This window comes from Sapajus apella, unplaced genomic scaffold (assembly GCF_009761245.1).
Source record: "Sapajus apella isolate SASKATOON/1434 unplaced genomic scaffold, GSC_monkey_1.0 scaffold62, whole genome shotgun sequence".
In the NCBI taxonomy this organism is placed as follows: Eukaryota; Metazoa; Chordata; class Mammalia; order Primates; family Cebidae; genus Sapajus; species Sapajus apella.
The window spans coordinates 6,945,774-7,061,332 of NW_022437002.1; the positions used below are offsets into that span (position 1 = coordinate 6,945,774).

The 115,559-nt window shown below is 41.4% G+C and overlaps 3 protein-coding genes, 1 long non-coding RNA gene and 1 pseudogene across 14 annotated transcripts; 1 reads left to right on the forward strand and 4 right to left on the reverse strand.

Moving 5' to 3' along the window:
* Positions 1–23,231: 23,231 nt before the first annotated feature.
* Positions 23,232–26,059, reverse strand: LOC116529250 (putative cuticle collagen 80). The gene has a single exon (XM_032246863.1). The coding sequence runs from the start codon at positions 24,822–24,824 to the stop codon at positions 24,195–24,197; it is 630 nt and encodes a 209-aa protein (XP_032102754.1). The 5' UTR covers positions 24,825–26,059; the 3' UTR covers positions 23,232–24,194.
* A 3,050-nt stretch (positions 26,060–29,109) lies between these two features.
* On the reverse strand, positions 29,110–33,436 carry TMEM35B (transmembrane protein 35B). The gene is made up of 3 exons (XM_032246875.1): positions 32,440–33,436; positions 30,941–31,121; positions 29,110–29,696 (listed from the first exon to the last, which is right to left on the reverse strand). Exons 1-3 carry the CDS (start codon positions 32,545–32,547, stop codon positions 29,521–29,523), a joined length of 465 nt encoding a protein of 154 aa, XP_032102766.1. The 5' UTR covers positions 32,548–33,436; the 3' UTR covers positions 29,110–29,520.
* An 831-nt stretch (positions 33,437–34,267) lies between these two features.
* ZMYM6 (zinc finger MYM-type containing 6) lies at positions 34,268–75,821 on the reverse strand. Of its 10 annotated transcripts, none has more exons than XM_032246871.1 (17): positions 75,673–75,794; positions 75,122–75,192; positions 74,408–74,574; positions 66,455–66,539; positions 65,041–65,290; positions 60,629–60,803; positions 60,337–60,528; positions 58,382–58,532; positions 57,853–57,968; positions 56,797–57,084; positions 56,175–56,325; positions 54,444–54,616; positions 52,692–52,839; positions 50,899–51,033; positions 49,742–49,779; positions 39,478–39,631; positions 34,268–36,220 (listed from the first exon to the last, which is right to left on the reverse strand). In XM_032246871.1, the coding sequence occupies exons 3-17, from the start codon at positions 74,498–74,500 to the stop codon at positions 34,389–34,391; spliced, it is 3,981 nt and encodes a 1,326-aa protein (XP_032102762.1). In that variant the 5' UTR covers positions 74,501–74,574; positions 75,122–75,192; positions 75,673–75,794; the 3' UTR covers positions 34,268–34,388. The 10 variants fall into 10 exon arrangements, with proteins under 10 accessions (XP_032102762.1, XP_032102758.1, XP_032102764.1 ...); XM_032246867.1 differs by having other exon boundaries at positions 75,118–75,192; XM_032246873.1 differs by lacking the exon at positions 75,673–75,794 and adding an exon at positions 75,489–75,523.
* A 50-nt stretch (positions 75,822–75,871) lies between these two features.
* Positions 75,872–80,704, forward strand: LOC116529254. Of its 2 annotated transcripts, XR_004259437.1 has the most exons (3): positions 75,872–75,993; positions 79,354–79,561; positions 80,492–80,704. It is a non-coding gene; the product is annotated as an uncharacterized LOC116529254 (long non-coding RNA). The 2 variants fall into 2 exon arrangements; XR_004259436.1 differs by lacking the exon at positions 80,492–80,704 and having other exon boundaries at positions 79,354–79,610.
* LOC116529253 lies at positions 77,333–77,816 on the reverse strand (annotated as a pseudogene).
* Positions 80,705–115,559: the final 34,855 nt, after the last annotated feature.

Genomic DNA, 115,559 nt, shown 5'->3' on the forward strand with positions numbered 1-115,559 from the left:
AAAAAAAAAAAAAAAAAAAAAAAAAAAAACAATATAACAATTATTTAGATAACATTTACATTGTATTAGATATTGTAAGTAATCTGGAGATGATTTAAAGTATACGGGAGGACGTGCATAGGTTATATGCAAATACTATGCCATGTAATATCAGGGACTTGAGCATTTGCAGATTTTGGCATCCAAGGGGGTCCTGGAACCAGTCTCCCATGGATACCAAGGAACCACTGTATATATAAAATTTCAAAATGTAACTATTACTCCATTCAACTAGATTGTGCAGAAACCAGAGTCATGTTGAACAACTAACTTTAATATATATAGTGTGAACTACCAGAAGAAAATATGGAAGTCAGAAATAATTAGCACATCACTAGTTTAATGCTTGCTGTAAGAAGTACAAGATTTTTAAAAATTGGGATGTAATTGATAGGCAACAAGGTGTACAAATCTTGAGTGTACAGATCCATTGTTACATATGTAATTGCCATCAGATAAAAATAAAGAAATTTTCAATACCCCAAAATGTCTCCCTTATGCACTGTACCAGCTAATATCCCTCAAGAAATATTATCACTATTCCGAACTCCATCATCATAGAATAGTTTTACTTATACTTTACATAAAAAGAAGCCCAAAGAGGGTAATTTTTCGTGTCTTCTTCTTTTTTTCTTTTATCTTTTTTTTTTTTTTTTGAGACAGAGTTTTGCTTTTGTTTCCCAAGCTGGAGTGCAATGGCATGATCTCAGTTCACCACAACCTCCACCTCCCCAGTTCAAGTGATTCTCCTACCTCAGCCTCACGAGTAGCTGGGATTACAGGCATGCGCCACCATGCCCAGCTAATTTTTTTGTATTTTTAGTAGAGACAGGGTTTCTCCATGTTTGTCAAGCTGGTCTTGAACTCCCAACCTCAGGTGATCTGCCTGCTTTGGCCTCCCAAAGTGCTGGAATTGCAGGCATGAGCTACACGCCCAACCTCTTGTGTCTTTTTTTTGCTCAACTTTATGTCTGTGAGGTTCACCCACGTTATTGAATGCAGTTAATTCTTTGTCATTGCTGTGTAGTATTCCAGATATAACTATACCATAATGTATTCATTCTACTATTGATTAACATTTGGTTCACTTCAAATTCAGGGCTATTATTATTAATGCTCCTATGAATATGCTATATACATATCTTTTAGTGGACATATGTATTCATTTCTCTTGGGTATGTAGTCAGCCCTGGAGCTGAGTTGCCCAGTCATACATTATATATTTGCTTAGCTTTAGTAGATGCTGCCAAGTAGTTTTCTAAAATGTTTATGGAAATTTACACTCCCATAGCAATATATGAGACTCCTAGTTTCTCTATATCTTTGTCAACTCTTAGAATTGTCACTCTATTCACTTTAGCCATTCTAAAATTAGATGAATATGAGGTGGTATCTCATGGTAGTTTTAATTTGCCTGTTCTTGATAGATAATGACACCCAACACTTATAGAAAAATGTTTATTAGCCATTTGGATATCTTCTTTTGTGAAATGCCTGTCCAAGTTTTTTAACTTTTTGAAACTTGAGTTGTCAGTCTCTTTAAGAAATTGCTCTGAAAAGGCTCATGATATAGTCCAGCTATGAATTCTTTTTCCAAAATATGTATTGTAAAAATTCTCTCACAATTTGTGGTTTGCCTGTATACTCTCTTAATTTTGTGATTTATTGAGAAGTTTTTTTTTTATTTTAATGAAGTCAATTACGAGTCTTTCTTTTAGTTATTCTTATGTCCTGTTTAAGAAATCTTTGCCAACCTGAAGGTTGTAAAGATATTCTCCCATGGTTTGTTTTGAAAGCTTTATTCTTTTACACATGCATCTATGCTCCATCCCCAATTAATTTATATGGGTGATGTAAGGTAGGGATATGGTTCATTTTTTTTTTCTCTATCATTTATTTAAAAGAGATCTTCGGCTGGGCATGATGGCTCACGCCTGTAATCCCAACACTTTGGGAGGCCAAGGCGGGTAGATCGCGAGGTCAGGAGTTCTAGACCAGCCTGACCAACATGGTGAAACCTCATCTCTACTAAAAATACAAAAATTAGCTGGGTGTGGTGGCACAGGCCTGTACTCCCAGCTACTCAGGAGGCTGAGGCAGAAGAATTGCCTGAACCTGGGAGGCGGAGGTTGCAGTGAGCCAAGATTGTGCCACTGTACTCCAGCCTGGGCAACAGAGTGAGACTTTGTCTCAAAAAAAAAAAAAAAAGAGAGATCTTCTCCCACTAAATTGCAGTAGCATTTTAGTTCTAAATCAGAGGACAGTACATGTGGGGGTCTGCTTCTTCCTCTCTATTCTGTTCCATGGGCTATTTGTCTATTCTTTAATCAATTATACACTCTTAAAGCAATACGTGTCTTGACTTTCGCTTTGGGCAATGATGGAGTAATAGGGCCCATGCTGACTTATTCTTCTACTGAAATAACTAGGAAATATGACAAAATATAAGAAAGAATTTTTTCATACATCAGACAAATAGTACAGAACTGTGAACCTGAGAAAAGGAAAATAAGCATAGTAAGCCCTATGAGTCCTAAACTTTCTGCTTGAGGGTACATTCTGGACCATGGTGCAGGATAACAGATCCCAGCAGAGTATAGAAGTCTTGTTTAGTTGAGAACAGAAATTGGCACTCATGGAGCCTATGGTAGTTGCAAGTAGCAGGGAAAAGTTATAAACAAGAAGAATTCTACACAAAAGGAGCTTCAGAAATCTGTTTAGGGGTCTAAGCCATGCATGAAAGGGTGAACACCACAAAGCTAGACAAAGAACATGTAGAGAGTAGTAAGGAGGAAATTTATCCAAGCTCACACAAGATTAGGAGACATTCAAGCTCTGCCCAGCCGGTGAAGAGTCCTCATTGAACATCCTTGGCATTTAGTAAAGACCAGAGGGTCTTATATTAGTAGTAGGGCAAAGTTATCTGGAGAGTTGGCAGAGCACGGTGGTTCAAGCCGGTAATCCCAGCACTTTGGGAGGCCAAGATGGGCAGATCACTTGAGGCCAGGAGTTTGAGACCAGCCTGGCCAACACGACGAAACCCTGTCTCTACTAAAAATACAAAGCTTAGCCGGGTGTGGTGGTGCATGCTTGTAGTCCCAGCTACTCAGAAGGCTGAGGCAAGAGAATCACTTGAACCCGGGAGTCGGAGGTTGCCAAGATGGGTACCACTGCGCTCCAGACTGTCTGGGTGACAGAAGGAGACTGCTTCAAAACAAACAGACAAACAACAAATCTGTAGAGCAGAGACTATTTCAGACCAGCTCTCAAAAAACTTAAAAGCAAGGCTCCATCCTCAATATCAAGAGGATCAATATGATCTTAAAGTAACTTAGCTGCCTCGCAGGACAAAGCCCAAAGCTCTTTGGAGAAAGACACTAAAATTCTGTAACATACATTTCACATTGCCCAACATCCAACCCAAACATAACAGATACACCAAGAAACAGCAAAATGTTATCCATAAACAAACAAACAAAAAAATAGCAAATAAAAACAAACATCAGAAATGAGAAAGGTTATGGAATTAGAAAACAAAATAGCTATCATCGATATGTTTAATACATTCAGGAATTTGAAGAAAAACATGAATATGATGAAAAAATAAATGGAAGATTTAAAAATAACTAGGCCAGGTGCAGTGGCTCACACCTGTAATCCCAGCACTTTGGGAGGCCAAGGCAGGTGGATCACCTGATCACCTGAGGTCAGGAGTTTAAGACCAGTCTGGCAAACATGGTGAAACCCCGTCTTTACTAAAAATACAAAAATTAGCTGAGTGTGGTTGTGGCACCTGTAATCTCAACTACTTGGGGGGCTGAGGCAGGAGAATTGCTTGAACCTGGGAGGCAGAGGTTACAGTAAACCAGAATCATGACACTGCACTCCAGCCTGGGCAACCAAGTGAGACTCGTTTCAAAATAAATAAATAAATACATAAATAAAAATAAAATAACTAAATGGAACGTCCATGAAAAATACAACATGAAAAAAAAATCACTGGATGGAATTATTAGCAAATTAGAAACTGGAGACAAAAAATCAGTGACACAATAAAAAATATTCAAAATGAAGAATAGAGGGGAAAAAAGAGTGGGAAAAATAAACAGAGACTCAATAAAACAATTTCAAGTGGTTGAACATATTTGTAATTGGAGTCACAGAAAAGCAGGAGGAGGAAGGCAGAATATTGTTTTAAGAAAGAATCCAAAACTTGTCTAAATTTGGTGAAACCTCTAAAGTCGTTGATCCACAAAGTCCAAAGAACCCAGAACAGCATAAACACCAAAAAAAAAAAAAAAAGCATGTAAGAGCACATTATACTTAAATTCCTAAAAAGTGGTGATCAAGGGAAAATATTAACAGCAATCAGGGCAAAACACCAAATATGAATAAGAAAAACACAAATAAGAATGGAAGCAAATTTCTTATCAGAAACAAAGCAAGTTCCAGAAGACAAGGAATAACATCTTGAAAGTACTGAAAGGAAAAGAAAAACAAAAAAACTCCATCAACTTAAAATTTTGTATTCAGAGAAGATACTCTTATAAAATGAAGACAAATGAGCGAATCTTATGGTATGTAAATTACACTTCAATAATGCTGTTTTGAAAATCAAGAGAAGCTAAAGTTTTTTTCAGACCAAAATAAACTGAGATAATTCATAGTCACCAGGCTTGCACTTGCAGAGATATTAAAGGAAATTCTTAAGGTAGAAGAAAAATGATCCCAGATGAAAACATGGATCTACACAAAAGAATGAAAAGTGCTGGAAACAGTGACTATGAAAACATTTTTATTATTTTTTAAGGTCTGTAAACCATAATTGACAGAGGGGACATGGGGAGTTATTGTTCAGCGGATGGAGAGTTTCAGTCACGCAGAATAGGGAGGTTCTGGGGATTTGTTGCAGAACAAAGTGCATGTAGCTGACAATATTGTAGTTTTCACTTGGAAATTGTTGGGAAGGTAAATTGTATGCTATGCGGTTTTTTTCTGCCACAATTTTAAAAAATTGATATTTAAAGGAAAATGATAATTTGTCATTGGAGTTTATAGTAGATGTAGAAATAAATTGCATGGCAACACGAGCACAAAGGATGGGAGGGAGGGCACAGAAGTATACTCTTGTGAGGTTCTCACATAATATGTGAAATGTGAAATAGCATAATATTGATTGGAAGTTAGTAGAAATAAGTTGAAATATATATATTGTAAATCCTAGAACAACCACTAAATAAACAAAGAATATAGCTAAGTAGTCAGTAGTGGAGATTAAGAATTTTAAAATACTCACTTCAAAAGAAAATGGGAAAAGAGGGTAAAGTAAACAGAGATGGGAGAAATAGGAATAAAAAAGCAAGACGGTAAATTTAAAACCAACCATGTCAATAATTACATGAACTGTAAATAGTCAAAACACTCCAGTAAAGCAGCAGAGGTTGTCCATTTTATTTTTATTTTATTTGTTTATTTGTTTTTGGAGACAGGGTCTTGCTCTGTCACCCAGGCTGGAATGCAGTGGGTGTGATTTTGGTTCACTGCAACCTCCGTCTCCTGGGTTCAAGCGATTTTCATGTCTCAGCCTCCTGAGTAGCTGCAACTACAGGCAGGGACCACCATGCCCTGCTATATTTATTTATTTATTTATTGTATTTTTAGTAGAGATGGGGTTTTGCCATATTGCCCAGGGTGGTCTCAACCTGCTGAACTCAGGTAATCTGCCCATCTCGGCCTCCCAAAGTGCTAGGATTACAGGCGAGAGCCATACTTATTTATTTATTAGAGTTTGGTCATCCAAGATGGAGTGCATGGCATAATCATGGCTCACTGCAGCCTCAACCCACTTCAGCCTCCCAGCCTCCCAGCCTCCCAAGTAGCTGGGACTATAGGCACATGCTATAACACCTAGCTAGTTTTTGTATTTTTGTAAAGATGAATTTTGTCATGTTGCTCAGGCTGGTCTTGAACTCCTGGCCTCAAGTGATCCTCCCACCTCAGCCTTCTGGGATTACAGGCATGAGCCACCGAGCCCAGCCAATTGTCCATGCCCGGTGCAGTGGCTCATGCCTGTAATTCCAACACTTTGGGAGGCCAAGGTGAGCGGATCACTTAAAGCTAGGAGCTTGAGACCAGCCTGGTCAACGAGGCAAAATCCCATCTCTACTAAAAATACAAAAGTTAGCCATACATGGTGTGGCACCTGTAGTCTCAGCTACTTGGGAGGCTGAGGAACAAGAATCACTTGAACCCTGGAGGTGAATGTTGCAGTGAACTGAGATCACACCACTGCACTGCAGAAAGCAAGACCCTGTCTCAAAAAAAAAAAAAAAAAAAAAAAAAAAAAGGAAAGGCTAAGCTAAAAGTAAAAGGATTGAAAAGATACAGCATGCACCAAAATACAGTGACGTGACTATATTTTTATCTGCCAAAGAAGACTTCAAAACAAGGACTATTACCAGAGATAAAGAGCTACATTTCATAAGAGTAAGGAGTCAATTAAACAAAAGGGCATAATAACTCTAAATGTACATTCGTCTAATGAAAGAGCTTTAAGCAGCATAAAGCAAAAACTAAGAGAAGAGAAAAACAACAGACACATCTGCAATCAAAGTTAGAAATTTCCATACTCCTCTCTCAGTAATTGATAGAACAAGGAGACAAAAATCAGTTAATATGTAGAAGACTTGAAAATTATCAACCAACCTGACCTAATTGACAGTAATAGAACACTCTACTGACACAGAAGAATAAACATTTTTCTCAAGTGCACAGAGAACGTACACCAAAATAGACCATACACTGAGCCACAAAATAAATCTCAATAAATTCAAAAGGATTTCAATTATACAGAATGTATTCTCTGGCCATAATAAAATTAAATTAAAAGTAAAAAACAGCTGTATGTGGAAATAACCCATGTCTAGGAAATTAAACAACATAGTTCTAAATAATTCATGGTCAAAGAAAATATCACAAGAGAAATTAGAAAATATTTAAAACTGAATAAAAATGAAGGTACAACGTATCAAAATGTATAAGGGTGTGGCTAAAGTAGTGCTTAGCAAAGAATGTATATATTTTTTTTTCCCCTGAGAGGGAGTCTAGCTCTGTTGCCGAGGCTGGAATGCAGGGGCTTAATGAAACTTAAAGTTGTTCTTTTCTTTTTTTTTTTTTTTTTCTTTTTTTGAGACAAAGTTTTGCTCTTTTGTCCAGGCTGGAGTGCAATGGTGCAATCTCGGTTCACTGCAACCTCCTCCCCTACAGTTCGAGTGATTCTCCTGCTTCAGCCTCCTGAGTAGCTGGGATTATAGGCGCCTGCCACCATGTGAGGCCAATTTTTGTATTTTTAGTAGAGACAGGATTTCGCCATTTTGGCCAGGCTTGTCTCGAACTCCTGACCTCAGTTGATCTGCCGGCCTCAGCTTCCCAAAATGCCAGGATTACAGCCACTGTGCCTGGTCAAAGCTGTTCTTTAAAAGGTCAATAATATTTTTAAACCTTTAATTAATCAAGTAAAAAGAAGACAAAATTTATTGATGTCAAATATGAAAGGGTAAACGTCATGATCCTACAGGGATTAAAATCATAAGATAATTTTATGGCAACTTTACCTAATAAATTCAACAATTTGGACATAACTGACAAATTCCATGGAAGAAACAAATAGTTAATACTGACTGGAGAAAAAATAGAAAACTTCCATAGCTCTATATTCTTGAAGAAATTGGGCCAGACACAGTGGCTCACACCTGTAATCCCAGGGCTTTGGGAGGCTGAGGTGGGAGGAGCACTTGAGTTTAAGACCAGCCCAGGCAACACAGGGAGACCTCATTGCTATAAAGGAATAAAAAAAATTAGCCAGTTGGCACACGCCTGTGGTCCCAGCTACTCAGGAGGGTGAGGTGGGAGCATCACTTGAGGCTGGGAGGGCGAGGCTGCAGTGAGCCATGATTGCAACACTGCACTCCAGCTTGAGCAACAAAGTGAGATCCCATTTTAAAAAAAAAAAAAAAAATGATTTTCTAATTAAATACCTTAGCACAGAGAAAATTCTCAACCCAGATGAATTCTGGTGACTTCTATCATTGTTCCATCTAGCTGAACCCATAGCTAGAGTTTCCCCAAAAGCGATGGCAGGGGAATTCCTGCAAGGGCCTGCTCCAGACCTTCCGGACATGGGGCTGGTTTGGATTCCAAAGACAGAAGCACTAAACACCAGAGTGATCAGTCCAAAACATGTATTAGGGCAACTTACAGCCTGATGCAGCAATCATTCCATTCAACGGTGAGAGAAAGAGGTTCTGCCAAACAATATCTGCAAGGAGGGGATCAGGTTATGGAGTTGACATGAGGGTTTAAGGACTTTGGCTCAGAGTGAGAGCTACTTTTTTCTACATGTTTAGCAATGTGTATTTCAGGCAACAAGCTAACCAAGTTTATCAGTGTCTGGGAATATTCAAGGCCCAGGTTTGGGTTGAAGCCTGCATGATAAAACATGCAGCTGGCAAGGGCACAGAGCAGTCAAGTCACTCTGTGTTTCTCCGTCTGAACAAGAGAAAAAATGGGGAGAACTGGGGCACCCTAGAGACATCAAACACCTTCTACAGAAAATGTTTTCAGAAAATAGATAAGAACACTTCCCAACTTGTTTATAAGATCAGCATTACTGTGTTACCAAGGTCATACAAAGACATCTCAGAAAGCTATTGGTCAACATACCTGATGAATATTAACACAAAGTCTACAACAAATATTCGCAAATTGAATCAAGCATTAAATTTAAAAATATGTTTCTTTCTTGAGGTCCAAATAAGAAATAAATTAAATGTATATATATATGTCTTTATATCTGGAAGTGTAAGTATTCCAAATTAGTTTTTCTATCAAGACTGCCTTGGCTAGTCTGGGTCCTTTTTATTTCTACAGAAATTTTAGAATCAGCTTGTCGATTTTCACAACAATAACCATGTTTGGATCATTACTGAGATTGTGTTAAATCTATGGATCAATTTGAGGAACACTGTCATTTCAAAAACATTGAGACTTGCAATTAATAAGAGTGGTATATCCTTTCATTTACATAAATATTCTTTTTTTTTTTTTTTTTTTTTTTGAGATGGAGTTTCGCTCTTGTTACCCAGGCTGGAGTGCAATGGCGCGATCTCGGCTCACCGCAACCTCCGTCTCCTGGGTTCAGGCAATTCTCCTGCCTCAACCTCCTTAGTAGCTGGGATTACAGGCACATGCCACCATGCCCAGCTAATTTTTTGTATTTTTTTTAGTAGAGACGGGGTTTCACCATGTTGACCAGGATGGTCTCGATCTCTTGACCTCGTGATCCACCCGCCTCGGCCTCCCAAAGTGCTGGGATTACAGGCTTGAGCCACCGCGCCCGGCCCTACATAAATATTCTTTAAGAATATCTAAATATTTTGTAGCTTGCAGTTTGTAAGTCAAGAACAACTTTCATTGGCTTTGTTCATAGGATTTGTGTGTGTGTTTGTGTGTATGAGTACATACACTATAGTGACTGATACTATTTTATTTTATTTCCTATTGTTTGCTTCAATATGGACATACCATTGTTTTTGCACATTGATCTTGTATCCAGTGACCATGGTAAATTCATTTTTAAATTCTAATAGTTGATACTTTGGATTTGTACACAATTATCTACAAGTATTGATAGTTTTATTTCTTCATTTCCAATCTTTCTAATATTTATTTCTTTTTCTTTCTTTGTTGCACCAAGCAACCAAACTAAACCCTCATAGGCACACAATAGTCACACAGCTGAAATCCAAAGACAGTGGGAAATTTTAAAATTACACAGAAGAAAAGACACATTTCAGTCAAAGGAACAATGAGATTGACAAATATTTTTCCAAAGAAAATAGGCAAACCTAAAGACAATATAATGACATCTTTAAAGTGTTGAGGGGGGCAAAACTGGCAACCTAGAAAAGATTCTTCAAAAATAAAGGTAAAGAGGTCAGGTGAGACGGTTCATCTCTGTAATCCCAACATTCTGGGAGGCTGAGGCAGGAGGATCACTTGAGGCCAGGAGTTCAAGATCAACCTGGGAAATATAGCAAGACCCCATCTCTATAAAAATTTAAAAATTAGAGAGGGGGATAACACATACCTGTAGTCCCAGCTGCTCAGGAGGCTGAGGCAGGGGGATTGTTCCTGCCCAGGATTTTGGGTGGGATTGGACAATGATCACACCACTGCACTTCAGCCTGGCTAACAGGGTGAGACTCTGTCTCTAAATACGTAAATAAATAAAGGTGAAATAAAAAAAATTTCAGAGCTGATAATAGTCTTCATTAATAGATCGGTAATACAATAAAAACTAAGGTAGACCATATTAAGTCAAGAATGCATATTGTAATCTCTAGGGTAAACATTGAAGAAATTATAAAAGAATGTATAACAAAAGAGTTAATAGAAGTAAAAAAAATTAAGAATATCTGATTAATTCAAAAGAAGTCAAAAATATATATATAAAAGAACAAAAAAGGTGAGAAGAGAAAACAAATAGCAAGATGGTAGATTTAAACCAAAGCAAATTAGTAATTACACTAAATGTAAATGAACTGAACAATCAAATTAAGAGATAATGTTGGTCTCATTAGATAAAAAACAAAAACCAACTATTTGCTTTTTATGAGATTCACTTTACATAAAATGAGGAAGAAAGGTTGAAAATAAAACATAGAAAGGATGTTTTACACTATATTATAAACAGTATATTGCTTCCAGCAAGGGCTTTCATATCGCTTTTTCCTAACATGGCAGAAAAGCAGAATGGGAAATGAATGCATGTGAAGAGACCAAACACGAGGGACAGCCTCACTCTGTAACCAGCCACTCTCGACCGGGCGCAGTGGCTCACGCCTGTAATCCCAGCACTTTGGGAAGCTGAGGTGGGCAGATTACTTGAGGTCAGGAGTTTGAGACCAGACTGGTCAACATGGTGAAACCCTGTCTCTACTAAAAGTACAAAACTTAGCCGGGCATGGTGGCTCATGCCTATAATCCCAGCTACTCCAGAGCCAGAGGTTGCAGTGAGCTGAGATCGTACCACTGTAGTCCAGCCTGGGCAGCAGAGTGAGACTCCATCTCAAAAACAAAAACAAAAACAAGGCCAGGCGCGGTGGCTACACCTGTAATCCCAGCACTTTGGGAGGCCGAGGAGGGTGGATCACGAGGTCAAGAGATCAAGACCATCCTGGTCAACATGGTGAAACCCCGTCTCTACTAAAAATACAAAAAATTAGCTGGGCATGGTGGCACGTGCCTGTAATCCCAGCTACTCAGGAGGCCGAGGCAGGAGAATTGCCTGAACCCAGGAGGCGGAGGTTGCAGTGAGCCGAGATCGGGCCATTGCACTCCAGCCTGGGTAACAAGAGCGAAACTCCGTCTCAAAAAAAAAAAAAAAAAAACAAGCCACTCTCATCATAACGGATCCAGTCCTGAGACAGCTGCTAATGCGGAGTCTCCATGACCCAAACACCTCTTAAAGGTCCCACCAGCTCTCAACTCTGTTACACTGGGAACTAGGTCTTCAATACATACATTTTGGAAGACAAAGCATATTAAACCATAGCAATGTCTTTCATCAGTTTTGAAAAGTTCTTGGCTTTCATTTCTTTAAATATGCCCTCTACCCCCTCTCTCCTCTCTTCTGGCACTACATTTACAAGCATATTGGCATTTTGATTGATCCCACATCTTTTATGATCTTTTTTTTAATTATACTTGGCCTGGCATGGTGTCTCACACCTGTAATCCCAGCACTTTAGGAGGCCGAAGCAGGCAGATCACTTGAGGCCAGGAGTTGGAGAACAGCCTGAACAGCATGACCAAACTTGTCTATCCAAAAAATTAGCCAATATTGAATACTAGGCTTAATACCTGGATGATGAAATAATCTGTACAACAAACCCCTATGACATGAGTTTACCTATATAACAACCTTCACATGTACCCCCAAACCTAAAGTAAAAGTTTAAAAAAATTAGCTGGGCATGGTAGCTCACACCTATAGTCTCAGCTGCAAAAAGAGGCTGAAGTGGGAGGATCACCTGAGCCAGGAGATCAGAGCTGCAGTGAGCTGTGATTGCACCACTGCACTCCAGCTTGGAGGCCAGAGTGAGACCGTCTCAGTAAATAAATAAATATAAAATATATAAACAAATAAATAAATTTATTCTTAATTCTCTTTACATTCTGTTTGGACATTTTCCAATGATCTGTCTTCAAGTTGGCTAATTTTATTATCCCATCAAATTCTCTCTGAAATCCATTCAAGGAATTCCTAATTTCAGATACTGTATTTTTCAGTTCTAGATGTCCATTTGGTCCCTTTTTTTTTTTTTTTTTTTTTAAGGAAAAAGGAGAAACTCAGTCTTATTTTTTGTTTTCTTGGCAAATGATGATACCTGGGGAGTTCAGACAAAGATGAGCTGTAGGCTCGGTTTGGAAGCCCAACTCTGACCAGTCATTGCCACAGTCCTTGCCAAGAAGTAGTATTAGAAGAGGACCTTTCTGGCAAACAACATTCTCTGTTCCATTTGCAATGGAAATCTGTAAGCATTTCCTTTAGCAGGGAATATAAACTGCTGTTCCCATTTGCGTAAGTTTGTCCCACCTTGTGATAACAGCAGGCTTTTCAGAATGGCCATTCCCCTGAATTAGCCAGAGGAATCTATTTTTTCAGCACAGCCTCTTGTTTTAGTTAAAATTCACAATGCAGAAAATAAATTATAGCACAGAATCTCAAACGTCTCCACTTCTGACATTTGTGCTGCTAATTAGCTTCTGCTCATTGTTACAGTCTATCTTCTCTGTTTTGCTTTGGAAAAAAATACATAAATGTAAATACATTTTCACATATTCGGATTTCCACTTCAATATTCAGAAGTTGATGTATAGTTTCAGGCTGTGTCCTGAGCATGTGACCAGTGTTTCGATGCCACATTTCATATTCAATTATATTGTATTTTATTTCTACAGAACCATAGAAGCAAATCTGGTTTGTAGCTCTCCTTGAAGAGGTCCTTCACAGCCCTTGTAAGTTGTATTCCTAGGTATTTTATTTCTTTTTGTGGCAATTGTGAACGGAAGTTCACTCATGATTTGGCTCTTTATTATTTGTGTATAGGAATGCTTGTGATTTTTGCACATTGATTTTGTATTGAGACTTTGCTGAAGTTGCTTATCAACTTAAGGAGATTATGGGCTGAGACAATGGGGTTTTCTAAACATACAATCATGTTGTCTGCAAACAGAGACAATTTGACTTCCTCTCTTCCTATTTGAATACACTTTATGTCTTTCTCTTGCCTGATTGCCTTGGCCAGAACTTCCAATACTATGTTAAATAGGAGTGGTGAGAGACAGCATCCTTATCTTGTGCGGGTTTTCAAAGGGAATGCTTTCAGCTTTTACCCAGTCAGTATGACTGGGTTTGTCATAAATAACTCTTATTATTTTGAGCTACGTTCCATTGATACCTAGTTTACTGAGAGTTTTTATCATGAGGGGTGTTGAATTTTATCGAAGGCCTTGTCTGCATCTATTGAGATAATCATGTGTTGTTTTGTCATTGGTTCTGTTTATGCGATGGATTACATTTATCGATTTGCATATGTTGAACCAGCTTTGCATCCCACAGGTGAAGTTGACTTGATCATGGTGGATAAGCTTTTTGATGTGCTGCTGGATTCAGTTTGCCAGTATTTTATTGAGGATTTTCACATCAATGTTCATCAGGAATATTTTTTATTGTTGTCTCTCTGCCAGGTTTTGGTATCAGGATGATTCTGGCCTCATAAAATGAGTTAGAGAGGAGTCCCTCTTTCCCTATTATTTGGAATAGTTTCAGAAGGAATGGTACCAGCTTCTCTTTGTACCTCTGGTAGAATTCAGCTGTGAATCCATCTGGCCCTGGGCTTTTTTTGGTTGGTAGGCTATTAATTACTGCCTCAATTTCAAAACTTGTTATTGGTCCATTCAAGGATTTGACTTCTTCCTGGTTAAAAACAAAATCTTACTTGGGAGGCTGAGGTGGGAGGATTGCTTGAGCCCAAGAGGTCAAGACGGCAGTAAGCCGTGATCACACCACCGCATTCCAGCCTGGGCAACAGAGCAAGACACACACACACAAAAATTCCAGCATGAAACTGGAGGTGAAAAAATATCTTCAAAATAATGAGCATTTTATCTCCAAATATCAGTTGCATCCCATTTGTAAGAATTATCACCAGTACCAATTGACCTGATATATCCAAGCACTATATGAAATGCCTTATGGATGCTGCCTCCTCCTTTACACCTGGGAAAAACTGGGCATGTGGAAGGGCAACATTTTGCTAAGAGTCTCTAGCTGGAGCACCATGGAGCTGAGATTTTATCCCAGGTCTCTCTAACTCCAGATCCCATGCTTTTTCCCATCTGTATTCCAGACTGTCATCACACCTTAATTTCCAAGCAGAATTTGACAATCCAAGCAAAATTATTTTAATTAATTAGAGTATTAGACTTTGCATTTTCTTTCAAATCAAAATGACATATAGACATTTTTACAAAGATAGTTTTCTCCTATGGTTCCCCCTTGTCCCTGAAAACTGCTGCTGTTCTTAGAGCGTTCAAGGGTAATCTATCCCACCTCTAATTTCCTCTTATGCCCCTGGATAAAAGCTCTGGCAGCTTACAGGATGTCAGGAGGTCCTGGACCACTCATCCTCCTGAGTGGCTGAGGCCAATAAAACATTTGATAGCAGACTTTTCTTACTTTGTTTCCATCAGTGTTGAAATGCCAGTGATTCCTTCTTCCCAGATATCTCTGGTGAAATTTTACCATGTAACATGAATTACTAATGTTTATTGATAGATTTGCTTCCAGCAAGAGGTTGATTAACTTCTTGTACTTTATAGGGTTTGGACTGAGAGAAACTATACAATATCAAATTCTGCTTATTAGCTGTTATTCTATTATAAAAGAATCCCACATCTTGCCAATGTTACCCTACCTATTTATCTATAGTCCTCAAATCAATAATTTTATTCCTTTTTATGAATTCTAATTGTTAAAATAGATCCATTTTTTCACTCATTTGTTAATATTTTCTTCTATTTTAAAATCACTTTAATTATCATATCATTATATTATAATTATTTAATTATAGTTTGGGTTTTTTTGTTTTTTTTTTTTGAGGTAGTCTCTCTCTGTTGCCCAGGCTGAAGTGCAGTTGTGTGACCGCAGCTCAAGTGATCCTCCCACCTCAGCCTCCTGAGTGGCTGGGGCCGTAGGTGTGTACTACCACCACACTCAACTAATTTTTTTAACGTTTTTCATAGAGACAGGGATCTCACCATATTGCCCAGGCTGGTCTTGAACCTCTGGGCTCAAGTGATCCTCCCACCTTGGCTTCCCAAAGTGCTGGAATTATAGGTGTGAGCCACTACACCCAGCCTACAATTACTTAATTACAGTTACTCTAATTACAGTCGTTGTCTTATTTCTTCAACATCTGGATCATTTATGGGTCTGTTTCTGTTGTTTCTCTATTCTCTTGTCAGCCATATTTTCCTGCCTATTTGGATATCTAGTGACTTTTTATTTAAAAACAGCTGCAGAGACCTGTATCTGAAAGATCTGAAGAGGTTCTGCATGGTATCTTCCACCAAGTTCCACCTTTCCTCTTCTAGGCAGATAGAATGAGGAACTGAGGAACTGACTAATCACCTCAATCCAATCAGGAGTAACTGAGGCAGAGCTGGGTTGCAGTTTTAATATGATGGAGGCTGTGGCTTGGTGCGGTGGCTCATGCTTGTAATCCCAGCTCTTTGGGAGGCTGAGGTGGGCGGATCTCTTGAGGCCAGGAGTTTGAGACCAGCCTGGCCAGCATGGTGAAGCCCTCTCTCTATAAAAAATACAAAAATTAGCCAGGCGTGGTGGTGCATGCCTGCAGTCTCAACTCAGGATGCTGAGGCAGGAGAATCGCTTGAATTGCTTGAACCTGGGAGGTGGAGGTTGCAGTGAGTTGAGATCACACCACTGCAACAGAATGAGATTCTGTCAAAAAAAAAGATAATAGATAGATAGATAGATGATATACAGATGATGCAGTCCACCTGCAATGCATTCCTGTTTCCATGTGGGGGCTTCTTAGGCTTTTGATTGAAAGTCTTGTAGCTCTCTGTCTCCTCAGCCCTGTTAGACCTACAGGAGATTCCATTCTGCCCTTTGAAGGTTCTGAGCTCAGCAATTTAGCCTTTCTCCCAAGCTCCTCTTTACCCTTGCAGCTATAAACTGGCTACTTATTTATTTATTTTTGAGACAGAGTCTTGCTCTGTCGCCCAGGCTGGAGTGCAGTGACATGATCTTGGCTCACTGCAGCCTCTGCCCCCAGGTTCCAGCAATTCTCCTGCCTCAGTCTCCTGGGTAGCTGGGATTATGGGCACACACCACCACACCTGGCTAAGTTTTGTATTTTTAATAGAGGCGGAGTTTTGCCATGTTGGCCAGGCTGGTCTCAAACTCCTGACCTCAGGTGATCCACCCACCTTGGCCTCCCAAAGTGCTGAGATTACAGGCATGAACCACCATGCCTGGCCTAAACTGGCTAATTTTTTGAGGGGGATACTGGTCATGTTTTTGTATCAGACCTCATTCCTCTGGTTGGACTTCGTGTTCTAACCATCTCAAGGTAGGGGGGATTTCACTCTGGCTTTTAGAAGCTCTCAACCTAGCTTCCCAGCCTTCCACACTCAGTCTCAGGACCTGGAAAATGTCCTACGGTTACAACCAGCTGTGTTGTTGAGATGGAGTTTTGCTCTTGTCTCCCAGGCTGGAGTACAATGGCACGATCTCGGCTCACTGCAACCTCCGCCTCCCAGGTTCAAGCAATTCTCCTGCCTCAGCCTCCCAAGTAGCTGGGAAACAGGCATTGCCCTCAGATCTGGCTAATTTTTGTATTTTTAGCAGAGATGGGTTTCACCATGTTGACCAAGCTGGTCTTGAACTCCTGACCTCAAGTGATCCTTCCACCTTGACCTCCCAAAGTGCTGGGATTACAGGCGTGAGCCACCATGCCCAGCAATCTGTGGTTTTTGAGACCCCAACTTTTCACAACAGCCCCTCTTAACTACTTGCAATTGTAGAAGCCCCCTGTATGAATTAAGCCCAATATTCAGTTCATATGCAGAACAAGCAAATGTTTCCAGGAAGAAAACATCCCATGACCATCAGCTCAACTCAGAAGGTATACTCCCTGTCTAAATTTCAATTCTAGTCATTGTTGCTTCCACGGCTCTCCAGTATCTTAAATATATGCTTTTTGTAATTTATTTGGCTTTATTTGGTTATTGCAACCAGAGTGCAGTGTTAGGGTGCTACCTCCTATACAAATCAGATTCTCAAAGTACAAGCTTGATTTGAATGAGGATCTGAAAACAAACCAACCAACCCAGGTTTCAATTGTCAGCAATGATTTAAAGGATTGCTGATGATAAGCCTACAGTCATGATAGTGATATGACTAACAAAGAAAGGTATACAAGGCAAAATTTTGGCCAAAATTCTAGAAGTATTGTTTGGCCGTGAAGACATGGTTTCAACTGTGCTGATACTGATGACATTTTTGGGTGTAATTCAGATTATACACAATATTTTCTGGATATACCCAAAGGCAGCACATATGGATGAAACACATCAAATTTGACCTCGGAACTACGCTCAGACACAGTATGGCAATCCCCCTAAATGCTGTTGAATAAATTAAATTGAATTTATTTAAGATATGAGGTGTACTGAAAAAGTTAAATGAAACAGCTACCATTCTCAAATAACAAATTATGGTCTTCGGTGGAAAAACATTAATTTTAGAGATGTATTATTGTTAGTTGATTTGCACTATTGCTTGCTATTTAAAATGTTAGTAAATGCTTTTATAAACAATTGACTAATGCTGTAGTTTGTATGTTTGCCTCCTAAGTCTCCGGCTGAAATTTGATCCCCAACGTTGGAGGTGGGGCCTAATGGAAGGTGTCTGGATCACTGGGAGGAATCCCTCAAGAATGGCATGGCTCTGTCCTTGCAATTCTGAGTGAGTTCTCCCTCTGTTAGCTCCGGCAAGAGCCGCTTGTTAACAATGACCCTGGCACCTCCCTTCTTCTCTCTCTTGCTTCCCCACTCACCATGGGATATCTGCACAGCCAGCTCCTCTTCACCTGCAGCCATGAGTGAAAGCAGCCTGAGGCTTTCACCAGATGCCCTATCTTGAACCTTCTAGGCAGCAGAATCGTAACCCAAATAAACCTCTTTCTTTATAAATCACTCAGTCTCAGATATTCCTTTATAGCAACACAGACAAGTAAGTTTAACTACTCTACTTTTAAAATTAAAATATATATATATTTCTGTAGGTATTAGAACATGGTTTTTCTAGTTTGGAAAAAAACTGCATATGAAATATACAACCAAAGTGCAATTTCAATTTCAATGAAATATAAGGCAATTAAAACAACGAAAGGAAAATGTTTGCATGACAATAAGTTCACAGTCAAATAATCTCAGAACTAATTGCTATAGAGACTGGTTTTTGACTGTTACAGATTGAGGCATAAACTGATTGAAGAGAGATTTAAACAAATTTAACAACAAACTGTCATTATACAATAGCAAATTTCTGTTCTTTAAATTAATAGACCATCATTGAAGATTTTGAAAAAGAAATAAGAAATACTGTATGAATATAAATATGGCTTGAAGAAATTGTGAAAAAAAACCCTCACATTATGGATGATAGTAATTTATATTATGAAATTCAAATATTTTCTATTTTCTGTGATAATCATGTATCACACATGACCCAAACACAATGCTCAAACACAATATGTAAAATTAAATGCAGTCATCTTTGATAACTTGCTTACTTTCGTCCTGAAAACCACAGCTTCCCACATATTTTTCTATTTTGTCATTACAAAGGTAGATTTGTCAATGCAGAAGGATGAAATGCATTTTATTCAGCAATGTTTTAGCTTGATTTATAACTTTTAAGTATACAGACATAGAGTATGTGGGCCACCGTTCATCCTCTTGCCACGGATGCTAGGGGCCAACGTGAGCCCAGCATCCCAACCACAAGTACATTTCAGAACTAGGCTGGTGAGCACTGAGAATGAGGGATGAGGAAGCCTGATTTAATGACAACAGTTCCCTGTTAGGGCTAGGCAACTGGCACATGCCACACCAAAGGCAAGAAAGGGCAGGCCTAGGAGAGGCCTAGGAATGGTTGTTCAAGAAAGAATGGAGGCTGCTGTCCCTGAAGCTCGAATATAGTTCAAGGAGTTGGTTTCAAGGTCAGCAAAGGATAGCTGCAGCCCAAGGGAGATCTGCAGGACCCAGAGAGGGTAAACACTATCCCCCTCCTAGGGCCAGAGGAGCGGGAGACAGATGTCAAGGCAAAGAATCAGTGGCAGAGAACGCCTTGAGGCCCAAAGTCAGAGATCAAGCTTGAGTCTGACAGGCCTCCCTACAGAGGCCTGGGGAGCAGGTGGCACGGGGGCTGGAAGTGAGGGCCCCAGCAGGAGCAGGCAAGTTCATAGAGGATGCATGGCTGATGGAAGGGCCCAGGTGGGTGTGTGCACAGCCAAGGACGTGGGCCAGTCCTGGCCAAGGTCAAGAACTGGGTTGGACTGAGTTCAGAGACCTGGGCTGTGACTGACCTGAGGAAAAGGGTACAGTCCAGCAGAGAAAGGGAATTTTGTTCTTTGTGTGCCAGGAGCAGCTTCCCTGGACCACGTCTACACTTCATAGCCATAAGGTGTGGGCTGGGTGGGTAGGAGCAGGGATAGGGTATTTCCGGCCCTGCAAGACTGTGAGGGGGTCTGGGGCAGACTAATTAGTAGCTACTGAGAATAGCTGCAGAGGAGTTTTCCCTGAATCCTTGGAGAAAGTGGGTGTCCAGCATTTAACTAATCAAGCTCCTTTCTTTTTTTTTTCCTAGAGGAAGGAAGCTCTCTTCTTCAACCAAACTGACCAACCTGGACTCCATTCTCCTCCTTTCTAGACTGAGGAAGGATCGTAGGTCAAATTCTTGAAGGTTTGAAATGAGTATAAAGACTGAGAGTCCAAAAGGACTGCTAGCAAAAGGCAGTCTATTGTCTCATCCCTTAGGTTCTTCACCTTTGGGTCCTCACCCAACGTTTCTCCTGCCCTGAGTCGATGCAGAGGGAGGAGGGGATCCCCACACACTGTCACTCTAGACAGAGGCTTCTTTCCATCGTCTCTGACCTCTGAGAAGCAATCAACTCTCAGGCTCTTTTTCCCCAGGTCAGACACAAAAGACTAAGTTAGACATTTCCCAAAGGAAACCGACTACTTTACTAGGGGAAAAGTCACATCAAAAGCATGATAGTACAAGACTGCAGGGATGGATGTGGCCAAAGGGAATTATTTTTTATTTAGGCAGAATCAAATTCTGCCTCAGGAGATTCAGCTGGCTCTAGTGTGGATGGATGCCAGGTTATTTCTCAAAGACCCAACCTTGCATGGCCCCTGGGGCTGAGCAACTCATTCCACCACAGCAAATGAATTCATGATGTGGGGCCAGGCTGCCTCCTAGCCTTGGGCTGAGATGCTGGTCAGCGCTGCATGGCATGAGACAGCCCAATTCCCAAGGAAGGGGAGGGAATTAATTATTAAGGACCTACCAGTTTGCATTTGGGTTTTCATTTAATCACGTCAACAAGCAAGACAGCGAAGATTTGACTAGTATGAGATCTTAGTTTGACCCAGTCAGGTTTCAAATAGCTATGGAGGAGACTGAGAAGTAAACAAATTAACCATGCTCACAGTTAGAATGCTGATATATTCAGATACATCTAGAGGAACTAGGGCACCAATAGAAGTCCAGACCCAGGAAGGGGCCGGTGATAATGCGCAGTGCTGGTGAGGGACCATTTTTTCTTTTTTTTTTTTTTTTTTTTTTTAGTAGAGATGGGGTTTCACCATGTTGGCCAGGATAGTCTTGATCTCCTGACCTCATGATCCATCCGCCTCATCCTCCCAAAGTGCTGGGATTACAGGCATGAACCACTACGCCCAGCCCATGACATGCTTTTGATCAGTGTATAATTGGTGTAGCGTTTTTTGTTTTTGTTTTTTTGAGATGGCCTCTTGCTCTGTCAGCCAGGCTAGAGAACAGTGGTGCAATCTTGGCTCACTGCAACCTCTGCCCCGCAGGTTCAAGCTACCCCAGCCTCCTGAGTAGCTGGGATTACAGGTGCCTGCCACTATGCCTAGCTAATTTTTTTTGTATTTTTAGTAGAGACGGGATTTCACCACCTTGGCCAGGTTGGTCTCGAATTCCTGACCTCATGATCCACCCGCCTCAGCCTCCCAAAGTGCTGGGATTATAGGTGTGCGCCACCGTGCCTGGTACAACATTCTTGAAGGCAATTTGCTCTCATTAAACATTTGCACACACATACTCTATGACAGCAGTTTCATTGCCAGGAATTTATTCTATAGATTTACAAGTATACAAACGTTTGTGAACAACAACATTCATTGAAGCATTGTTTATAACGTAAAATAATGGAAACAAATGCTCATCGGTAGGCGACAAATTGAGTAAAATAAATATTCTGTATCTACTGAAAAAATGAGATAGGACCAGGCGTGGTGGCTTATGCCTGTAATCCCAGCACTTTGGGAGGCAGAGGCAGGCGGATCACCTGAGGTCAGGAGTTCAAGACCAGCCTGACCAACATGGAGAAACCCCGTCTCTACTAAAAATACAAAATTAGCCGGGCGTGGTGGCACATGCCTGTAATCCCAGCTACTCGGGAGGCTGAGGCAGGAGAATTGCTTGAACCTGGGAGGCAGAGGTTGCAGTGAGCCGAGATCACGCCATTGCACTCCAGCCTGGGCAACAAGAGCAAAACTCTGTCTCAAAAAAAAGAAAAAGAAAAAAGAAAAAGAAAAAGAAAAAATGAGATTGATCTCTATGTGCTAATAGGGAACAATGTATAAGATAAAATGAGAAAAGTAAATTGCAGAAGAACCTTGCAATACTGTCCCATTTGTAGGTTTTTAAAGAAAACTGATGACATATGGGCTTGCAGTGGAATAGAAAACATCTGGAAAGAACACACATGAGAAGCCGTGAATAGCGGATATCACTAGGGGACTTTTACTTTCTTTTTATTTATTTGTTTTTTGAGACAGGGTCTCCTCCATCTCTAAGGCTGGAGTGCAGTGGCGCCATCATGGCTCACTGCAGCCTCGACCTCCTAGGCTCAAGCAAGCCTTCCACTTCAGTCTCCCGAGTAGCTAGGACCATGCCCCACTAATTTTTGTATTTTCTGTAGAGTCATGGTTTTGCCATGTTGCCCAGGCTAGTACTTCCTATCTTACATTTTTCTCTACTGCTTTGAATTTACTTTTATGAACCTATATTACTTTTTAAATGGAAAAGAAAAAAGTTAATGAAAAAATAAGGGACCAGTAAGAGGTAATTCACCAAGAAAAAAAGGAATTTACCAAATGTATCCTTTGAAGCCAAACTCAGCCATAGGACCTAAAGGCAGGTAAGACATGGTGGCTGACTGATGGATCCTTCCTGACCGGCTGACATGGCCAAATGAACTGAGTGTTTGCTCTTCACTCATTAAGCTTGATTTCCTTGAGACCCAGGCAGTCTTGCTGTGGGGCCCAATAATGTGGATGAGAAGAGTGGTCCCCTTTCCCATTAGAAGCAGACTGTGGAGTTGTCAAAGCACAGAAGGGGAAGCACTTGTAGCTGGAGCTCCTGGCAGACTGGCACTCATGAAAGAGTCGGGAGGCAGCAGGATTGGATCTCCATTAGGCTGGATCTCCAGCTTAGTTACCACCAAGTCTTGGTACGGTGGAGGTGACGGCAGAACTATAGGCATCCAGCAACAGCAGAAGGAGACAGTCATCAGGACTGGGCTAGGAATGCATAATAGGGAGCGGGTAAGACAAGCTTGGAGAATCTCAGAAACACTTGAGGAAAAGCTATCAGAGACTGGAATGTCTGAGTGAGTACTTAAGCAATTTAAATTAATGATATTCAGGTTTCACTCACTCATCTGATACACTGAGCTCTTATTATATGCAAGGCACAGTACCAACCACAGGAGATACAGCAGTGAGCCAGGTAAACACAGAATTTATTGAATTGGATGGAAATAAAATTGCCAATATTCAACTTTTGGGGACTTATAAAAATGATAATTTCTTATGGATCAACATGAATACATTCTGGCAAGAGAGAAAGAAAACAACAACACATAACCCAATTAATTGCTTGATTACAATTATGAAAAGAGCTACAAAAGAGCAATCCGATCTGATTCAGCCCCATGCGTGCTGGTGTGTGTGTGTGTGTATGTGTGTGTTGCCAGCCAAGAAAGCCTTCCCTATAAGGAGTTATTTTAGAGGAAGCGAGGGTGAAGAAGAACTACCCTAGTGAAAGAGAGGAACAGAGATCATTCCTGGCCAAGTCTGGTGCAAAGGCCGTGAAGGGTAGGAGACTGGCATGTTCCTGGGCCTGAGAAGGTGACTGCCTGCAGGGAAGCAGGGGTGGTGGGATAAGGTCTAGAGAGAAGGGAGAGCCAAATCAGACAGGGCCTTGTAGGCCATGATGACTTTGGGTTTTATCTCAAGAGGTTTAAAAAAAACACAATGGTATATTATTTGTATCCAAAAGCTGGCAACTTCCTGGGAACATTCGGGTTACAAAGAATGTTCTATGCCCTCCAGATGAGCCTGGAGGTTCACAGCTACAGGGGTAGTATGTGGTAGTATGCATCAGCATCAGAATCTAGGTCTTTCCAAAGAGGTTTCTCCACCCTGGATGCCACTGGAAGGGTGGCAGGGGGATGAAACAGGCAGGGAGGCCGAAGAAAAGTCTCTAGGAGGAGGCCAAGGAGGCCCCATGCACCCTGGGCACTCCCCTCCCAGGGCAGCAGCTCAGTGCCCAGCAGTCCTGGCAGAAGTGGTGCACAAAAAAGCAGCAGATGAACGGGTCCAGGCAGCTGTTGAGACTCAGCAGCACCAGGCTGAGGGTGGGCAGGACGTCGAGGGTGGCGACGGTGTGAAACCTGTCTCCGTCACTGCCCCGCCCAGCCACCCAGGGCGCCAGCAGCAGGTGGTAGGGCGCCAGACAGAGGGCGAAGACCAGCGGGAGCTCCAGGACCATGGTCTTGGCCATGCTCCAGCGGGGACCGGCAGGAGCAGGGCCCAGGCCCGAGGGCGCCTAGAGCGTTGGCACCAGGCTCACGTAGGCCGCAAGCACCCGCAAGAAGACGGCTCTGACGAAGGCCACCGCCAGGTAGGTGGACACGTGGTAGGCCATCCCAGCCATGCGGCAGGCAGCCTCCGGGAGGGGCACGTGGGCCAGGCCCAGGTAGTAGGTGAGCCACGGCAGCAGAGTGAGTGTGAAGAGCACGTTGGCCAGGGCCAGGCTGAGCAGGTAGAGACGCAGGGCCTGGCCCAGGCGCCGCTGCTGACAAACACTGCCGGGGCAGCCATGTGGGTTGCAGCCCCAGGCCCGGCGCCAAGGCATAGGCCGCCAGCACCATGAAGAAGCGAACAGGATCATCCCAGGAGCTGCAGTCGCCAACACCCAGGTCCCCGGCACTGCTGTTCATCTCTGACCTTGAAATAGCAGAAGAAAGACTACTGCGGAGGCTAGCCACAAGGGCAGCACCCATTCTGTCTTCTCCCACCCCAGTCCCCATTTCTTCTTCATCACTTGCTGGGAGGGGACACTAGAGGCAGAGTCCATGTGAGAGGGAATGAGGACCGAACCTGGCCAGCAGCTAGCTGCTGAGAGGAGGGGATGGACTCCAGAGTTTTTGGTGACAAGCTGTGGGAAGTGAGAAAGAGGCAGGAGTCCTAGATAGCTTGGAAATTTCCAGCCTTGGTGACTGAGAGGGTACAGGTCCCCCTCACAGATGGATTATGGTTTGTACACTTTGGGGCACAGCCCTGTGCAATAAGCCCACATAGGGCTAAGCCTACAGGGAGTTCTGGAGAAACAGGCTGGAATATAAAAGAGTCCCTTCCAGAAAAAGTCCCAACCCCCCGTCCCTGTGCCACCCAGACGAGAAGCATGGATGGAGGAATGGGCTTGGGATGCAGTGACCCACAGGACGGGCCTGTGCACAGGGACCTCGGACTTGCGTTGGTCCTCTCCTAGAGAGCTGCGCCAGCGCTTGCCTGCAGCACCCTTGGGTGGGCTGAAAAAGTTCTGCCACTCTCAAGCCTTCCCAGCCTGTTTCCTCCCTGTCACTTTTTGACCACAAAGAAGTCCTGGGTCAGACTCAAAACTTTGGACAGAAAAGCAAAAACTGCACAGGCCCAGCAATCTAGCAGATTCTAGGTACACACATCTATTTGCCATGTGACCTTGGGCAAATTACTCAGCTTCACTGAGCCTGTCTTTGCTGCAGTAAAATGGAGATTAAAATACCTACCTCACAGGATTGTTGGGAGGATTATGAGAAAACATAAGTAAAACTGAGCCCTGTGGCTGTCACTGGGGAGATACTTCATTACTGTTAGCTCCCTTCCCTTCTAGGTGGCACACAGATAAATGTGTACACGCACACAGGCACACACAGTGTCAGAGACACAAACACCCCAGGCACACAAAACAACACAGAAACATCTGGGCATATTCCTACCCTCTCCCCAAGGGAGGTAAGTGCACAAATCAATGTCCTGGTACTATTTGTGACACACTTACACACCCTTAGGAGGTCCTAAAACTCAGTTCTTCCAAAATTTGGATTTTTGCCTTTGAGCATTTCAGGCTCCAATCCCTTCTGAGACCCTGGGTAAGTGTATTTCCTTTCGCCATTTCCTCTGTTCTGTTCTTCATGGCTGTAGCCCCACTCTGACCCATCCCCTGCCATCCTACCAGACTGTTCCTTTTTTTATTTTTATTTTTTTTTAAGACAGTCTGTTGCCTAGGCTGGAGTGCAGTGGCATGATCTCAGCTCACCACAACCTCCGCCTCCAGGGTTCAAGCAATTCTCCTGCCTCAGCCTCCCGAGTAGCTGGGACTACAGGCATGCGCCAACACGTCTGGCTAATTTTTGTGTTTTTAGTGGAAACAGGGTTTCACTATGTTGGCCAGGCTGGTCTGGAACTCCTGACCTCGTGATCCACCTGCCTCAGCCTCCCAGTGTGCCATGATTATAGGATTACAGAGTCACTGTGCCTGGCCCAGACTGTTCCTTTCTTACCTCTTGCTATAATGGCTGCTGGAGCTCTCTCTGGGGTCCTGACTTTAAGGATCTGAGACAGGGCAGAATTCCCTCCCACCCACACATCCCAGACCCTCTCATCAGCCAGCTAATCCCAAAAAACAACATGAAGAATAGGCCCAACAGCTGGAAGGGCTGGAGCCCACCTGTGGCAGCTATGAGCTAGGTTTGTGGGGATGCAGCCAGGGCCCCAAGGGAAGGGAGTGTCATCAGAGGACAGGAGGGCCTTCAGCACAGGGAGGGAGATAAAAACGTATTAGGAAGGGCAGGAAACTGAACGTCATCATGCTGAGCTGACCTAGATTTAGGCTGTAGTTTGGGGGGGCACATTTCCTGAGGTCTGGCTTCTCCTTGCACTACTAAGAAGGCACTGCCTGAGCTCAAGATCATCCTGCTGCTGTCAATCCCAACTGCTTGTACACATCAGCTGGCCAGCCTACTCCTCTAGCACCCTGACTTTCCTGCAGCTGCTGGGCAGTCCTACAGCTAAGCTTGGGGGGCCCCGTGGCTGCTTATCAGCCTACAGGCTCAGACTTGGTAAACAGGCACCCTCAATCTAATGCTAGCTGCAAGAGGTTTTACTCAAAGTCCATCCTGGCAGGAGACAGGCTGGTGGTGGCACCCTGGAAGGGTAGAGAAAGTATAAGGCCAGGATCCTAGGGGCTTCAAAACTTCCAGGCAAGACCAGGCATGGTGGCTAATGCCTGTAATCCCAGCACTTTGGAAGGCAGATGCAGGGGGATCACCTGAGCTCAGGAATTCGAGACCAGCCTGGCCAACATGGCAAAACCCCATCTCAAAAAAAAAAAGAAAAAAAGAAAAAAAAAAAAAATCCAAGCAGAGGGAAAATGCTGAAAAGCAGGGCAGATTTCATCACACCACAGGTCATCCCCTCTACCCTCAGGTTGAACAGAGCAGGGGTGCCATGCCTGTCCATTTTCAGCTTTGGCAGCTGCTGCAGTGGAAAGTTTGGGTTCTGGAATCAATTAGGCCTTAGGTCTAGTTCCAGGTCTGATACACAGGCACTTAAGCTTTCCAAATCCATTTTCTCACCTGTAAAATAAATCGATGTTTAATAATATCAATGAGCAATATTGCAAATAAGCTAGTAAGTGACAGAAACCATTGTCTATGCCCTCTTCTTCCTTGCTGACCAGTGTGGGTAAATTGTTTTTTTTGAGATGTAATTTTCCTTTTGTTGCCCAGGCTGGAGTGTAATGGCGTGATCTCGTCTCACCACAACCTCCACCTCCCGGGTTCAAGTGATTCTCCCGCCTCAGCCTCCCAAGTAGATGGAATTACAGGCATGTGCCACCACACCCAGTGAATTTTGTATTTTTAGTAGAGATGGGTTTCTCCGTGTTGATCAGGCTGGTCTCCCGACCTCAGGTGATCCGCCCACCTCGGCCTACCAAAGTGCTGGTATTACAGGTGTGAGCCACCGCGCCTGGCCAGTAAATCTTAGTCTAAGTCCATCATGGGAATTCCATTCTCCTGCCAGTGATTAGTCTAGGAATGGAAATGGGACATAATTCTGGCCAATGAGATCTGTGGGAAAATCTAGGGTCTTCTAAGGCACCCTTCCTCTCTTTTCACCTTTCAGTATTATAGCAAATGCTGTCTGGAGCTGCTGCAGCTATTTCACACAGCCAATACACTGAAAGCAGCAGAGCAGAAAGTTTAAAGAATGTTGATTCTTGATGCCATCATTAGGCAGTCAAATTAAACAACATTGAAACTGAAGCGGGTATCTCTGGACCTCTTACATGAGAGAAAAGTTTTCCTTATTGCTTTGACACTACCATTTATTTATGTGTAATCTATCCTTACTATAGGCAGACTGCACCACTGTGCTTTCAGACACAAGAAAAAAAAAATCCAACTGTGAGTGTCACCTTGCCTGAGGTTCACACTAGTCAGAATGGGAATTAGCATTTTGTAGTGAACATGAAATGGAGTAACAGGGACTTCTTTCACTCCTGTGGCCTCCCAAAAGCCATTGTTCACACCCTCAAAGCAATTTGTAGGCTGATAGCTAGAATATTTGCATAAATAAGTGAGCTGTTTCTCACTATGTTCCCTTATGGGAGGTATATCACTTCCCAAAAGCCCACAGCCCTGCCAAGCTAAGACAACGATGGCAGCATAATGGCGGGTCCCCTAACATACTGTCCACTTTTTCCCCAAGAACTGTCACACATATGCACCCTTCCTACCCCCAAGGACCTCTGGGATTCCTCCCAGGCTTTGGGCCCTGCTGTACCATTCGCATTTCATGGAGTTGGCTGTCCCCCACTTCCATGTAGGTGTCAAGGAGCACTGGACTGGGTGCCACAGGTCACCACCAGAGCTTGATTTCAGGTTCTATAGAATGACTCAATGCCTGCCTGTTAGTTCTGCAAATCTAATGTGTCAGAGAAAAAAAGGAGTGGGAGGGAATCTCTAATGTGGCTCAAAGGGCACAGGCAGAAGCAAATACTTATGCTCTGCCATACAGAACTTGTACATCTTAAATATGTATTAAAACCCTTAAAAATATGCAAGTAGGTTCAAAAAACCTACATTTTTTTAACCAGCACCTTCACTTCTAGGGGAAGAAAATAAGTATGCAAAGGCGATTTACTGTGAGGCTTATTATAGCAAAAAATTGAGAATAACCCAAATGTTCCTCATGGCGGGGGGTTGAGTAAATACAGTACTCCTTACAATGGAGTACTATGCAGCCATTAACAATGAGGCAAAAGAGACATGAAATGGTCTTATAGTATATTAGGTTTTAAAAGGAGGGAATAAAGTAGGATATATGGTTTCATTTTCATTTAAAAAATATATATATCTGTTTAAAGGCACAGAAAAAAGTTCAGAGGTATAGTTACACCAAGGCATTAAAAGTGGTTATTTGGGGCATCAGAATTTTGGCTGATTTAAATTTCTTTTTTGCTTATTTTGTATTTTCATATAACATGAGGAATGTTAGTATATATAACATGTACTCCTCACAAAAGAGTAGTAAAGCTAAAAAGAGAAAGCAGGGCCAGGTAGACAAGATGTCTCTTTCAGCACTGGCTGACCCTGGATATTACACTGGCAACAAGATGATAGACTCTGTGTTCTACCATGTTCCTGCTGTGACAGCTGCATGGCATAAAGAGGCAGAGATGCTCTACTTCCAGGATTCCTCAAATGTACTTAGAGTCTTCTTCCTAGTGGGTCTGACCACCTTCTTAGTTTGGGCTAAGAGCTGGCCGACATCCAGCAGCAGCAGGAACAGCAGGCAGATGATGGCTGGGATGCAGGTGCTTAGTGACTCTTTTAGAGCTGCCAAGGTGAAGATGGCCCCTGGAATGGAAAGTGAGGTCCCTGAGGCTTCCTGGAAGAACCCAGGAGATCCAGGAGCTCAGGGCTCTCCCGTTTAGGCTGACCCACTTCAGCCCAAGCCCTCCTATTAAACACCCCTACCACTCCCAACGCACATTCCCAAAACTAGCTGCACTCACCTCTGACCTCCCGGAGAATGCAGGACCAGGAAATTTAAGCCTCTTGAACAACAGTAGCAGTGTCAACAGTTGCCCCTCTCAGAGGACAAGAAAGAAACAGAAACGACCCAGCCAAATTCTCCCTGATCCTTTTTTTTTTTTTTTTTTTTTTTTTTTGAGACAGAGTCTTGCTCTGTCGCCCAGGCTGGAGGGCAATGGTGCTATCTCGACTCACTGAAACCTCTGCCTCCTGAGTTCAAGTGATTCTCCTAGCTCACCTTCCTGAGTAGCTGGAATTACAACACCACACCCGGCTAATTTTTATATTTTTAGTAGAGACAGGGTTTCATCATGTTGGTCAGGCTGGTCTTGAACTCCTGACCTCAGGGGATCCACCCACCTTGGCCTCCCAAAGTGCTGGGATTACCAACATGAGCCACCGAGCCCAGCTCCTTCTCCTTTCTTAATCCTACATCTACCAGGATTAAGATGGAGGGAAGGATTAGCCCAGGGGCTGTTGGTTGGAGCTATGGGAAAGGTCTGAAAATGAGAGAAGCGCAGAGATGGAAGCAAGCCTGGTAGCGGTGGCAGATGCCGGGGCATACAGAAAAGCCTGAAGATATCTGACCTTTGAAACAGCAGCTGTCTTTGTACATCAGCAGTTCCTGTGGGCAGAGCTTCTAGGAGGGGGACTCTCTAGGGAAATTCTCTGCCTTCCTGTTCAAGGTTTCCCAGCTTCCCTGCTCTCTACACCAATCTGCCAGACACACATCAAATGGCAGCTGCTGCCCCATCCCCTCATCCCAGGAGTGGGCATGTGGAGGAAGGGGCAGAGGTGCTAAGCTTGCAATACATCTTCGAAAGGGAATACTATGCAGCCATTAGAATTGAGGAGGTAGAAGGTACACTTAACATGTGATAGTGTTTTAGCACATTAAGTTTAAAAAATACCTGTGCTAGTCTGAAGACCAAGGAAACTGTGGTAGAGCAGAAGTGCTCTTGATTCCAGAGGAAAAAAAGGGTGACAACAGTACGGGGGAACACCCAGGTCTTTCCATCATCCTCCCCCAGAAGACCCCATTTTCTCAGGCCAGTTGGCCCCCTTACCCATCATGAGCAGAATCAAGAACAAGTTACTGATCTCTTGCAGCATCGGTGGGCCTGTGACCAGCAGCAGCCCAGCCAGCAGTTCCAGGAAGCCCACAGCTGTTTGGTAGCTCAGGGGATCTGGCTGGTAGCCAAACACCTTCAGCGGGAACACCTCAGCAAACTGCACGAACAGGGCTTTCTAGGGGTGGCAAGGAAGGCCTGTCAGCCATGCTCATCAGGGATGTGCTGCCCAGATGCTCCACAGCATATCTATGCCTGTACCCTTAACTCCCCCGACAAAAGAACTACTACTACTCTAGGTCAGGCCCAGGCCTGAGGTCAGCCTGGAGAGGAGAGGGCTGCCCTGTAGCTCTGAGCTTTGGAATCAAGAAACAGGATCCATGCTCCAAGTGGTACAGAGACTGATTTTCTCACTAGACCTGTCAAGAGGTTACAACCCAGCCCCAAATCCCAGGAGGAGGGAGCTGGGCTTGGCTGGTTTTCCTTTGTGCCTGGCCTGGTTTCTCTTAAGGTTGATGTGCAGGGAATACTTGGAGGTGGGACAGAGGTGGAAGGGCTCATTAAACAGATTCCACCTTGAATCAGTCTCCTTTGTTGGGTCCTGGATCCCACCGAGGCAGACACAAGGGCAAGGTTAGGTGGGCTCAAAGTGATTCTTCTTGTCAAGGCAGGTCCTCCCCTGAGCCAAATGACAACTTCATCCTGACTTTCGGAGTTACTTTTTTCTGTTCCCACTCCTCAGCTCTACCTCCCTTCCTCTGCTCTACCTCCCTTCCTCAGCTCTGCAGAGAAGCAGCTCCAAGCCGTCTGTCTCTGAGGATGTATCCAGGCCTTGGAGAGGGAGGTCAGCAGGGGTCTCCAAGTCTGGCTCTTTTGAGGGACTGGGGAGATTGGTGAGCAGGACATGAAAGCTTTCCCATGAATCTGGAACTAGACAGAAGGCTGAAAGATGACCTCGGGGCTTCCCTCTCAGTCTTCATGAAAACGACTCTTGGGTTCCGAGTTAGGAGTGTCTAGTTTGCGTCCCGCTTCCTGACTAGATGTACAACCTTTAGCAGATATACTTGCCCTTCAGGGCGGGCTTCCTTCCCTGCAAAGCCAGGATTACTACACCCCAGCCACACGAACTTCCTAAGAACTGAGGCAAACGGTGAAAAGGGAGAAGAGAGCAGGGAGGGAGCTCAGTCGTTTTTCCACTGCATCTTCCACCCCCAGGGTCCCGGGGAACCTCCTAAGGCTCGACTTTTCCCTGGGGCCATCAATGCTCAGCAGGAAGGGGAGGTTCTGTCCCCTTCCGTCTAGGGAAGGTCCAGAGAACTCGAGGAACTCCCCAGGCAGGACCCGCGCCTCAGTCGAAAGCCAGGCGCTTTCCCCCAGCTCCTCCAGCTTAGCCTCGGAAGCCTGAAGACGGCCCGCCGGGCCGGGGGCGGGGAGCGGCGGGGCGGACCACACGCCGCCGCGGGCCCGATCCCCGGCCGCCCGCCCGCGCCGCTCACCATCCGCTCCGAAACTGGAGCTGAGATCTGCTCCGAGAGCTTGGCCGCCCCCACGAGCGCGAAGAAGCCTCCCAGCAGCACGCGCAGCACCGAGAGCAGGAGCGCCATGGCTGCGCTCGCCCCGCGGGACACCGAGCTCGCCCGTCCGAGGGTTGGCCCCGCCGAAAACCCGCCCCTGCCGCCGGCTCATTTCCTCCCTCCCCGGGGCAGCCGGAAGACTCGCGCCAGAGCTCCCGTACCCCGCCCTCCAGGGGGTCGCGAGGCTCCAGCACTAGGGCAGGGCGCCCCCATCTCACAGGTGGGGATACTCGAGGACCACTGGCTCGTAACTGACTAAACCGGCGCCTTTGGATTCAGGGAGTGATTTTCAGCCAATACGGAGTGCGGGCAGACACGGGTGGGTGTCTGGGTGCGGCTCAGCTACCATCAAAAGACTCCAGGGCTTCGTACCTGCCTGTGCCACGCTAGCTGTGGGATCTGGGCTGTCATCCAACCCCAACCGTCCTCAGTATCTGCCTCTGTATATGCGGATAACTCAGTTCTCCAGAGTTTGTATAACAGGCCTAGGACAGTGCCTACACATGTTAAGAGCTCAGAAAGTTATTTGTAAATTAATTTATAAAGTTATAAGCAATAAATCAATAACCAGTAGTTAAATAAGTTTCTTTTCTGTCTTTGCCTGAGATATCTTTTCCCTCTAATTTCTCTCAGCTGAGATTGAAATGTGAAAGGTGTCTGAAAATTCCGATACTTGCAGCGATGGATAGAGAGGCTTTCACTGAACAAAGCCCTACAAAGCCACTCCTGGCCCATCTGCTCTTACCTGGAAATCTCTAGAGCTGGGATGGGCAAACCATGGGCCAAATTTGGCTAGCTATCTGATTTTTTCCCATGCATCTCCCCTTCCCCCAAGCTAATAAGGTTTGTTTACACTTTTTATGATAAAAACATTTTTTAAAGAAGCTTGTGTGACATCAAAATTATATGAAATTCATATTTCAGTGTTCACAAATAAGTTTTATTTAAACACAGCCACACTCATCTGCATATCGTCTATGGCTGCTTTTGCACTGCATCTGCAGAATTGAGTAGTTGTGACAGTACGGACTGCAAAGCTGAAAATATTTACTATCTCGCTCTTTATATTTAAAAAGTTTGCTAAGCCCTGGTATAGTGGGCCAGAGAGGCCCCAAGCAGGGGTCTCAACCCTCCCTGCTGCTTCCATTTCTTGTTACCCAAGCTGCTTAGATCTATCTTTTCTGGCCTGGCATGGTGGCTCACACTTGTAATCCCAGTACTTTGGAAGTCCGAGGCAGGTGGATCACCTGAAGTCAGGAGTTTGACCTCACCAACATGGTGAAACTCCGTCTCTACTAAAAAAAATACAATAGCTGTGTGGTGGCGCACACCTGTAACCCCAGTTACCTGGGAGGCTGAGGCAAGAGAATCTCTTGAACCAGAGATACCGCTTGTACCAGGCAGAGGTTGTGGTGAGCTGAGATCTCACCATTGCACTCCAGCCTGGGCAACAAGAGCAAAACTCCGTCTCAAAAAAAAAAAAAGATCTATGTTTTCCATCTACTCACAGCCTTGCTGGGCTAAGTAGCTGGCTGGCTGAAAGACTGAAATGTTCCACTTGCTTCTCAAGGCCAAGCTGTTTCTAACATGCAAGTTGTGCTGTTACATTATAAAATGGGCCTCTCATTACCTGCAGTCTTTGTCACTAATCCAAATTTATTAATGAAATAACCACATTTTCTATCCTAGATTATAATGATACATAATTATTTATAAAATCATAATTATTAAATTCCTCAACAAAAAAAAGGAAAAATTATTAAAACATTTAATCACCAAAAACACAAATCCACATTAGGAAATTATCTTTTAGGATACTTATACAAAACTTAACACAAAATTATTGACACTGATAAGCAATGTGCATGTTGCTACTCTTTCTCTTTCACTAATTTTTCTATCCTTGGAATTAAAGATGTGACTGCAAGTCTTAGGGCAGGGCCAGAAACTGACAGATTTCTTTGTTTTGACTCAGTCAAAGCTGAAAAGGCAGCATCACATAAATAAACAGTTGAAAAGGGTAATAAAAATCTCATTGCCTTTTCATGGAGTTCTGGGTATCTTGCCTTTGCATTTATCCAAAATTGAGTTACAGACACTGATTTAAATACTGATTGCAATCCTAAATCTGAAGATAGCTGTGTTAGCTTTTCTTCTTCGAAGTCGGTGAGATTATTATTTTGGTGATTCATAAAAGGGTTAATTATCCACAAATTTCCTGAACGTAAGTCTTGTTCTGGTGGAAAACAGTCACTGAAGACTTGAGAAAGTCCTTCCAGGTGCTCAAAAATAATCCTTGTGATCTCTGTCATATTTAAGTCTGATGAATTTGAGAATTCAGAAAATGAAGGGAACATGTCATAATCATTCTCTTGTGTGCACTTCAACCACATTTTTAACTTTCTCTTAAATACGTCAATTTTATTACACAAATTGAAGAAAGTAGTCAAAGTTCCTTGGAGACTTAAATTTAATTCATTTATAAGTGAAAATATATCTGATAAGTAGGCCAGCTTTGCAACCCATTCCTCATCATGAAAATACTTGGCCAAATCTGAATGCTTTTGACTTAAGAATATTTCAATCTCATGTCGTAATTCAAATAATCTTTTTAACATTCTCCCTCTTGATATCCAGCGTACTTCAGCATGAAGCGGTAAACTCACGTGCTCAGACCCCATCTCTTCACACAAAATTGTTAACATACGTGAATTTAATGCATTGCTCTTTACAAAACTTAAAATTTGTGCTGACTGCAAAAGAATTTTATGTAAACATGGAGACAACTTTTCTGCGGCTAAATGTTCACGGTGAATAAAACAATGTGTAAATGCCGCTGTATTCATGGCAACTTCTTGAATTTTTGCTTTTAAACCAGAATACCTGCCAGTCATGCTTGCAGCCCCATCGGTGCAGAGACCAACACAATGTTTCCAATTCAGAGATTTACTATCAATATATTTATTTATTAGTTCAAATATTTCACAACCAGTTATTTGATTAGGCATTTCAATGCAAAATAATAATTCTTCTTTTACATCATGACAATCATAATCAATGAAACGAATATAGCACAAAAGAAGTGTGATATTTGAGATATCTGATGACTCATCTATCTGAAGGGCAAACCACTTTGACTCTCTGACCTTCTGAATCAGCTGGTCTTCAATATCTGCAGATAGTTCATCAATCCTGTGTTGAATTGTAATATTAGAAAGTGGAATTGTTTTCATTTTGTCTCCAGCACTTGAACCCAAAACTTCTGAACACATTTCTACTAAATACGGTTTAATTAATTCTTCAGCAATGGAGAATGGCTTCTTGCTTGCAGCAGTTTGGAAAGCAATTAAGTAAGAAGCTTTCACAAGTGACTTTTCAACTAGTAAATACTTTTTTAAAGAACTATTTCGACACTCCATTTCTAGAGATTTTTGTTCAAAAAAATCTACTGGTTTGTTTTCTAATTCTGAATGTTTTGTCTTCAAATGATGAGAAAGATTTGCTGGCTTCATGTTTTCACTGGGTAAGATCTCTCCACAAATGACACACTGTGGCCTTGGTGAACTTTCTTTTGATCCAGGACAGATAATAAAACCAACTTTTAAATATTCTGTATCATATGTCTGGAAAAAACCTAATCTTTTTTTCTTTGAAGGTGGAGAATCAAGTTCTGCATCATTTTTTTCATTAGGCATAGGTAAATCTGAATGAAATATTTGAATCACTGTTATTTTCAAGAACAAATAAGCAATGTTCTTTATCTCCTCACACGTTTAAAATTCATATTTTGTTACTATTTCTATTTATCAAAAGAATGTGTTGATACACGTTTAAGTACAAACCATAATACTTCCAATGATGCCACTGAAAACTGAATTTCTCCTTTGCCCAAAGCTTGATCACTGGGTGTAATAAAACTATAGGATGTGGTACGTAGTCCCAAGCACCCAATAGGTTATTGAAACTAGGAGTGAAGACCACAGTACACATCAAATTAAGAATAAACCTTTTGGCTGAGCAGGGTGGCTCACATCTATAATCCCAGCACTTTGGGACACCAAGGTGGGTAGATCACTTGAGCCCAGGAGTTAGAGACCAGCCTGGGCAACATGGCGAAACTCCATTTCTACAAAAGAAAAACAAAAATTGGCCAGGTGCAGCGGCACACAACTGTAGTCCCAGCTACTTGGGTAGCTAAGGCAGGAGAATCGCCTGAGGCCCTGGAGGTCGGGACCACAGATAGCCATGATCATGCCACTGCACTCAAGACTGTCTCAAAAATAAATAAATAAATAAATAAAATTTGTAATTGGTTAGTGATACTAGTGCCAAAATTTTTTTTAAAGAAAATGAAAAAAGAGGCCAGGCACGGTGGCTGATACCTGTAATCCCAACTCTTTGGGAGGCCAAGGCGGGTAGATAACCTGAGATCAGGAGTTCAAGACCAGCCTGGACAACATAGTGAAACCCCATCTCTACTAAAAATACAAAATTAGCCAGGCATGGTGGTACATGCCTGTGATATCCCAGCTACTTCAGAGGCTGAGGCGGGAGAATCGCTTGAACCTGGGAGGCAGAGGTTGCAATGAGCCGAGATCATGTCATTGCACTCCGGCCCGGGAGACAATAGTGAAACTCTGTCTCGAGAAAAAAAAAAAAAAGAAAAGAAGAGAAAGAAAACTAATGTTTTACTTTCAAACAATACAGGAAAAAAAAAAAAAAAGAAAATACTGCAAAAAATTAACATTTCATTAATCTGGATGAAGAGTACCCTAGTGTTGACTGTACTGTATATTCAACCTTTCTGAATTTTGGTACTTAGCATCAGTGAGGTTGTAGAGAAATGAATCCTCCTGAACACTGCTGAACACTGCTCCAACACTGTTGGAGCATACACTGATGTAACTTTTCAGGAGGGCAATTTAGGCAACAGGTACCAAAAGCCTTAAGAATCAGTGATAGCCTTTGAATCAGTAATTCGACTGATTACGATTTATCCTAAGGACATAATTAGACAAGTGGACAAAGATCCATTAACACAGCTTAACTCAACATTGCTTATAATATAAATATCTAAATTTCTAATCTTAGGGAGTTGGTTACATTATATACACTGAAATGTATGCTAAGAATCTCACACCCAGGTAACGTATCTACAGATGTACCCCCTGAATAGAATAAGATAAAATAAATACAAAAAAATTAAAATTGGAAAAAAAATAATCTCAATGTATATTTAAATTTATATTGACGTGGAATAATGTTTCCACTGCAACATCAAATGAAAAAGTAGTTTCAATTGTTAGAAAACAATTCAAGATTTATTCTTTTTTTTTTTTTTGAGACAAAGTTTCACTCTTGTGGAAGTGCAATGGTGCGATCTTGGCGATCTTGGCTCACCGAAACCTCTGCCTCCCAGGTTCAAGCGATTCTCCTGCCTCAGCCTTCCAAGTAGCTGGGATTAAAGGTGCATGTCACCATGCCTGGCTAATTTTGTATTTTCAGTAGAGATGGAGTTTCGCCATGTTAGTCAGGCTGGTCTCAAACCTCTGACCTCAGGTGATCCACCCGCCTTGGCCTCCTAAAGTGCTGGGATTACAGGTGTGAGCCACCACACCTGGCCAACAATTCAATATTCAATCTACAACTTTTTTTTTTTTTTTTTTTTGAGACGGAGTTTCACTCATGCTACCCAGGCTGGAGTGCAATGGCACGATCTCGGCTCACCGCAACCTCCGCCTCCTGGGTTCAGGCAATTCTTCTGCCTCAGCCTCCTGGGTAGCTGGGATTACAGGCACGCGCCACCATGCCCAGCTAATGTTTTGTATTTTTAGTAGAGACGGGGTTTCACCATGTTGACCAGGATGGTCTCGATCTCTTGACCTTGTGATCCACCCGCCTCGGCCTCCCAAAGTGCTGGGATTACAGGCTTGAGCCACCGCGCCCGGCCTCAATCTACAACTTAAAACATAAGTTCGTGCACATGCCCACATAGCCTTTAGTACTCTCCATGTGTGAATGTGTATATAATGTAAATTCAGGTACAAATAATATATTGTTTTAATAGGAATATAAAATAAATTTCCTGAGGAAGGAAAACGGGATTCTCCTTGATTTCTACCAAAAGAAAAGTACCCTACATAAAAACTTACTACTTGTTGACAAACTAACCTTTTAAATATAGCATACTCTATGAAATAAAATTATTATTAAAAACAAAAATCAGGCCAAGCGCAGTGGCTCACACCTATAATCCTAGTATTTTGGGAGGCCAAGGCCAGCCTTTGAACACCTGAGGTCAGGAGTTCAAAACCAGTCTAGCCAACATGATGAAACCCCATCTCTACAAAAAACACAAAAATTAGTTGAGTGTGGTGGCAGATGCCTGTAATCCCAGCTGCTTGGGAGGCTGAGACAGGAGAATCGCCTGACTCTAGGAGGCAGAGGTTACAGGGAGCCAAGATCACACCATTGCACTCCAGCCTGGGCAACAAGAGTGAAACTCCATCTCAAAAAAAAGAATCAAAAAATGCTTTAGGTACCATAGACTATTTAAGTAACTGAAAATCTAAGGGTAGTGGGATTAAAAGTAGTTAACACAGACTGGGGCAATACTTTACAACTTTTTTCAAATATAAGCTCAATTTTCATGGTCACCAACACCTCGGATAAATTAGTTGTACTGTTAGCAACTGACAACTGAATTGGCAGTGTTTAAAAAAAAAGGGTTAAATCAGTAATGTTTTTAACTAAAACTGTATGTTAGTAATTATAATAGCTTGTTATAACACCTGGTTATCAGTAATAATAATTATAAAAGCAAGTATTCAAAGTATATGATCCAAGAAAAGGAATGTTTTCACATTTAAGAACCTGTCAATTATCTTCTTTTTCTTTCTTAAAAAACAAAAACAAGCCAGAAAACAAACTTTGTACATGGGAATTCACAAGGATACATACCTGTCTGACATTCCTTGTGCTGTGTATGTGGTTTGCAAGAAGTGGCCTTGGTCTGTGTGACGGGCTTGCATAATACGCCTTTGTTCTTTAAAAGCCTGGAAGGCTGGGAAGATTGGGAAGATAGAAGTTTCATAGCATCTGCCTGTGTACTTTCCTAGTTAAAACCAAATTCAGAAAACAAAGAAAGATTTTTTTTTTAGTACCTTATCACTGACTATAATTTCTATCAATTGAAAGTTGATATACATCAAGAGAAATATAATTCCTCTGAAAGAGTGGTTGCAATAAAAAAGTCACCTTGGAAAACACACACAGATTCCTACTTCTCCTATCAGTATTAGTTTAATTTACTGATTTTTAAAAACATTTAAAAATATATCTATAAACTATAAAATATATATAGTTTAAAAATAAGTATGATCAATGAAAACAATTGTTAATCTTGCTGATTAGGACAATTGGCTACTCAGAAAAATTAGATCCAACCTCAGACCATACACAAAAATATATTCCATATCAATTAAAGATCGAAGAAAAAAAAAAAAACCCAAAACTAAAGTCACTAGAAAACTTTCAAATAACCAGATCACAAAGTATTCTTAAGTAAAACACAAAAGAGTAAAACAAAGTAGGAAAGATTGATATATTTGACAACCTCAAAATTTAAAACTGCACAGATGATCCCGGATAATCTCCCTATTTTAAGGTTAACTGATTAGTAACCTAATCATTTGCTACCCTAATTCCCCTTCGCCGTGTAATGTAACATATTCACAGATTCTGCAGACAAGGATATGGACATCTTTGGGAGGCTACTATTCTGCCTATCATAATAAAGCTTTTAAAAATAGATTTTTTTAATCTAAAAAAAATTTCTGTAAACAAAGGTATTTATCAAACCAAGTTATGGGACAAACAACAGAGTAGAGGAATATACTTAAAACATGTGGTCACTCAATAGATATTTACTGAATGTTTACTACAAGTCAGGCATTGTTCTAAGCCTTGGGGATACAGCAGAAAACAAGACAAAGTTCTGCTCTTATGAGCCTTACATTCTAGAGGAAGACACAAAACATAAACAAGTAAAAAAAAATGAAGAAAATAAAGCAGCGTATGGGAATGGAGAGTGATGGCATGGAGGAGGGTAATTTTGAAGTAAACATCTGAGCAGAGACCTTTTGAATTATTCAAAAGAGTAAGCCATGCAACGGCCTAAGGTCAGAAGAGTCCAGGCAGGGAGACTATAGGTGCGAAAACCCTGAGTGCGAGAAAGCTTGGCATGCTTTACGAACATCAACAAGAATGAGGCTGAAAGACAGTAAGCATGGGGAGAATGATACATTTGGAGAGGTACGCAGATTGTACAGGATCTGGAAGGTCTCAGTTAAAAACTAAATTAGGATTATATTTTAAATGTGATGGGCAGCCATTGGAGGTTATACTTAAATTTACTTTAAACAAAAGTAATACATGAACTCAGTACAAAATTCAAAAGGTATGAAGTATTGGGTTAGTGCAAAAGTAATTGTGGTTTCTGCAATTAAAGTAATATATACATGAATGACTGCCATCTACCCAGACTCAACCTAGAACACAACCGCAGTTCCCAGTTTCTTATACAGTTGTTCCCGCTTATCTGCCAGGGATATGTTCCAAGACCCCCAGTGGTTGCCTGAAACCAAGGATCACACCGAACCATATATATATGTGTGTGTATATATATATATATATATATATATATATATATATATATAAACTGTGTGTGTGTACATATATATGTGTATATATACCGAACCCTATATACATACATATATAGATATGGCAATCACTATTACCCATTTATTAGTTGTCTTCCAGGGGATATTCTATACATATGTATGAGAGAGAGAGAGAGAGAGAGAGAGAGAGAGAATGTGTGTGTGTGTAACACGAATGGCACCATGTTACACAACTGTGTCTTTCTTTCACTTACGATATTTGAGACTGCTCTATGTCTGTACATACTAAGCTGCCACATTCTTTTTAATAACTGTGTAATATTCCATTGTTATAGATATATACCTTGCTCAGTTTTAACTACAGCCTCAACAAGGCCACTGTGCATGCCTGTGCAGCAATTCCATTTGCCAGGCCATACAAATAGGTATGAAATTCAAAAGGGTACATTTCAGACCCTGCCCATGTAGAGCTATTTTTTTTCTAATTCACACAATAATTCAGAGTGAAATACACCATGGCCTGACCACTGGTGAAATAATTAGGCTGTTTTCAAGCTTCTGCTACTACAAGCAGTGTTGCTGTGATTAAAATCCTTGAACATGCTTCATTTCATAAATGTATAAAATGAATCTGAAAAATAAATTCCTAAAAATGGAGTTCCTGGGTTAAATGGTATTTAAAATTTTAACAGGTTCTACTAAATTGCCCTCTGTGGCAGTTTTATCAATTTACACTATTCTAACTATTGGCAGTAAGAATACCTTAGCAGTGTTATCCGCCGTTTTTCTTTGCCAATCTGGTTAAACTAGTTCTAACCAGCATTTCTCTAATTTTGAAGTTGAATGTTTTTGCATACGTTACTTTTGCCCATTTTCCTACTGGTATTTAAATTCATTCATAGAAGCTCCTTGGGGATTTTTTGTTTTGTTTCTTGAGACAGAGTCTTGCTCTCTGACCCAGAGTGGAGTGCAGTGGCGTGATCTCAGGTCACTGCAACTTACCTCCCGGGATCAAGCAATTACTTGTGCCTTAGTCACCTAAGTAGCTGGGATTACAGGGATGTGCCACCACAGCCGGCTAATTTTTAAATTTTTAGTAGAGATAAGGTTTCACCATGTGGGCCAGGCTGGTCTTAAATTCCTGGCCTCAAGTGATCTGCCCACATTGGCCTCCCAAAATGTTGAGATTACCAGCGTGAGCCACCTCGCCTGGCCCATAGAAGCTCTTTACATATTAAAACAACTAGATTTTTGTAACAGGAATTGTATGTAACCTTTCCATTTTGTCACTTGTCTTTTGATTTTGAAATATGGTTGAATTGCCCTATTGATTCTTTTATGGCTTCTGGGTTTTGTGACATATTTAGAAAGACATACACTGTTAAAATTTTTTTCCTATGTTTTTCTGAGTATATACTTATAATTTCTTAAGTCTTTTCTCCATCTGAACTTTATTTTGGTCTAAACTGTGAGGTACAAATCTATATTTTCTTCCATGTGTCTGCTCACTTGTAACAGCATTATTTATTAAATAATCCATATTTTTCCTACTGATGTGAAATGATACCTTTATCATCAGAAAAGTACCATATATTAAATATATGTTTGGGCCAGGCGCAGTGGCTCATGCCTGTAATCCCAACTTTGGAAGGCCAAGGAGGGTGGATCACGAGGTCAGGAGTTCAAGACCAGCCTGGCCAAGGTGGTGAAACCCCATCTCTACTAAAAATACAAAAATTAGCCAGGCATGGTGGTGCGCGCCTATAATCCCAGCTACTCAGGAAGCTGAGGCAGAGAACTGCTTTAACCCGAGAGGCAGAGGTTTCAGTGAGCCAAGATCACGCCATTGCACTCTAGCATGTGCAACAGAGATGCCACCTAAAAAAAAAAAAAAAAAAAAAAAAATATATATATATATATATATATATATATATAATGTTTGGGCCTATTTCTGAATTTCTTGTCTATTGGGTTGTCTGTCTATTCATGCACCAGTACCAACTGTTTTAACTATGTGGCTTTACAATATCTATAGTTTTCCTATAATTTCAATATGTGGAAACTCGCTCTTCACCTTCTTTATTCTTTTCAGAATTTCATTGAAGGTTTTTGAGCCGAGGAATGACATGATCTGATTTGGGTTTTTAAAAGATCATTCTGGCAACAGTGTAGAGAAAAAACTGCAAAGGACAAAAATGGAAGCGGGATGACAGGTAGGTCATTGCAATAATCCAAAAGAATGATGATGCTCAGACTAAGAAGGTGGTAATGGGGGTGGTAAGAAGTAGGGATCACTGGAGAGAAGTCTGGGGGGGGATAAAAGGGTTCTGTTTTCGACATATTATTTGAGATGGCTGTTAATCATCTAAGTGTAAATGTCAAGTCGGCAGCTGGATACATGAATCTGGAGCTCAAAGGTCAGGGTAAGAGAAATAAATCTAAATAAATCTAGAAGGAATCAACCACCATCTAGAGGGTGTTTAAAACCACAGGACTGGGCCAAGCAAAATGGTTCACACCCTGTAATCCTAGCACTTTGGGAATCTGAGGTGGGAGGATGGCTTGAGACCAGAAGTCTGAGATGAGCCTGGGCAACATAGCAAGATCTCATCTCTACTAATAATGTACAAAGAGCCAAGCATGGTGGCATGCCACTGTAGTCCCAACTATCAGGAGGGTGAGGTGGGAGGATCTCTCAATCCTGAAGGGTAGAGGTTGCAGTGAGCTGAGATCACACCACTGCACTCGAGACCCTGTCTCAATCAATCAATCGATAAAACCACAGGACGGTATGAGTTCACTAGAAATAATGTAGACTGAGAAAAGGGCCAAGTATGATATCCTGGAATCTGAGTGAAGAAGGTATTTCAAGAAAGGAGGAAAGAGTGACTGTGTTAAATACAGTAAATTGACCAGATTTGGCAAAATAAAGACCGATAGCAACATGGACAAGACCAGTTTCAATGCAGTGATGCAGACAGAAGCCTGACTAGGATGACCTAAGGAGAGATAACAGATAAGGAGGCAGACGCGGCAAGAACAAGCTACCTTTAGAGAAGTTTTTCCATAAAGAGCAGAGAAAAGGGGTAGTTGCTGGAGGGCCATGGTGTTAAAAAAGGATTATTCTCAGATAAGATGTAGGACTGCATATTTTTGTGTTGATGAAAATGATGAGTAGAAAGGGGGAAAATCCAGAATACACAGAGGACACCTAGAAATCAATAAGAAAAAGATAATTCAACACAAACATGGGGAAAAATTAAAAACAGGAAATTCAAAGAAAAGAAAATTCAAATGACCAAAAACAGAAATGTAAGCAAATCTACTGGTAATTAGTGGCACACAAAATAAGACAACAATAAGATGCCACCAAACAGATTGGCCAAAAAATTTTAAATATGATAACATTAAATGATGGTAAGGCTATAATATATGGGTACAATCATAAGTGTTTTCTTAGGAATAAAAATTGGAACAGCCCTAAAAATGAAAATGCTCTTTGACCCAACAATTCTACTCTCCCATTTCTACACATCTGCACACACAGAAGGAGACATATACAAGGATATTTTCACTGTAGCAGTCATTTTTATTTACTCATTTATTTTGAGACAAGGTCTCACGCTGTCACCCAGGCTGGAGTGCAGTGGTGTGATCTCAGCTCACTGCAGCGTCAACCTACCTCCTAGGCTCAAGCAACCCTCCCACCTCAGCCTCTTGAGTAGCTGGAACTACAGGCTTGTGCCACTATACCCAACTAATTTTTTGGTATTTTTTAATAGAGATGAGGTTTCATCATGTTGCTGAGGCTGGTCTCAAACTTCGGGGCTCAAGTGATCCTTGGCCTCCCAAATCACTGGGATTACCGGTGTGAGCCACCACACCGAGCCCCAAAGACTTTTTTTTTTCTTTTTCTTTTTTGAGACAGAGTCTCACTCTGTCACCCAGGCCAAAGTGCAGTGGTGCAATCAAGGCTCACTACAGCCTTGAACTCCCAGATTCAGGTGATTCTCCCATCTTAGCTTCCCAATAGCTGGGACTAGAGGCACTTGCCACCACACATAGCTAATTTTTTGTATTTTCAGTAGACATGGGGTTTTGCCATGTTGTCCAGGCTAGTCTCAAATGCCTGAGCTCAAGATCTGCCCATCTTGGCCTCCCAAAGTTCTGGGATTACAGATATGAGCCACCGTGACCAGCCACAGAGATTTTTAATAGTGAAAACCTGGAAACAATCTAACGTTCATCCATAGGACAACGAATAAATAAAAAGTGGTACCTATAGGCAAAACATTACTATAATCAACAGGAATGTACCAAACCTACTCAGTATCAACATGGATAGATTTTTTTTAAAACAATATTAAATATTTTCCATGGATCTATACCTATGAAAGATTACAAGATGGTCTAAAAGAACACACATTAAACTCATAATAGTAGTTGCTTCCAGGGATGTAAAGGGAGACTAACTGGTAGTAGTGATTAATTTTTTAAAAAAGAAGAAAAAGGTAGGGGAAGAAACTGAGCAAATAAACCAAATCTAACAATGGTTAATTCTGGATGGTGGGAATATCATAGAGTGGTGGTTGGCAAACTACGGCCTGTGTACCATGTTCAGCCCACCATCTGTTTCTGTAAATAAAATTTTATTGGAGCCCAGGTGCGGTGGGCCACACCTGTTATCCCAGCACTTTGGGAGGCTAAGGTAGGTAGATCATGGGGTCAGGAATTCAAGACCAGCTTGGCCAAGATGGTGAAACCCCGTCTCTGCTAAAAATACAAAAATTAACTGGGCATTGTGGTGGGCATCTGTAATCCCCGCTACTGGGGAGGCTGAGGCAGAGAACTGCTTGTACCTGGGAGGCAGAGGTTGCAGTGAGCCAAGATCACACCACTGCACTCCAGCCTGGGCGACAGAGTGAGACTCTGTCTCAAAAAAAAAAAAATTTACTGGAACACAGCCACGCTCACTCTTTAATGTATTATCTATGGCGGCTTCTGCACTACAATAACAGAGGAAACAGAGTCTACAGTTACAACCATAAAGCCTGCAAAGTCTAAAATATTTACTATCTAGACTTTTATAGAAAAAGTTTGCTGAGTTTTACAGATTTTCTTCTTTGTACTTTTCTGTATTTTTCACCTTTCCCAAAAATTTAAAACCATTTAAGTAACTTGAGGGAGATTCACAACAAAGTCCTCAGAGAAACCAAGAAAAGATTCTAAAACTGTCAGGTTTTTTTTTTTCATGTCGTAAGAGTGTTACATTATTTATTATTATTCTTTTTATAGACTAAAGTAAAAATATTAATCAGAACTATTCTGTAACACAGTTTAACTGGTGAATTATAGAAATATTCCACATAGGGAAAACACATATAGGGCAGCTACATGAAATAGGAGGTGTATTTTCCTAAAAGACTAAATAATTCAAAACTAATATAATTCAAGACTAATTATCTCATACATGCAGAGGAAAGACGCATTCTCAAAGTATATAAATCTATAACTAATATAGAATGTTTTTATGAATACATGTTAATACTTATTATGTAAGAATATATTAATACCTTGATTATACAATTGTGTGGTTATTAATAATGTACAACACAGTGATTTATTATGTAATTTAAAAATATAATTTAATGCACAATACATAATATACAAGTAAATACCAAGTTAACTTAATGACAGTTCATTATCTCATGTGGTATACTGCTTGAAAATAATTAAGGAGAAATTATGATCACCTTCCAATAACACAAAAAATGAGAGAGTTAAGAGACACTAAATTAGGACAAGTTATCTCTCCAGATTACAATGAAGGCTGGTCTGATTCTGTGGAAGACTTTTGCTAAAGAATGAATCTAATTTAGTTTGTTTTTTTCTTTCATTTTTTTTTTTTCACTGAGGATTTCTTAATATGCAGACACATTTTTCATCTTTAGCCTTGCCACCACAAACAGCAATCCACATTTAGATCACCTTCAAAAATAGTGCTGCTGAAATATAGTCAAAAGCCTATGGTAGTCACTTTACTGTTAGTTGTGCCCAAGGCCCAGACTGATTGCTAGGACCCTCTTCCAGAGCTGCCTTTGTTTTTCTAATTCTAGCAAGACTTCCTTTATTAATCCATGGGGGACAACCCAAGCAAATATTCAATATCCCCTTCATGAGCTCTGTGCAAATCTACCTTCTGTTCTACTTTCACAGATTCTTTATTAGCAGGTGTTATGTTGTCTTCCAAGTTAAAGCCTCTTTAAATTATGGTAAAGCTGAAATGATAGCCTTGGAGTTAGCAGATACAGCTTGCCAGCTCATTTTTATATTCCTAAAATCTCGGTGGGCTTTAAAATCAGAGAGCCAGCCATGATTTGTAGTAAATCTTTTGTCTCACTGTCACCTCTTTTCAAATCAAAATCAAAATACTCACACCTTAGCACAAATGATAGATTGCCCTCAGGGGTACATAATGGCAGCACTGATCTTGCAACTTGTATTGCGAGGATTTTGTTTCCATTTATTCCATTCTCATTGCCTGCTTATAATTTTTGTGAACTAAGTGGCATACCTGCTTTAATACTGCTTTTGATTTTTTGAGCACTACTGCAAATATTCTGCAGGACACACTCTCCTAAATTAACAGCATGAGATAACACAGCAGTGGTTTGAGCATCTTCATAGATTTTTTTTTTTTTTTTTTTTTTTTTGAGACAGAGTCTCTCTCACTCTGTTGCCCAAGCTGGAGTGCAGTGGCTCGATCTCAGCTCACTGCAAACTCCACCCCCCGGGTTCAAGTGATTCTCCGCTTAGCCTCCTGAGTAGCTGGGATTACAGGTGCCTGCTACTGGGCTCAGCTAATTTTTTTTTTGCTTTTTTAATAGAGACAGGATTTCCCCAACTTGGCCAGGTTGGTCTTGAATGCTAACCTCATGATCTACCTGCCTCGGCCTCCCAAAGTGCTGGGATTACAGGCACAAGCCACCGTGCCTGGCCTCCTTATACCACATCTAACTTTTGTTCTAAAGTTATTAAATTTGGGGGACATTTTTAAGCACTAGCACCACCACTTAATATAACACTTAAATGACACTGTTCTACAATATGAAAAAGTTTTAATTATATCAAGAGCAAATGTTAAGACAGCAGCACAGGCTGGGTGCCATCAGCTCACGCCTGGAATCACAACAGCTTGGGAGGCTGAGGCAGGAGGATCACTTGAGACCAGGAGTTTGAGACTAGCCTGGGCAATATCACAAGACCAAGACCCTGTCTCAATAAAAGAAAAAAACAAAATAAGCTGGGCATGGTGGTAGACACCTGTGGTCCTAGCTCCTCAGGAGGTTGAGGTAAGCGATCACATGAGCCCAGGAGCTGCAGTGAGCTATGATCATGCCACTGCACTCCAGCCTGGGCAACAGAGCAAGAACTTGTCTCAAAAGAAAAAAATAAAACACATAACATAACAGTCACCAAAAACATTAACCCAAGACCTGATAGAGTACCATGTGACACTGATGAAGGATGATGGAAATTTTGTTTTCCTGCTAAAGTGATGCTGATACAGGACAATGCCATAATTTGCAATCAGGCTGCCAGACTCGAAATTATGCATTTCTTGAACATTTCTTTTAATTTTGAGAAGTCTCACAATATTTCAAATTTGAGACATAAACTGGAAGTCTAAATATATTTTTACTTTGCACTATTTTCAGACTCACATAATTCAAAGTTGCATAAAACAGGACTATACTGAACTTTCGAAACTTCTAAAAGGAAAATACTTGAATACAGTATAAGAGAAAAATAATGTAGTCTTGTTATTTCCAACCAGGTGGAATTAACAAGAATTTAAATAAATTTGGCCGGGCGCGGTGGCTCAAGCCTGTAATCCCAGCACTTTGGGAGGCCGGGGCGGGTGGATCACGAGGTCAAGAGATCGAGACCATCCTGGTCAACATGGTGAAACCCCGTCTCTACTAAAAATACAAAACATTTGCTGGGCATGGTGGCGCGTGCCTGTAATCCCAGCTACTCAGGAAGCTGAGGCAGGAGAATTGCCTGAACCCAGGAGGCGGAGGTTGCGGTGAGCCGAGATCGCACCATTGCACTCCAGCCTGGGTAACAAGAGCGAAACTCCGTCCCAACTAAAAAAAAAAAAAAAAAAAAAGAATTTAAATAAATTAAAGAACCTGAGTACAAATAATAAATCAGGAACGCATTCTTACTAATGATCTAAGATTAAACTGTAAGATTCAAAACAAAAGCGCACAATATATTACTACACTTTTTTAAAGACTAAGCTTGCCGCTATGAATAGCAATCCACATTTACATCATCTTCAAAAATAGTAATTGCTGCTGAAATATGATCAAAAGCTTATGCTAGTCACTATACTGTTACTTGTGCTCAAGATCCAGATTGATGACTAGGACCGTCTTCCAGCAAACAGAAAAGTATTCAGATATTAGAATGCTACATCCAAAGTGAAAATAAGCCCAAGTGGCATTATCAAGAAAAGTATTAACAATCAAACTCACATCTTTAATGATCTTTGCTGCCTCTTTGGTAACTGCACCTGTTGTAAATTAAAATAAACATTATTATTCTTAGAATATACAGAAGTAAACACGGAAACCAAGAAGTTACTTTCTTCCAATTAAGCTGAGCTAGAGACTAAACCAGAATTTCTCAGAAAAATGGTACAAGGAAACTCTGCATCAGTATCACCCAGGGTGCTTAGTAAAGGTAAGGATTCCTGGGCCCCAACCCAATCCAACTGTATTAGAATTTCTGGCAGTAAAGGAGTAGGATATTTAAATCATCTGGGCTCTTAAAAAAATACCACTTCCAGGGGAGTGTTTCTGAGCCTACTCTGGCTCAAGAGGCTGCCTGATTAAAAGAAAAAAAATTAGACAGGCGTGGTGGCCTATAATACCAGCACTTTAGGAGGCCAAGGTAGGAGGATCACTTGAGGCCAAGAGTTCTAGACCAGCCTGGCCAACATGGTGAAACCCCATCTCTACCAAAAATATAAAATCAGCTGAGTGTCGTGGCAGGCACCTGTAAACCCAGCTACTCAAGCGGCTGAGGCAGGAGAACCGCCTGAACCCGGGAGGCAGAGGTTGCAGTGAGCCGAGATTGCGCCACTGCATTCCAGCCTGGGTGACAGAGTGAGACTCCGTCTCAAAAAAGAAAAAAAAAAAATTAACAATTGAAAAAAAAAAAAACCACTTCCTTTCCCACCCACACCACCTTGCTTGCTACCTACTTCCCTGTTGAGGGGTGGGGGAGGGATGCTCCCCTACATCAGGTAAGGAGAGATATTACTAATAAGTACTATTGGCCAGGCGCAGTGGCCCACACCTATAGTCCCAGCACTTTGGGAGGCTGAAGCAGATGGATCACCTGAGGTCAAGAGTTTGAGACCAGACTGGCCAACATGGTGAAACCCCATCTCTACTAAAAATACCAAAATTAGCTGGGCGTGGTACCAGGCACCTGTAATCCAGGTACTTGGGAGGCTGAGGCAAGAGAATCGCTTGAACCCAGGAGGCAGTGGTTGCAGTGAGCTGAGATCTCGCCATTGCACTCCAGCCTGGGCAACAGCAGCAAAACTCCATCTCAAGAAAAAGAACTTAGGCTAGACAACACTCACTTCTATGGCTTAGCCAAATGCCATTACATCAAGTCACACCTTTTAAAACACTGTTTCCTGTAGATGAGGCAGCAGGTATTTGTGCCAATGACACCACACTGGTTATAACTGGTGTTGTATTTGTCCTCGTGGAAGGGAGCTCCATCACAGTAGTTTTCGCCTTAGAAATATTTACTGATTAAAACAAAAAGTTAAGACCTGGAATAAGCAAAAGGGTCTCTCTCTCACACACACTCAACTTACATACACACACAAAACCCTGTTTAACAACTAGGTGTTCAAGAAGCAATGCAAATATCTGATTCTGTATAATGTTAGGTTGGGTAATTCTGTTCAGATTAGTGTTCATTAGGATTTAAACAGAGTCGCATTCTATAAAATTATAAACCTCGAATGACATTTATCAGGTGAAAATACAGGTGTTGGATACAGTGGCACCAGCCTGTAATCCCAGCTACTTGGGAGGCTGAGGCAGGAGGATCACTTGAGCCAGGAGTTCAAGACCAACCTGGGCAACATAGCAAAACTTAGTCTCAAAACAAAAAAACAGGTATTAGCTTCAGGATTCGCTGGGCTGTTTTATTAGTGACTATTAGAACTTCTAGACCTACGTTTGCATCAAATAAAAACTTAACCTGAAAGCTTTTATAAGTAAATTAATGAGGGAGCTGTCCAACCCCGTAACAGTGGTTTTCTCAACACATAAAATGAATATTCTACCAGCAACCTGACTGGCTCGGGGGAATGGAGGACTAACACAAAAGATTAGCACAAGGCATTTATAATTAAGGTAAACATTAATAAGACTGCAAAGGTAGGCAATGGCCAGCCTGCAAGGAGCCAAAGCTCTGTCAAGTAGGTAGCACCACAGGCTTTAATCAGAGAACATAATGCCAACTGTTTTTTTTTCTCTGAGAGAGACAATATCAGTCGGTCACCCAGGCTGTAGTGCCATGGTATGATCTCAGCACACTGCAACCTCTGTCTCTCGGGTTCTAGTAATTCTCATGCCTCAGCCTGCTGAGTAGCTGAGATTACAGGCATGTACCACCACATCTGACTAATTTTTTGTATTTTTAGTAGAGATGGGGTTTCACTATGTTTACCAGGCTGGTCTCGAACTCCTGGCCTCAAGTAATTTGCACGTCTCAGCCTCCCAAAGTGCTGGGATTACAGGTGTGAGTTACCACGCCTGGCTACCAAATGTTTTCAATCTAATACTAAGAAAGAAATATTTAGGAGAGCTACTTTATGAATACACCACGGATCTATCTACTCACCTGGATAATCTGACCACATTAGTCGTCCTACTTGCAAAATTATTTTATTCTTAGCCAAGATAAACTTTGCTACCCATGAAGAACTGGTCTATTTTATATTTTCTGAGATAATTAATGTGTTGTTCTTTTCTCCTTGCCCATAAGCAAACTCTGAATCAAATTTTACACCAGTCACAGCAACTATATTAACTATGATCTCCCTTTGCCCTGATTTTCTATTTTTATTTCTACTTTATTAGCTAAATAGTATATATCCCTAGTTTAAGTTATGTACAGACACATTCAATCAAACTCAATCAAATCTAATTTTCCTATAAAAATTAGTGCATATACATTATTTGTCTTTTGGTGTGCTTCACTATCAGAGCAAAAAGCACTAGAATTAATTTTCCCTCAAGGAGAAATCTTAAAGACTTCTTAAAGAAAATTTTAAGGAAATTCAGGCTATTTGAAGCCAGTGAAATTTTGTTTTTATTATATTATTTACAACTGTGTGTGCTGATAGTATCCTACAACTGACATAAAGATCCCATCAGCTAAGTTTAATTTTACCTTTATTTTGTGGAAGAGTGTCATTCATAATTTGCTGATGACAAAACTCCAAAACACAAAATAGGTTACAGAAATGTTTGATGTTGCCTCGCCACTTTATGGACTCACTTAGTTTACCCTGTCGTTTGCAACCATCACACTTGGCCATCTGAGAAACAAACGTTAGACAAGAAAGGCTTAAAACTATAAAATAACGAAAATATAACGATCATGAAAAAAGGCACTATAAAAACAGGATACATGAGTCAGTTGAGACTACAAAATGTAAAGTTCTTACCTTAAAATACTGATTTTTAAAATATATATTTAATTATTTGTTTCATATGGATGCCCTAAATCAAGATAACATAAAAACTGTGGCCTGTAATCCCAACCCTTTGGGAGGCTGAGGCAGGCAAATCACTAGGTCAGGAGTTTGAGACCAGCCTAACCAGCATGGTGAAACCTGTCTCTATTAAAAATACAAAAATTAGCCAGGGGTGGTGGTGCATGCCTGCAATCCCAGCTAATCAGGAGGCTGAGGCAGGAGAATCACTTGAATCTGGGAGGCAGAGGTTGCAGTGAGCTGAGATCGTGCCACTGCACTCCAGCCTGGGCAACAGAGCAAGACTCAGTCTCAAAAAAAAAAAAAAAAAAAAAAATTGCTCTTCTGTTTTCAAAATTACCAATAAAGGAATCTAAAGACAGGTTCATAACCAGGCATGGTGGTGCACGCCTCTAGGCCCAGTTACCCAGAGGCTGAGGCAGGAGAATCGCTTGAACCCAGGAGGCGGAAGCTACAGGGAGCCAAGATCTCACCCCAACCTAGGCGACAGAGCAAGATTCTGTCTGGAGAGGGTGGTGTGGGGAGGGGTGGGAAGAAAAGATACACAATGAAGAAAAAAGTTAAAAAAATATATAGGTTCAACTTAAAAAAAATTAAGCAGCAGTTTACAGCAGTTGACATAATATGGGCTTTGGAGTCAAAGATTTCTATTCATTCAGCAAATATTTAATTAGACATCCTTTGTCTTAAACACTGTGACTGGTCCTAATTATACAATCATGAAAAATATATTACCCTCCCCTGACAATAAAATTCTATTTTGGGGGTGAAGTAGACAAGCACACGGTGATTTCACCAGAGTTACAGATGCTGTCTTCCTGTCACCTACCAGCTTCCCGAAGAGCATATTACTTGACATCCCTGGACCTCTCTCCTTTTCCTTATTTATAAAATGGCAATAATATACTTACCTCTTGGGACTATGGAAAGGATTAAATAAAATAACACTTGTGGAGCAGAAGACATGTATTAGTGGTTCAACTAACTATAGCTACCAGTTAGACTTTCAAAAAGTTAATCTTTTTTAAAAGGAGGTCGTAATGATTGCCAGTTATTGTCCTTCAGCCTATGAAGTGAGACGAGGTCTGACTTCAAATTCCTCAGAGTAGCTGAATGAGAGAGCCACTTCAGGCAACATTATGTGAAATTCTAACCTGAAAGAAGTCGAATAAGGACAATGTGCCTTATAAGAAGACAAAAATAAAAGGAACTTATCCAATCAACAGCAAAGTCTACAGAAATCCTATACTCCTTTTATCCCAAAGACTTCATGTTTATATTCAATTGAATGTTTCTATTATAGCCCATAAATTATTTTATCCAGCTCTAAACACCAAATTCTTCTTCACAGTATCTGAACGTATTTTAAATAGAAAACAATTGGCACTAATTTCAGGAAGCCAAAAAAAGTGTATCATCACATTTACCTGATAAAACAGAACTGTAAATTTAGACATACAATCTTCACAACAAAACTCTTCTAACTTGCCCTCCAATCGATTTTCTACCAAATTCGGGGATGTCTGTGAACAATAGCTGCACATCTTACAGTAGTTTCCCCATCGCTCCCCAAAGTCACGGGCAGAGAGGAATTTGCAAACTGAGGATCAGAGGGATGAAAGGAAGAAAGATCAAATTTACATTAACTTGGAGGAGGTAAAATAAATTTCTGTGGTCTTAGATATAAAACTTTAAGTTACTTTCTAAATACTTATGTAATTATTTGCCTGTAGATTATAGGACAGTCTCTATATTCACAAACCAAACTTATATCACCTTTTCAATATACTCTAAATATTAGGCCATTTATATTTAGAAACATTCAGAGGTATAAAAGTTTTTTTTTTGTTTGTTTTTAGATGGAGTTTCGCTCTTGTTGCCCAGTCTGGAATGCAATGGCATGATCTCGGCTCACCGCAACCTCCGCCCTCCAGGTTCAAGTGATTCTCTTGCCTCAGCCTCCCGAATAGCTGGGATTACAGGCATGTGCCACCATGCCTGGCTAGTTTATTTTTAGTAGAGCAGGGATTTCTCCATGTTGGTCAGGCTAGTCTCGAACTCCTGACCTCAGGTGATCCTCCCGCCTCAGCCTCCCAAAGTGCTGGGATTACAGGTGTGAGCCACCATGCCTGGCCGGTATAAAGGTTTTTTAAGCCGAGAAGCAGCGACTGTTTTAAGTTCCTCTTTACAAATGAGTGCCAGAACAAAAAGATCTCTGATGTCATAGCTAAACTTATGAAGAGATTTATTAACACCACTGATCTAATCATGTTTACAGTTTTTTATCACACTTTAAAAGACGAACTTTCAGCCAGGTGCAGTCGCTCATGCCTGTAATCCGAGCATTTTGGGAGGCTGAGGTGGGGGGATCACCTGAGCTCAGGAGTTCAAGACCAGCCTGGACAACATGGCAAAACCCCATCTCTACAAAAAATACAAAAATTAGCCAGGCATGGTGGCACGCTCCTGTAGCTTCAGCTACTTGGGAGGGTGATGTGGGAGGATCACTTAAACGGGGAGGTGGAGGCTGCAGTGAGCCAAGATCATGCCACCATGCTCCAGCCTGAGCAATAGGGCAAGACCCTGTCTCAAAAAATAAATAAGCAAATAATAATGAATAATAAGATTAACTTTAAAGTGAATTAACTATAAACACAACTCAAAAAAACTTTTTTTTTTTTTTTTTGAGACAGAATTTCGCTCTTGTCACTCAGGCTGGAATGAAATGGTGTGATCTCAGCTCACTGCACTGCAACCTCTGCCTCCCAGGTTCAAGCAATTCTCCTGCCTCAGCCTCCCAAACAGCTGGGATTACAGGCATGTGCCACCCTGCCCAGCTAATTTTGTATAGAAATGGGGTTTTTTAGTAGGGACAGGATTTCACTATGTTGGTCAGGTTGGTCTTGAACTCCCGACCTCAAGTGATCCATCCACCTCAGCTTCCCAAAGTGCTGGGATTACAGGCATGAGCCACCGTGCCCAGCCTCCAAAATACTTCTCATTATATCTCATAAGACAAAAAGAATGTGAAAACTAATCGTGGCTTAATTGCCTAAGTCATCATGAATTATAACGACCACATGCTCTGTGGATAAAACAACTTTGTCTTTACCTTCACTACAGAATGGCTTATCAACCCCTGAGAACTTTGTCTTTACCTTCACTACAGAATGGCTTATCAACCCCTGAGAATCGCACAGTCTCCTTTATAATTTTCTGCAGTTTACAGTAGTCACACATTGCTACAACTTTATTTTTCTTCTTGTATTCATCAGAGCAATTCTTGCCACAAAACAGAAACATTTTACCCTGCAGAGAAACAACAGTCATTAAGAGTTAACTGAACAGTTGCTTTAAGAAGTCCTTTTCATGTCAAAGCAAATTGAGTGATCAAAATCAAAAAAAATTTTTTTTTTTTTTTGAGAAGGAGTTTCGCTCTTGTTACCCAGGCTGGAGTGCAATGGCACCATCTCGGCTCATCGCAACCTCCGCCTCCTGGGTTCAAGCAATTCTCCTGCCTCAGCCTCCCGAGTAGCTGGGACTACAGGCGTGCACCACCATGCCCAGCTAATTTTTGTATTTTTAGTAGAGACGAGGTTTCACTATGTTGACCAGGATGGTCTCGATCTCTTGACCTCGTTATCCACCCGCCTCAGCCTCCCAAAGTGCTGGGATTATAGGCGTGAGCCACTGCTCCTGGCCGAGTGATCCAAATTAAAAAGACAAAAGTGTTTCTATTGGATAAGTTTATATTCAATCCTTTTCATGATCTCTGTTTACCTTGTAGAAAAGAAGTTCTGGTTTTGTGGCAAACAGATGGTTACACTGCTGACACTTGAGTTTAACAACTCTATGGGTTAAAGCAACTTGCTGGGATTGTTCAGCGAGAGGCCTGAGAGGCTGGAGGCCAGCTGTAGCAGAGAAACTGATGGCACTAAGGGAAACCGCAGAAGTGTTACGTCCTCCTGTTGACACTGCTGACCTGGAGGAGGGTGGGCTTACAACCATTTGGCCCTGAGACAGGGGCACTGCTGAAGAGTTTGTTCCTTTTGGCTTGTTAAATACATTCTGAATTAAAACAAATAAGGTAAAGATTTTATCAACTGAGAAATAAGATAACTTGGTACTTTTCATTTCCTCATTTTAATAAATTAAGTCCCCCACCAACATTTTTTTTTAATTTTCTATCTCACAGAAAGAGTTTAAATGGCATACTTCCTCTAATAAATTAAAGCAGGCCTCTCCTTCCTCCCACCCCCCCTCATCCACCTGCACTCCCATCATCAACTAGCTTCTGATGGCTATAAAGACACAATAGCCACCAGCAGTCTCTTTCTCCCTGCTGCCAAGGATACTGGGTCAAACATGTTCCTACCCCGGGGATTACTAAACTCTACTCTTGTGTGTGTATTGCAGAGAGGGCGGAGAAAATGGGACGAGTGGATGCTTACAATTCCATGCCAGGAGTCACTAGGTATCTGACCCAGGATGACAGGAAGGGGTATGTGAATCCCAACAGGCTACTGTTCTTCACCATACCACCTACCCAAACCATAATCCTAGCTTCCATCTTTTTTGAAGAGAGACCCAAGGGAGAAAGTGGGAGGGAACGATCGTTTAGGCAAGGATTCCAAATAAAGAAAAAATTGCTGACACCCAATATCTAGGTTCAGATATTTTGTAGAAATGACCTGCTTGGGACCCTGGTTGAAACAAATTTTTTTCTTTTCAATTCAAATTTAAACTTTCATAAGAATGGGCCTTTAGCAGTTAACACTGTGCCACAGATCAATGCCTAAGAGAACCACATGCATGATGTGCTACCTTAGATCATACCTGGAAAGCGACCACACAACTGGAGCTGCAGAAGCTGTATATAGCTCCATTTGACATGGCTAGGTGATACTGAGGGATTGCTGAGGTTTTACAACTATGACACGAAACCTGGACACCTTGGTGACAAAAAATAAAAACCAACTATTAAGTTATACAAATGAATAAACAATCCAAAAATGTACTGGGAGAATGAAAAATTAAATAACATCAAAAAAAAATCAAGAAACTTTACAAAAATCTGAAATCTAACTACAACTAAACTCAATTAAGTCCCACTTACAGAAAAACTAACTTGGAAATTCTAAGTATTTTTTCTTTCTTTTCACATATAAAACTATAAAATACTATATAAATTGCAACCAAGAAAATCAGTGAAAAATTATTTTCACATAAAAGTTATTTAAAAGTCAATCTCGGGTCTTTATTTAAATAAATAGATAAATTTAGCTTGTAACAAAATCAAAGAAAAGCAGTTACATTTTTCTTCAATAGTTATTAAATCTATAAATTTATCAAATTTAAACATTACCTGAAGAAGTAACAGTCTTAACTCTGTAAGCAGATAAGCAATTAATAGAGCAGAAAAGCTCTGTTTTTCCTGAATCATTCGTAGTCTCAATCATTTCAGCTGAGGGCCTCAATGACTTTCCCAGGGCATATGGAGGAGTTTGGGCTGAATTCTATTAAAATAAAATAACATTGGAAACCTAGTACAAGCATACATATTTACATATTATTCAAAAAAGTAAAAAGAAAAGCTTCCTACAATCACGGCCCTTAGTTGAAATATTTGAGTATGACGATGAAACCACACTATTGGGAAGTGGGAAAATAAGTTCTTCCACGCAATAAAAAAATAGAAATGGAAGAAAATTAGTAACTACTCAGATAGGTATCTTAGTAAACAAAACACACTAATTCAAACACAAGTAATGAATTAGGTAGTCATTACATACTTTTATATCACCAATAACCAGAGAAGGCCAGCTAATTCATGAACCAAAGGGCCATTCTCCTTATAGTCATGTACGTCAATCTAGGAGAGTCTATCACCTTTAAGGTTTCTTAATTTGTGAGACTCTTCAGCAGGAGATAGAAATGATACTTAATGTATATGAATAGAGATCCTATAGAACTACCTATTTTTCAAGCTGAGTTTCATAATAAAAATCTGCCTATAAGTTTATTCATGTTTTAAGAAATAACAAAAATAGCTACCATTTACATAACCAATATTATAACTTACTGAATGCTTACCATGAACCAGGCCCCAGGCTAAGCAATTTATACATAGTGTATCACAGAATCCTTTCAATGACAAAGTGAGGTGCTTTCAAAAATTACATTAACAAAAGGTTTAAATTAACTTTAATTAACAGATGATCAGAAGAAGTAGGAAATTAAACTCATCTCATCAGGCTCCAAAGTTCAGGCTCCTAACCACTACACTATGCTGTCAGTGACACACTAAATCTCTCATTATGAAAAAAAAATAGTAGAAAAATATAAATTGTGAGGTTTCACTACATAATCTTCTAGTAAAAAGATAGAGTATAATACCAGTAACAAAATTAGAAATGTTACTGATTTTGGGATCATATGTAAAATAACATGGATTCTTTTCCTGTGAAAGTAGTAACCAGACTGCCAAAAATGGCAATTCTTAAAAAAAGAGATTCTTTTCAGTGATGAATGTCCATATGTCCATTTCCAACTGCTCAGAGGAAGTAACAAATCAAACTTGCTAACTGAAAAAAATGTTTATCATTTACATGATACATCTTTATATCTTTAAGAACAACTTCTTTAAAACCACAAATCATTCGGTAATAATTAAATTGACAAAAGGTGATATATTTAGTAACCAGCTCAATCCATTATTCATTACAATAAATAAAATTACTTAAAGTATTCTCATGAGGCAGTGTTGACTAAATAATTCCAATTCATTCCCAAACACATTTTAAAATGAAAAAGACAAGTTTTGTTTAAATTCACTGATTTTATCATCTTAACTCTTGCTTAAGGTTTATTTATAATATGGTTTTCTTGCTATCAATACATCACAAAATATTTCATGCTCACAGAAAATCATGGAACTACATTTATGAGGCCGGGAGTTATAGCTCACGTCTGTAATCCCAGCACTTCAGGAGGCTGAGGCGGGTGGATAGCTTGAGCTCAGGAGTTCAAGACTGGCCTGGGCAACATGGCAAAACCCCATCTCAATTAAAAAAAAAAGAAATCACATTTGTGAATTCTTAGCTATGAAGGGAGCCTTTAAAAAAGGGAACTATTTTACCTATATCAACTTACCACCATAATCATCCCTCATACCATCAGAGTCTATCGCATTTTCTGGAAGGGAAATCACGCATCAGGATGGACTAATGGGAGGAGCTCACTCTCATTTTGTAGTTCATTTCTGTGCAGTCAAATCAGAAGGAGTAAGCCTAACTACATGCAACAGATAGATATTCATACCTGCTTGTATGCCGTGACACTTGTTGAACTAAAAACCTTCTGGGACTGGCAAGGACCAGAGCTACTATAGCAATAGCTCCCACAGTTCTCACAACAGTTCATGGTGAGATTGTTGGCAGAGTGAAATTTTGAAAAACAGGCATCACTACAAAGACCATGTACTACATTTTGATATTTAACTTCAAACCGAATCTAGGAAATAAACACACACATAAATACAGAAAATAAGCAGAGCCAGTTTAAAAAAAAAACTCTTTGAGCAGAATCCCAATAAAAGTAAAATGTAACTTACATCAGCATTCTTCTGACACATACTGCACTTAGTTGAAGTGCTATTGGTATATATGGTAACAACAGGTTTCTTCTTTAGCTCATAAGAAGACAAGCATGATTGGCTGCAGAAATCTTTGCTGAGAGAGGAATTCTCAAAGCGGGTTGTGATCACATCCTTAGGATTTAAAATGTCTCTAAAAATAAATAACAAAGGTAAAATGAAATGTGTTCTTCACAACTGTAAATTCCTCCTCTTTGTGAGTTGAAACAACATTTACTAAAGGCAGCTATTGTATGGTAGAAAAAGGATAAGGCATCTGCAGACCTGGATTTGATGATGAGTTCTGTTATTTATTAGGTGAGTGACAATGAATGATGTAATTACTATCTCAATTTCCTTATGTATAAAATGGGGTTTATGATACCTAATTCATAAATTTGTCAAGAGCAAATTATATTTAAAATACTGCCAGCCAGATGCTGAAGACAAAATAGGAAGGCTTTCAGCACCAACCAAGTTTCATCTGCTATAGCCAATGGGACCAGTCAGTGGCCATCCCACAACTCCAGACCACAAGACACTGGTTCTCTTACTAGCCAGAGGGTGCCCAGAGTAGAACAGAAATGAGACAAAAAATGAATTTTTTTTTTTGAGACAGAATCTCGCTCTGTTGCCCAGGCTGGAGTGCAGTGGCATGATCTTGGCTCACTGCAACCTCCACCTCCCAGGTTCAAGTGATTCTCCTGCCTCAGCCTCCAACCCAAGTAGCTGGGACTACTCCCACCCAAGTAGCTGGCTAATTTTTGTATTTTTAGTAGAGACAGGGTTTCGCCATATTGGCCAGGCTAGTCTCAAACCCCTGACCTCGTGATCCGCCTGCTTTGGCCTCCTAAAGTGTTGGGATTACAGGTATGAGCCACCATGTCCAGCTGAGATAATAAATTTTTAAAAATTATAAGCGCAAGATTTTGAGAAACAGATGAGCCACCAGAATACAAAAAATAAGCATGATATATAATATTTAGCTATAACTGAAAAGATCAAAGAAACACATGACAAAAGGGCTGTTAAGGCTTTGGATCAGAGGACAGACGGAGACAAGAATCAGACAGGAAGAACAAAAATAGTTGGTTCTGTGAGATTCCTAGAGCCAATTTGTAACAGCTACTTATTGCAATAAGCACAAATAGCAATACCCGGGTAAAACAGAGGCTAAGTATTGCCATTCTTCTGATAAGCATAACAACTAATTATAAACACTAGTGCAGGCCACAAAGTAAATAATAATGGCAATAATATAAACTACAATAAGTGTGTTAAGTAATTACTATGTGCCAGGCATTATTCTCTTTACTCAAATTACCCAATTTAAATACCACAAAAATGATAGAGTGCAGTGGCTTACCCCCATAATCCTAGCACTTTGGGAGGCCAAGGCAGAAGGATGGCTTGAGCCCAGGGAGTTCAAGGCTCCAGTGAGCGGTGATCACACCACTGCACTCCAGCCTGGGCAACAGAGCAAGACCCTATCACTACAAAAAAATTTTTTTAATTAGCCAGGCATGCTGACTCATGCCTGTGGTCTCAGCTACTCAGGATGCTGAGTTGGGGGGACTGCTTGAGCCGGAGATGTAGAGATTGCAGTGAGCTGGGATTGTGCCACTGCATTCCAGCCTAGGTGACAGAGTGAGACCCTGTCTCAAAAAAAAAAAAAAAAAAAAAAAAAAATCCCCAAACCACTATGAGGTTAAGTATTATTGCAACTGCCTCTTTAGAGATGAGGAAACTGAATCAGAGGTTAAACAACTTGTCAAAGTCATATTGCTAGTAGGCAGTAAAGCTGAAATACAAATCCAGACAGTCTGATTCTAGTCTAAGGAATTAATTATTCCACTATGCTGCCTCCCATCCTGGACCTTTATTATACAGGTGTATTAGATGCTAAACCATGAGAAAATAACAACAATAAAAATTATTATGTAAAACTGAACTGTAAAAATATGACAGCAAATCTTGGAAACCAAAAGAATATGCTTATATACAGATGAAGTATTAATTTTGAAAGTGATTTTTCTACCGAAAACACAGCAATAAAGAGTTTCACTTAATAAGGTGAATCTGCCAGTGGCATAAGTAAAAGAAAAAATTGTAAGTAAAAATGCATAAATCAAAGAGAATAACTTTATAATGAAAATTTGTGCACATACATTAGAAATGTACTTTAAACCTTACACATGCAAATGAGTGTTATACCATAACATTTATCTTAGAAAAACCACACCTCTCCCAACAATAACATAGCTCAAAACATTTTTCTAATTTTTTTAAGTTTTATGAACCCTTAGAACTATTTTTTAACTTTTAATTTTATAAATCTCATGTTTTAATAGTATGACTCAATTTAGCTACTAAATTGACCCGATTAAGGTATCAAGCAGTCTTTGGCAATTCATAAAAATCAAATGCATGCTGAAAAGATAAGAATCTGTCTCCTAACCTAGTCTAAAGGGATGTTTCATAAGCTCTAAAGGTAATGCCAAATAAAGAGGGCGAAAAAAATTTTGAGTAAGAGCAGCACTATGCTAAAAAGTCACTGGGCCGGGCGCGGTGGCTCAAGCCTGTAATCCCAGCACTTTGGGAGGCCGAGGCGGATGGATCACGAGGTCAAGAGATCGAGACCATCCTGGTCAACACGGTGAAACCCCGTCTCTACTAAAACTACCAAAAATTCGCTGGGCATGGTGGCGCGTGCCTGTAATCCCAGCTACTCAGGAGGCTGAGGCAGGAGAATTGCCTGAGCCCAGGAGGCGGAGGTTGCGGTGAGCCGAAATCGCGCCATTGCACTCCAGCCTGGGTAACAAGAGCGAAACTCCGTCTCCAAAAAAAAAAAAAAAAAAAAAAGTCACTGACGAGGGTGACTACTTTTAAGAAAACAAGAGGCATTTGGATATATAAGTCATGTTCTTTAAAATTATTTAATTTTATTTTGATATTTGGTATGTTGAAACAATCTAAAAATAGAAAACGAAGTCTACTCTTTCAGATTAGTTTCATGAACATGACATAAAAGTGTTAATTAGAAGGGCATTTTGCAACAAAACTGATTTACGGTATATAACTATTTAAAATTCCTCTCTCCTGGCCAGGCATGATGGCTCATGTCAATAGTCCCAGCACTTTGGAAGGCTGAGGCAGGCTAATTGCTGGAGCCCAAGAGTTCGAGATCACCCTGGGCAACATAGCAAAACCATCTCTACAAAAAAATACAAAAATTAGCTGGGCATGGTGGTGTGTGCCTGTGGTCCCAGCTACTGGAAAGGCTGAGGTGGGAAGATCATCTGAGCCTGGGGAGTTCAAGGCTGCAGTGAGCTGTGACCATGCCACTGCACTCCAGCCTGGGCAAGAGAGAAAAAAAAAAATCCTCTCTCCTTTTTTGTTGGAAATTTCCAAATAGCAGGATCTACTTTTAGATAGTTTAGGTCAAGACACAAAGCAGATAAACATGGCCAAAGGCAAAATAGGGTCCTACAAGTGATATGTTAAGTATACATGTTAATATGTATGGTATGTATGTATATTTAATAGATTTATGTTAATTATAAATAGTAATACACAATAGAATTTTTATTACTAATAACAGGATTCTATTTGTTAAGTACTTGCTAGGTGATAGGCCATGTGCTAACACTGTCTCATTGAAATCCTAGGAAGCAACTATTATTTTCCGATGAGAAATGGAGGCTTAGAAAGTTAAATATCTAGCCCAAAGTCACAGAGATAAATCATAGAGCCACAATTTAAAACCAAGCTCTTACTGTTTTTTGCCTGTAGGGACTACTAACAACACACTGTATTCCTCGAATTACACTATCACAGAAATGGGCAAAACATGTCAAATCCTTCCAATGTACTAAGGCAGAGAAAGATTTATGTAACTTTGTTGCTGTTTTTTCCTCTCTCTGCATCTAAGCATTATTATAAAGCAACAATGACCCCACAAGGACATTAGAAATAAACACATTTTTGTGACTATGTAGAGTTTTTACTTTTTAAAGAATTAAATAGCATTCACATACTATTAAAAGAGTGATATTATTTTATGCTATACCAAATAACTTTCAAGAAAACTGTTATATAAATTTAAATGGTTGTCATCTACAATTCCAGGATAGTCCTGCAATTCCCACAAGTCATTTGTTACTTCTTTCCACAGTAAAATTTAAAGTGATAGAAAACTGGTTTAGGCAATATTCTAATACCAAGTAACTTATTTAATGTTGTAAAACTTTAAAATTTGCAAATTCTTCCATTACTTTCTACAGACACATGATAAAGAGCTATAAAGTATCAACAGCATGTTTGAACTAAACTATATACACCGTAAAAAAAAAAAAAAAGTAAAGTAAAAAGGGGTGTCAAGAATTTTATACTTGGAGCAATTTGTGCAGGTTTTCTTGGGAGGAGGTGGCGGGCAGGCAGGTGAAGAATGTCTGGTGATGCATCTTGTGGAGCAGAAGAGCTGAGTAGATCCTGTCTTATGATACGCAGTTTGCCCCTTATAAAGCATTCTTTTACAACCAGAACAAAAAACCTTAATAGCAACAGATGGAACTGAAGGAAGCAATACACTTGGGCCAGATGATGCAAAAGAAAGCTGAAAGCCTGGGTTCAACTGTTGGGCTATCAAAACAAAATTAAAAAAAAAAGTTTTAGTATCAATAATAATGCATATACAGTGTCTAAGTTTTAGTATCAATACTAATGCACATACAGTGTTTAAAGTTTTAGTATCAACACTAATGCATATACAGTCTCTCTCTCTCTCTCTCTCTTCCCCCCTCCCATCCCCTCCCTTCTCTTTCCTTTTTTGAGACAGGGTCTCACTGTGGTGCAATCATAGTTCGCTGCAGCCTCAAACTCCCACAATTAACCAGTACTCCCACCTCGGCCTCCTGAGTAGCTGGGACTACAGACACATGCCACCATAGCCAGCTAATTTTTTTTTTTTCCAAGATGGAGTTTTGCTCTCATTGCCTAGGCTGGAGTGCAATGGTGCAATCTCGGTTCACTGCAACCTCCACCTCCCGGGTTCAGGCAATTCTCCAGCCTCAGCCTCCCGAGGAGCTGTGATTACAGGCATGCAACACCACACCTGGCTAATTTTCGCATTTTTAGTAGAGACAGGGTTTCAATATGTTGGTCAGGCTGGTCTTGAACTTCTGACCTCAAGTGATCCACCTGCCCCAGTCTCCCAGTGTGCTGGAATTATAGGTGTGAGCCACCTCGCCTGGCCTTTTTAAAATTTTTAGTAGAGATAAGGTCTTGCTGTGTTGCCCAGGCTGGTCTCAAACTCCTGAGCTCAAGCTATCCTCCTGCCTCAGCCTCTCAATTTGCTGAGATTATAGGTGTTGGCCACCACACCCAGCCCAGTCTCTCTTTTTTAGGACAAATTTCCTATCTTGAAATTCAGTGTTAATGAGGCAATAAGCACCCCAAAACGGAGGTTTCAATTTTTTTTTTACCATGACCCAAAGTAGGAAATACATTTAGTATTATAACCCAGTTTTCACACATATACATTTGTAAACGTGGGGATGTGTGTACAATTTAATCACTGAAACAGAAGTTTTATGAAACAATATGTTTCGTTACTACACATATTATTCTGATATAATCCTATTCTATTTTATATTTTTAAATACTGCTGCAAACCAACTACTCACAGTCTGAAAAACAAACAGCTCTAAAGAGAAAGACATACATGAAAAGATGCTTTCCCTCAACTTTACTAGTCAGAATAAGCAAATACTAATTGTAATTAACTTATACAGTTCCATTTCTTACCAAGAGGTCTGTCACTAACTGAAAACACAGCACTAATTTTCAATTCACTTTCTTGAGTTTTTGGCTGTTGGGCACATCCATACTCCTTTAGAAAAAAAAAGAAAAGAAAAAAGTAACAATGAATATAGTGGATGCAAGTAAACTAGAAATTCAAGCAAAAAAAATGATTCTATCCCATTAATCTCTTAAACATCCTGATCATAAACACCTTCACAAACACCTCAAAAGTCAAAATTTACAAGTTATTAGACTAGATTTAATCTTTACAACAACAATGTTTCAGAATTAGAGAATCTTTTACAGTAGTTTTATCTACTTTTCAAATGTAATTTTGATATATGGGAGTTATAGATAATTATTCCAAATGCTAAGCACTACCTATTTTTAGGTAGTGGCCCACTTGGCCGCAATCTTGGCCCACTGCAACCTCTACCACCCGGGTTCAAGCAATTCTCCTGCCTCAGCCTCGCAAGTAGCTAAGACTACAGGCATGCACCACTATACCCAGCAAATTTTTATGTTTTTTTAGTTGATATGGGGTTTCACCATATTGGCCAGGCTGCTCTCAAACTCCTAACCCCAGGTGATCTGCCTACCTTGGCCTCCCAAAGTGCTGAGATTACAGGCATGAGCCACCACGCCTGGCAAAAAGCAGCAATAAATGAAATTAAATCTGGCTGGGCACGGTGGCTCATACCTATAATCCCAGCTAGCTACCCAGGAGGCTGAGGCGGGAGAATCACCTGAACCCAGGAGGAGGAGGCTACAGTGAGCCTAAATCGTGCCACTGCATTCCAGCCTGGGCAACAGAAGGAGCCTCCGTCTCAAAAGAAAAAAAAAATTAAATCAGAATGATTTAGAGTTTGTATCTCAATCATTTTAGCCAACAGACTTACAAGCTGTCTTTTCTGCTAATGGCAGAAAAGATACAAGAATGTCAATGCAATCTGCTCGTTATACATAAAATCATCACAGACAAAATCCTATTTATTCTTACATTCTTCAAAATGTTTTAAAACAAAATGTAATCATGAAACATTTTTAAAAATGTAAATGCCTATCTTGAATGGTCCTTTATTCTGAAATTACAACCATCCTTTTTTTTTTTTGATGTTAAAATATCCTTACATATTTCAAAACAGAAAATTTTAAAAAATAGTCTTACTTTTCTGAATCAATGATGGTAATACATGGCAGTTGTATTTTTAATCTCCCTACACATAGCAAAATAAATGAGTAGCTATGATAGTTCCAAAGTTACTTTAGAAATTTCTTTAGACTATTAAATGCCAAAAACTAGGAACCATTGCATTAATTCACCACTTCCCATGATATTTATTATGAGTACCCAAAGAGGTGCTGTCTATAAGATATACCTTCTTTATAGATGAGTAAAGTGAAGCTAAGAGATGTTCAGCAACTTGCCCAAGGTCACAAAGAGACTACATGCACAGATGGGAATTAAACCCAGACACTCTGTTCTTTTTTTTTTTTGAGATGCAGTCTCACTCTGTTGCCCAGGTTGGAGTGGAATGGCGCCTTCTTGGCTCACTGCAACCTCCACCTCCTGCTTTCAAGTGATCCTCAGCCTCCTGGATAGCTGGGATTACAGGCACCCACCACCATGCTCGGCTAATTTTTGTATTTTTAGTAGAGATGGGGTTTCACCACATTGGTCAGGCTGGTCTTGAACTCCTAACCTCAGGTAATCCACCCACCTCAGCCTCCCAAAGTGCTGGGATTACAGGCATGAGCCACTGTGCCCAGCCAGTCTCTCTGTTCTAAAACCCATGATATCACCCTCATAGATGTGAAAATACAAAGTAATTACTACAGTGAATTCAAACTCTGGCCCAATTGAAATTAAGTTCCCCTGTTGTAGGAGTCTCTCCCATCTCCTTTCTCTCACAGCGCTTATCATAATAAATCATTTAATTACTTATTTGGATAATTTGATTAATGCCTTAACATTCACCATTCCTCCTACACACACATTAGACTGAAAAGATCACATCCATTACGGACAGGGACCATATCTGTTTTTTTCACCTCTGTATAACCAATCGCCCAAAACAGTCAACATAACAGAAAAGACTATGGGTTCCAACAGCAGACAGAAACAGATATGATCTTGTCTCCTAAACAAGCTATTTAATATTTCTTAGTTTCAATTTCTTTATCTGTAAAGTAAAGATATATTACCTAACCCATAGGGCCAATGGGGAGGGAGGGAACAAATGACTTATAGCATGACATTTTACAGTTAGTGAAAAGTAAGCACGATACATACACAAAATGCTAGTTCTTTTTTTTTTTTTTTTTGAGACGGAGTTTCACTCTTGTTGCCCAGGCTGGAGGGCAAGCAGGCAACTGTGCGATCTTGGCTCACCACAATCTCCACCTCCCAGGTTCAAGCAATTCTCCTGCCTCAGCCTCCAGAGTAGCTGGGATTACAGGCATGAGCCACCGTGCCCTGCTAATTTTGTATTTTTAGTAGAGATGGGGTTTCTCCATGTTGGTCAGGTTGGTCTTGAACTCCTAACTTCATGATCTGTCCACCTCGGCCTCCCAAAGTGCTGAGATTACAGGCATGAGCCACCGCAATCAGCCAAAATGTTAGCTCTTATACTTTTTATTAGTTTCATAATTGTGTAATTTAATAAATACTTGCTAAATGGATGAATCTAAGTCTATTCAATCCAAAGTGCATGTTCTTAAACATTATACCTAAATAACAATATTTACTGACATTTACAAAAAGAAGAGGAAGTTAAAATTATTATATACATCTTCGAATTACCAAAATGAGTGTTTAAGATTCAATAAAAATTACTTTACCTTATCAATTCAATTTCCAAAGTTTTTCTAATATTCCTGTTATATTTCCCTGACTCATTTCTTTTACCTCACAACTCTTCTACACCTTCATAGCTCACAAGTCCCAACCCCACATCTTTCCTGCTCTTTGATGTTTCAATTTCACCAAGTAAAAAGAAGTAACTAAGAACTCCCTCAACATCCCTCAACCCTTCCACCTTACCTACAAATTGCTCAGCAAACTGTTCTACTATCTTATAGGAAAAGGAAACCTTCTTTTTAGCTATAGCTGAAATAATGCTATTTTAGAATAAGTGTGTTCCAAGTATTGCATGCAACACACTTACAGTAAAAATCACCATTGTTTATTTGATAGTCAAATGTAACCTGGCATCCTATTTTTTATCTGGGAGCCTTACATCTCCATGTAGGTAACTTTCCAATCTCCAAATCCCAGATTTATATGTACAAATGCCTCCTTGTATAATTACCAATTGAATGTCCCACAAGCCCTTTAAACACAACAGACCCCAAACTGCCCTTATTACTTCCTCAAAAATCCTGTTCTAACCCCTCAGTAAACGGTATCACCATAAACCCCAAAACCTGTAAGTATTCTTAGACTGCTCCTTGACCTTCACACCTCATATACAATCTCTAAATTTGATCAATCCTACTTAAACATTTTTAAATCTATTCTCTTTTCCCACTTTATTATTGATATTCAATTCTAAACACACCACATTCTCTCACCCCTCCATGACTTGGCTATTTTCTCTATTTCTCATGATATTTTCTCTGCCTGAAACTCTTAATTGTTATAATTCAATTTGCTACCTGCTCTGTGAAGCCTTCCTCTCCTTCCCAGATAGATTTAGAGCTCCTTCCCCTATGCTCCCAATGTACTTCACACAATTTTAAAACACTAATATAAGACTGTGATTTTACATATATATATATACACACACACATACATACATATACATATTTTTAGACAGAATCTCCTCTGTTGTCCAGGCTGGAGTGTAGTGGAGCAATCTCTGCTCACTGCAATCTCCGCCTCCTGGGTTCAAGTGATTCTCCTGCCTCAGCCTCCCAAGTAGCTGAGATCACTGGCATGCATCACCACGCCTGACTAATTTTTTTATATTTTTAGTAGAGATGGGGTTTCACCATGTTGGCCAGGCTAATCTCGAACTCCTGACCTCAGATGAGCAATCTGCCTCAGCCTCCCAAAGTGCTGGGATTAGTGGCATGAGCCACTATACCCGGCTCACTTGAGGCCTACTTTGGCCTCCCAAAGTGCTGGGATTACAGGTGTATGCCACTGCCCCTGGCCTTGATTTTGTATTTGTATAAAAAGTGGCACAGGCCGGGCACAGTGGCTCACGCCTATAATCCCAGCACTTTGGGAGGCTGAAGCGGGTGGATCACTTGCAGTCAGAAGTTCGAGACCAGCCTGGCCAACATGGTGAAACCCCATCTCCACTAAAAATACAAAAATTACCCAGGCATGGTGGTGCACACCTGTAATCCCAGCTACCCAGGAGAGCAGCTTAAATCTGGGAGGCAGAGGTCGCAGTGAGCTGAGATCACATTACTGCACTCCAGCCTGGGGAACAGAGCGAGACTCCATCTCAGAAAAAAAAAAAAAGGAGAGAGAATAGTTCACGCTACTTGTGAGTGACAGATAAACTTCATCTTAAAAGAGCACAAAACTTTGCCAGCCTATCTAGCTTATTTCTTCTTCCACCGGCATAAGAAATGGCATGTAGAAAGGCAAAGAAATAAAATGCAACAGAGTTTTAGAAGATAATGTTGAATGAACTGCAAATAGTTGGCAGAAGTATAGATTAGAAAAGGTGGGAACAATGAATGATAACACTGAAGAGAAAACAAAGGCCTAAACATGTATAGTTTGGATGTTACACGGAAAGATCCCTGCTTCATCCCACAGGAGGAAACAGGGTCTTTAAAGAGAGAAATATCACTAGATCTACACAGTACAATGGCATCACTGTACAGTGTTTTGATGGGATATGTGACTGAAGGAAGAATAGCCAGGAAACTATTACAGAAGTTCAAATGAGAAATAATGAAATATTTAAGTGCAATGGCTGATGCCTATAATCCCTGCACGTTGGGAGGCCGAGGCACGAGGATCACTGGAGGCTGGAGTTCAGGACCAGCCCAGACAACATAGGGAGACTCCATCTATATCAAAAACTATCTCCATGTGGTGGAGCATGTTTGTGGTCAGCTACCTGGGAGGCTGGGGTGGGAGGATTGCTTAGAGTGCAGTGGCCATAATCACACCAGCGCAACCCAGTATGGGCAACAAAGTGAGACCTTGTCTCAAAAAAAGACAGAAAAATAATGAAATAACAGAAGAACATGAAGGGTCAGATACAAAAAATATTTAAAAGCTAGAATCCACAAACCCTGGCAAAGAAATGGTTACTTTAGGCAGAGAAAGAGTTAGAATTTACCACCTGGAGGGAACAAGTGGCATGGATGCCACCATCCCCTACACCACATCTTATAGAAACTACCTCAGAACTCCTCAGCTCAGCACTGTAGAAAGGCGTAGAGTTCATAAGTGAAACAAAACCTGACATCCCTGCCTTGAAGTGATACTGCCTGTGGCTGGGCACAGTGGCTAACACCTATAATCCCAGCACTTTGGGAAGCCAAGGTGAGTGGATCACTTGAGGTCAGGAGTTTGAGACCAATCTGGTCAACATGGTGATATCCCATCTCTACCAAAAACACAAAAACTTAGCCGGGCATGGTGGCACACACCTGTAATCCCAGCTACTCAGGAGGCTGAGGCAGGAGAATGACCTGAACCTGGGAGGGGGAGATTGCAATGAGCCAAGATCACACCACTGCACTCCAGCCTGGGCAGACAAAGCAAGACCCAATCTAAGAAAAAAAAAAAAAAAAAAAAAAGGAAATGTGAGATGTTATGAAAAATAAATTTTTTTATTATTTTAAAATATTATTGCTTCCCTTATACAATAAAGTCAATAACTATAGAGTATAAAGCAAAAGAACTGTCCTACAAGAAAAAAAAGTTCCTTGCCAAAACAACTAACTCATCTCTCCACATTGATTCCTGTGTTCTCCATTCTGTGTCCCTATAGGGTAACCAGAATGATCTTTCCAAACACAAATCTGTTTCATCTTACTTTCTCACTTAAAACCTACAATTGGCCAGGCACAGTGGTTCACACCTGTAATCCTAGCACTTTGAGAGGCCAAAATGAGCAGATCACCTGAGGTCAGGAGTTCAAGACCGGCCTGGCCAACATGGTGAAACCTCGTAACCTCGTCTCTACTAAAAATACAAAAAATTAGCCGAGCGTGGTGGTGAGTACCTGTAATCCCAGCTACTGGAGAGGGTGAGACAGGAGAATCACTTGAACCTGGGAGGTGGAAGTTACACCATGGAGATCACACTATTGCAGCAAAACTCCATCTTCAAAAAAAACGCCAGGCATGGTGGCTCATGCCTGTAATTCCCTCTGGGAGGCCGAGGCGGGCGGATCACCAGGTCAGGAGCTCAACACTAGCCTGACCATCAGGGTTAACACCCCGTCTCTACTAAAAATACAAAAATTATCCAGGCCTGGTGGTACGCACCTGTAACCCCAGCTACTAGGGAGGCTGAGGCAAGAGAATTGCTTGAACTCGGGAGGCAGAGATTGCAGTAAGCCAAGATCATGCCATTATACTCCAGCCTGGGTGACAGAGCAAGACTCTGTCTCAAAACAACAACAACAAAACTCTACAATGGCTATCAACTGCTCTTAGAGTAAAGATCAAAACTTATAACAACGTCCACCAGGTCCTGCATAATCCAGCCCCAAACTATATATACAGTCTTATCATAGAGAAGCAGCATAGCACAGGTTCTGGGGTCTGATCACCTGGATCTGAATCTAGTCTTTGTTATTTACTAACTGTGATCTGTGGCAAACTATTTGGCTTTTTTAAGTTTTGGTTTCCTCATCAGTGAAATGGGGATAACAATATGGTGTTGAGAATGGTGCCTGGCACAGTCTTAAGCACATAAAAGTATTAAGTTAATAATGTCACATGATTATGATATAATATATACTACATACTGATACACTAATACCTTCTATTTTTATTGTTGTTGTTTTGATCACTATCATCATCACCATTTTCATACCTTTTCTGTTCCAGGCTCACTGGTCCTACAGGTCTTGAAAAGAACCATGCATCTTTCCAACTCAGGGCTTTCCCATTCACAATTTCCTCTTTCTGAAATACTCTTTACCATGCCCTTTGCCTAATCAATTCATTCTTCATAATTCAGCTTATACATCCTTCCCTTAGAGAGGCCTTCCCTAGCCATCCCCAGGCCTCAGACTACAACCAAAACTAGGTCAGATTCCCCATTTTAGGCTTTTCTTCCAGAGCATTTGTCATAGTCTGTAATTACACATATTATTTGACCAATACTTGTGTAATCTCTGCCTCTTCTACTAGCATATAAGTTCTACGAGGAAAGGGACTAAGCTAACTTTGCTCAATTCTGGATCCCCAGAGCCTAGCATAGACCACAGATTCTTAACGGAACAAAGGAAAGTACTACCAGATTCAAGAGAATTTTTTTAAATGAAAAGTATGGAAAAATGGTAAATACATTACTTTTCTTCCAAAAAAAAAAAAACACGTAGTTACATCTTTCATTCAAAGAGCAGAAAACCAGCCAGGCATGGTGACTCACACCTGTAACCCAGAACTTTGGGAGGCCAAGGTAGGTGGACTGCTTGAGCTCAGGAGTTCGAGACCAGCCTGAGAAACATGGCGAGACCCCGTCTCTACCGAAAATACAAAAAAGTAGCTGAGCGTGGTCGTGTGTGCCCGTGGTCCCAAGTACACAGGAGACTGAGGTGGGAGGATCACTTGAGCCTAGGAGGTGAAGGCTGCAGTGACCTGAGCAGATTGTACCACTGCACTACAGCCTGTGCAACAGAGCGAGAGCCTGTCTCCATTTGGGTTATTTTAACTTACAAACCAGAAACTGCCTAACTAAAATTTTTCAGTTCACCAGATCTTAAAAAGAAGGATTTTTTTTTAATTAAATCAAGATGAAATGCTTACTTGAGCATTATCTGGTTCTTCTTTAATTTTGTCCAGAAGCTCCTGCTGTGGTACCACTGCTTTGCCACATTCACCATCCAAAGGTTCTTTCATTCTAATTTTTTACGTGAAGTAGTTCCTCAGGCTCAAACGAATAGATTTCTTCTTGGCAATGGATAGCTGGACACCTAAAATACATACTCAGGTTTATTCTTTCTTTATTTCAAGCTTATCTATATGAAAAACTTCGTGTTGAGTGCACGAGGTTTCACAGCTCAGCATTTGAAAAACAACTCTTCTGGGGCCATGACTAACTTTTTTCTTTCTTCCTGCTTTCTGCTCCTTCAGTAGCTACATAAGAAAACACTTTTCCAGCAACAGCTCCCACTTCTCTAATATCTTTAAAGACACACGCACTGGTCTTTCCTGTGTTGAACGTAATTGAAGGGAATCAGACCAGCAGCAGATCAAGATGTGGGAGGAAGTTACCAAACTCTGAGAAAAATGGACTCAAGAAAGTTTCTGACCCCATGAGAATCAGTACTTAGAGGCCCACGTCAGCTTTTATTTCTCAAAGTGGGGCACAACAACCTCCCTGCCCTGACCTATAACTCAACCTTGACTGGAAGCCTCCCGAAGGGCCCCATTTCTTGGCCTAACGCTACATCTTAGCTCAAGATGCCATTCATTGCAGGCGAACAACAGGCACGCCCCTACTGAAAGTGAATCACCTGCCTCTTTCATGGTCTCCGTGTGGGAGGTGGGGGGCATCAAGCCCCTCTGAGGGCCGCTTCACAATCGCCCTCCTGTGGAAAAGAAACTCAACTGGCCATTCAGTAAATTCCCTTCCCCTAAGAGTCAAAGAACAAAACGGGGCAAATTAAACCTAAAACAAAAAGCTCTTCAAAGTTGTCTTTATCCGAATAGTCAAGGACGGAAACGGACAACTGGTCGAAAAGCCTGTTCCGAAGAAGAGATGAGAACTTTTGCGCACTCGCCAGTCACAACTATCTATGGGCGCGCATTCCTCCTCTAAGAACCGCACGCGTTCGGAAATTCTACTTCCCACCAAGAATTCCCACTCCTATCACTAAGGACTAACAAGGCAACGTAGTCTCCGACAGAGAGCAGAGGACTACCCACTGCGTGTCAACGCGTACCAAAGGCGAAATCCGCAGCCGCCCCAGCCGCGTAGCCCACCTGGCACCGCCCCCGCCGCAACGCCTCGTCACGTGGCGCGGCCTCAGCCCCGCCGTCCCGCCCACTACCAGTGCGGCAGCGCTCACCTTCTGTCGCCTCCCTGCTACCGGAGGAGCACCGGACAGGGAATTTGGTAATAGGAACCAAGCCCTCTGCGCCTAGACAAAGATCATTTTCTCTTCTGGAATTCTGCCGGATCCATCACAACGCAACAGTCGGCCAACCGCGCATGCGCAGCCCTGATCTCCGCCCTCTTTTCCCGTCAAGCTCAGGACCTGAGCAGAGGAGAACTTCCCAGCATTCCTCTTTCCTTAGTTTTGATTTACTTCTTAAAGAGACCGAGGCTCAATTGTGACTAGGTGGAGAAAGGGGTTTAAGGAAGATTATCAGTGGCGTTAGAAGGTGCTGTAAGTGTTCTGTAGTGTGTGTGTGTGTGTGTGTGTGTGTGTGTGTGTGGTGTGTGTGTGTGTGTGTGTCAGTGTGTCAAGAGTCTCACTCTGTTGCCCTGGCTGGGGTGCAGTGGTGCAATCTCGGCTCACTGCAACCACCACCTTCCGGGTTCAAGTGATTCTCTTGCCTCAGCCTCTTACAGGCGCCACCACCACGACCAGCTAAGTTGTAGCATTCTTTAGTGCCCAGTTCCTGAACAGTGGCCTACTGAGAGAGCATGGTAATAAATATTACTTGGCTTGCTAAGCACTTCACATGCCTCATCCCACTTAATCCTCACAATAACCCTAAGAGGTATAATTTTTTAATCTCTAAGATATAAATGAAAAATTAACTTGCCCAAAATGAAGATTTATTTTTTTATTCAACGTTAACAGATACATCTATGATTTGTGACTGTTCATTCATTTTGATTGCTGTATAGTATTCCATTTTATGAATATAGTACAATATTAGTCATCTACTATTGATGGACATTTGAGTTGTTTCCAATTTGTGCCTATTAGGAATAATGTCACTGTGAACATTCTTGTCATTGGTGGTGTTAAAGGACAAAATTACAGCAAATTTAAAGATCTCAATTAGCTTTATTTGTGATTCTAGAATCTGGCAACACTTCATTCTGTAAAATAGAACAACAGTTCCAATGAACTGAGAAGAAGAGGTAGGTTTTATAAACAGAGAAGGACTGGAGAAAGCAGAAACAAAGAACAAAAAACGGATTGGTCCATTTCAAAGTAACTTTCCAAAAAATAAATAAATAAGTTATTTTCCTTGTAAAGTAGAACCAGGAAACAAAACAATAGAGAAATAACTGATTGGTTAATATCAGGTAACTTCAGTTTACCTTTTTTTGGTAAGGATTAAAGCAGAAGGAATTTCATTATTATCCTAATTGAAACTGGCGCTCGGGAAATGAGACTGTTATTTGTTTTTCCTGACTTCTCAGAACTTCATATAACAAGGTAGTTTCAGTTTGATGACATGGTTTTGCTTTCTGAAGTTTAGTTACCCACAGTCAACCACATTCTGAAAATATTAAATGGAAAATTCCAGTAACAAATAATTCATAAGTTTTTTTTTACACTGTCAGAAAATTATTTTAATAGTTACAAAACTTTTTTTTTTACAGGATCAATATAAAATAGCAGTTGATTTGTCCATAATTATCAGAATTATTTATATTTGAGGTCTTGACTAAGTGGGGCTGAAATCAACAAAAGGTCTTGGACTGTTGGCTCATAAATCATCCTAGGAAGCCCGCCCTGTTGATACCTGTCATGCTTAGCTCTTATGAGATGACCCAATCCTTTAAAAAAAAAAAAAAGAAAAAAAGTATCTCTCTTTATTCATTCATTGGAGGCTTGAAGTGAATTCGGCAGCGTTCATTAAACACCTTCCAGCTCCTGTCATTTACTACTTCTTCAACATTCAGTTCTGACTGCATCCATTTCAACTTTGTCTGCTCTTCTCTAAGTTGCTTTAATAACGTTAATCGTCCAAATTCTTTACTGTCTCTTCTCAGAGGTTTTTTACTACTTCTGACGTTTGGGCTATACAATTTTTTATGACTCTGTCTCTACTGGCATGAGCTGCCATCAAAGACTCATAAAGTTGTTTACAGGTTTGGCTGGCATCAATTTTCCCTGCAAAGGAAGCTGTTGGAACCGTAGTGTTTTAATTCATGTACTATTCTGTCATCAATTGTCCTCATCACCTTGAGTAATTCCTGGAACTTGGCGAACTCCTCACAATTCACACCGCCACTGGGCGCCGCCATATTGGACCTAATTCATAAGTTTTAAACAACTTTTATTAAAGTATATGGTTATAATTGTTCTATTATTAGTTGTTAGTCTCTTTCTGTGCCTCATTTACAAATTAAACTTTATCATAGGTATATATACATTATATATATGTATATATATAGAATATAGAATATATAGGGTTTGATACTACTGGAGGTTTCAGGCATCCGTGGAACATCTTGGAACACATCCCCCATGGATAAGGGAGGACTACTGTATATATTGCAAATATCTTCTCCCATTCAGTAGCCTTATCACTCTATTACTGGTATCTTCTGATGAACTTAAAAGACCTTTGTGGCCGGGTGTAGTGGCTCATGCCTATAATCACAGCACTTTGGGAGGCTGAGGCAGGCAGAACCCTTGAGGCCAGGAAGGAGTTTGAGACCAGCCTGGCCAACATGGTGAAACACTGTTTCTACTAAAAATACAAAAATTAGCCGAGTGTGATGGGCATCTGTAATCCTAGCTACTCGGGAGGCTGAGGCAGGAGAATCGCTTGAACCCAGGAAGCGGAGGTTGCAGTGAGCTGAGATGGTATCACTGCACTGCAGCCTGGGTGACAGAGCAAGACTCTGCCTTAGAAAAAAAAAAAAAAAGCTGGGCATGGTGGTATGTGCCTATAGTCCCAGCTGCTCGGGAGGCTGAGTCAGGAGAATCACTTGAATCGGGAGGTGGAGGTTGCAGTGAGCCAAGGTTGCACCACTGCACTCCAGCCTGGGTGACAGGCTGGACTCCTTCAAAAAAAAAAAGAAAAAAAAAAAAAAACCTTTGTGCTTAGTGCTTATTGTACACTCTAGAGTAAGAAATATTTTCCTACCAAATGAAGAAAATTTCTAGAAATGTTACTAGTCTTTCACATTTAGTTCTGTAATCCAATTGAAGTTGGGTTGTGTATATAGTGTGAGGTAAGTCAGATTTCAGCTTTTCCCTGTGAATTTTAAATGAATTAAGCACTATTTTTTAAAAGGACTGTCCTTTACCCCACTGTTCTGCATTGACACCTTTGTCATGTATAAATGTATAAGTTGTCTATATATATATGTGGGTTTGTTTCAGGACTATGTTGCCTGTTCCTTTTGTTTCTCCTTGTGGAAATACCATACTGTCTAAATTTCTGTAATAGCTTTATAATAAATCTTAGCATATGATAGAAAAAGTCCTCCCTCCTCTTATGTCCTTCAAGATTGTCTTGGCTTTCCTTGGTCCTTTGCATCTTGATGTAAATTTTTTAATCAGCTTGTCAGTTGTGACACAACTTTCCTTATAAATTTTAGAATCCATTGGGATTTTCTTTAGTATTATACTGAAGTGGTATGCCTGTTTTGGAGAATTGGTATTTGTTATTCATTGTGTTGAACTGTGTTGCCTAAAAAGATATGTTGAAGTCCTAACCCTCAGAATGGGACCTTATTTAGTCACATAGGATTGTTGCAGATGTAATTAGTTAAGATGAGGCCATATCGAAGTAAGGTGGGCACTTAATTCATTATGATTGGTTTCCTTAAGAGAGGAGAAGATATGGAGACATACACATGGGAGAACACCATGCAACAATGGAAGCAGAAATTGAAGTATGCATTTGCAAGCCAAGGAATGCTAAGGATTGTTGATAACACTAAAAGCTAGGAGAGGCAAGGAAAGATTCTCCCATATAGGTTCCAGAGAAAGGACGACCCTACTGATCTTTAATTTTAGACTTCTAGCCCCAAGAATAGTGAAATAATAAATTCTGTCGTTTAAAAAAAAAAAATTTGTGGTACTTTATTAAAGCAGCCTTAAGAGACTAATAATAGCATTCTGTAGGGTTGACTCAATCCATGAAAATGATATATTTCTCCATTTATTTGTAATTTCTGTGTCTGTAATTTCTCTTAATAATGCTTTATAGTTTTTAAGTGTAGAGATTGCACACATCTTTGTTAGATTTATTCTAGGCATTTAATATTTCATGTCATTTTAAATGTAAATTTTTATTTTCTAATTGTTTTCAGTATAAAAATAGAAATACAGTATATTATTGTATGTTGGTCTTCAAGCTAGCGTCCTTGCTAAATTATTAATTAAACTAATTAATTCTAGTAGTCTAGCCATTTTTCTTTCTGTTTCCAGCTATGTAGAGAATAATGACCATTTTATTTCCTTCTTTCTAATTACATAACTTTTATTTCTTTTTCTTGCCTATTGCAGTGGCTAAACCTCTAGTAATGTGTTGAATGGAAATGGTGATATTGGGCATCTGTATCTTGTTCTTGTTATGTTGCTTTCAACGTAAAATTATTGAATATTATATTTACTTCAAGATGTTTGTAGTTACCTGTGGGAGGTTAAATATGGCCATAAAGTTGTTACAACTTTTCCCATCAAGGAAAGGAGTCTTTAGTGTGCAGATGGGTGGATTTAAAAGAGAGAGAGAGAAAGAGAGAGGGAGTCTGTGATAGTTAATGTATCAACTTGAATCTGTAGATTCAGTAAAATATAATGTCCTCCCAATATAGAAAGGCATTATCCAATCCATTGAAGACCAGAATAGAACAAAAGGTGGAGAAAGGAAGAATCTGCCCCCTCTCTCTCTCTCTTTTTTTTTTCCCTGCCTCACTGTTTAAGCCGAAACATCCCCTCTCATCTTCTCCTGCCCTTGTACTAGGATTTATATCATCAGCTCCCCTGGTTCTGAGACCTTTAAGACTCAGACTGAATTACACCACTGGCTTCCCTGGGTCTCCAGCTTGCAGAGAGCAGATTGTGGGACTTCTTTGCTCCATAATTATGTGAACAAATTCTTCGTAATAATAAATCTTCATATCCTATTAGTTCTGTTTCTCTGGAGAACCTTACTTATACAGAGTCTGTTTCACTACCTCTTGTTTCTTGACTGGGCTTGTGAATTATTTTGACTGACAAAATGTTACAGAAGTGATACCATATGAGTTCCTAAGCATAGGCCTCAGTTGTCCTTCGAGCTTCTGCTTTCGTTATCGTAGAACACTCCTACCACCATATCAAGGTTAAATGAGATCACTGCTGACTGATGAGAAATCACACATAGAGAGTAACCCCATGGCCAGCAACAAGGCCCCACAACATATGAGTGAAGCCATCTTATATTCTCCAGATTGCTAGATGATTGCAGCATCTGTTGTTATATAACAAAGCACCCCTTTGTAGATAACTGTTAGATCATTGAAATCTAGAAATGAGATACTGCCATAACTAAAATATAAAACATGGCGTTGATGTTGGGACCAGGCAGCAGGCAGAACCTGGAAAGACAACAAGGAGGCTGTAAGTGGAGGTTAGAAGAGCAGTGAGGAAACTTGTTGAAGGCTGGGGAAAGAACAACCAGTGTGATGCATTGGCAAAATGTTTGGCAGCACTGTCATCCGTGATAACTTAGAACCTAGAAGACATACTTAATGATCTTCTGAATCTGCCTTAGGAGACTTCCATGCAGAAGGTTACAAAAAATACAAAATTTAACTGGGCGTGGTGGCATGTGCCTGTGGTCCCAGCTACTCAGCAAACAGAGGCAGGAGGATCCTTTGAGCCCAGGAGGTTGAGGCTGCAGTGAGTCAAGGCCGCAGTGAGCTATGATTGTGCCAATACAGAGTGAGATGAAAGAAAAGAAGAGAAGAGAACGAGAGAAAGAAAGATTGTTTCCAAAGATGCTGGCAATAATCCCATCTTTGCATGTGCATGATGCTTCTCCCATCAAGAGGTGGAATTAACTACAGGTCAGTATCTCTGATGAATATTGATGGGAAAATCCTCAATAAAATACTAGCAAAAAGAATTCAACCATACATTAAAAAGATCATTCACTATGACCAAGTGAGATTTATCTCTGGCACGCAAGGATGCTTCAACATATACAAACCAATCATTGTGATATATCAACAGAATGAAGGACAAAAACCATATAATCATTTCAATTGATGCTGAAAAAACGTTTGATAAAATTCAACATCCTTCATAATGAAAACCCTTTAAAAACAGTGTAGAAAGAACATACCTGATAATAATAAAAGCCATATCCAACAAGCCCACAGCTAGTATCATACTGAATGGAGAAAAACTGAAAGACTTTTCTCTAAGATCTGGAACATGAGAAGGATGCCCACTTTCACCACTGTTACTAACCATAGTAATGGAAGTCCTAGCTACAGCAGCATACGAGAGAAAGAAATAAAGGGTACTGTGGAGCACAGTGGCTCATGCCTGTAATCCCAGCATTTTGGAAGGCCAAGGTGGGTGGATCTGAAGTAAGGAGTTTGAGGCCTGGCCAACATGGGGAAACTCCATCTCTGCTAAAAATACAAAAATTAGCTTGGCATGGTGGCATGCATCTATAGTCCCAGCTACTCAGGAGGCTGAAGCAGGAGAATTGCTTGAACCCGTGAGATGGAGGTTGCAGTGAGCCGAGATCATGCCACTGCACTCCAGCCTGGATGACAGAGTGAGACTCCGTTTCAAAAAATAAAATAAAGGGTATCCAAATTGGAAAGGAAGAAGTCAAATTATCTTTGCTTGCAGATGATAGGATCTTATATTTGGAAAAACCTAAAGAGTCCACCAAAAAATTATTAGAAGTGATAAATTCCACTGGGCATGGTGGCTTACACCTGTAATCCCAGCACTTCGGGAGGCCAAGGCAGATGGATCACCTGAGACTAGGAGTTCGGAACCAGCCTGGCCAACATGGCGAAACCCCATCTTTACTAAAAATACAAAAATTAGCGAGGCATGGTGGCACACATCTGTAATCCCAGCTACTCAGGAAGCTGGGTCAGGAGAATCACTTGAACACAGGAGGCAGAGGTTGCAGTAAGCCGAGATCGCACTACTGCTCTCCAGCCTACGCAACAAAGCAAGACTATCTCAAAAAAAAAAAGTGATAAATTGCCAAGCACAGTGACTCACCTGTAGTCCCAGCACTTTGGGAAGCCGAGGTGGGCAGATTGCTTGAGCTCAGGAGTTCAAGACCAGCCTGGGCAACAGGGTGAAACCCCATCTCTATCAAAAAGACAAAAAATTGGCCAGATGTGGTGGTGTACACCTGTGGTCCCAGCTACTTGGGAGGCTGCGATGGGAGGATTGTTTGGGCCTGCGAGGTGGAGGTTGCAGTCAGCCAAGATCATGCCACTGCACTCCACCCCGGGTGACAGAGTGACCCTATCTCAAAAAAAAACTGACAAATTCAGTAAAGTTGCAGAATACAAAATAGACATACAAAAATCAGGATTTCTGTAGGCCAGCAGTGAATAATCTGAAAAAGAAATTTAAAAAGATAGTCCCATTAACAATAACCACAAATTAAATACCTAGGAATTAACCAAAGAAGTGAAAGATCTCTGTAATGAAAACCATAAAACACAGATGAGCCAGGTGCAGTGGCTAACACCTGTAATCCCAGTACTTTGGGAGGCCGAGGTGGGCGGATCACAAGGTCAAGAGATCAAGACCATCCTGGCCAACATAGTGAAACCCCGACTCTACTAAAATACAAAAATTAGCTGGGCGTGGTGACGCATACCTGTAGTCCCAGCTACTTGGGAGGCTGAGACAGGAGAATTGCTTGAACCTGGAAGGCGGAGGTTGCAGTGAGCCGAGATCATGCCACTGCACTCCAGCCTGGTGCCTGGCGCCTGATGAAAGAGCAAGACTCTGTCTCAAAAAAAAAATGCAGATGAAAGAAATTGAAGAGGACACTAAAAAATGGTAAGATATTCCATGTTCATAGATTGGAAGAATCAATATTGTTAAAATGTTCATACTACCCAAAGCAATCCACAGATTCGGTGCACTTTCTACCAAAATGCCAATGACATTCTTCACAGAAATAGAAAAAACAATCCGAAAATTTATGTAGAACTGGCCAGGCATAATGGTTCACACCAGTAATCCCAGCACTTTGGGAGGCCAAGGCAGGAGGATTGCTTGATGTCAGGAATTCAAGACCAGCCTGGCCAACATGATGAAACTCTGTCTCTACTAAAAACACACAAAGAAATTAGCTGAGTATGGTGGTACATGCCTGTAGTCCCAGCTCCTTGGATGCTTAGTCACAAGAACTGCTTGAACCCAGAAGGTGGAGGTTGCAGTAAGCCAATGCACTCCAAGCCTAGGCAATAGAGCAAGACTCTGTCTCAAAATAAATAAATATACATATATATATGTATATAATTTTTTTACATAGAACGACAAATGACCCAGAATAGCCAAAGCTGTCTTAAGCAAAAAAGAAAACTGGAGGAATCACATTACCTGACTTCAAATTATACTACAGAGCTATAGTTATCAAAACAGCATGATATGGACATAAAAACAAACACATAAATCAATGGAACAGAACAGAAACCAGAAACAAATCCACACACCTACAGTGATCTCATTTTCCACAAAGGGGCCAAGAACATATACTAGGAAAAAGACAGTCACTTCAATAAACGGTGCTGGGAAAACGACATCCAAATGCTGAAGAGTGAAACTTGACCCCCTTCTCTCACCATATACAGAAATCATAATCCCAGCACTTTAGAAGGCCAGAGCAGGAAGATCACTTGAGCCCAGGAGTTCAAGACCAATCTGCACAACATAGGGAGACCCTGTCTCTATAAATAATTTTTTAAATTAGCCAGGTATGGTGGTGTGGTTGTGGTCCCAGCTACTTGGGAGGTTGAGGCAGGAGGATTGCCTTAGCCATGATCATGCCACTGGAATCCAGGCTGGGTAACAGAGCAAAACCCTGCCTCAAAAAAAAAAAAAAATCAAAATAGATTGAAGACTTAAATCTAAGACCTCAAGCTATGAAATCACTGTAAGAAAACATTGGGGAAAATCTCCAAGACATTGGTCTGTGCAAAAATTTCCTGAATACCCCACAAACACAGGCAAACAAGGCAAAAATGGACAAATGATATCACAACAAATTAAAAAGCTTCTGCACAGCAAAGGAAGCAATCAACAAAGTTAAGGAGACAACCCACAGAGTGGGAGAAAATATTTACAAACTACCCACCTGACAAGGATTAAAAACTAAAATATCTAAGGAGCTCAAATCACTCAATAGAAAAAAAAAAATCTAATGATTTGATCCAAAAAATGGGCAATAAAAGACCACAGTGGCTCACACTGGTGATCCCAGCACTTTGGGAGGCCGAGACAGAAGGATCACTTGAACCCAAGAGTTCGAGATCAGCATAGGCAACATGACAAAACCTCGTCTCTACAAAAACTACACAAATTAGCCAGATGTGGTGGCACTCACCTGTGATCCCAGCTACTTGAGAGACTGAGGTGAGAGGATGGCTTGAGCCTAGGAGTCAGAGGTTGCAGTGAGCTGAGGTCGTGCCACTGCCATCCAGCTTGGGCAACAGAACCATACTTTATCTCAACAACAAAAAAGAAGGCAAAATATTTTAATAGACATTTTTCAAAAGAAAGCATACATACGGCAAATAGTTACATGAAAAGGTGCACATGAAAAGGTGAAAAGATTAATATCATTGATCATCAGAGAAATACAAATAAAAACTACAGTGAGATATAATCTCATCCCAATTAAAATGGTTTGTATCCAAAAGACAGGCAATAACAAATGCTGGCTAGAACATGGAGAAAAGGGAACCCTTGTATACTATTGGTGGGAATGTAAATTAGTACAGCCACTGTGGAGAACAGTTTGGAGGTTCATCAGAAAACTAAAACTAGAGCCACCATATGATCTAGCAATCCTACTGCACTCCACGTTTGTTGCAGCACTGTTTAGTCGAGATTTGGAAGTAACTTAAGCACCCATCAACAGACTAATGAATAAGGAAAATGTGATATTTGTACACAATGGAGTACTATTCAGTCATAAAAAAAGAATGAGATCTGTCATTTGCAGCAACATGGATGGAACTGGAGGTTATTATGGTAAATGAAATAAGCCACCAGGCGTGGTGGCTCACACCTGTAATCCCAGCACTTTGGGAGGCCAAGGCGGGTGGATTACCTGAGGTCAGGAGTTCGAGACCAGTCTGACCAACATGGTGAAACCCCATCTCAAAAAAAAAAAAAAAGAAAGAAAGAAAGAAAAGAAATAAGCCAGGCACTGAAAGAAAAACATCACATGTTCTCACTTATTTGTGAGATCTAAAAAATGAAAACAATTGAATTATCAGAGATAGAGAGTAACAGTTACCAGAGGCTGGGAAGGGTAGTTGGGTGGGGAGGTAGGGATGGTTAATGGGTACTAAAAAAAATAGACTGAATAAGACCTAGCATTTGGTAACACAATAGGGTGACTATAGTCAATAATAACTAAATTATAATTTTACAGTAACTAAAAGAGTATAATTGGATTGTTTGTAACACAAAGGATAAATGCTTGAGGCAACAGATACCCCATTTTCCATGATATGATTACTACACATTGCATGCCTGTCTCAAAACATCTCATGTGTCCCATAAATATATACACTTGCTATGTACCCACAAAAATTAAAAATAAAAATAATTTTTAAAAGAGGTGAGAAGGCCAGGCATGGTGGCTCACACCTATAATCCCAGCACTTTGGAAGCTGAGGCAGGTGGATTGCTTGAGCCCAGGAGTTCAAGACCAGCCTGGGCAAGATATCTCATGTCTACAAAAAGTACAAAAATTAGCTGGGCATGGTAGCATGTGCCTATGGTCCAAGCTACTCAGGAGGCTGGGAAGCTGAGGTTGGAGGACCGCTTGAACCCCAGGAGGTGGAGGTTGCAGTGAACCAAGATCACACACTACATTCCATCCTGGATGACAAAGTGAGAGCCTGTCTCCAAAAAAAAAAAAAAAAAAAAGGTAGAATTAGTTTCCCACCACTTGAACCTGGCTGTACTGTTACTTACCTTACCTTGACCAGTCAATTGCAAGGGAAGTGACCCTGTGACACATATGGGTGTGGGCTTTAAGACGACTAGCAACTTCTGCCACCACATAAATAGGTCTGGCCAATCTGTTGGAGAGACCTTATGGAGAGAGAAAGAGAAATCCCAGAACGTCCCTGTCAATGTCCCAGGCACGTGAGTGAAGCCAGTTTGGATGTTCCAGCCAAGCTCCTAGCAGAATGCAGCCACAGAAATGACCCAGTCAACATGAAGTGGAACAGAAGGACTTACACGTTGAGCCCAGCCAATCACAGAATCATGAGAAATAACAAATTACCATCTTAAGTCACAGTTTTGAGGTACCTTGCTATATCACAATAGATAACTGACACACTAAAATCATTTGCAACATTTAGTCTGATGTTAACAATCTCCTCTCAGGATGCATGTACAGTTTCAAGGATGTTTTCTTTGTCCTGCTATGAAAAATTCCCAGTTACAATGTTATGTTCTATTTAGATTTAACTGTATTATATTACTTTTTATTTTTATTTTCTCCTACCTTGAAAACTAGTTAAGAGTACTTTTTCAATTACTTTCTCAGATAAAGTTATGGATGATACACTGCCTGAATCCCTGATTATTAGTTAGAGACTAAATTTCTGTAACAAAGAAATCCCAAAATGCGGTAGCTCAAGTAAAATTGAGGTTTATCTTTCTCTCATGTTGCATTTCTGAGCATTGATTTAGGACATTTGCAGTTATGCTGCTACACAATCATTTATGGACGTAGTATTCTTCCATCTTGTTTCTCCATCATTGAAACTGAGTCACAGGCACATATTCCTGAGAGTGTGAAGAAGGCACACACTGGTCTTAAGTCACTGGGCTCAGAAATGGTACATAATCTATTCTGTTAGAGACAGATCACATTCTATTAGAAACAGCTTAGTCCATGTAGCCATGTCTAACTACAGTGGGGGCTGGGAAATAGAATGTCATGTTTGAGGCTACAATTGTAATTCCACAGGAAAGGAGAAGATTGAATTTTACTGGAAGATTAGCAATCTCCCTAACATCTTGTACAGTATTTCCAAAACTGTCATCAATTTGCTCAAGAATGATAGCTATGTATAAGGTTCTTGGATTTTAGTTTATATCATAGTACTGTAGAAGAGAAATGCAAATCTAGTCTAATTCTCTTTCCTTTGTAAGTAAAATGTTATTTGTCATGCCTGGAATTATATAAGCCTTTTTTCTTTTTTTGTTTCCGTTAGGATTTTCTCCAGTTACTATTCACCCACCCTGCACTATGCTCAGGAACTGGAGAACTGCCTATCACTTTCCAGCAACTTTTTTTTTTTTTTTAGATGAAGTATTGCTCTGTTGCCCAAGCTGGAGTGCAATGGCACGATCTCTGCTCTCTGCAACCTCCACCTCCCAGGATCAAACGATTCTCCTGCCTCAGCCTCCAGAGTAGCTGGGATTACAGGTGCCCACCACTACACCCAGCTAATTTGTTTGTATTTTTAATAGAGACAGGGTTTCACCAAGTTGGTCAGGCTGGTTTCGAACTCCTGACCTCAAATGATCCACCCACCTTGGCCTCCCAAAGTGCTGGGATTACAGGTGTGAGCCACCATGCTCAGCCTCCAGCAACTTTTTAAAAGCACTTCATAACCCAGTATGTTATTTTTTTTTTCAGCAAAGCTTACTGATTATTTCTCCTAAATAGAGTAAATAAAAACTAAAAGTACCCTCACATCAGTTCTGATCAGGCTTTGCTGCTGTAAGGGTCCAGATCTAGTCATATTATGCCACCAACTGAATTACGAAAAACTTTCTTTTTTAGAGCCTTTCAAATTTCAGGATTGTTAAGAGACTGTGGATCCGTAAATTTAGGTTTAAACTTTTCCTACTTTCTAGTGAAGTTTCTGTTTATGATGTTAAGAATCAAGGAAAAGGTTTTGTTAATATGCACTTCATATCACCCCTTTTCTGGCAATTTGGGAGCACCACCTTGAGTCTGCATATGTGGCTTAAACAAGGTGGAAATTTATTTCTCTATTACATAGAAGTTCACAGGTTTTTGGTATGGCAGATCCATAGATATCAGAAAAGTCCAAATTATATGTGTAAAACTCCATGAATTATTATAATTGTTATTATTATTATTGAGACAAAGTGTGGCTCTGTCACCCAGGCTGGAGTGCAGTGGAACAATCTCAGTTCACTGCAACCTCTGCCTCCCAGGCTCAGGTGATCCTCCTGCCTCAGCCTCCTGAGTTGCTGGGACTACAGGCATGCACCACCATGCTCAGCTAATTTTTGTATTTTTGCAGAAACAGGGTCTCACTATGTTGCTCACGCTAGTCTTGAACTTCTGAGCTCAAGCGATCCATCTGCCTCAGCCTCCCAAAGTGCTGGGATTACAGGCGTGAGCCACCACACCTGGCCAGCTCCATGAATTATTACAAAGCAAATACAGTATTTTAACTATTAACCAGACCAAGACATAGGACATTACTAGCCCTCATAATGCCTACTTCTGAGGAAACGAACTTTGGAATCCTTCTATGAGTGCTACATGTCATGTTATGTTTGTTATGGTATGGTATGTTATGTTGTGTTATGTTATGTTATGTTATGTTATGTTATGTTATTGAGACAGGAGCTTGCTTTGTCACCCAGGCTGGAGTACAGTGGTGCAGTCATAGCTCATTGAAGCCTGAAGCTCTTGAGCTCAAGTGATCTTCCCACCCCAGCCTCCTGAGCAGCTGGGACTATAAGAATGCCCTACCATGCCCAGCTAATTAAAAAAAAAAAAAACGGGCCGGGCGCGGTGGCTCAAGCCTGTAATCCCAGCACTTTGGGAGGCCGAGGCGGGTGGATCACGAGGTCAAGAGATCGAGACCATCCTAGTCAACATGGTGAAACCCCGTCTCTACTAAAGATACAAAAAATTAGCTGGGCATGGTGGTGCGTGCCTGTAATCCCAGCTACTCAGGAGGCTGAGGCAGGAGAATTGCCTGAACCCAGGAGGCGGAGGTTGCGGTGAGCCGAGATCGCGCCATTGCACTCTAGCCTGGGTAACGAGCGAAACTCTGTCTCAAAAAAAAAAAAAAAAAAAATACTTCTGTAGAGATGGGGTTTCATGATCTTTCCCAGGCTAGTAATGATAAATTTTAAATTGGGAAGATAAATAGTCTTCTGTCAACCAGATGAGGGGGCAGACTTAGGGGAAAATTGGCAGAACAATGGTGCCAACATGAAGTCACATGACCCATAGCAAGACCAGACAGGAACCTGAAAATAGAGGCAAAAGGGTCCAGCTTTGCATTGTGGCAAAACCAGCTCTAACACCAAACTTCTGGGTTCAGGACAGAAAAACAGGTCAGTGCGAGGGCTGTACCCAGAGGCATCTGGAGAAGAGTCAGACAGTGAATATGAACTATCCCAGGAACGTGAGCCCACACAGGAAAGAGTTCAGTCAATTTCTCAGCATGCCTCCATTCTAGGCTTATTTCAACCTTCAGAGATTTGATGCAGAGTTCCTTCCTCAACCCAGAATAAGGACAAAGGCATCCATGGAATTACATGGACTGAAGTCCTGGTTCGGCCTTGACCACATGGCGATATCAGACCTGAGAAAAACTTGCTTGCTACACTTTCTCAGTAGCTACCATCTGACTGCCTTAGGCTCTCCCTCTCTCCAGCAGAGAGAGCGATACCCAATCACTGCCCCCACCCACAAACACTCTGGTCATGCCCTAATTCTGTGGGGCCAGAACTGGTTCAAAGTCTAATCCAGAAACTGCTGACTCCCAGAGACCATAGAGATAGCCTCATTCACTCACTCTCCCTCAGCCTTTATCCTAGGTCTCCCACCCACGACCAGACCTGGCCCCGCTCCTCAGCTCTACATACACCTGCACACACTGGCCCTGCATCCTCAGACTGGACCTACTCTGGCCTTGATTCTCACCCTCACCTCCAGCTGTTGCTCCACAGGCCTCACATGTGAGGTCACTTTCATTTTTCTTCCTTGACATCAGTCCTTGACACATTCTGTCTGCTGGGCCTCTCTGCCCTTGGCATTTCCTTTTTCTCTGGTTCTAGGAGGAGGAAGACGATTTCCCCCATGGGTCCCAGAATTCCTTTGTTGGATTAAATTGTCCTTATGTGACTCAGAAACCACCAGATTGCCCCTGTTATCTGACCTCTAGGAATAGAACTTCTTTTTTGTAACTCTGCTGGCCAGAAAGGGTCTCAGGAGGCTGTCTCTGGGACTCCCCCTTCTGGTCCTCTGGTGATTTACTTGCCTCTAAATTGAGCATGTCCTATAAATGGAATGGGTTTCTTCTTTAAAAAATAAGCTTATAACAGCTTTATTGAGATACATTTCACATGCCATACAATTCACGAATTTAAAGGATGCAATTCAATAGCTTTTTTATATTCACAGAATTGTGCAACCATTACCACAATTGATATTAGAACATTTTCATTGCTTAAAAAAAAAAAAAAAAAAACCATTGGCAGTCACTCCCCATTTCCCACTGACCCCTAGGCAACTACCAATCTACTTTCTGTCTATATGGAATTGTTTGTTCTGAACATTTTGTATGAATGAAATCATACAATATGTGGTCCTTTGCGACTAGCTTTTTTCACTTAGCATCATGTTTTCAAGATTCATTCATGTTGTAGAAGTATTAATATTCCATTTCGGGGTTTTTGGGTTTTTTTTTCTGTTTTTTTGTTTTGTTTTGTTTTGTTTTTGAGATGGAGTCTTGCTCTGCCACCCAGGCTGGAATGCAGTGGTGCAATCTTGGCTCATTGCAACCTCTGCCTCCCAGGTTCAAGCAATTCTCCTGCCTCAGCCTCCCGAGTAGCTGAGATTACAGGAGCACACCACTGTGCCCAGCTAATTTTTGTGTTTTTTTTGTTTTTTTTTGTTTTTTGAGACGGAGTTTCGCTCTTGTTACCCAGGCTGGAGTGCAATGGCACGATCTCGGCTCACCACAACCTCCACCTCCTGGGTTCAGGCAATTCTCCTGCCTCAGCCTCCTGCATAGCTGGGATTACAGGCATGCGCCACCATGCCCAGCTAATTTTTTGTGTTTTTAATAGAGACAGGGTTTCACCATGTTGACCAGGATGGTCTCGATCTCTTGACCTCATGATCCACCTGCCTCAGCCTCCCAAAGTACTGGGATTACAGGCGTGAGCCACCGCGCCTGGCAATTTTTGTATTTTTAGTAGAGATGCGGTTTCACCATGGTGGCCAGGCTGGTCTAGAACTCCTGACTTCCAGTGATCCACCTGCCTCAGCCTCCCAAAGTGCTGGGATTACAGGCACCCAGCCTCTTTTTATTACCAAATAATATGGATGGATTACCATATTTTATTTATCAGTTGTATGGATATACCACATTTTATTTATCCATTCACCAATTGATGGGCATTTGGGTTGTGTCTACAGTCTGGCTTTAATGGAAAATGCTGCTAGGAACAGTCATGTACAAGTTTTTGTGTGGACATGTTTTCATTTCTCTTAGCTACATACGTATGAGTGACATTGCTGGGTTATATGGTAACTCTAAGTTTAACCACTTGAGAAACTGCCATACTGTTTTCCAAAGTGAATGTACCCATTTGACATTCCCTCTAGCAGTGTATGAGAGTTCCATTTTCTCTTTGCCCTCAAAAACATTTGCTATCATCTCTATTTTTTGTTATAGCTCTCATGGCTCAGAGAGGTATCTCTCTCTCTGTGGTTTCAATTTGCATTTCTCTGTAACTAATGATGTTGAGCATCTTTTCATGTGCTCTTTGCCCAACTGTGTATGTTCTTTGGAGAAACGTCTATTCATATTCTTTGCGCGTTTTTTATTGGTTTATTTGTCCTTCTATTATTGAGCTGTTAAGAGTTCTTTCCTTTTTTTTTTTTTTTTTTTTTTTTTTTTGAGTCTCACTCTGTTGCCCAGGCTAGAGTGGCTAAATGCAACCTCTGCCTCCCAGATTCAAGCCATTCTGGTGCCTCAGCCTCCCAAGTAGCTGGGATTACTGGCATGTACTACAGGCCCAGCTAATTTCTGTATTTTTCATGGAGATGGGTTTTCATCATATTGGCCAGGCTGGTCACAAACTCCTGACCTCAAGTGATCCTCCCACCTTGACCTCCCAAAGTGCTGAGATTATAGATGTGAGCCACCATGACCAGCTGAGATGTAAGAATTCTTTATATATTCTGTATAGAAGTCCCTTATCAGATAAAGAATTTGCAAAACTTTTATTCCATTCTTTAGGTTTTCACTTTGTTAATGGTGTCCTTTAAAGCACAAAAGTTGGCCAGGTGCAGTGGCTCATGCCTGTATTTCCAGCACTTTGGGAGGCCAAGGCAGGTGGATCACCTGAGGTCAGGAGTTCAAGACCAGCCCTACCAACATGGCAAAACCCTGTCTCTACTAAAAATACAAAAATTAGTTGGGCCTGGTGGCACACGTCTGTAATACCAGCTACTTGGGAGGCTGAGGCAGGATAATCACCTGAACCTGTGAACTGGAGATTGCAGTCAGCCGAGATGGCACCACTGCACTCCAGCCTGGGTGACAGAGTGAGACTTTTATCTTAAAAAAAAAAAAAAAAAAAAAGCACAAAAGTCTTTAATTCTAATGATGTGCAATTTATCTACTTTTTCTTTTGCTGATTGTGATTTTGGTGTAATATCTAAGAAGCCACTTTCTAATCCAAGATTATAGAGATTTATGCCTAAATTTTCTTCTAAGATTTGTATAGTTTTATCTCTTACATTTAAGTCTGTGATCCATTTTGATTTAGTTTTCTGTATGGTGTGAGGTAGGGGTTTGGATTTGTTTGTTTGTTTGTTTGTTTGTTTTGTTTTCTTTGAGACAAAGTTTTGCACTTGTTGCCCAGGCTGGAGTGCAATGGTGCAATCTTGGCTCACCACAACCTCTGCCTCCCAGGTTCAAGCAATTTTCCTGCCTCAGCCTCCCTAGTAGCTGGGAATAAAGGCATGCACCACCATGCCTGGCTAATTTTGTATTTTTAGTAGAGACAGGGTTTCTCCATGTTGATCAAGCTGGTCTCAAACTCCTGACCTCAGGTGATCCACCCACCTCGGCCTCCCAGAGTGCTGGGATTACAGGCATGAGCCACCACGCTTGGCCCATTCTTTTGCATGTGGATATCTAGTTGTACCATCACCACTTGTTGAAAAAGCTCACCTTTCCCTAACTGAATTGCCTTGGCATCCTTGTAAAAATGAATTGACTGTAAATGTGAGGGTTTATTTATGGACTCTCAATTCTATCCTATTTGTCTATCTGTCTTTCTTTAAGCCAGTACCATGTTGTCTTGATTACAGTAGTTTTGTAGAAAGTTTTGAAATAAGAAAATGTGAGTCTTCTAACTTTGTTCTTTTTATTCAAGATGGCTTTGGCTATTCTGGGTCCTATGCATTTCCACACAAATTTTAGGATCAGCTTGTCCCTTTCTGCAAAGAAGCTAACTGTGGTTTTGGTCAGGATTTTTTTTCTTAATTCAGCATTCCTCATTTCTGTCCTCTAGAAGAGAAGACTCTGCTACCATAGTGTGTCTTTTTGTTCTACTTTCCCAGTGATTTCCCAACACTTATTAAATTTCTCTTTTCTTTCTTTCTTCCTTTTTTTTTTTTTTTTTTTTTTGACAAGATTTCACTCCCACTGCCCAGGCTAGAGTACAGTGGTGCAATCTCAGCTCACTGCAGCCTTAATTTCCCAGGCTCAAGCAATCCTTCCATCTTAGCCTCCCAAGTAGAGGGCACTACAGGCACATGCTACCATGCCCAACTAATTTTTTTGTATTTTTCATAGAGACAGGGTTTCATCATGTTGCCCAGGATGGTCTCAAACTCCTGGGCTCAAGCGATCCCCCTGCCTTGGCCACACAAAGTGCTAGGATTACAAGTGTGAGCCACTGCACCCAGCCTATTCTATTAAATTTCTAATGTTAGCTACTGTATTTTTAATTTCCAAGAACTCTTTCTTACTCCCTTATTCTATTTTATTTTTCATAGCATTGCTTCTTGTTTTATACATAAAACTTATCTTAATTCTTTAGGTATATTAATTAATGTTGGTGAGCTTTTTAAGTAATTTTCTTAAATAATTTTCTGTTTCTTATATTCTCCTTGCTTACTCCAGTTTTCTTTTTCCTGCTTCTTATTAATAGTTTTAGTCTCTCTTTCACCTTTAAAGTTTCCTCAAATATCTATGATCCTTCCTGCTTTATTCATTTTTTAGTAAAGCACATGGAGAAGTGAGCTCCACTGGCTTTATCATTGAGGGGTCTCCAAATGACCCATCTATATATCTTTTCTCTAGAGTCATTCAGTTTCTCCAGAGAAGAATCTTTCAATGTTGCTTGTGAGCCTGGATGAAAACACAAAGAAAAAAAAAAAAAAAAAAAAAAAAAAGAATCCTTCAAGTTCTTGCCTTATGACCACGGATCTGAGAACAACATGGGGAAAGAGGGCTGCAATCCCTATCACTCTGTAGACTTTCACTCTTTTCATTCCCTAGTCCCCCTGTTTTCATCCCTACTCACCGTTTCTACTCTCCATCATGCCAGATATCCCCAAACATGAAGTCTTTCTGGTTGTTTCTCCAAAATGAAGGAGTCTGGCGTGGGTTGTTGTCTGGCTATAATGGATGCTGGGGAGATAGCTGAGGGATCTAGCTGTTCCACATTTAGAGTTTCTACCAATTCCTTTGTTTTCATCCCAATGTCACCACTCATCCTCTGAGATGCCTAATCCCTCTGCACCTTGAGCCTTTCTGGAGTTCTATGATGGATTGACTTCCTTCTAAGGATACCCCACCTCTGCAGGTACCTAGTAGTTTTCACCTTGTGTAAGTTTTCAGTCTTCAAAAATGTGTTGAACTCTTCCTTTCTTTGGTATCTCCTTTCCCATTCTTCTTGCTCTTTTATATATATATTATATAATATATATAATAAATATATATTATATATTATATATATATTGTATATTATATTTAATAAAATAAAATATATATAATAAAATATATAATATATATAGTTATATATAATAGATATTTTTAATATCTTTAATATTTTTATTAAAGATATTAATAAAAATTTAATAGATATTAAAAATATTTAATATTTTTAATATCTATTATATATTTATATATAATTATATATATATTTATATATATATATATTTTTTAATTCCTTTAATGTCATTTTAGTCAGGTTTCAGAAGGAAGACATTTTGTTTTTGTTTTGTTTTGTTTTTTTTAGATGGAGTTTTGCTTTGCTGTCCAGGCTGGAGTGCAGTGGCATGATCTCGGCTTGCTGCAGACTTCACTTCCTGGGTTCAAGTGATTGTCTTGCCTCAGCCTCCTGAGTAGCAGGTACTACAGACACATGCCACCATGCCTGCCTAATCTTTGTATTTTTAGTAGAGATGGGGTTTTACCCTGTTTGCCAGGCTGGTCTCAAACTACTGACCTCAGGTGACCCACCTGCCTTGGCCTCCCAAAGTGCTGGGATTACAGGCGTGAGCCACCACACCCATCCAGGAAGACATTTTAAATCAGAATTTGGATTTTGTCAATTCTACTATCAAATACTTTTCACTATTTTTATTTTACTTCCTTTTTTTTTTTGAAACAAAGTCCCACTCTGTCACTCAAGCTGGAGTACAGTGGCACTATCACAGCTCACTGCATGCTCAACATTCCTGGCTCAAATGATCCTCCCACCTCACCCTCCCAAATATCTGGGACTACAGGCATGTGCCACCATATCCAGCTAATTTTTCTGTTTCATAGGGTCTCACTATGCTACCCAGGCTGGTCTTGAACTCCTGGGCTCAAACAATCCTTTTGTTTCAGTCTCCTAAAGTGCTAGGATTATAGGTGTAAGCCTTCACACCCAGCCGATTTTACTTTCTGAAGGGAGCCAAGAAATCCGTGTGGAAGACGTCATCTCCTGCCATTGTGCCAAACCAGAAAACAGGCCTGTCATTACTGAAAGTTGTGGATCCCAGGAGGAATGTTGATCCTATGCCTGATGAAATTCAAGGTTCCAGGTAGTTTATGAGTCCTGTACACTATTCCCATACACTCCCAGGATACATCCCATGGAGGGGCAGGAAGGGCTCTGGGGAGGGTTGAAGAGGGCCCAGACCCTCTAACACCCTGTTTTAGTGGATGATGGGAGGCTTTCTTTCCGAGGCTTCTCCATTTCCTCTTGGAAAGCAAGATTCTGTTGCACTGGTGAGGTATGTCTGCCTTCCTGCCTGCCTGCCTGCCCACTGGTTTTCCTTTTGACCTAAAACCTTCTCTCTGTGCCTCACTTCCCAAGTCCCTCTCAATTTCTAGGATATTGGTCTGGGCCTCAGAGCCCCCTCCCTCCCTCTGCTATATTAGCCTTGCTGGCTTAGGGGTGATTAAGAATTTAATTATTTTGTTTCTTCATCTTAGAAGATTAATCCTATCCATCACAGGCAGGCCAGGCCTTCTCTTGTTCCTCTCTCAGGGCTACCTAGCCAATCCCAAGGGGAAGGAACTCCATGGCTCTCTGGGTCTGGGGGCAATGGATGAAGTTTTAGTTAGGGCGAGGGGGTGTGTATCATTTAGACAAGTGAATGTCTGTTTAGTGTTGAGTATAGGTTTTAACATGTTTGTCTGTGACGACATTCAAGCCTTTTGGTTTTCAGGTGAGAGGAGGCCAAGGTACAACTTTCTTCCGTCATCTCACATCCAGGTACATCTGACACCAGCCACCTCCACCGTACTGCCTAAGCTCAACCCCAACAAGATTAATGTTGCAAACCTGAGGTACACCAGTGGGGAAGTCAGTGCCATGTCTGCCCTGGCCCTCAAGATCAAGCCCCTGGGTCCACCTCCAAAAAAGGTTGGCAATAACATCACCAAGCTAATGGGTGACTAGAAGGGTTTGAGGATTACAGTGACATTGACCCTTCAGAACAGACAGACCCAGGTTGAAGTGGGACCTTTTGCCTCTGTTCTGACGTTACAGTAGGTAGCTAGTCTGGTATGAGCAGAGCAGGAGAGGGCTCCCACACACACCTAGAGTGCTGGGGGACTAATAGGTGATGGTCAGGCAGTTGTTAACTGTTTCTCTAAAGTAATAATTGGTCACAGCCAGCACCAGGGAAAGGCAGCCTCCTGGTAGATAGAAACACCTGAAATTGATCAGCAGCTTCCCAGTATAATCTCAGGGTTGGGGAGAAATAAGGCAAGATTAAATATGCCAATGTATAAAACCCCAAGTTAAGAGGTCAAACTGCACGTTTGATTTCTCAAGTCACCCACTCGCCCTATTCCAAGTTGTACTTTCTTCCTTCTCTTTCCTTTTCTTCCTTTCCTTACTGTCCTAAAGCTTATTAATAAAGTTTCACTCCTGCTCTGAAACTTGCCTTGGGCTCTCCTTCTGCCTTATGCCCCTCAGTTGAATTCTTTCTTCTGAGGCAGCAAGGACTGAAGTTGCTGCAGACCTGTATGGATTTGCTGCTGGAGTAACTTAGATACCTGCCACCAGTAACACTGATCCTCTAAGCCCTCAAGGAACCTCCAAGGCATAGAAAGAAACAGAAAAATATTAAACACAGTGGAAATGTCACTTTTGATGAGATAATCAACATTGCCCAACAGATGTGGTACCACTCTTTGGCCAGAACCATTCAAGAGATCTTGGGGATTGCCCAGTCTGTGGGTTGCAATATTGACTGTCAGCCACCCTCAGGACATTATAGATGACATCGACAATGGTGCAGGAGAATGTTCCACTAGTTAAAATGTACCAAAAAAAATTTCAATGAAAGATAATTTGGGCCAGGCACAGCGGCTCATGCCTGTAATCTCAGAGGCCCAGAAGGGCAGATCACGAGGTCAGGAGTTCGAGACCAGCCTGGCCAACGTGGTGAAATCCCGTCTCTACTAAAAATACAAGAAATCAGCCGGGCATGGCGGCACACACCTGTAATCCCAGCTACTCAGGAGGCTGAGGCAGGAGAATCACTTAAACCCAGGAGGCAGAGGTTGTAGTGAGCGGAGATCACGCCATTGCACTCCAGCCTGGGCTACAGAGCAAGACTCAGTCTCAAAAAAAAAAAAAAAAAAAAAAGACCATTTGACAGCGCCAAAAAAATTATTGCAACATGTATATACAGGCGGGTGATTATGTAAGTTTTATGTGATTTTTTATTTTTCTAGAGACTTAAAGACTTTAGAGACTTTAGAGTCTTACTGTGTTGCCCAGGCTGGTCTTGAACTCCTGGCCTCAAGCAATCCTCTCACCTCTCACCTTTGGCCTCCCAAAGTACTGGAATTACAGGCATGAGCCACTATACCTAGCCAGTTTTTTGTTATTTAAATCGTTGTAAATATGTATTTGCATGCAAGGGATAGAAGGAATAGAGGCTGATTAGCCTGTTACATTATCTTGAGTGTCCTCTGGGCAGCCTTAACCTCAACAAGACAGATATGTAATCTTCTGAGTCTCTGCATCTCTGGTACTAGTCCTGTATTCTTCCAAACTCTTAGATTTCAGAGTTGCAGTGCACCTTGGTAGTTACATGATCTGGGGCTTGTGTAGTGCTTGAATCCCCAGTGCAGAATTCTTAAAGGAGTCTCCAGCCTCTCTTTGCACAGTTTTCAATACAGGAAGTTAACTTCTTCCTTGCAGAGAACAACTTAGCTGTCAGGGAGGTTCTGATGATAAAACCTGGCCCAGCCACAAAAGGTATTTCCTTTCTCTCTCTCTTGCCCTCACCCTTACATATATAATTCAGCTCTAGGGTGCCACCCTTTCTTTTCTAGATCATTGAGTCTCAAGTCATTGAGTATTGTTGAGCCAGAGCTGGTGCTGAGCCCTGGATACATATAAATGAATGAAATAAATGTTGGCCTTTAAAGTTCACACCCTAGTAGAGAGACGAACATGGGGGGGAAAACTATTAACAAGAATAGAGGAGGGATTGATTGACTTGGCCTAGGGGAAGGAGAGGTGGCTTTCAGGAAAAATTCCTGGAGGAAGGAAGACCTCTGCACTAAGCCAGAAGTAGCTCCCAGTCTGTGCTGCCTCCTCGCACCTCCTCTCCTGCTGTGGCCTCAGCTCCCAAATTTCTTTTCTCCTGCTAAGTCCAGAAATCCACAAAGGAGGGGCTTGGACATCCCTGAGGCTGAGGCAAGATCAGGCAGAGTTTCAGACAGAGCTGAAGGATGGGAGGTGGCACCACGTGAACCCAGCAGTCAGCCAACCAGCCAGCCTTTGTGGGGCCTCATAGGGCCCAGCCCTGTGCCTGACTGTCCTATGAGAGAGGCCCAGAAGGAGGAGACCAGCCCTGGTGCTTGAAGCTCCTATCCTAGCTCACCCAGATAGCTTACGGGACAGTGTGCTAACCCAGCAGGCAGTCCCAAGCTCTGGACCCACCTGGAACGGAGGGTAGGAAAGGCCATGGGCCTGGCTGGGATGAACAGCTCCTGCCCAGTGGACACCTGCCATAACCTTGAGCTCCTAACTACTGTTCCCTGGCAGTCCTGGCAGGCCGAGTCTGTCAGCACCCTCAGAAGCCAGGGCACACCTTGGACTCTAGTCCAACGCTAGTCATGGATTCTTAGACTAGAGAAGTCCTAGTCCAGTGCTAGTCACGGATTCTTAGACTAGAGAAGTCTCTGGGGCACTAGGAAGGAAGAAAAGAAGGAAGCAAGTGAGTTCCTACTGTACCAGGCATCACAGTGGGTGCTTCACACAGATTAATCTTTTAATCCTCACGGTAACTCAACTTCAGCATGTTCAAAAGAAGGACACACACTGCTAAACTGTTAACAACATTTAAATGTGATGGCAAGAATATTAGGGGACTTTATTTCAATGTTTAAGCCAATCATGTATCACCAAAAATAAAGTATTTCTAGCAGCCAAAACATTATCCGTCAATCAAGATAGATAGATAGATGACAGAGAGATAGATATAGAGATATACACATCTTATTTCTGATTTTTTTTTTTTTTTTTTTTGAGACAGAGTCTCACTTTGTCACCCAGGCTGGAGTGCAGTAGCACGATCTCGGCTCGCTGCAAGCCCCCTGTCCCAGGTTCAAGCTATCCTCCTGCATCAGCCTCCCAAGTAGCTGGGACTACAAGCATGCACCACCATGCCCAGCTAATTTTTTTGTTTTTAGTAAAGACGGGGGGGTTTCACTATGTTGGCTGGGCTGGTCTCGAACTCTTGACCTCATGATCCGCCCACCTCCTCCTCCCAAAGTGCTGGGATTACAGGCATGAATCACCGCACCCAGCCTTGTTTCCCATCTTTGTGTAAAGGGTCAATTATTAGCATTCTGGTCCTGATATCTGTACACCTTCTCATTCTTACCCAGTTGAGGTAGCGACTTCTCTTTTTTTTTTTTTTTTTTTTTTTTTTTTTTTTAGACGGAGTTTCGCTCTTGTTACCCAGGCTGGAGTGCAATGGCGCAATCTCGGCTCACCGCAACCTCCGCCTCCTGGGTTCAGGCAATTCTCCTGCCTTAGCCTCCCGAGTAGCTGGGATTACAGGCACGCGCTACCATGCCCAGCTAATTTTTTGTAGTTTTAGTAGAGACGGGGTTTCACTGTGTTAACCAGGATGGTCTCGATCTCTTGACCTCATGATCCACCCGCCTCGGCCTCCCAAAGTGCTGGGATTACAGGCGTGAGCCACCGCGCCCGGCCAGAGGTAGCGACTTCTCTAAATGGAAAGTTTGGAAGGAGAAACATTGTGTGCAATCCAGCCTCTTCCCTGTTTCTTTCTACTTAGAACCAAGTTGTCAACAGGGAACTCTAGTTGTTCTTTGCTCTTTTCTGCCTTAAATCTCACAGGAGCTGACCTGTCCTGTAAGGAGGTTCTACCCACCAGCCTAGCTTTTTCTAGTAATGAAGGTGAGACTGCCTTTTATTTGCCATTTCTATTGACTCTTATTTCTCAGTTGGTTTGGAAGTGAGTGGGGAAGAGGAGTGTTAATTATTGGGCTCCCTTTGAACTCCCAGTAGTATAATGGAAAGTACACTGAAGCAGGAGATACCAGGACAGGTTTGCAATCCTAAATCTACCACTTAACCAGTTGTGCCCTTGGGCAAATCGCTTGCCATTTAAGGCCTCAAATTCTTATCTCATAAATAAATCTAAATTCTTGGTTATAGCACCAGAAACCACGTGTGGTTATTTTAAGCCAAAAAGGGGAAATGTGTGATAAGGATACTGATGGGTTGTCAAATGATGAGAAACGAAAATAAAAGGTTTAGACAATAGACAGAACCAGAGACCCCCCCAAGATCTGTCAGCAAGGACAGCTTGATCCACATCACTGCTAATGCTAAAATAAACCTTATGCCAAACATCCTGTCTTTTAATCTGGGTAACAGTAAATGGTAAAATAACCTTCCAAATCACAGAGGTTTTACACAACGGAAGTTTATTTCTATCTCACACAACAGTCCAACATGGGTGCATCTGCTCTAGTGGCTTTCTTGGAAGCTCTCCTCCAGGCAGTGTCTCAGGGACCCAGACTCCCTCTATCTTATGGGTGCATGTTTCTCTGTATGTTGCATCCTCTCCATCCAGTCAATGGTTGGGAAAAGAGAGGGCAAAGATGAAATGTGGGAGGTTTTAACAGGTCAGGGCTTTTTTTTTTTTTTTTTTTTAAGAGACAGGGCCTCACTTTATCACCCAGGCTAGAGTGCAGGGGTGCCATCATAGCTCACTGCTGCCTGAGACTCCTAAGCTCCAGTGGTTCTTCAGCCTTAGCCTCTGGAGTATCTAGGACTACAGGAACATGCCACCACATTCAGCTAAGTTTTTTTGTATATTGTTTTGTTTTAAGAGACAGGGTCTTGCTCGGTCACCCAGGCTGGAATGCAGTGGCATGATCCTGGCTCACCATAGCCTTAGACTCCTGGGTTCAAGCTATCCTCCCACTTTAGCCTCCTGAGTATCTGGGACCACAGACACAAACCAATGGCTAATTTTTAAATATTTTTTAGAGATGGGGTCTCACCATGTTGCCCAGGCTGGTCTAGAATTCCTGGGCTCAAGCAGTCCTTCCACGACAGCCTCCTGAGTAGTTGGGATTACAGGCACAAGTCACCGCATCTGGCTTCTATCTACATTCTATTTTCCAGAACTCAGGACACAAGGCCACAGCTAACTTAAAAAAAAAAAAAAAAAAAAAAAAAGTAGTCCATCTGTATGCCCAAGAAGATAAGGAAATAGGGTTTGCTGAACATTTGATGGTCTCTGTCACAGTATTACATGAACAAGGTTCAAAGTTCTGAGAAGGATCATCTGATTGGACAAGTTTAGGTCACATGCTAACCTACTAGTTGTATCAGGAAAGAAATATAGGAGGGATCTGTTCCTCTTTACTTCCACTGTGACAGGTGGCAGTAAGAGGGAAGGCAGACAAATTGCTCTCACTCATAATGGAGAATGTCCCTAAAAGGGAGATTAGGGTGTTTAGAGATAGGTGGAGCTATAGATGCTAGATAGCTAGACAGCTAGGCAGCCCAAAATGAAAAATATTCAGTACATCTATAATCTGCATATATTTAAAAAAACAAAGTTTCTGGCCAGGTGTGGTATAATCTCGCACTTTGGGAGGCCAAGGCGGGCGGATCACTCAGGCCAGGAGTTCAAGACCAGCCTGGCCAACATGATGAAACCCTGTATCTACTAAAAATACAAAAATTAGTTGGGCATGGTGGTGTGCACCTGTAATTCCAGCTACTCGGGAGGCTGAGTCACGAGAGTTGCTTGAACTCAAGAGCCGGAGGTTGCAGTGAGTCCAGATGGCATCATTGCACTCCAGCCTGGGCAACAGAGTTAAACTGTAGCTCAAAAAAAAAGAGAAAGTTTCTAAGAGTTTTTCCAACTGTAGTAGTTTATGATTCAGATGCAAGAATTTTTTTTAATATAGGTGTCCAGAGAGTTCTACTGAGGGGCAACAGTCCTCCCTGAGTTCTCAGGGCCTCCCACACTTTCAAAAGAACAAATAATTAATAGAAGAGGATAATATTTGTCAATGTATGGGAGAGCATTAATGGCCAATAAAACCATGTACTATAAGAAAAGTGTGACTGAGTAACAAAACATTACTGAAGAGAGACCCTATCTCTAAAAAAAAATAGACCTCATCTCTAAAAAAGTAGACCCCATCTCTTAAAAAAAAGTCTAAAAATTAGTCATTGGTTTGTGCCTGTGGTCCCAGATACTCAGGAGGCTAAAGTGGGAAGATCACTTGAACCCAGGAGTCTGAGGCTATGGTGAGCCAGGATCATGCCACTGCACTCCAGCCTGGGTGACCGAGCAAGACCCTGTCTCTTAAAACAAAACAATATACAAAAAAACTTAGCTGAATGTGGTGGCATGTTCCTGTAGTCCCAGCAACTCTAGAGGCTGAAACTGAAGAACCACTGGAGCTCAGAAGTCTGAGGCGGCAGACTACTTTGGGAGCCTAGGAATTTGAGACCAACCTGGGCAACATGGTAAAACTCTGTCTCTACAAAAAATACAAAAACATTAGCTGGGCATGGTAGCGCACACCTGTAGTGCCAGCTACTCGGGAGACTAAGGTGGGAGGATCACTTGGAAGTTCAAGCCTGTAGTAAGCTATAATTGTGCCACTGCACTGCAGCCTGGGAGATGGCAGTGAGACTCTGTCTCAAAAAAAAAAAGATTATCTTTAATTTTTAAAATTATCTTTTTAGGCCAGATGCAGTGACTCACGCCTATAATCCCAGCACTTTGGGAGGCTGAGGCGGGTGGATCACTTCAGGCCAGGAGTTCAAGATCAGCCTGGCCAAAATGGTGAAACCCTGTCTCTACTAAAAATACAAAAATTAGTCAGGCATGGTGATGGTGGCACATGCCTGTGGTCCCAGCTACTTGGGAGACTGAGGCAGGAGCATGGCTTGAACTTGGGAGGTGGAGGTTGCAGTGAGCCGAGATCATGCCACTGCACTCCAGCCTGGGCAACAGAGTGAGACTGCATCTCCAAAAAAAAAATATCTTTTTAATTATCTTTTTTTTAAGAGGTACGGTCTCCCTCTATCACCCAGGCTATATAGCTCACAGTAACCTCAAACTCCTGGGCTCAGTTGGTCCTCCCACCTCTGCCTCCCAGGTAGCTAGGAGTATAGGTGGATGCCACTATGCCCAGCTAAGCTATTTTTTTTTTTTGTAGAGACAGGGGTCTAACTATGTTGCCCAGCCTGTTCTCAAACTCCTGACCTCAACAGATCTTCCTGCCTTGGATTACATGGTGAGCCACTGCACCCAGCCCAGTCTAAATTACCTTGGACAGCAAAGCTATGTCTTATAGCCAACCATGAAAAAATTAGTTATTATCACAGATTCTGTAATGTCAACTAGTATAAAATTGTATTTATTTTTCTATTAGATTTGGTAAGATTTTCAAAATCCCAGAAAATAACCAAAATAATATTACTGGAACTTTAAGAGGATATCAAAGTAAACATAGGTATAAAAACAGTGCAAAAATAATGCAGGAATATTTAACCTATGGCATTGACTTAAAAATGTGTAGTCATTTTATAATCTTTGCATTTGTGCATGCTTTACTAATGTTTAAGACATTTGAAATATTCAAATGTATCAGACCTAATAATTTTGTAATTGCAGTTTAAATTGTTTAAGAGAATTAAATTACATTTATTACATGTTTAATAGTCAAGGAAAAAAGGTTTCAATGTTTTGTGTATTAGATATATGACTTGAGTAAATTGGCATTAAACAATAAAATAGCTGTTAGTATTCCTGTTCGTGCACAAAAGCCCCTTGGACATGAAAAAAAAAAATCCATTAAAAATACTGAGTCACAAGGCACCAAGTAGATAATTTGCTTTTACCACTCCTTAGGAAGAAGGGGAAGTGATGAGTCAGGAAGTTTATCACTTAAGGGAACTGGAATGAGGGGTTGGTTGAAAGAATCTGGGATACTGTGGCAAACAGTATAATTTCTGACAAGACGGCCAAACAGATGATTAGTCTATGGTGAATATTACAGTAGGGATTCTCTAGAAGCCCAGAGGGAAGAGGAGTTAACCCAGCCTGAGATGGTTAGGAAAAGAGAGAAACAACCTTTCTATGTACTTTTTTTTTTTTTTTTTGACAGAGTGCCACTCTGTCATACAGGCTAGAGCGCAGTGGTGTGATCTCAGCTCACTGCAACCTCCGCTTCCTGAGTTCAAGCGATTCTTCTGCCTCAGCCTTGTGAGTAGCTGGAACTACTGGTGCACGCCACCACACCCAGCTAATTTTATGTATTTTTAGTAGTGACAGGGTTTCACCGTGTTAGCCAGGATGGTCTCCATCTCCTGACCTGATGATCCGCCCACCTCGGCGTCCCAAAGTGCTGGGATTACAGGTCTGAGCCACTGCATCCAGCCACTATGTACCTTTTATGAACCAGACATAGTACATTATAAAATACTATGTAATTGACAAGATGTTTATAACCAAATGTCATGAAAACCTCACATCAGTTCTAATGACAAGCATTTTTCACAATGAAAGGAAACCAGATTAGCCGTGTCCCCATGGCTAGGATTTAGGCATATCCCCAAGGCCTAACTAACTGGTAGAACAGCCAAGAAATCTGTTTGCTGAGGGATTTCTGGGAGAAAACTGATGTTAAAGTGTTATGGGAAAAGGAATCTGATCTAGACCCGGAGAGGTTCTTGGATCTCAAACAGGAAGGAATTCAAGATAAGTTGCAGAGTGCAGTGAAAAGTGTGTTTATTGAAAGCTACTCCACTACAGAATGAAGTGTTCTCAGAAAGCAAGTGGAGGAACGCATCATCTTCAAGTTTTTCTTATATAGGGGTCTTGTCTATGTAAAGACTCAAGCAAGCTGTGCCTACGTATGGGTGGGCTGACAGCATGACAAAGTTTATTATTCTATTGATTTAAAGAAAGCTATCCTTGACATTTTAGTGTGTGCGAATACATCAAAGCATAACTATAATTATCTTGAAAACATATTGCTGTGATTAATAATATAGGGACATCTGGACTTTTCATAGTTGTAAAAGTGTGTCCTTGAAGCTGTCTTAAGGCTATTTCCCCAGTTGCAAATATTTTATGACTATGGGTTGTGACCAGCAAGGAATGTGCCTTGTTAGTCTCAAGATGGAGCTGAACTTAAAATGGCATCACTCTGACTCTCCTAAGCTCCCTAACTGCTTCCCTCTGTTTCCCTAACAGAGGGAAAAAATAAGGTAGCAAGTTAAACCTGATCAGTAACAAAGACATAGGGACAGAGGAGAGGAGAATGAATAGAGTACAGTGTCTGTCACTTGGATCTAATTCAGCCTCAGCTCAAATGGAGTCATATCTAGATGTATAGAAAGGAAGAGAACAGAAGAAGAATGAGGAGAGGAGGCAAGAAAAAGCAAGAATCAGAATTTGAAATAGATGTTTTCCTAAAACTTCCGACAGGTGTTAACATTACCTAGAGTGTGACACCAAATTTGGAAGAGATCATCTCTTCGCTTTTGATTTATTTATTTAGAGACTGAGTCTCTTTCCCCAAGCTGGAGTGCAGTGGTGCAATCACAGCTCACTGCAGTCTCAAACTCTTGGGCTCAGGTGATCCTTCTGCCTCAGCCTCCCAAGTAGCTGAGACCACAGGTGCACACCACCACACCTGGCTGATTCTTAAATTACTTGTAGATACAGGGTCTCTCTATGTGGTTAAGGCCGATCTCCAACTCCTGGAATCAAGTGATCCTCCCACCTTGGCCTCCCAAAGTGCTGGGATTACAGGTTTGAGCCACCACACCTGGCCTCGTCAGTTTATTCTAGATATCCAGAGATCCACATTACCAAGCAAAGAGCCAGAGAAATGCTGATTACAGGCAAATTAGGACACAGGCTTAGAGATAGTAAGCAGCTTCCCCAGGTTCTGCAGGTTATAAGCGATAGATATAGAATGTGGACCCCAATACTGTATGCATCCAGCTCCTGTTCTTTTTTCATTTAGACACGCTCCTCTGTGGTCTCTTGACTGTGTTTGTTTCTAGTGATAACTACTTTACCTGCAGCTCTCTCAAGTGGAAGATACTCAGTCTCCTATACCACCTGCTTATTCTCTGAAGTTGAATCTATGTCCTCTCTGCTCCCCGTTGTTGCCCTTATGCAAAAATTCATGTTCATTTAAAGTTTATTGTGTCCGGTGCAGCGACTCATGCCTGTAATCCCAGCACTTTGGGAGGCTGAGGTGGGAAGATTGTTTGATCCTAGGAGTTCGAGACCAGCCTGGGCAACATGGTGAGATCCCATTTCTACAAAAAATAAAAAAATTAGCCAAGCATGGTGGCACAAATCTGGAGTCTCAGCTACTCAGGAGGCTGAGGTGAGAGGATTGCTTGATCCCAGGAGGCTGAGGTTACAGTGAGCCAGGTTCACGCCACTGAACTACAAGACAGAACAAGAACCTGTCTCAAAAAAAAAAAAAAAAAATTAAAGGTTATTCTCTCAGGCTTTATGAGACTCCACCTCCCCTTATTACTTGGCTTCTACTCATCTTCTCATCTTTCTCCAACACTCATTCAAAAATGTTACTGCTTCCTGTTTCCTCTCCAAGCAAATAATTTCACCATTCTCATGGATACTTCTAACATTGTGGTCTCTCAGTCAGCTTATTTTTTCTTCTCCCCCTTTTTATTTATTTATTTATTTTTTTGAGACAGGATTCTACCCTGTTGGCCAGACTGGTCTCGAACTTCTGACCTCAAGTGATCCACCCACCTCAGCTTCCCAAAGTGCTGGGATTACAGGTGTGAGCTACTGCACCTGGACTGACCTTATGCTTTTTTAATCTCCCTCTTCACTCGGCTTTGTGATACCATATTCTCCAAGTTTTCCTCATGTTCCTTGGCTATTTCTTCATAATCTTTTTTTGTGTTTCCATATCTATACTAATTTTTTTTTTTTTTTTTTTTTTTTTTTTTGAGACGGAGTTTCACTCATGTTACCCAGGTTGGAGTGCAATGGCGCGATCTCGGCTCACCGCAACCTCCACCTCCTGGGTTCGGGCAATTCTCCTGCCTCAGCCTCCTGAGTAGCTGGGATTACAGACACACACCACCATGCCCAGCTAATTTTTTGTATTCTTAGTAGAGACGGGGTTTCACCATGTTGACCAGGATGGTCTCGATCTCTTGACCTCGTGATCCACCCGCCTCGGCCTCCCAAAGTGCTGGGATTACAGGCTTGAGCCACCGCGCCCGGCACTAATTTTTTTTATCCATCAGTGTTCCTCATGATTTCTCACTTTGGCCCTCTTTTCACCTCACTGCGCCCATAATAGGGGTGCCCTTCTGTGGCGGTAATCAACCCTATGGGATGACTCACAAAGCTATAACTCCTTCCCTGGCATTTCTTCTGAATTATTTCTCCAACTGCCTATTAAATATTTCTCTTTGAGTATTCCACAGCACCTCATCTCAATAGATCTAAAATTGAACCTATTATTTGCCCCAAGGCCCTACCCCTTCAATTGTTCCTCCTCCTTGTTTCCTATCTCATTGAATAATACTGCCATCCACCAAGTTTTCTGATCATGATAGTAAACCTCCTCAGCTCCACATTCATCCACAGTGACTCTTTCTGTTCAATGTCTCTTTGATCCATCTGTATTTCTCCATCCCCACTTCTACCCTCCATGTTCAGGCCATCATCATCTCTGATTTAGATGACAACAGTCTCTGAATTCATCTTCAGAAGTGTTCTCTGTACCAGCAGTTTTTCTGCCCTCCCCACCCTAACCCCTAATAGCAACAGCCAGAGCAGTCTTTCTAAAATGCAAATCTGATCAAGTCACTTTCTCGATTAGAGCTCTCTTAGTCTTCCCACTACTCTTCCTACTTTCTAATGTGGCTTATAAGGTTCAGCATGCTGTGGCCCCATTTACCTCCAGCCTCAATTCTTTTTTTTTTTACACAGAGTCTTGCTCTGTCGCCCAGGCTGGAGTATAGTGGTGCCGTCTCGGCTCACTGCAACCTCCACCTCCTGGGTTCAAGTGATTCTCATGTCTCAGCCTCCCAGGTAGCTGGTATTACAGGCATGTGCCATCACACCTGGCTAATTTTTGTATTTTTGGTAGAGATGGGGTTTCACTCTATTGGTCAGGCTGGTCTCTAACTCCTGCCCTCAAGTGATCCTCCCACCTCGGCTTCCCAAAATACTGGGATTACAGGTATGAGCCACTGCACCTGGCCCAGCCTCAATTCTTGCAAGTACTTCCCCCTTGCATGATAGGTTTCAATATGCTGAATTTAATTCCTCAAATACTTCAAGCTCTTTCTGGCTTCTGAGCCTTTGAACATGCTGCTCCTAGAATACTCTTTCTCCTTCTCTTCACTTGTCTAAGTCCTGCTCAGCCTTCTTGTATCACTTTTTATGTAACTTTCTTCTAGAAGCCTTCCTTAACCTCCAAGCTCAGAATAAGTGGTCCTTGAATGGGCTTCCTGACACCCTGTGCTTCTACTGTCATAGTCTCATGTTGGCAATACCTATTTACATGTCCAAATACCCCTCTGGACCAGCTCCATGAAGGCATGAAATATATCTATCTTGGTGCTTTTTTAAAGAAATCCCCACCATCTAGTATAGCAGCAGGGATTTAAAAATCCCCACTAGCACAGAGACAACACTCCACAGATCTATGTTAAATAATAGTAATTACTGACATTTTTTCATCATAGGGCAGATATGCTTTCCATATATTATTCCATTTGATCTTCTCAGCAACCCCAAAAAAGAAAGTATTATGACTCTCAACATTTCACACAGGAGGAAACTGAGGTTTGGTCAGGTTAATGCCTAAGGTTGTTCAGCTCGTAAATGATGGAGCCAGATTTACATATAGCTATATGTCAATCTTTAAAATGGGAAGATGGACTAACAGGAAAAGAATACGCCACAGATTGACTCTCAGTCTTAAAAGTGGGAAAGTTTTCTGGCCGGGCGCAGTGGCTCACGCCTATAATCCCAGCACTTTGGGAGGCCAAGGCAGGCAGATCACAAGGTCAAGAGATCGAGACCATCCTGGCTAACATGGTGAAACCCCGTCTCTACTAAAAAAAAAAAAAAAAAAAAAAAAAAATTAGCTGGATGTGGTGGCAGGCGCCTGTAGTCCCAGCTGCTTGGAGGCTGAGGTAGGAGAATTGCTTGAACCCAGGAGGTGGAGGTTGCAGTGAGCCAAGATCATGCCACTGCACTCCAGCCTGGCGATGGAGCGAGACTCTTGTCTCCAAAAAAGAAAAAAAACAGTGGGAAAGTTTTTATTTCGGATGTTACCAAGTGGCTCACACCAGATTAAGTGACCCCAAGCCTTCTTTGGAGGTCATGATGGAAACATTGGGGAATAGAGTCAAAATGCTGTGTCCCCACAAGATTTGATAACCACTGGAAAAACAAGGCAGTTTCAAGATGAATGTATTCAGCACTTGGTCATTTGAATGCACAGCTCAGAGACAGTGACAATGAGAGAGAGAAATAAAGACAGCCTGAAGCAAAAAGGATAGATTCACCCATCCACTCATTAAACAAACATTTATTGAGTAACATATACATTCCCAGAAATGTGTCTGGGTACTACAGGACAGAGGCCATTAGAGACAAACACACCCTTTTAAAGGCAGGAAGTGTGGCCAGGCACAGTGGCTCACGCCTGTAATCCCAACACTTTGGAAGGCCAAAGTGGGTGAATCACCTGACATCGGGAGTTCGAGACCAGCTGACCAACATGGAGAAACCCCTATCTCTACTAAAAATACAGAATTAACAGGGCATGGTGGCACATGCCTGTAATCCCAGCTACTTGGGAGGCTGAGTCAGGAGAAAAATCACTTGAACCCAGGAGGCGGAGGTTACAGTAAGCCAAGAGCACACCATTGTACTCCAGCCTGGGCAACAAGAGCAAAACTCTGTCTCAAAAAAAAAAAAAAAATAGAAAACAGAAAGTGTATGTCAGGCAGAGGTACAGAGCAAGACCTACACAGAAAGTTTCATTTGGGTTCGTTTGTTAACCAACAAATAAAACTCAAAACATATTTCAAATACCTGTCTTGAGATGGGATGTTACACATGATTACAGTGCTTTTTAATTTTTTCTTTAGCATAAAGAGCCTTTAAGAGAGAGAAGGGCTCTTCAAGGAGACAGGCTGAATTATGACTCATTCTTCCTCTCTCTGTTGCAGATTGTTCCGCTTACTGGCAATTAGCTGTGTGCTATCTGGTGAAATCTCCATCTCTATTTTGCATTATTCTCCAGCTCTTGTTTTTTTCCCCTCAATAAATGTGTGGGGTGGTTTTTTTCCACTATAAAAGTGGTACATTATTATGGTCAGGGATATCTATCTATAGCTATATAGGTATAGATATATAGATTTGTAAGCTAAAACATAAGAGAGAGAGAAATCCACCCTCAGTTTCATTGTCTCAAAGACATTTTAGGTTTAATATATTTGCCTCCATCTTCTTTCTTTTTTGTTGTTTTTTCTTTTTTTGTTAGTTTGTTTTGTTTTTTAAGACGGATCTCGCTCTGTTGCCCAGGCTGGAGTATAGTGGTGCGATCTTGGCTTACTGCAACCTCTGCCTCCCAGGTTCAAGAGATTCTTCTGCCTCAGCCTCCGGAATAGCTGGGATTACAGGCACATGCCACCATGCCTGGCTAATTTTTATATTTTTAGTAAAGACGGTGTTTCACCATGTTGGCCAGGCTGGTCTCGAACTCCTGACCTCAGGTAATCCACCCACCTTGGCTCCCAACATGCTGGGATTACAGATGTGAGCCACTATGCCTACCCCACTCCCCATCTTCTTTCATGTATTGTTTTTTAAAATGTATTTGGCACTTTGGGAGGCTAAGGTGGGTGGATCACCTGAGGTCAGAAGTTTGAGATCAACCTGGCCAACATGGAGAAATCCCATCTCTACTAAAAATACAAAAATTAGCTGGGCATGGTGGGGTGTGCCTGCAATCCAGCTACTCAGGAGGCTGAGGCAGGAGAATCTCTTGAACCCAGGAGACAGAGGTTGAAGTGAGCCTAGTGACAGAGCGAGAATCCATCTCAAAAAATAAAAAACAAAATAAATAAAATGTATTTGAAGTTGTGCTACTTGTACAATCCTCCATTCTAACACTCCTCACTCTGTGACAGCCATGTGTTTTGAATGGGACTGACACTACCTTCAAGTCCACTGTTGGGACCTGATTGGTCAATTCAATAATAGTGTCTCAACCTCCTTATCACACTTAATTGATTCAGAAGCAGCACAAGATCCCAGATAGGCCAGCTAGTCAAACTGTTGTGGGAAAGAATAACCTCCTTCTTCCTGGTTGTGAATGAGGAGGTATATATTCCATGGTAACCACCTTACTACCACAGAGAAGCCAACTTGAGAATAAAGACAATCCAAGAGGGCAGAGCTGAGAGAATTACAGAAAATGCAGCCCAGCTCCGGTTCAGCCAAGTTTGGAGCTTGTCCTCTTTTTCTGCTTTTCAATTTTATGGGTCAATGTATTCCCTTTATTGCTTAAATCTATTAACATTGAATGATATATTACTGGCAATCAAGCATGCTAAACAGATACACCATCCACATGGGATAATCAAATGAAGGAATTTTAAGCACTAGGCACTTAAAAAATAAATGAAGTCTGTTTTTGTGGATATAGACTACAAAGGATAAAATGGTAGTATTAACTTCCATTAGTTGTTTACTAGTTGTGAACTCCAAAGAGTATACTCTTTTCCCTTTTTTTTTTTTTTTTTAGGTGGAGTCTCACTCTGTCACCCAGGCTGGAGTGCAATGATTTGATCTCTGCTCACTGCAACCTCCGCCTCCCGAGTTCAAGCAATTCTCCTGCCTCAGCCTCCTGAGTAGCCGGGAGTAACTGGGACTACAAGCGCCTGCCACCAGGCCCAGCTAATTTTTGTAATTTTAGTAGAGATGAGTCTTTGCCATGTTGCCCAGGATGGTCTCAAACTCCTGACCTCAAGTGATCCTCCCAACTCGGCCTCCCAAAGTTCTGGGATGACAGGCGTGAGCCACTGTTCCTGGCCTCAAAAGAGTTTTAATGTCTGTATATTCTCCTAAGGGTATGAATGTCACTGATGATGCATGAGATCCTGGGGACTCTTCTTGGATTATGGTTTGGCTGCTACTTGACCTCTCTCTTCAGATACTTATTCAAAAGAGATAATTCAAGGAACCAAGATGGGTTCTAATGCTTCATTCTAAAGTAAATATAAATTTTGGGGCATACTCAGGTATGGAAGAATGCACATATTTCTTGCTTTTCTCATACTAAAATTAAAATATGAGACCTTGTACTGGTATACTGGCAGAAAATTTAATCTCAGTTGTTACTGGTGTTCCTAAGAAGACTACCACTAGGGTTATGTACAGGTCCCATAGTGAGTCTCACCACCAAAGCATCCCAGAGGCTCTGTAGCCATTGACTCAATAGTCTAGACTCTAGCCTGGTTACATCAAAGATGACCTTTGCTCCAGCCTGCAAGTTCTTATCAGGTCCAATGGCCTGGGGCATCAGCATCTTCATCAAGGACAGGACTCCTTGTGCTCCCGGTTCAACCCTCTCCTCACCATGCTGGTAAAAGAACATGGCACAGGTACCCTCAAATCGCACAACCAATAGAACTTCCCCCTTCTCCTACCCTTCTGAAATATTTTCTCCCTTCGTTTTCTCAAAAGCACTTGCCTATCTCCTCAGCCAACACACACACACACAAACACACACACACACACACATATACACACACATACTCCCTCCTTGGATACTTTCATAATGTTTTCAGTCAGCTGAAATTTTTGGAAAATTTAGGAGCTCTTGACTTCCAACAGCTTCTGCTTGTGGTCCTACCAAAACCCCTAAGACAAGGATGCAAGGGAGGAACGGTACACAGCAAACAACAAAAGTTCATATTTCAAAACTTATGATCAGGCACAGTGGCTTACACCTGTAATCCCAGCACTTTGGGAGACCTAGGTGAGAGGATCATTCGAGGTCAGGAGTTCAAGACCAGCCTGGCCAACATGGTTGAAACCTTGTCTCTACTAAAACTACAAAAATTAGGCTGGGCGTGGTGGCTCACACCTGTAATCCCAGCACTTTGGGAAGATGAGGCAGGCGGATCACCTGAGGTCAGGAGTTCAAGACCAGCCTGGCCAACATGGCAAAACCCCATCTCTACTAAAAATACAAAAATTAGCTGGGTGTGGTGGTGCGAGCCTATAATCCCAGCTAATCTGGAGGCTGAGGTAGGAGAATCGCTTGAACCCAGGAGGAGGAAGTTGCAGTGAGCGGAGATCATGCTGCTGCACTCCAGCCTAGGAGACAGAGTGAGACTCCATCCCCCCAACAAAAAAATACAAAAATCAGCCAGGTATGGTGGCACGTGCCTGTAATCCCAGCAACTCGGGAGACTGAGGCAGGAGAATCACTTGAACCCAGGAGGTGGAGGTTGCAGTGAACCGAGATCACACCACTGCACTCCAGCCTGGGTGACAGAGCAAGACTCCATCTCAAAAAAACAAAAACAAGGCCGGGCGCGGTGGCTCAGGCCTATAATCCCAGCACTTTGGGAGGCCTAGGCGGGTGGATCACGAGGTCAAGAGATCAAGACCATCCTGGTCAACATGGTGAAACCCCGTCTCTACTAAAAATACAAAAATTCAGCTGGGCATGGTGGCGTGTGCCTATAATCCCAGCTACTCAGGA

Coding starts and splice junctions, on each gene's coding strand:
- TMEM35B (XM_032246875.1), bottom strand. CDS start 32,547: ATGGCGCTCCTGCTCTCGGTGCTGCGCGTGCTGCTGGGAGGCTTCTTC. Junction 31,122..32,439: donor CTCCAGTTTCGGAGCGGATG/GTGAGCGGCGCG, acceptor TGCCACCCCTAG/AAAGCCCTGTTCGTGCAGTT. Junction 29,697..30,940: donor CTTGATTCTGCTCATGATGG/GTAAGGGGGCCA, acceptor TTTCCATTCCAG/GGGCCATCTTCACCTTGGCA.
- ZMYM6 (XM_032246865.1), bottom strand. CDS start 74,500: ATGAAAGAACCTTTGGATGGTGAATGTGGCAAAGCAGTGGTACCACAG. Junction 54,617..56,174: donor TAAGCCATTCTGTAGTGAAG/GTAAAGACAAAG, acceptor TCTGATCCTCAG/TTTGCAAATTCCTCTCTGCC. Junction 36,221..39,477: donor GCACAAGGAATGTCAGACAG/GTATGTATCCTT, acceptor TATTTCATTCAG/ATTTACCTATGCCTAATGAA.
- LOC116529250 (XM_032246863.1), bottom strand. CDS start 24,824: ATGGGGACTGGGGTGGGAGAAGACAGAATGGGTGCTGCCCTTGTGGCT.